Below are 142,262 nucleotides of genomic sequence, written 5' to 3' on the forward strand. Positions count from 1 at the left end.
GCGACTTTTCCCGGCCTGTGGCGTGCTACTTACCTTCTCTTAGGTCTGTGTGTCGTGCGGGTCTCATTTGCATGCCATCTTCTTTCTCTTGAGCCCCAGGAGAGCTGTGCAGTGACTAAGCTCTCTCCCTCCATCTCAGACAGCATCTTCCCTCCCCAAGACTCCCACCTCCCAGAGCTCACGAAGAAGCGCGGTCTGTGTCGGGACTGAGACCGTGGCGGTTGGTACTCTCCCGGTCCCCGCGCTGCCGCAGCATGGCTGTTTCTTGGACACTCCCCATAGATGTTCCTTCTGGCCCTCCAAATGAAAGTATGAAACTAACCAGGCCAGTGACTCCCAACCATTTGAATTAATGACACCTCCATGCTTTTCTGCCTGTGACAATAGATGTCAGTAGCGGAATGAAGCTTTCCTCCCTTTTCACAGTCCCATGTCGTGCTGTTTCCAGTTTAAACAAGCTTTGGTCAGCTCTCCTGCCTCTGGTTTGTCATGGCATCAGTTGTGAGTTCTACCCGACCTTCTGGGTCAAGGCCAATAAATTCAGTGTGGTGGCGGGAGGGTGAGCAAAGGGAGGCACTGGGGGGAGAGGAAGAAGTGTTTTACAATTTGCCAACAGATGAGTGTATTTTTTTGTTTGTTTGTTTGTTTGCTCCTTAAGTCTTGATTTGATTTTGAAATACCTTCTATCCTTCCATCCTATTTGTTATGACAGCTTTTTAAAGTTAAAATGAACTAAATTGAATGTATTTAATGTATTTTTAGAGGCATGTACAGCCCTCCTTCATTTTTTTTTTTTTTTTTTGGAGACAGAGTCCTGCTCTGTCACCCGGGCTAGAGTGCTCTGGCATCAGCCCAGCTCACAGCAACCTCCAACTCCTGGGTCAAGCTATTCTCTTGCCTCAGCCTCCCGAGTAGCTGGGACTACAGGTGCTTGCCAACACACCTGGCTAAGTTTTTCTGTTTTTAGTAGAGAAAGGGTCTTGCTCTTGCTCAGGCTGGTCTTGAACTCCTGAGCTCAAGCGATCCTCCTGCCTCGGCCTCCCAGACTGCTAGGATTACAGGCTTCTGCCACCACACCCGGTCCAGCCCTCCTTCAAAAAGCCAACCCTGGCAGTTTGATCAGCCCAGGCTGGACACTGGTGGGTTAGTTCTTTAGCTGCCTTCAAATGGGGCCTTTCTCCAACATCAGGAGTCAAATCTTCCTCGTAGCATCCCTTCTTGTCTTTCCCATCTCTTCCAGTTAAGAGGGCTCCTGGGGCCCCGCAAGACCCTCCCCATTCTTCTGCCACTCCAGGGCCCCCTCTGAGGAGCACCCCTCTGCAGGGAGCTCTCGGAGTAAACTGGCAGGGTCACGTCCATTTCAGGCTGCGCACTTCCATGGGGAAAACTGAAGCCCTGCAGTGTGTTTGGGATGCTGAGTGGGACTGGTTTATTCCAAAAGAGAAAACTCAAGGACGTCATGTTCTCTGTCTTCAAATATCTGAGGGGCTGTCATGCTGAAAAGGGAAGTGTTGTTGGAGTGTGAAGGAAGAGGTGGATTGAAATTCAGTGTGCAGAGAAGACTTCTGCCAACGAGTGCTGCCTGGCGCTGGCCAGGGCTATCTTTGGAGGGGGTGAGCCCCCTGTCACTGGAGGCGTGCGAGTAGCAGTAAGGGATATTTAAGAGGGGACTCCTGACTTAGAGAGTGGGACATCCTACTATATGGCGTCCAAGCCTCCCGTCCCCCGACTCTGAGGCTCCGTGGCTTTAGGACTGTTTCAACTGGAACGCCAGGAGTTGGGAAAGCAATTAAAGAAATCCACTGAAGTGAGGACCAAGCTATAAAAAAAATCTTTATTTCATGTACCAGGATTTTTTTTTTTTTTAGTTTTCTGCTTTTTAAAATTTTTTCTGTTAACAGTCTGAAAAAAAAAAGGACCCACCAAGAAAATAAAATGGAGGTTAGTTTCTCGAACTGGTCTGAGCTGGACATGAGCAATCGTCACCCTGGGAAGCGGCGCCCTTGCAGTCCTGGTCCTGGCTCCCTCCCTCCTGGCCCCCTAGCCCTTTCTTGGCCATGCTGGTGTCATCCCCTCCACCCGCCATGGCTTTCTCCAAGCAGACCTAGGACCCAGGCTTGCAGCCTGGAGAGGAGCGCTGATCACCTTCCCAGGTGCTCCGCCGGAACTCAGAGAGATGGGACCAGTTTTCCTCTTTGGACAGCGCCTGCATGGCTGTAGTTTTTGTGGGGCCTCTCCCTTCTCTCTAGTCCTTGATTGGTTCAGGTGTGGAATCTGGTGGGGTGGTGGGCAAGGTGGGGGCGGGATAGATGGTGCTTTATGAGACTGAGAACTACCGGGCTGCCACCATACTTTGGATTGGTTCCCTTTGCTCGGCCGCCCTGCGCACCTCTGGGCCGGGCTGGCAGATGTTCCGCCTTGTGCCTCAGGCTGAGTTGCAGAGCTCCAGCTGCTGCTGACCTGGGAAAAGAACTTTCCTTTCCCAGACGAAAGACAGGAAGGGCAGCTGCGAATGTGCAAACTCAAAAAGGCTTGCTAGCCTCTCCCTCGAACTCCCCAGAGGGCTCAACCTCAGGGCAGGCCGGCGTCAAGAAAGATGCAAACCAAGGGAGACTCGCGGACGCTGACGGAGGGCCTTTCCCCTTCAGCGCACAGACTCACAGCCTGGTCTGAAGTTTTTTCCCAGCTCGGGAAGGCTGTTGGATTTCTCTCAGTCTGAACTGGCCCTTGTCGCTCTGGGCAAGAAAGGGGAGAAACCCAGGATGTCCCCAGACTTTAGTCTGTAGGGCAAGTTTAACTTTGGGGGTTGGTCCTCACACTTGGACCAAACTTTGCTAAAATTCTCCTCCCATTCCCTCACCCTTAACCCCTCCCAGCAAACCTTGGTAGATCCCCTTTCTCCCGGATCCCCAAAGACAGTGGGGACCCTGGTGGCTGATCGCTTCTCCCAAGAAAGCCTCCTTCATTCTCCATGACCAGGTTACGGCATTAAAGCATGGGAACATGAAATGAAGAATGGCTTTGGGGACATCTGTCTTTCCCCTCTTTATCAGAATGGCAGGATACGTTTGCTCATGTGTGTGTATTTTTGCTTTGACACTGGATGTGGGGACAGGGGGTTGGGGAGCACAGTGAGGAGGCATATGGGATGTGTGTGTGTGTGTGTGTGTGTTTGTGTGTGTGTCTGAGAGGCTGACTGGCGATTTTGGAATGTTCTCAATGTCTGGGGGCTTGGTGGCAGCTCTTTTGGTCATCCCTGGCACATCCTCTGGGCAGGTGGCAGGTCTTAAAATCACAGATACGTAGAATAAGAATGGGCCTTTGGAGCTCATCTGAGTCATACACATGCTTATGCAGGGGGAAACCGAGGCCCAGGGAGGCCGCACAGCAAAAAATTCCAGAATCCAGCCCTGGATTCTAGTCTGGTACCCTTCCCACACATGCAAGCACTGTGTGTATGTGTGTGTGTGTGTGTGTGTGTGTGTGTATGTGGTGTGTTAGGAGGGCTCATGTAAGCATAAGGGCCAATGTGAAGTTGTCCATGGCTTTGGAGGGGCATTAGCCGGTTTTTGGAGCCAAGCCCCTGGCTGTGTGTGCGATGGAAAGGTTTAGACTGAGTGTGTCCCTGTGAGCGATTGCAGCGCTGGGCTTAGAGGACTGTGTGTGTGTGTGTGTGTGTGTGTCTGTGTGTTGTGTGTGTGCACGTGAGTGGGGCGTGTGGGCTCCTTCTCTATGGGATTCTGTCTGAGGAAGCCGCCTTCCCAACACAGAGACCCCCTGTGGCTCGCTGGGGCCCTCCTCCTCTTCCTCCACCTTCAAGCCCAGCTCTAATCTCTCACAACGGTTTTGTTTTCTTGTAAATGGATTTGTATATTTGTTTTCTGTTTTTTTCTTTACAAGTTCCCTGCTAAATTTTAAGATCCCCATCCCACCCCATTTTTTGTTTTCACAGTTTAAAGCTGGAAAAGAATTAAAAGAAAAATACTATCTGATTTTCTTGCAAGTAAATCCACTTATTATATATTTACATTTATTTATAGTCTGTGGTTTTTTTATTTTTAAAAAAAAATCACCACTTGTTTTTCCTTTTTCTTTTGTAAAAAGAAACCTTTTTGCAGTGTCATTGTTGGACCCGCTGGGCCCCGAGGGGGCGTCAGTGAGTCCAAGGACCCCCGAAGGGTCAGTGAACCCCCTTCCCAGGGGACTGGGGGCCTATGAGTCTTGGGGTCCACCATCGCCCAGGGTCATCAGGTGGCCCTGAGGTGAGGGGTGAGGAGGGAGAGCTGCTTTATATCCCCCGGGGGGTGGGCGTCTCCTGACCCCAAGGACAGGAGCTTGGGGATGGTGACCCCAAGAGGCTCACCCTGAGGATTCCGGGGTTTCCCGCATCTCGGTAAGCCACCGGCAGCCATCCCCTCTCCTTTCCTTTCCTCAAGGCCTAGGAAGTCATCACAGTGGGTTAAGGACCATTAAGGACTGGGAACCCGGGGCTGGGCGAGCCCCGGTGCACCCCCCTCCAGGCACCTAACGGACAGGAGGGACCAAGGACTCGGGTCACCTGGAGGCCTACAATTGCCCCATCAGTGCCAGGCGGAGCTGGCTTTTGAGCCGCTGAGCCCTTCCCAGCGTTGTGGGGACACTCACCCCGGGGCTCCAGGGACCTGGCAGTGACCACAGGCTCACCTGGCCCTGGGGCCGCTGAGTCTCCATCCCCAACTCTCCCAGGGAGGCAGGGCCCACTGGGGTCAAAGGGAACAGAAAAGTAACTCTCCCCGCATTAAAAAAAAAAAAAAGGAAAAGCAAAGAACAAAGTAACATAACCCCTGATAGATACAAAGGACTGTCCCTTTCCTTTCTGTCCCTTCTCATTTTTTGCTTTAATGTTATCTTGGTTCCCTTTTATTTTTTCATTTAAATTGGTTTTTATTAAATGTTAAAATAATGGTACATGGGAAATCATGCATTTTCTTTTAGATTTATTTTCTATTTTTAATTTTTTATCCCTCTCGCTTTTTTTTAAAGTTTGTTTTTCTTCCCTCGTTTATATTTTGTCACATTTCCTGTTGTTTTGCTTCTTTGTTCCTCTTATATTTTGTTCTCTCTTTTTTTTTAAATTTACTTGTTATGTTTTTCTCTTTTTTTGTTTTCTGTTTTTTTGTTTTTTTGTGTTTTTGCTTTTGGAAGGTCTCCCCGGGGATGGTGTGGGCGCCCTCCCCCGCCCCGCGCCGCCCCTGCCCCTCGGCGGCCGCGCCCTGCTCCCGGCTGTGCCCGGCGCTGGCGAGGCCCCCCGTCTTCATACGGGGGTGGTCCGGCGGTTGGCTGTGTTGGAGTGGAGAGAGTCCTTGTTCTCCTTCTGGATACAGTTGTGAACTTGGAGGAAGCTGTTATCCCTGTCGGAGTTGTAGGTGGCGGTGGGCGTGGTGGCGGCCTTCAGGGGGTCCCTGCTGAGGGTGTACATGGAGATCTCCGTGGACGGCAGGGTGTTGAAGCCCTTGATGCCCACGGGGGAGGCGTCCCTGGAGTGTGGGGGCTCCGTGGAGCGCGAGCTGGAGCGGCTGCGGCGCTGGTAGCGGTAGCGGTAGCTGGGGATGCGGGTGATGGCGGAGGCCTGGAGGTAGTCCGTGGCGCGGGCCGTGGCCCGCAGCTGTTTGTGCCGGTCGATAAACATGTGCACGGCCAGCACCCCGACCATCTCGGCGATGATGAAGGACAGGGCCCCGAAGTAGAAGGACCAGCCATATGAGTAACTATTCTTTTTGGAGTCGCTCTTGGAGGGGTCTCCGGCATTGGCAGATATGTACACGATGATGCCAATGATGTTACTCAGACCTGCGGGGCACAGCGGGGTGGGGAGTCGGAGAGAAGGATGTCAGTTTCTCAGGGGGATGTCAGCCACTGGACAGGATGAAAGGATGGGCCTTCCCGGGACCTGCGTTTTCATGGGGGACAGGTGGGCCCATGCAGAGGGACACTGGCAAGCTTCCCCTTAACGCGGTAACATTCCACTGGGAGAGGGCCACAGGGAAGAGCTGATGGCAACAGACGTGGCAAGAGCAGGGAGGAGAGAGGGGCATTCTACAACCTAGTGAGTAAAAGTAATAACAATAGGTGTTGTTTATGGAGCATCTGCCATCTGCCTGCACTGCTTAGTGCTTTACAAGCCTGTCGCAGGTGCGAAACAAGCAGAGAGAGGTTAAGTGAAGGAGGAGAGGGCGGCTTCCCAGGGAGCCGAGGCTGGTGTAGCAGGGGGTTGAGACTGGCTCCCCGAGCCAGACCGCCCGGGTTCGGAGCCTTGGCAAGTTAACTCAGTCTGAGTTCCGGATCTGTAAAGTTGGGAAAATGTCAGGCCCGCTCCTCTGGGGCCACGGAGAGGGTTACGTGGGTGAACACTTGTGAGTGCTCCTTAGATGTTGGTCATTCTTATTAAATGGCTCATGCTACACCCAGGTTCTTTTTCTGACATCTGAAGCAGGTGTGACTCATCTGTCATGAACCGGGATCAGAACTGTGGTTGTGGGTGCCTGCCTGCTCCCACCTGGGGGCACAGTGAGGGGAGCGTCTTCCCTCGGTTTCCATGGAGATGAGCATCAGGCAGGGGTTCAGGGAATGGGGAGGCAACTTGGTTGTCCTGCCTCCAGCCTCGTCACTATTTATACCAGGAGGGGAGAGGGTAAGTGGATAGAGGCCCAGTGCCCTGAGAGGGACCCAGGATTTTGGCCCTTTTCCAAGTGGTGGTAGGAAAATGGGCCATTGGGCTAAGGGTTGGGGTCTGGAGATGCTCCCGGAGGACTTGGTGGGGGGGTTGGGGGGTTGCTACAGGGCAGGAGCCCCTGCACAACCTTCCCTCCCTGCAACACGACATGTCGCAAGGCCTGGTGATTCCTGTCCTTCCTCCTCTCTCTGCCGGGTCCTCCTGGCCCCCCGGCACCCAAACCTCAGCCTTCTCCCCACTGAGGGCCTGGACTCCAGCCTGCTTGGCGGGGTGACCGTTACCTGCAGACACGAAGAAGATGCCGGCACTCAGGATGATGTTGTGTCGAGTCTTGTAGAACTCGCTGGCGGCGATGCACAGTCCACCCATGAACAGCAGAATCACACTCAGGATCGGGAAAATGCTCGAGGCCCTCACGGCCCCTGCGGAACACGGAGGGGTGGGGAGAAAGAGAGCGGCGTGACTGTGAGACCGAGGGGTGCAGGAGGGAGGCAAGAGAGCAGCCCCTAGAGCCGAGGGTTTATGGACATAGCCCCGGAGTTGAGGTTGCTCGGCACTACCAGGGAGGGAGAGTGAGTGAGCTCTCTACTGCCTCAGGATCAAACTGCAGCACGTCGTCAACACATGGAGCCCTGTGTGACTTGACCTTCGTCTACCTCCAGCCTCATGCCTCCTGGTCCTCATGTTCTCTCATGTCCAGCAGCAGCAGCAAACTTCCCAGGGCATGTCATTTTATGCTGCCGACTTTCGATATACTGAGCTTTCTTACCGAAATGTCTTTCCTGGTCTTCACTTAGCAAACTCCTGTTCATCCATCAAAACCCAGCTCAAAGTCCCCTCCTCTGTGAAGCCTTCCTTGACTTCCTTAGGCAAAGTTATGAGCTCCCTTTGGGACACTTGGGCACATTGAGAGGCAGAGTTGTATAGTGGTTAGGTGGAACCACATGGCCTCAATTTGAATCTGGCTCTAGCATTTATTAGCTATGTAAGTTTGGGAAAGTTATCTCACCTCTCTGTGCCTCAGTTTGCTCATCTGTAAAACAGGGATGGTAATAGTGCCTGCCTCCCAAGTTTGTTGTGAGGATTAAATGAGTTGAATCAGGTAATGCACGTAGGTAAGTTTCTGGGGCATGTGGTAAACATTCAATAAATGATAGCGATTGTTATAACTACTTATTTATACGTATGCCTCCCCGATGAACCACGGGGCGTGAGGCAAGGACTGCGGCCTGTTACAAATAGTTTCTCCTCGCTGTAGGAGGACACAGCGGGTTGCCAGTACAAGCTCACTGAGTGAATAAACGTGGTGAGGTGGTCCAGAAAAAGGAAGAAGCAGGTGCATTGCAGTGGAAAGAGAAAGTGAAAACGAAAACCCTTGCGGATGAGGTAAGAAGGAAGGACTGACAAACAGGACAGGAAAGGAAAAGAGCATGTTAACGAAAGGGGAGACATGGACAGAGGGAGAGGCTGCAGCTTCCACGTGTGGAGGGGGCAGGGGAAGAGGGGCGCAGGCAGCCGAGGGCGTGGGGGGCCGGGGCTGGGGGAGCAGCGGCTGGTGGGGCTGTGTGTTTGTGGGGCGAGTGGCCCCTGGATGAGGACCCAGTGGTGTGGCGTCCTCCACAAAGTGTCTCTGCAAAGTACAAAATTGTTTTCTATCCAAATTTAAATGGGCAGCGTGTGACCACAGGACTTGACTCGCTGTCCTGGGGGCGGTGGGTCGGGCAGGAGGCAGAGCCGTCTTGAGGCTGGCGGGAGGGAAAAAGATGTCTAAATGTTTTGGCTACTTAAGTGGCTTCTAAGGAAGTTGAACCCTGCAGCCACAGAGCCCTTTGGCCAAGCCCAGGGATTGGTCAGGGAGGTGCGTTTGGAAGGGAAGGTACCAGGAGTAGAGCCTCCCTCAGCCCCTGTCCCTGCCTCTTTGGGTGGCAGTGTGGCCTAGAAGGATCTATACAAAAATTCAGGAATTTTTTTAGAGGATTTTAGGCAGTTTGCTGGGACACGTGTGATGTAAAAACCCTTTCTCTGTCCCCCATGGGTCTGCAGTGCGGTCTACACTGCTTACAAATGTGAGTGGGTGAGTGGGTTATTTGGGGGACTTGAAAAGGGGCGGAGCTCGGTACCTAGGTGGGCATGTGTGGGCCAAAGCCGAGCTGCACGTGGGGACGCTGGGGCCAGAGGAGGAGGCCAGGCAGTCAGGTCCCCCTTCAGTGTCGGCACCCTCTTCCTCCCCGGGCAGGGACAGGATCCTCCAGCTACCAAATGGGATCCACATTTTAAGGAAAGCCCTATAGCAAGATCTGTACGCACGTGCAAGTTTGATTGAGCAGTGCTGTTTTTTGTTTTTTTTTTTTGAGACAGAGTCTCACTCTGCTGCCTGGGCTAGAATGCCATGGTGTCAGCCTAGCTCACAGCAACCTCAAACTCCTGGGCTCAGGTGATCCTCTTGCCTCAGCCTCCCGAGTAGCTGGGACCACAGGCATGCGCCACCATGCCCGGCTAATTTTTTTCTATATATTTTTAGTTGTCCAGACAATTTCTTTCTATTTTTTTAGTAGAGATGGGGGTCTCGCTCTTGCTCAGGCTGGTCTCCAACTCCTGAGCTCCAGTGATCCGCCCGCCTCGGCCTCCCAGAGTGCTAGGATTACAGGCGTGAGCCGCCTCGCGCGGCTGAGCAGTGCCGTTGTAAGGGTGAAATTGGGCAATATCTGTACTGTGTCTCACGCTAGAAGGTAGACAGTAAAAGGCAGCAATTTTTATTTCTGAGGTCTTTCCTTCTTGAGGCCAGATACAATTTCCCTATAAATTGTCCTGACTTCCCACAAAGCCTGGTACAGTCTTGGTGCCAAAATCTATCACAAGGAACAGAAAGTGTCTGATTTATTCAATGAATAAACATTTATTTGTCGCCTATGAGTAAGCAGATGGTACTTCACAATACCTGCTAACATTTGTGGAGATCTCCCAGCTGCCGGGCCTTGTTCTAAGTGCCGTATGTGGATTAACCCATGCAGGCCTCACACCAGCCCTGTGAAGCAACGGGCCTTGACTTCAGGGAGATTACAGATCCCTAAAGCAGGCATCGGGACACTTTTTTTGTAAAGGGACAGATAGTAAATATTTCTGGCTTCGCTGGCCATATGGTCTTTGTCACAGTATCTCAACTCTGCCGTTGTAGCAAGTAAACAGCCATACACGATGTGTAAACAAATGAGGGTGGTTGTGTTCCAATAAAACTTTATTTACAGAATCAGTCGGTGGGCTGGATCTGGCCTGCTGGTCGTAGTGGGCCACCTCTGGCTGGGAGCCTACGCAGGGAGTATGAAGCAGGGGGGTGCTTTGCTCCTGACTAGCTGGGAGTCTGGGAAATAAACATGGACTGAGTGCCCGCCACTGTGCCAGGTTCTGGGCTGGGCACGGGCGACATACAGGGTGCAAAACCAGCCCTGGCCCATGTCTTTATAGGGCTCACGTTCTCACCACGGAGATGTGCGTCTTCAGACAATAACACACCCGGGACAAAGTGCTAGAAGAGAAAGGTGCCTGTGCGGCACCAAGAGGGTGTGTGACAGCTGATGTCCATGGGAAGCTTAGTGTGTGCCGGGGACTGTTTTAAGCACGGTGCAGACGCTAACTCATCAGTTCTCATTACAACTCTATGAAATACGCATCATAGAAGTCAGCCATTTGTCCAGGTTTGTGAAGGCAGGCAGGCTGACTGTGGGGTCCGTGTGTCTAACCACTGCACTCCCCGCTTTCAGGGTCTATACTCGCTGCCTCTAACAGTGCCCTCTGAGCTCCTGGGGGATCAGGAAGTGCTCCCCGAGGGACTGATGGTGCCGCTGACTCTGATGGGTAAGCAGACGCTCACCCGGAAGAGTGGAGGCAGGGCTGTGGGAGAGGACACAGCACCAGCCAGGGCTGGAAGAGGCATGGCTGGTCCAGGGACCTGGAGGAAGGCTGGGGAGCCAGTGGAAAGGCTTGGGGAGCACTAAGGCAGAGGAGGCGGGCGGGGCCAGGCCACGCAGGGCCCCGTGGGTTGTGCTAAAGAGCTTACCTTTATCCTAAGCGCGATGGGAAATATTAAAGGGCTTAGGACAGGCAGGGCTGTCATGATCTGATTTGCATCTTAAGCAAATGGATTATGAAGGGGTCAGGGTGGCTGCGGGGAACCAGTTGAGAAGGCTACTGCAGTTGACCAGACAGGAGAGACGGTGTTTGGCCCAGGGTGGGTGCCAGGGGTGTGGACAGAGGTGAAGGCTTTGACAGATGGTTAGGAGGTGAATTGAGGCTGGCTGGATGGATAAAGGTAGAGAGGAGGGTGAAATTGAAGATAACTTCTAGGTTTCGGATTTGCAAGCTGGTTGGAAAAAAACATTTATGGAGGTTGGCAGAGGACAAAGTGAAGGGAGAGGTGGGGGAGGAGGCGGGAGAAATCAAGGTTTGTTTTGGGACATGCCGAGTTTGAGATGCTTTGGGGACAAGCATGCGAAGTGTGGAAGGGACGTGGGTGGGCAGGTGTGGGGCACGGCAGTGTGCACGGTGGGAGCCACAGACACGCAGGTGAGCACAGGGAAGCTTGCCCATGGACGAGGAGAGGCTCAGGCTGAGGCTTGGAGAGCCCCAGTGTTTAGTGACTGGCTCAAGAAGACCCTGGGCAAATCACGTAGCGTCCCTTGCCCTTCCTTTTCTGTAAAATGAAGACGAAAATCCTCACTCAGTATCCTCCTTACAGTATTACAGCGATTAAATAGGAAAAAGAATGGGGAAGCTTTTGAAAACACAGAATGTTGGTAAGCTATGAACAGTTTATTATTTTCTATGCTGACGACAGAAATGAAAAGCCTCCTAATTGCCCAGGAGGGAAGTGACATCTTGCCTTCTGGAGGGGATGGCCTGAGCTATAAATTCTTTGCTAATCCGCTTGCTGGCGCAACTCCCTAGACAAGTCATTTTGCGATCTGGTGCCTCAGTGGGCCCCAGCCCCTCTGGCTGTCATGCTGCGAAATGGCTCTTCATGGTGGGCACAGATGGAGGACACGGCAGAGGCTGCACGTGGGGTCCCTGCTGTTACCTGGCTCCGTCTGGGAGAGGAAGGGGGCTGGTGGCTGGTGTGGATGGGGATGTGGGGGCAGGGGAGGTCAGGAGACCTGGGTCTGCTGCTGGCTCCTTGCCTGGCTCCCCGTGGGGCCTTCCTCTGGCCTCAGATCTGCACTCTGGTGGGGCTGGAGGAAAAGATCCCTAAGGTCCTGTCCGTCTTCGACAGTTCTGTGCCCCCAGACCTCTGCTCAGGGTCCACCCAGCCAGGCCCTGCTGCCATCCCACCTGCGCCCTGTGCTTTAATCAAGATGGTCACCATAATCGGGTACATGGAGCACAGGCTCCTGGTTTTCTGGGCATGGGGTTAAGCTCTTTATGTATGTTACCCCATTTGGGGTTTGATCCATTCTAATGGGATAGAATCACACATGTGCAGGGTTGGGAGGAACTTTCTAGGCTCCTGGGCATCTCTCCCCTTCTTCTCCTTCCACGCTGTGCTGGATAGTGTAGCTACTGACCGTGAAAAGGGATGGGTTGCAAAAAATGCCTGTGTGGATGTGTGAATGTGTGTGAGTGTGTGTGTGTGTGAGTGTGTGAGTGTGTGTGTGTGTGAGAGAGAGAGAGACCTGCAAGAAGAAAGAAGAGGAGAAAAAAGATGGTGTGCAAGAGGAAGAGAGAGAAGTCAGAGCAGAGGTTAGGAGCGTGGGCTCCAGGTGCAGACTGCTTGGGGTCTCAGCCTGGCCCTCCCACTGGCTATGTGGCCACTGTGCCTCACCTTTCCCATCTGTATAATGGGGACAGTGACCATCTCTACCTCCTAGGGTGGTTGTGAAGATGAATTAAGATAGTGTCTCAAGTGTCAGGCCTGGCACCTAGTCAAGTGTTGAACAAACGTTTGCTATATATAATGATGTATGAAAAGCATCCCGGGAGCCCTGTGAGCTAACTTTGGGAGCACCATCTGTGCAGGATGCCGGATGTGTTCCCATTTCCTGCTGTCTGTAGAGACTGGTGACCAGTTGCACAAGCTCAGGAAGAGGCTGCCTGAGTTCACCCTTCTAGCTCTGTCACCGGGCCACCCGTGCCTCAGTTGTCCCATCTGCCACATGGACATCGTAAGCACACCTGGCTCGCAGGGTTGCTATGAGGAGTAACTGAGCAAACACATCTGAAGCCACGAGGACGTGTCCGGTACCCGGGGAGCACAGCACGCGTTAGCTACCGTGACAGCAGAGCGCACTGTTGCTGCCTCTCCCGGGGCTTCGGGTTGCCGGGGTGGGTGTTTATGAAAGTGCAGGTTGTGACTCATTACTAGGTCGTGAAACCAGTGGAGTGGCTGCGGGCAGCACGCAAGTCAGTGAACTAGGACAGGACAGAAACTGCCGGCCGCGTGCGTGCACGAAGGCTGGCCACCGGCTGGGGGACGTCTGCTCTGGTCCTGTGGATGTGAGTGAGTGCAGGGCGCAGCTCAGGGGGCCGCCCAACTATAGGACGTGGTCTGGGCAGTTTCAGCTGTGCTGACCGAGATGGCTTCTGGTGAGAATGCCTCTCAGAGTCCCCCTCACAACAATTCCTGCTCGAAGGGGCTGCTGGGCTGGGGCTGTGGACAGACAGCCGGGTGACGGGCCTGGACAACGCTCCCAGAATGCAGGCGGTGTCCCAGAGAGTGTGTCCCCCTTGGCCTTGGGTAGGTCATTTCTCCTCTCAGGCCTCGTGTGCCCCTCATCTGTAAAACGGGAGGATGGAGCTGGGTGGCCCTAAGGGCGTGTCTAACTCCAGCTTCTCAGGGGCTGGGATGAGGTGTCATTGCACTTCTAAAATTCTGGGGGGGGGATGTCCCTCATGCTGTGCCCCTGGGACAGCTGGGAGAGCCAGCAAAGCACCATTCAGGGAGACTCAGAGAAGGTGTGGAACTTGCCGAAGGCTGCAGAGCGCAGCACACCTTGAACTCAGGCCCTTTTATTCTACGTCCCAGATTGGACCTTGACCCCTGGGCTGCCCACACCTCCTGTGCTCGGGTCCCTGGGTCGCCTCGATACCTGGTGGGCCTGCAGAGGTGGGCATGGGGCTGGGGGCAGTGGGGAGGAGCGGCATTCTCCGAGCCCGGGAAAGGTGGCTTTGGCCCAGTTTGAGACCCAGTATCCACCTCTGTCCTCATTCTGGGAGGAAGGTGGACGTGCCAGGTGCCCTAGGGAGGTGGCACCTCATTATTCACTCAGCAAGCGCCTCCTGGGCCTGACCCCGGGCCGGGCCCTGTGCTGGGTGGGGAAGGGGGAGGGGTGGGTGGGAGGCAGGTGCTCTATTTGCAGCTACTCCACTTGGAGTCCTCAAGCTGTTCACAGTCCGGGGGGAGAAGAATCCTTACCAGACACCAAGACAAAACAGATCGGTAAACAGACCGGTCGTCTCCACACACACCAGCCCCGTCCCACATTCTTGGCTGCGGAGAAGGCGGCACCGTTCACCCCGTCTCTCCAGCCGGGACTCCTAGACTTCTGCAAGTCCTCTCTCTCTCTCTCATCTCCCCCATCCAGGCTGCCAGGAAATTCTTCCGGCTCTGCCCCCAAATACATCTAGAGTCCGACCCCTTCCCAGCCATGTCTCCACTCCTGGGCCAAGCACCTGCCTTTCTAGCGTGGATTGTGGCCCTGGTGTCCTACCTGGTCTTCTCCTGCCCGCCTAGAGTAACGAATACATGACTGTAGTTGGCTCTCCCGCAGAAGCCTGGACGTCAGACCGCATCTGTCCTGTGCTCAGAACTCTCCTGTGGTCCCATCTCAGAGGAGAGCCGAGGGCCACAAGTCCTGCCTCCCACCTGCCCCCTTACGCCACTCAGCCATGTGCCTCCTGGCTGTGCCCGAGCCTGCCAGCCCCAGACACTTCGCACTGGCTGTTCCCTCTGCCGGAATGCTCCCGGGAGATCTGCACCACCCCACCGCTCCCTCACCTCCTTCAGGTCTCTGCTCGGATGTCCCCTCTGCCCTCAGGACCTTCTGACCACCTTATTGCAAACTGGAGGCCCCCTCTTGGCCCCCTTCCTGCTTACTATCTGTCCCTTGCACTTATCGCTGTGTCACCTACGATGTGAGCACTGTGAATAGCAAATGCTACCGAGTGGGCACCTTGCTCCGGGCTGGAGCAAAGAGCTGTCTGCTTCTAACTCACTCAGTCCTCATCGCAACCCTGGGAAGAGACCAGCAAGCGTCGTCCTCATTGTGAGGAGACTGAGGCCCAGGGAGGCCAGCCGGGAGGCTGCAGAGCTGGGTTTGAGCCCCTGGGTGTGTGGCAAAGCCTGCCGTTACGTTCTCCTGCCTCCTACCAGTGGCCACATTCTGTAAATGCATCCCCCAAATGCCCCTTGTGCTGGTCCTGCCTGCCTTGGCTGCCTCCTGCCCCCTTGGCAGCTTCTGCTCTTGGCTGTGGCTTCCAGTGAACCCCTGGGAGGGTGTCGACTCCAAGTGCAGTCAGGTGCATCTCTGGTGTGTGTGTTTGTGGGGGGGTGAATGGGGCATAGGCTTTGCCCAGGGACCTGCCTCCCCTGTCCCCATGTCCACTTCTGGCTCTGGGGAGAGTGTGGCCTGGTGATCGGCATGTTGAGGCCTGATACGGCTGCTCTGCTGTATGAGTGTGTGTGTGTGTGTGTGTGTGTGTGTGTGTCAGGAAGGCCTCTGGGCAGCAGCCCTCTCCCCTCCCCCTGGAGGGGGTATGTCAGGACAGCAGGCGGCCCTGGGCCCCTCACCCAGACTCCAGCCCGAGGCTCTGAGTGTGGAGTGGGGAGACCCGACCCCACTCTGCAGTCTTCGACTAAAAGTGGCCATAATAGAGCGGACTTCGGGGTCCAGCACACAGTCAGTGCTTAATATATGCCTGTGGAATGGAGCCAACTTCCTGTGAATCTTCTTCCCCCACTCCAAATCACAATGGGACTGCAAGGAGACACCAAGCCCCCTCTCCTGGGCACAACACACACACACAACACACAGGGACCCACATACACACACATACACACAAACATACAGGTGCAAACACACAGATGCTTCCACATTCAGACACACACTCAGGTTCACAGACATGCAGGCAACAAAGAGACAGGACATAGCACAGACTCGTGCCATCGTGCGCAAAGACAGACGCGCTGACGCACGCCGACACTCATGCGAAGTCACACCCGGTCACCACCACCTCCGTTCTTCACCAAGATCCTCAAATCTGTGGATAATGAGGGAAGAGGATGCGGAGGCCACCACAGCAGACGCATCCGATGGGCCCACGGCACTGGTCGGGAAAAACAGTCTGGTCACCATTCGTTACTGCGTAAGCCAGGGAGAGGTGGGCATGCTGGCCACACCTTCATGGGGCCCAGATGTCAAGGGGCCTGGCGTGCTGACCAGGGGCTCCTACAGCCGTCTCCCCATCACTAGGGAGCCCCGACTCTGTGATTCAGGAGAGGCTGTGAGACTCCTCCGATACTCGTGGGCACTGAGGAGCACATGTGTCTGTTCCTTCTTTCATTTGTCCCATCAGATATTAATTGAGTACCTTCCTTCTGCCAGGCCCTCCAAGTGGTGGGTCAGTGCCTGAAGCTTGGCCTGCTGGCTTGAGGGCGAGGAAACCCCACCATCTCTGCTGCTCCCAGAGATGAGCTCTGGCCTCCATCCAGTCAGGCCCTTCTGGCATTCTCTTTCCTCCCTTCTACTCCACATCCTCAGTCCTGCGGCTGCTGAAACAAGGGTGGCGGCATTACCCAGCCCACCTCAGCCTCCTTCCTGGGGCCCCTCATCTCCTTGGCCTCTAAGCCTTGGTGTCCTGGGCCTCAGTGTCTGGGCTGCTCCTCTCCTCTCTCTGTGCCACTCCCTTGGTGAGCTCATCAAGTGCCATGGCTTTGAATGTCATCCACACACTGACACATGGCAAACTCCTACCTCTGCCCAGGGGCTCCCTTGTGAACCCCAGACTCCAGGCCCACACCGAGTGTCTGACATGGCCCCAGGAAGTCCCATGGGCATTTCTAGCTTAATGCGACCAACACTGAGCCTGTTCCCTGGCCATTCGCAAAGCCTTGAAGTCATCCTTGACTTCTTCCTTCCCTCGAAATCAAAGGCAGCCTTGTGTCCTGTACTCGGGGCTCTAGAAACATGATCAGCATCTGGTCCTGCTTCACCCTCTTCACTGCTGCCACCCTGGTTCGAGCTGCCATCACCTCTTGCCCCGATTGTCACAACAGGCTGCTAAGTCTTCTGCTGGCTTCTGCCCTGGTCCTCTTTCAGTCTTTTATGAGCAACCAGAGGGTCCTGTTCAGAAATGAGCTGGTGTCCCTCAATCAGAGAAAACCCCCAAGTCTTTGCTGCATATCCGGGGTGTCTCTGAGGCCTCCCGGCACTTGCTCTTTCATTACTCCTCCTTGCTCACTCCATTCTCACCCTGCTGGCCTCAGCCCTGCTCCTCAAACATGCCAGCACACTCCCACCCCAGGGCCTTTGCACTTGCTGTCCTCTCTGCCTGGAGCATTCTTCCCCCAGATACCCATGTGGCTCACTCTCTTACCTCCTTTGGGTCTTTGTGCAGTCTTCTCAGGGAGGACTTTCTTGGCCTCAACCCCACTCTGCAATTCCCTATTCCCCTTTCTTGCTTGATTTTTCTCTGTATCACTATGGCAGTCTAAGATACTATATCATTAACTTGTTAATTTTGTTTATCACAGATTGCAAGTGCCCCCAAGGCCACATCCTTAGCACTTGGAAGAGCGCCTGGCTTACAGGGGGCTGTTCCATGAAGATTTGTGGAACGTGTGAATTGCTCACACTTACAAGTGAAGGAAGAAGCTGCACTTGTTTCATGGATCCTCTAACTTCCTACGAAGTTTAAGGGGCCCCAGGCATGTGCATTCCCATACAGAGGTCTTGGGTTTAGGAATACTGCGGAGGCCAGTAACAGCAGGGACAAGGTATTGGGTTGTCTCCACCTGGCTCACACCTCTGCTTTTCTGGGAAAAATGAATTTAGGGGCCATTTGGGAATATGGGTAATGGGGCCCAACTCCCCTGGCAGATGCTGTGTGTGGACTGGGCCCTGCTTTTGGGGGAGGGAGAAGAGTTGCTTGACTGCTCCTTCCCTCTCCTCTCACCTCCGTCCCCACCCCGAAACCCAACCCTAACCCCGCGCTCCCCCCATCACTGGCCACCCCTGCTCCTGTCCGCTCTGCACAGCTACACTCCAGTCCAAGGGGCCATTGCCAGTCACCTGGACGACTGCAGTAGTCCCTCATGGCCTCCCTGCCTCTAAGTGACATGCCCTCTGTGCCTCTGCCCCTCCCCCACCACTGCCCACTCTCCGTCCTCCCAGACCTCTTTGGAACTCTCAGGGGCAGAAGGCAGGGAGGGGTGTTCGTGCACGTGCTCATTGCTGGTTCCCCCATGTAACCTTCACCAAGGCGCCGGCTCCCTTGGTTTGGTCCCCTCTTGGATCCCCAGGACCGACAGTGGTGCCCGGTGCACAGTAAGTGCTTAGTAAATATCTCGTGAGTGAATGAATTTATGAATCCTTTCAGAGTCCAGGCCTCAGCTCTGGGGCCACCTTCTCTAGGGAACCCTTCTGGAACGACCTCTTCTGGGCTGGGTTGGGGGGCAGTCTCCCTCAGCACAGCACGCTCCCTTCCACCCCTGCATGTGGCACAAGTATGAATATTAGGTCCATGGTCTGTCTCCAGACGGCTCACTCTCAGGACAGAGGCTGCTTCTGCCCCCTCACAGCCTCTCTGCAGGTGGGTTTGACAAAGCTGAACTCAGACCTGACTCAGGCCCCGCCCACCCAGGGTGCAGCCACGCCCCTTCCCGGGCCAAAGCCCCGCCCACCTCTGGGAGCCACTCTGCCCACCTCTCTGGCCCCCAGCTCTCTTCCTCTGGAAGCCTGTGGCCTGCATGCGTTGTTCTCTGTGGCATTTGGCCATGATTTACTTGAGTGCTCACTTACTCAACCAGTCACTTCCTTGCTCAGTCATCAAAATGCATTATTGGGCAACTGTGCCCTGCCAGGCCCTGTGCTGGGTGCTTGAGGTGCAGAAATGAATGGTCACAGTTCTGCCTTCAAGAAGTTCTTAGTCTCATGGGGGTGCACCAATGAAATTGCATCCAAGTGTGCTAATGGTGGAGATGGAGAAATTGCAGGATGCCGGGGAGACCCCAGAAGGGCTTCGGAATCAAAAAGTGGGGATGGGGAGTGGGAGAGGGAATCCTAGAAACATGATTCCTGTTTCCGGCTTCTCTCACCAGCCAGGTTAGAGCTTCACAGAGGATATAGAAACTCATGCCTTCCAGCTTAAAAAATTATATAGGTTGTCTAGCCCAAGACTAGCATTTTATAGATCGGGGGCCAGCAAACTATGCCAAATGCAGACTGCTGCTCGTTTTTGTAAATCAAGTTACGTTTTACTGGAACATAGCCACACTCATTTGCTTCCATATTGTCAGCGGCTGCTTTTGTGCTACAAGGGCCGAGTCGAGTAGTTGAGACAGAGACTCTGTGGCCCTCAAGGCCTAAATATTTCTTGTCTGATCCTTTATAGGGAAAGTTTACCAACTCCTGTTTTAGATGCTCCAAAAATATTGTTGGATTAAGTCAACTCAGATCGGACCTCCGGAATCCTGCACAGCTAATGGGGTCCAAGTCTTTTGTCCAGTGACATCAAAATGAACCAAACACTCGAAGCTCTTCTCTCTTTAAAAAGAGAGAATTGAGGTATTGAGCTGTTAGGAATTGCCACTGAAGAGTTCTGTATCTTTCCTTTATTTGACCAAAAGCATTTGTCGAGTGCTTATGATGCTGCAGGAGCTGTTATAGGGGAGCAATGAATGAGGCATGTTTCCTGCCCCGGGTGCTCACAGCCCGGCTGACAAAGCATGACCTCATCACTGCGCTGCCAGGAGACCTGTGGCTCCTGGTGTGGGGCCTGGCCTTGCTCACACTTCCTCCTCTGTAGCTGCCTCTCCGAGGGCCCTCCCCGCCAGGCCGTGCTCTTCTTGGGCCAGTGACTGTGTGTCCCTGATCCGTCCTGGCCTCCCCAGCACTGGGCACAGAAGGTGCTCAAGCCACGCTTACTGCACTGCCAGGCTCCTGTGGCCTTAGCCCAGACGCAGTAACAGGTAACAGGTAACCACAACCAAACGGCCTTTAAGGAATTCCATTTAAGAGGAACGTCTTGAGGGAATTCATAAAAGGAAATGATGAGCACATTATGATATTTTTTCCTCTTAAAAAAAAAAATCTATAAATTGCATCGTGTTCCCTTCCTTTCTCTTCCCAGCTGCCTGGCCGACTTTATGTTCCATGGGCTTTTCAGCGAAGCCAGATTCCAGGCTGACCTGAGAGCTGGGTTTGATGTGAGAAGGGATTATTGAAAGAGACAGGGGCAATCCACATAATAAAATGCCTCCTACGTGTTGCATACAAGTGATCTCAGGGTAATGCGAACCCCTCTGCTGTGGGGGAGGAGCGGAGGAGGGGCACCTGGGTGAGGGGGGTGAGGTGGGAGGGGGTGCTGCCCTGGGTGGAGAGCAAACCTCCCAAAGAGCCAAAGAGCCGGCCTGAAAGCCGCTGGCTTTGCTGTCCCCGGTGTCAAGGGCTCTCAACCCCTCTCTGGGAAATCCTTTCTCAGGGAACAGGTAGCCTTGTTAGTTTTTGCTGATGCTTGAGAAATTTCCTTGGGGCCTCAAAATGCTTTCTCTTGATATGTCTCAGGTGGATTTAAGATCGCAGCTGTTACAACAGGATTTAACTTTGACTTACTTGACTTGCGGGGGAAGAAAAAAAAAATCTCATATTTTTTTCATTAGAACTTCCAATCTGGCACTGCCTGGTGGGTTTCTTCATTTAATTATTCAAGAAATATTTACTGAGTGCCTATTAAATGCCAAGCGCTGGGCTGGGAATATCACGGTGAGCAGTAGGGAGTCTGCCTGAGCGGAACTGGGAAATGGTCGCTCAGACAGACAGGGGCCCACAGCATAACAAAGTGCTTTGCTCCGGGAACCCCTGCAGGAGGTAGGAGGGACTTCCTGGAGGAGGTGACATTTCAGCTGAGGCCTGGAGGACGAGGAGGAGTTTGCCAGACAAAGGCAGGAGGGAAGGGTGTTACAGGCAGAGGGATCAGCATGCGTTTGCACTCCAAAACGGAGGAGAGGAGGGAGGCTCTGTGTTTTCCTTCCCTCTGCGGTGACAGGGCCTCTAGATAGGCCTGGTGCTTGGCTCTGTGAAGGATGGAAGGGCAGGATCCAGCCCCAGGAAGGAGAATAAAAAATTGTGTGCACTCACGGAGGAAATATTCTGCTGTGTCAGCTTCGTAATCTGCATCCTCTGGGAAGTGATCGATTTGCTTGCACAGACCTTTGAAGTTCCCTGCAAAACAAGGGGAGAAGGAGCACATGACACATCTTAGCTTCTGGGGGTGGCGGGCCCAGGGCCCACCTGCTTCTTCCTCACTTCTCACTCTTCAGAAGCTGCCTGAGCCCTCTCCCTCACCCCTGAAGGAAGGTACGGCTTTGTCTGTTTGGACATCTGCCTGGTGAGTCAAAGCACACACGCCCGCAGTACTGCGGAGAGGATCTGAAGCCCAAGACTTCAAAACCCTGCCTCCCATCCCTGCGCTGAGGCTTCTGAGGATTAGCTGAAGCTTGGCGGCGGTAAAGGTTTGATTCCGGGCTGGGGACTGCCACTAAGGAGGCCGATGAATGTTCATCAGCTGGTCGCTGTGCCCCAGCTTGGCTGGGAGTCGCCCTGCATTTTGCGTGTGAGAAAGCAGCAGATCGCTTTCCAAAGAGGGCAGACCCCAGACTGAGACCGACAGACATTCCCACGGCCCTTTAGAGGAGCCTGTGAAATACTTTCCCATCTGCGATGGCATGGAGCTCGCCATCCCCAGCCCCCAACAGCTCTGCAATAAATGCAGTTTGAGCCCCCTGGGACTGGGCCCTCAAGCTAGGTTATTGAACTGCACACCATTTTGGCTCTTCCACAGGCCCGTGAGATGGGTATTGTCATCCCATTTTACAGATGAAGAAACTGAGGCTCAAGGAGGCCAAACCATCTGAATAAGTACTTGTGGCTAGGACACGATGGAATCAAGAATCAAATTAGGGCCTTTTAACTATATATCTTTCTTGCGTGACTGCTGAGAAGGTGAGAACTGGCCCAGGGAAAATCCTCACCCAGCGCCACAGCGGGTCCTCACCAGGGTTCACCAAGTGAGCACATGAACTCTTGAATGCAAACCGATGCATGAGAACGGATGAATAGAATAGAATTTACAGTCACCAGAGTGTCAGCTTCATGACAGCAGAGACTTTTGTCTGTTTCATTCACCATCGTATCCCCAGCACCAGCGTAGGTGCAACAAATGTCTGGTCACTTTCCCTGAATAGAAAAAGAATGGAACCTATGCCCACCGTGGGTGAGATGCAGGTTCTGTAGCTAGACTGCCCGGGGCCAGCTCGGCCTCACTGAGTTGACTTGGTTTCCTCATCTGAGAATGGAGATAAGAATTCTTCCCTTGCAGACTGTCCTGGAGGTTAAATGAGCTGATCAGAATGTATAGAGTACTCAGAACAGTGCCTGGCACCTCTAGGAAGTCTTTGGGGTCGTTGATGTGAGAGAAATGAACTTTGACTATATTCAGCCAGTGACATAGTAGCTAGTATTACCTAATTAATACAGTCCTCAATACATGTTAGCAATGTATTTTCTTACAGAGTCCTAAGATTCCATATCTCATAAGGTAGGATTAAATTCTATTATGTGCTATAGATATTATTCAGGAATTTTAAGGCATTATTACATAGACCTGTATACATTATATATACCTGTATATATAGTATATAGGTATACTATTATATATACTACATATAAGCATTTTAGATATTTCTGGCTACTATATGCTACATGTTACAGAGACAATATTTAAATCTCCTCCCCCCAACTCATACACAAGCTTTCCCTGGACCAAATTCACCAACTTCCCTGACTTCTGCAAGAAAAACAATTTCCCCAGAGCACACTGGGACTTCTGGTAACTTTACTGAAGCTTTGTGCGGCCACTCAAAATGGTCCCCTTGGGCAGGTCTCTTCTCTGAGCGTTTTGGGCCCTCTCACCCCACCTCTGGTCACCCCTCTGCCCTCATGTGTCTCCTCTCCCTAGTAACGTATCCGCTGATCCAACCACACCCCCTTCTCTGCCTTCCCTAGGAGCAAAGTCTTCATCCAGCTGCTAAGAGGATAAAAAAATTCTCCCTATTGTTAAAATTACAAATCAGTGTATTTGAAAAGCACTTTGCAAAGCACTTTCTTTCAATTCAATCTGACAAATATTTCAGCAGCTCGGCGCCTTTGTAAGGACTCTGTGCAGGAGGCAGGCTTGAGAGCAGTACTGACATGCCCCGAGGCTCCTAACAAATTGGGGACAAGCTCGACCCAGAGGGCCCCACGCTCCCTCCCGGTGGGCCACGCCCGCTCTGGTCCCTACTCAGGGCCCTTGGCTCCTAGCGCAGTGCCCGGCACAGAAGGCAGGCTCCGGAGATGCTCCTGGAGAGGCCGAGGGACACAACCAGCAGCCCAGACCTCCCCTCTGAGGCCAGACCCGGGCACCCAACTGCCCAGTCGACATCTGGTGGACGTTTTAAAGGCAGCGGACCTGAACCCATGACCTTTCCCTCAAGCCTGGTCCTCGAGAGGCACCGACCAGCTCGGGGAACGCCTCTCCACGGCTCCCTCGTGCCAGCCGCGCCCGCTATCGTTGCCGACATCTCTCCCTCCTCACTGCGGGCGCCATCCATCACGGCGTCCTGTCCTGTGCTAGCTCCTCGTGTCTCTCAAACTTGCCAATGTCTCCGTTGACAGCCCCACCCACCACCAGCTGCCACCCTGTGCCCCTGGATGACTGCGTAGCCCCCCCACTTGTCATTTTGCACCCACTCTTATCCCTCCCCACAGAGTAATCACAGTGATCCTTTGAAAATCCAGACCTGATCATGCCACCTCCAGCTGAAAACACCCCACAGCTTCCCGGTGCTCTCAGGGAAAAGCACAACATCTTTTAACAGGGCCTGATCCCGACTTCCTTCTCCAGCCTCACCTCCCACCCACCTCCTCCCTGTCTGGGTCTTCTTTCCTTCCATGCTCCTTCCTACCACAGGACCTTTGCACATGCTGGTCTTTCTGCCTGAGCCCCCACCACATCCTTTGTGGTCTCCTTCTCCTGACCTCCTTCTGCCCTCCCGCCCTGTGCTAGTGGGGCGTCTACACCTAGCTGACTCATGCTGGCTGCTCTGTGGTGGGGGAGACGGGTTAAGGCATGTGTGATGCTGGTGAGAATGTTCCAGTAGAAAGGGAAGACGTGATGACCTGCAGCGAGCGGGGAGCAGCGTGAGAGGGATGAGGTCCAGGACCCAGGTGCAAAGGCGGATCGTGGTGCACCAGGAGGGAAGGTGGCACCTGAGGGTGCAGTGCAGGGGTGGGGGGTGGTGGGCGGGCAGGCAGGGTGGGAGCTTATGGCACTTGTCTTCTGGTCGCTTCTATTTTCCTGACGAGATAGGGAGCAGGATCATCAAGTGAAAGTGAGGAGGGGAGGAAGGGAGGGTTGGAGATTTGAGGAAGGAGGAAGGGAAGTGAAATCTTTCCCATGAGAGTGGGACGGGGCAGGGGGGGCGGGGCTGGGGAGTGGGTGGACCAGGCTATAAAGCGTGTGTCCGTGGCTTGAAAATCCCTCTTGATGCTCTGTGGTTTTCTCTGGCCACATCCGGGGTGCGGGTGCAGCAGAGTTGGGAACTTTCCTGAAGCTGCCGTCAGCCAGGAGGGGCTTGGGGAGGTGAGTGCAAGACGGGGAGGGGGTGGGGGGCATTAGGAAGGATCGCAGCCTCCAGGCCAAGTAAGGCCAGGCACCGGCGGTGGGGTCGGTGTGCTGGAAGCCTGGGCTGGGGGTGAAGAACTGGAGTCAGGGGTCCATGGGAGCGAGCTGGACAGTGGCACGTAGCGGTCAGAGAATGGGTGTGAAAGACAGATTGAGGAGGGAAGCGAAGGGTGAGACCATGAACCTGGTGGCTCAGGTCGGGTGGAGGTAGGGACGATATGCAAAGCATCTCGTAGCTGGGAAGGTCATACAAATCCACGTATAAAACAAAAACTAAAACGTTCGCTCTTATTTTCAATATACATCAAGTATATATTAAGAAACTGCATTAAAAGTTGAAGTGCAAATGACTCATCAGATTATTCTAATAAGCCCCAAATCATTGGTTTTTAGAACTTAACGGTGTGATCTTATGATGATGACGAGCTAACTGATGGCCCTCCTGGACCACGCTTTGACACGGGCACAACACCAGATGCCGCCCGAACTTCCCTGTTAGAGCGAGAGTCGTCTGGCTCAGCCAGTACAGACTCTTCTCCTAACTTGTCCCTGTGTTTAGCTGGAGGACCTGGCCGGGGAAGCCGGCCCTCGGTGCGCGGCAGTAGGGAGGGCGTGAGGAGGGCAGACGCGCTCATGGGGGTGTCAGGGCCGGCAGGAAGATTCTGTTTCTCCCGCCTGCCCCGGTGCCCTTGCCCAGCCCCCGTAGGGCCAGATATGCCTGAGCTGGGCTCGGAGCTTGTAGAGCCTGGGGACAGAGCTGCGCCCCCGACCCATCCTTGGGGAGCAGCGGTCGGGGGGGCCTCAGTCCCAGCCCCACCTCCTCTCTGCCTGGCCCAGCCTAGGAGCCACCCTCTGCCCCAGCCCTCCCCCCTGCACTTGGTGGGGCTGATCTGTACAGCAGTATTTCAACACTTAACAACCAGAGTGGCAGCACCGGCCATGCAGGCTGGGGAGGGAGGGCGAGGCCAGGTACTGGAGGGACCGTGTGCCTGACTGCGGGGTCTCCGGGGCTGACCACAGGGGCAGCCTTGGAGATGCAGGCTGCGAGCTGGTGCTGAACTCCTCAGTATCTCACACCGACTGCTGTCCTGTTTCTTTGGATGCAATAAGCTCCTCATAAGCCTGGTCATTAGGGGCCGAACAGACGCTGTTTTATTTCCCACACATTCATGAGACGCCCACAAGCCAGGGGTTGTGACGGCTTCAGGTGCAGATGGATCCAGGTGCTCCAAAATCTGGCATCTCTCTCCGTCTCTGTTTGACTCTCCTCCCAGTCGGCTTCGTTTTTAGGCAGGCTCTCTCTCCATGGCAGAGACTGAGGGCTGACCAAGTGCCTGGCACTGGGATGGTGGTGGGAAATCTAGCCTGACCTCTGCCCTTCAGGGGCTCACATGCTAGGGGGAAGGACAGAAAGTACAGAATTTACTAGAGTGCGATGTCTCACTATATTAGAAGGAAGTCAAGGCCTTATGGGAGCACAGTCATTCAGCTAACATTTTTATAGCGCCAACTGTATGCCATGCCCTGTGCAGCCTGCAGAGGACACGGAGACAAGAATATAGGCTTTCTGTCCTCCAGGAACCTGCGGTCTATGGTGGCAGATGAGAAACAGATGCTGTGGTGCGGCAGGATGTGTGTGGGGACAGGGGAAAGCAGAGTGTGTCTGGGGCACACAGGGGGTGTGTCGAGGCGTGGGAGTGTGTGGGTGACACGGGCCGTTGCGGGCGCGCTGAGTGGGTATAGAAGGTGGAGCGGTGTTAGCCAGGGGCAGCAGGCAGGGGTCTGTGTGCCTGGGTGGAGGCGTGAACAGGAGGTCGTGGAGGGGTGAGGAGGGCTTTCCAGCAAGAGCAGTCAGGGAAGGGCCCGACACAGGAGGGAACAAAATGTCCCAGGGGTGAAGGTTAAGGCGGTGGTGTGCGGAGGGCAGGAGATGGCTAGAGAGGGGGGCGGGGGCCAGACCCTGCAGAGGCCAGGCTGAGCTGAGGAGGGACATCTCACGGCCTCCCCCTGCACCCCCCGCGGGCACTGGCTTGAGCTTTGGAGGACAGGGGTGCAGGGGAGACCCTCCCACCGGGAGCCAGGAAGGCCTTGCAAGGGGCTCAGCAGCCTTGACTCTCCACCAGACCCGCACCCCAGAAGGGCATCGGAGCCAAAGCAGAGGACTCCAGGCCAAGCCGAGGCGGAAAGGCCCAAGGCTGCGCCTTAGGCTGCCACAGCTCTGCCTCCGGGAGTTTACCGTTGCAGGCTGGGAATTGCAGCTCGCAGGTATTAAGTAGTTTAAAAAGGAGGTTTCATCAGCTTTGTAGAAAGCACATTAATATCTCACACCAACTGCCGTCTTGTTTCTTTAGATACAATAAGCTCCTCATAAACCTGGTCATTAGGGGCTGAACAGACACTGTTTTATTTTCCACATATTCATGAGCCGCTGAAAGAGCAGCCTGGGGGCCGGGAGGGGCACGGCGGAGCGTGGGGAGAAGGTTGTCTCAGTAATTTTTTAAGTGAAGCAAATGAAGGGTTTGGTGGGAGCTGCTTTCTCTGCGTTTTGAACCTTTTCTGCTCCTGGCTTTTTGCTTTCCTGGCAGGGCCCTCCCTGATGGCAGGGGTTCGGGAGACCTTGGGAGGCTGGGCCATGCCTGGCTCGTTTCCCGCTGGAGCCCCAGCCCCAGCACAGCCTGGCCACCAGCTGGGAACAGAGGGTTTGAAACCACAGCGCGTGTGGCAGGCCATGGGTTTGCTCATTCTCTCATTCGATGGTTCATTTGTTCATTCATTCATTCAGTGGACGGTTCTGAGCGCCTACTGTGTGCGGGGTACTGGGTGGGCACTGGCAGGCTTGGAATAGAATAAGAAGTCTGTCCTGGTGACCTGCCTTCCTCAAATTGGCTCTTTCTGTGAGCGCAGAGCTTGCACCTCTCCAAAGTCCTCAGCACTCGGGGGTGACACGGACTCTTGCTCACACAGTCTCCGGTTGTCTCCTGTCCTGATTCCCATCTCTGCAGCTGCTTCTTCAGTTGTGTACTTGGGGTGCTGGGGGAAGAGGCTGGGCTCAGACAGCAAGATCGGGCTTCTGGGCCTGGCGCATGAGCTGCGTGGATGGGAACAAGTCATGCAACTTGCGTGTGGCTCAGTAAGAAAGTGATGTTAATCCTTGCCTGGGGGTGGAGGGCGAGGGGATTGATTCTGAAGACTCAATGAGATAAAGAAGTGAAGGCCCCATTGTGGTTTCTAACCCAGAGCAGGCAACCAATAAATGTATTCTTCCTTTTCTTTCTTCTTCTTCAACAACACCTCTTTCGGGAGGCCTTTCTTGATTGCTCTCAGCTGGAAAAACTCTTTTCCTCCCCTGTGCTCCCATGCAGTGCTCCCCAGATTTTAATGGGCATAGGAATCCCCTGGGATCATGTGAAGCCAGATTCTGGGTCGGTGGGTCTCCATGCCCCGAGACTCTGCGTTTCTTATTAACTCCCAGGTGACGTCCATGCTGAAGGGTCCCTGCGGGATCGCACTTTGGGTTGGGTGGCGAGGCTGTTGAGCACCTTTTATCTGTGTTCGTCATATTCTATTCTGGTATTGCTGTTTGGGAACAAATAGGTGCATTGTCTATAAGCTCCTCGAGGGCAGAATTTCTTCTAGAGAGTTCCCTGAATATACCATATTTTCCTTGATTCTAAGATACTCACATGCACCTTTCAATGTTTCTGAAATTGAGATGTGTCTCATAATTGATGGGTTCATTTACTGCCGCATGTCTCTTTTCTCCTGAAAAATCATTATTACATTGATGGTGTGCCTTTTAATTAGTGATAATGGCTACATAAAAAAGTTTATTGAACAAATAAACAAATAAATGAATGAGTTAGTGTGTGTATGTGTGCACACACACGCGTGTGTGGCCAGAGGGTGTGCTACACATTTCCATTCTCCTAAACAGATGACTATCACACCAAACCTTAGAACCTGGGGTATCAGGACCTTTTGTGCTTCTCTTATTAAATGCCTATTTGACAACATCCAGATGTAGGTATACCCCACAACTCAGCAATTCATCTTAGAAATGTGTGCTGGAGAAACCCTTGCGTGTATGCACAAGGAGATGTACATGACCATGTTCATAACAGGCTGCCCGCGACAACAAAAAACCTGGCAAAAGCCCACATTTCTATTGTCAGAAGAATGATAGTGCCTTGTGGTGTATTGTTATAATGGGATATCACACAGCAGTGAAAGCGAATGGATTATAGCTACACAAGTCGACACAGACAAATTGCACAAAACAAAAAAAATCAAGCTGAAAAAATACATATATGGTATGATTCCATTTTCACAAAGTTAAAGCACGCACAACTAGGTCATAGACAGGAGAGAAATATATGTGTGTGCTGTAAAACTGCAAAATCAAGCAACAGAATGATAAACACCAAATGTAAGAGTTTTGCTTGAGGTGTGGGAGGGCGCACAATTGCTTCAACCTATAGAGGATGCTCCATTTTAAGCTGGTGGTGAGCACATAGGTGCTCATTTTACTGTTACTCTTTATACCTTACTGTGACAGAGCCTACTGTTTCCCAATGTCCTGTTCTCTCTGTCTTTCCAAGTTTTGCCTGGACACGTGGCTTCCCAGAATGTAGATTTAGTTCCCAGCCTCCCTTGCAGCTAGAGGTGGCCACATGACTGAGTTCTGACCAATGAGGGGTTAAGCAGACATGGTGGGAGCAACTTGGGAAGAATGTCCTTCAGGGCATAGGATCTGCCCTTCTTAGCCCTCTCCTCTTGGCACGTGGACTATGGAGCCATCATCTCGGTCCATGAGACAACCTTGAGAATGGAGTGCTGCATGATTATAGAATAAGATGGAAGGTACCTGAGCCACCCCACCGCGGAGTGTTATACCAACCCTGGCCAACTTACCTCCAGGGCTGTGCAATGAGAGAGAAATAAACTATCTTTTTAATTTCAGTTAAAAAGACCTTCATAGCCAAATCTAATCCTAATAAATACAGTCATATAAGTTAAAAAAGTTTTTTAAAAAATCTTGTTTAAAACATTTTTAAAAATAAATTTTATTCTGTACATTAATGGCACACAACATGATGTTGTAAGATATTTATATAGTGAAATGGTTGCTACAGTGGAACAAATGACTATAGCCATCATCTCACGTAGTTACCCATTTTACCCCCTGTGGCAACTGCAGCTGTAATGTACTCATTTAGCAAAAATCCTGAACACAATACACTATTATTAACTCTAGTCCTCAGGTTGTACGTTAGATCTTTGGACTTGTTCATCCCACATATTTGCTACTTTGTATCCTTTGACCTTCATCTGTATTTCCTCCCTGCCATCCCTGACCTCGGTAACCACTGTTGTATTCTAGCTCTGTATATTTGACTGATTCCATTTCCTTTGGGTACCTACCCAGAAGAGGGATTGCTGGGTCATACGGGAGTTCTATTTTTAGTCTTTTGAGGGACCTTCATACTATTTTTCCATAACAGCTGCACCAATCTGTACTCTACCAACAGCGTGCGAGTGTCCTTTTGGCCACACCTCACCAACACTTGTTATCCCTTGTCGCTTTGGTAATAGCCTAACAGGTGTGAGGTGGTATCTCATAGTGGTTTTGATTTGCATTTCCTTGATGATTAATGATGTTGAACACCTTTTTCTGTACCCGTTGGCCACTTTTAAATCATCTTTGGAGAAATACCTATTCAAATCCTTTGCCCATTTTTAAATCGAATTGTATATTTTCTTGCTATGGAGTTGTATGAGTTCCTTCTAAATCTTGGATATTAACCTGACATTTGATATATGCTTTGCAAATATTTTTTCACAATCTGTAGGTTGCCTTTTCATTTTGCTAATTGTTAGTCTTTTATATGCATTTAATATTAAACACATGTTTAAAATCACATTTTTACGAAGGCAATCTGTTGAACCCTCAGTGCTTGGGATATTTTAATAGTAGGTGCTCATTAAATACCTATTGAATAATTGATTGAATGAATGAATTAAAGGTGTCTCAGTGTTCCTCACACCTCTGTGCTGAGGATAAACTCTACTGCTGCTCAGTGCCAGCAGTTGCCATGCCTAGGCAGAAGGGGTAGGCGGGGCATTACGGAGAATGAGTGTGACAGGGAGTCAGTCCGGGACAAAGGGAGCCAGGAAGGGAGTGTCAGATGCTGGGTTTGACCTCAGACAAAAGAAGAACCTCATAGATCCCAGTGAAGATAAATGAATCAAGATCTGTGGGTGCTTAGAGATTGTGGAAGAGGCCCCTGGGGATGGCGGTTAGGACCACGCACTGGGGGCTGGGCTGGACTGAGGGCTCTGGGGCTGCATGAGGAGCAGGTGCCGGCCTGGCAGGAGTGAACTCGGCTTTTCTCTAACTGGTTGGTGGGTTGGGATGGGCCTGATGTCACCAAGGATGAGAACTTGGAAGGTTCTGGGTTCTGGACTTTGTCACAGCTTTGCAGCTCTGCCCCTAGGGGTACTGCTGACACTAGGGTCGGCTCCCAAGGGACAGAAATGAACACACACCTGGCAGCTTCCACAGTGCCCAGGCAAACCTCAGACCCAATTCACACTACAATGTGATTGAAAGCTTGTTCCTGATGGGGTTAAGGCCTCCACACAGGCATAGAGCCATCCTACAGTGTAATCCATGGTTTGGGAGTTGTCATGGGCTATGAAGGGACACTAGGTCAACCTTCTCAAATGCAGTTCACTTCAGTTCAACTCCTAATACGGGCACACCTTGTTTTATCGCACTTCTCCCTATTGGGCTTCTCAGACATTGCGTTATTTACAAATTGAAGGTTTGTGGCGACCCTGAGAAAGTCTATCGGCACCATTTTTCCAATGACATGTGCTCACTTTGTGCCACATTTTGGCAATTCTTACACTGTTTCAAACTTTTTCATTATTGTTATACCTGTTATGCTGATCTGTGATCAGTGATCTTTGACGTTACCATTGCAATTGTTCTGGGGCACCACGAACCATGCCTGTGTAAGACGGTGAACTTAATCGGTAAATGTCGTGTGTTCTGACTGCTCCACTTACTGGCCATTGCCCTGTCTCTCTGCCTCTCCTCGGGCCTCCCTATTCCTTGAGACACAACAATATTGGAATTAGGCCAATGAATAACACTATAACGGCGTCTAAGTGTTCAAGTGAAAGGGAGAGTTGCACGTCTTTCACCTTAAATCAAAAGCTAGAAATGATTATGCTTATTGCGCACTGTTTGGGGAGTGGTAACACTTGAAGGTGCTGACTCGGGAAAGGGGGGGTGGGGAAAAATATGAAACTATTGTTTTTAACTTGCACTGTTCACTTAATAATTTATCATGAATAAAAAAAAAAAAAAAAGAAATGATTATGCTTAGCGTTGAAAGCTGAGACAGGCTGAAAGCTAGGCCTCTTGTGCCAAAAAGTTAACCAAGTTGTGACTGCAAAGGAAAAGTTCTCGGAGGAAATTAGTTGTGCTCCTCCAGTGAACACAGAAATGACAAGAAGGCAAAACAGCCTTGTGGCTGATATGGAGAAAGTTTGAGTGGCCTGGATAGATCGAACCAGCCACAACATTTCCTAAAGCCAAAGCCTAATTCAGACAAAGGCCCTACCTGGCTTTAATTTCAAGGAGGCTGAGAGGGGTGAGGAAGCTGCAGAAGGAAATTTCGACAGTAGCAGAGGAGAGAAGCCGTCTCCAGAACATAAAAGTGTAAGGTGAAGCAGCAAGTGCTGATGGAGAAGCTGCAGCAAGTTACCCAGAAGACCTAGCTAAGACACTGATGAAGGTGGCTGCACTAAGCAACAGATCTCTGTTGGAAGAAGATGCCGTCTAGGACTCTCTTACCTAGAGAGGAGGAGTCAATGCCTCGCTTCAAAGCTTCAAAGAACAGGCTGACTCTCTTGTCAGGGCGAGTGCAGCTGGTGACTTTAAGTTGAAGCCAGTGCTCATTTGTCATTCTGAAACCCTAGAGCCTTTAAGAATTGTGCTATATCTACTCTGCCTGTGCTCTATAAGTGGAACCAAAAACCCTGATGACAGAACATCTGTTTACAGCATGGTTTACTGAGTATTTTAAGTCCACTGTTGAGATCTACTGCTCAGAAAAAAGATTCCTTTCAAAATATTAATACTGCTCATTGACAGTGCACCCGGCCACCCAGGAGCTCTGGTGGAGATGTACATGGAGTTGAATGTTGTATCTATGCCTGCCAATACAACATCCATTCTGCAGCCCGTGGATCAAGGAGGAATTCTGACTTTCAAATCTTGGTAGGAAATACATTTTCCAAGGTTATTGCTGCCATAGATAGTGATTCCTCTGATGGATCTGGGCAAAGCAAATTGAAAACCTGGAAACGATTCACCCTTCTAGAAGCCATTAAGAACATTCATGATTCATGAGGAGAGGTCAAAATATCATCATCCACAGGAGTTTAGAACGAGTTGGTTTAAAACGTCATGGAAGACTTTGAGGAGTTCAGGACTTCAGTGGAAGAAGTACCCGCAGATGTGGTAGAAATGGCAAGGGAAGTCGACTTACAAGTGGAGCCCGAAGACGGGACCGAAGTGCTGCACTCTCGTGCTAAAACCCTCCCAGGTGAGAAGTTGCTCCTCATGGGTGAGCAAAGAAAGTAAGTTTTTGGGATAGAATCTACCCTGGTGCAGATGCTGTGAACATTGTTGCAATGAAGACAAAGGATTTGCAATATGACAGAAACTTAGCTGATAAAGCAGTGGGAGGCCTTGAGGGGACTGACTCCAACTTTGAAAGAAGTTCTACGGTGCGTCGAATGCTACCAAACACCGTCACATGCTGTAGAGAGATCTTTCATGACAGGAAGTCAATTGATGTGGCAAACTTCATTGCTGGCTTATTTTAAGAAATTTCCACAGCCACCCCGATCTTCAGCAACAACCATCCTCATCAGTCAGCAGCCAGCAACACGAGGCAAGACCCTCCACCGCAAAAAGATCACAACTCGCTGAAGGCTCAGAGGATCATTAGCCCTTTTTAGTTATAAAATATTTTAAAATTAGGGTATGTACATTTTTTAGACATAATGCTATTTCATACTTACTAGGTTACAGTATAGTGTAAACATAACTTTTACATGCACTAGGAACCCAAAAAATCTGTGTCATTTGCTATATTGATATTATGATATTTACTTTATTGTGATGGCCTAGATGGTCTAGAACCGAACCCATGACATCTCTGAGGGGCGCCTGCACGGAAGAGGCAGTGAGCTCAGCGATTAGCCTTACAGGGTCTGGAGGCTGGCGCTGGGATTCATGTCCCCGTCATACCACTGAACCTCTCTGAGCCCAAGCTCCCCAACTGTAAAATGATGAGACAGAGAGACCTATCTCATAGGGTTGTGAGAATTGCATAAAATACCGCATTGAGAGGGCTTCTCACAATGCCTGTCACCTAGGAGATGCTCAGTAAGTGATAGGTGTCATTGCCCTTTGCTGGGCCTCATAGTGGGGGGACACAGATAGATGACACACAGTCCCTGCCTTCAAGAAACTCACAGACCAGTAGGGGAGAGACAGGTGATTACACTCGGATGTGTCAAGAGAGCATGTCCAGGGCGTTATGGGAACCATGTATGCTTAGATCCTATGAAACAGGACTGTTCAAGTGACTCTGTCAACCCCAGAGTCCCAGGAGTAGGCAGATAATGAAAAAACACCGTCATGGGTTAGCAGTCCTAAATCCATCTTATGAGGCCCTGTGGCGTAGTGGTTGTGCCTCTCGTGAGAGAGCTTGAGTCTGAGTCCTCTTTCTGCAGCATTTTAGCCACGGGATCCTGGACAAGTGGTTCATCTTTAATCCAGTATTGCAGATTAAAGCCTGTTGAGGCGGGTACTGTAATTTTTTCCACTTCCGAGCTCTGGAGGGGAGGTCCGGAATGGTGAAGGAATGCACCTAAGGCTTCATTGCTGGTGTGCGGGAGGGAGCTGGGATGTGACGCGGGCCAGGGGGTCCTAGGTGACCACTATGCTACACTGTTACAGCAGAGCCCAGGGTGGTGGGTGGGCGGTGGGGGGTTGTCAGGAAGGCTTCCTGGGAGAAGCGCCATCTCAGATGAGCTGTGAGAGATACGTAGAAATTGGCAGATGAGAGGGAGGGCAGAGAAGTGCTAGGCAGGAAACCAAAGGTCAATCAGAGAGAGAGAGGGCAGGATGCTGAGGCCAGGGCGTCGGTCTGCTTGAAAGATGGAAACCAGATGGCTGGACTCTGTGTGCGCGTGTGCATGTGCGCGTGTGCATGTGTGTGCGTGCGTGTGTGCAGGTGCGTCTACCAGTCAGGAGAGACAACAGCAGTGGCTGGATTGTTTAGGGCCTAAGAAGTCACTCGGTGTATGACTTTAGGAGCAGTGGAGAGCCACTGAGGGGTTTTAAGCAGGAGGTTGACGTGACCAGATTTGTGCTTCAGGACGACGGCCCTGGTGGCTGAGTGCGGAATGGATTGGCGAGGGAAGAGCAGAAGCCACGAGCCCAGATTCCTCCATGGAGTGAGAAAATGCCAGTGGCCTTCCTTGCTTTGCAAAATCCACCTCAATTTCCTGACCACAGATTCCCCAACCCCCTCACTGGTTCATTTTCATTGCTTAGGCACTTTCAGTTTTGTGGCCCAGAGCCAGGCCACAGCGGTCAAACGCCACCTACACCACCGGCCCACGAGGGCGGAAACAGCTCGTGCAACAAGGATCCGTGGGCCCGGGGACGCCCCTCTTACCACACTCTCATTTCCAAGCCAAAGACACTCTCCTGCTCCAAAATCTTTATGATTCCCGTCGCCTGCTGCATGGAATCAGACATTCCCAGCTACCATCAGGCCCCAAGCTTTTACCCTCTCATCTCTGACTCTTCTACCATGCTCTCCCTCCCAGTGAATTAATCTCTCTCCTCTTCTCCACCTAGAGCAATGTTCGTTTTACTCTGGAGGGCAGAGCTAGAAGCCACAGGTGGGAATGCACAGGTAGGGCCAGGACCAGGTGAGGTGCCTAGGGTGCGAAGTTTAAGGAGTGCAGTGAGCCCCTCCTATTCTGCACCTTGCTGGCCTCACCCTAGCACGGCCCCGTGTAGCAGAGGAGACATCAGATCAGTACCTGGGTTTTGTGGTTTTCAGAACTGCCTCCCAAGGTAGTGAGCTACCTGTCACTGGAGGAATTCAAGAGGAAGGTTGTTGGCTGCCTCTTAGGGATACTGAAGAGGGAATTTCTGTAGTGCCTGGGATTCTGAGGTTCCATCCGTTGCTTAGAACCTGGGATTCTAGGGCGCCTTCTCTGGTCTTCACAGCCCAGAGCTGTCCCTTTCTCCTTTCATCTCCGCATTTACCTCCAAGATCACTCATCTGACAACTAACCACAGGCTACCTCAAGACAGCTCTTGTATTACTGTCTTGTCTTATTTCAAATGTCACGAGCTTACATGTCATTTTCCTAATAGAAGTGCATCGAGGACAGGGATGGAACTGTATGCCTTCTGTTCTCTCTCTCAGTGGGTGTGGGAGACTCTCTAATATTTATTAAAAATCCTCTCTGTCCCAATTCTTCACATGTCACCTGATTTACTTATCATACCAATCCGTTGGTAGGTTCTATTAATGAGCCCATTGTACAGGTGAGGAACTGGAGGCTCACAGAAGTTAAGAGATGTTAGCTATAATTTTTAATAGAGCCTTGGGGTGCATGCTATGAGACTACCTGGGTGTGCAGCCTTGGGCAAGTTGATTAACTTCTTTGAGCCTCAGTTTCCTCATTGTAAAATGGGATAACATTATCTATTCCACAGTTTCCTGTGGAGGTGAACTAAGGTAATACAGCCCTGTGGACGGTGCATGCAGGGGGCTCTCAGAACGTGTTAGCTACGTTAATTACCATTGCTGCTACTGCAAGAATGGTGGGTCTTGTCACGTCTAGAAGAAAGAAGGAACAGAACCCGAGTCTTAGTGTTTCCAGATGTTTAAAAGACCCAGACGGGTCATCCAGGAGGAGGAAAAGCACTCGGCTGTGGCGCTGTCCCTCCCCCTGGGGACAGAAGGTTCTGCCCCAGAAGCCGCTGGCATAATGGAAACGTGGGTCTCTTAGGAGTCTAATCAGCAGGAATCAGCCACCCACAACTTGATCCTCTCAGGGGCAAGTGCAAAGAGAGGTCTCGAAACTACAAAGCTGAGGGCAAGACTTGGTCTTTAATTAGTGACTGATTAGTTGATTAGAAACTTCTTGGCAGCCTTCTCTCTGCCAGGCGCTGTGCCGGGGAGGTGGATGAGGATGAGAAGTTGGAATCTTTGCTCTGAAGCCTTCACAACTGAGGGGTGGGGGGAAGACAGAGGAGAGGACCCCCAAAGCCATCCTGTACACAGAGAGGAGAGACGGCTGGGCCACCTTCAGCCACAGTCCCTGGGAGGAAGGGGGCTCCTGAGGACGAGGAGAATTACTAAGAGAAGTTGCAGCTGACCCAGACAGCTCAGCGAGGACAAAGATGGGGGGGCGGTGCTGAGCTGGTTGCACCGGTCGCTGCGTTTGTGCGGAAAGGGTGGAGGCAAGCTCTTGTGGGGACCACCACGGCCTCTGCCCCCCTTGCTGAGCAAGAGGGGGCTCTGCGCCCCTGCTGTGTCTCTGGCCTGCAGTTGGCTCCTTTGGTTGCTGTTGGGAAGGCAAACACTATTTGCATTTCTGTCATTTAAAACAATGTGGTGTTGTGACACTCTGGAATCTGAAGATAAATGTTTAATAAAAGGATTCAATTTGATATGATGTTGGAACTTAATTAGATCCACAAGGCACAGAGGGCTTTGCAAGCCCTTCAATTAGGAGCTACTTAAGGGTCTTGCGTGTGGGGAGCTGCCGCGCTGTCGAGGGGCTGGGGGCTGGGATGGTGCCTCCTGGCCTTGCGGCCTGCCCTCTGCAGATGCTGGCTCAAGGGCACTGCCTTTTGGCAGTTCTGGTGGAAGTGATGGAGGGTCCTGGACCATTCTGTGCTTGGAAGTCTGCATTTGCTAGGATTGGGGCTGTCGCAGGTGACCACTGAATGATACAGATGAACCCGACCTACTTGAGGGTCAAGGCTACGACCTCAGGTCAGGTGAAGATGCCTCAGGGCCTAACTGTGGACAGGGGGACCGTCTTTAAGCCCACTTGGCCTAGAGCTCAGGGGTATTGAAGGTCAAGACTGCTAGAAACTGGTAAACAACTGCGTTTGTGATCCCAGCTAAGACTGATACTATGCAGGTAAGTACTGACGTGGCTACACCGATTGTCAAATATGAATTAATAAAATATGCCTGCTGTCCAAGCGCCCCCAAATGCCCGCTTTCCCCCACTGCTCTGGCCACTCCGGCCCCTCCTCTGGGATCTCTTCGATCTCCCCAGCCACTAAAGTGTGATTCCAGGCTGCTGTTCCAGCACCATGGCCAGCATCTGTTCTGTCTGGGCAGGGCCCAGGCCTCAACAGTTGGGAAAGATGTTGATTATCACCCCAATTCCAGTTTGTAAAAATGACAGCAGTCTGGGTGGCAAGAGAGCATAGACCGGGGAGCATGAGTTTCAGAGTGAGAGCCCCTTGAATTCAGGAGTCTCAGCGCTGCCTGCTATGAGTTATGTTAATACTCTGAGCCTCCTCTGTAAACAGAGTTAATAACACCCACATCAAAACGTTGTTGTGAAGATTAAATAACATAAATAATGTGGGTGGTTCCAGGGTGTAATGGTTAGTACTTTAGATTTAGACTCCAGCCATCCAAGTTCAACTATCAGTTAGACATTTTTAATGGGTATAGAATGCAATGTTTAAGAGTATACTACTATCTGGTGGAACCAGGCCGTGTGGGTTCAATCTGAGCTGTGCCACACGCTAGTCATGACCTCGGGCAAGAAATGTCACTTCTTAGTGCCTCGCTTTTATGACTGGAGAATGCAATGATAAGTTAAACCTGTTTAACCTCATTTAACCAGCATTTCCCAAACTTATTTGGCAATGGAACCCCTTTCTGTTGTACCTCCTACTAGCACCTCCCAGGGCTGCCATCAGCAGAACACACTTTAGAAATCACAGTGTCGGTGGGAAAGGGCATGTGTCTAATGGACAAAATGTCTGTAGCTGGTAAACCACTGGTAAAAACATCCTCTCCCAAGCTTAGGACCAAAGACATTTTTGGTCTGGGTTCCATCATTCATTCATTAATTTAAAATTTATCAGGTGCCTACTAAGTAGTAGCATAGCCTGCAAGGTGGTGAAGGTGATATGTTTGGGGGAATGAGGGTTGTTGGAAGGATAAATAAGCTAATATTTGTACATGACTTAGAAGAGTACCTTATGCATAATAGGAATTCAGTAAATGTTAACCATTACTATATTATTATTATTATTATGTAAAGTGCCTGGCACGTAGTAGTTGCTTAATAAATGGTAGCAACAGTAACCACATCGAGACTGGTCTTCCACTCTGCCTGAGGTAGGAGCCCCCAGTCTCCTGGGTCCCTGGGACCCTTACCCATATTCTTCCTTGCTTATCGCCCAATATTTCCCATAGTGCTCATAGTCCTCCCAAATCTCCTAACCTCTCGGGGGACAGAAGGCCGCCCCATGGTGATGTTTCTTCCCGCATCCCTCCCCACTGGCCAGCATCTGCCTGGTTGTTTGGCTGACCATGTTCTCCAGCACAAGCACACAGCACATGGCCAGAGAACGCCCTCCCCAGGGCTCCTCAATCCTCATTCCCCCAAACATATCACCTTCGCCACCTTGCAGGCTATGCTACTACTTAGTAGGCACCTGATAAATTTTAAATTAATGAATGAATGATGGAACCCAGACCAAAAATGTCTTTGGTCCTAAGCTTGGGAGAGGATGTTTTTACCAGTGGTTTACCAGCTACAGACATTTTGTCCATTAGACACATGCCCTTTCCCACCGACACTGTGATTTCTAAAGTGTGTTCTGCTGATGGCAGCCCTGGGAGGTGCTAGTAGGAGGTACAACAGAAAGGGGTTCCATTGCCAAATAAGTTTGGGAAATGCTGGTTAAATGAGGTTAAACAGGTTTCCTTACCGCGGGGCTTTTCTGAGCCTTTACTATGTTAATTGCACTGTCAAACTCTAATGTGGGAATATAGTGCACAATCTTTCCAAAAATTCATTTCACTACAGCCTGTGTGTGTGTGTGTGTGTGTGTGTGCCTTTCATCTCATGGGGCTAGACTTTGGCTTACCCTTTGGGAAACACTGCCCTAAATGAAGCTTGCATTTCACACCTGTCCTTGCATGTAGAGCAGAGCGTAATGAAAAAGTAGGGTACAAAGCTTTCCAGCACCTTTTCCCCCCAGAGTGCTAGCACGGCATTTCTACACATGCCCCTACAAGCAGCGTCACCTGCCTTTGCCGTACCCTGTTGGCATCATTTGAATCTTCTGGCCACTTGACTTCTTGATGTGCTCTCTTCCCTTGGCACCTGGGACCCCATGATCACCAAGTTTTCTTCCTGCTCACTTTTGGACTCCTTTGCAAGCTCCTTTTCCTTGGTAGGTTTCGTGTTCCTGGGGCTCTCCCCTCACCTCTCTTCTTTTCACCCTATCTGTGCTCTTTGGAGAGTCTCATCTCATGGCTCCGATTTTCATCCACATACTGCGATGTCCAGTGCAGACCTGTCTTCTTCCTCCTGACTTCGTGGTGCACTGGCTGTCCCCACATGAATATTGCACACGTATCTGAACCTTGGCAAACCCGAGAGGCTGGTGGAGGGAAGGGATTGCACCTTTGGCTCACGCGAGGGTTGGGGATTTTCTGTGGTTTGCAATGCTCCATTGCTCATTACCGGCTGTGGTCTGGAATTGGCAGCGCTGACAGACTGAACTTAGTGTCTCTTTCCTCGAACCCTCTTCCTGAAGGCTCTCTCTTAACGAATCACATCCTCATCCAGCCTGTTTCCCAGGCTGCAAACCTGGGGACATCATTTATTTCTACCTCTCCATTCCCATGCGCACCAAATCGCCAATTATTTAACATGTCCGGAATCATCCATGCCTTAGTCCAGACCACTTTCCTGCGTTGTCGTAACACCCTGCAACCCCCAACCAGCTTCCCTGCTTCCCCCTTGCCCACTGCAGTCATCGTGATTTACAAAAGGTGAAATCTGAGCTGCCCCTCCCCAGACCCATCCCCATTCCTGCAGGATCGGGTGCAAACTCTTTGACAAGACCAACTGGACCAGCACGTTTTGACAGCTGCTTCACTCTTTGGAAGCTGCAGGCTGCCCTACGTCCCAGGGCCACCTTGCTTCTTCTATCTCTGGACGTGTCCACGTGCTTCCTGCCTGTCCTTTCCTTCCCACTTCCCTACCGCCCTGTCCTCTATGTCCAACCCCCTGGACACCTCTTATTGATGCTTTTGTGCTCACTTAAACATCATTTCCTCTAGGAAGCCCTCCTTGAAGGCAGCTTCTCCCACACTCAGCCGTTTGGTGACACTTGCCGCACTACACTGAAATGCCTGTTGCCCTGTCAAGGCCCCCGCATGCCTCCTTGCCCGTCTCCTCCGCTGCAGCGAAAGCCCCTTGAAGAGCTGTTGTGTTTATCTTTGCTTCCTTTGGCAGAAGGCAGCCTGCCCGCCTGCTCTTGTTTCCAGTGCGCCCAGCACCATCTCAGCCCTCGGCCAGCACGTCCGCAGAGGGCAGGTGGGGTGGCGCGAGCAACAAGTACGGGGGACAGAGATCAATTGTGCAGGGCTTAGCACCGCTAGCGAAAGGCTGGTGGAGGGGAGGGATTGCACCTAGGGACTCAAGTGCAGGTTGGGCATTTTCTGGGGTTTGCAGTGATGCATTGCCCATTACCAGCTGTGATCTGGAACTGAGAGCGCTGGCGCACGGCTTGGACCTACTGCACAGGGAGGAGGAAGCTCCGGAGGCGGGAGGCAGAACCAGTCTCTCCTTTTCCAGCTACGCTTGTCCTTGCCTCACCTCTTGAATGGTGTCAGACGGACACAAGGGCCTCCAGGACCGGGCTCCGTGACTCGGTTCACTTCCTATCTCCCTCTCTAATGGATGCTCCCTTGGAGCAGGGGCTCTGTGTGTTTGGTTCACAATATACCCTCCCCTCCCCCACCGCCCAGCCAGGGCACCTGGGGTCAGTAAAGGCCTGGGAAATGAATGAATTGATGACTGTGTTCGCAGCCGTACGCCCACCACAGCATATGAGGCTGCCTGTGCCTGGGGAGGAGGGGGAGTGTGGGCACAAGGTCGGTGGAGACTGGCTGGAGTCTCACGCAGGGGAGACCAGCGGGCTAATGGTGTGAACTGCGGCCAGTGCACGCGCTTGGGGTCTCACGGGGACTGCCCCGCAGGGCCCCACCTGGTTTAGTCTGCAATGACCACTACACTCAACTCTCCTCCCCCCAAGCCTCTGCTCGCCACACTGGCTTCCTCGTTCTTCCTTCCCCCCCACCAAAACAGGCTCCTGGCAGGCAGGGCCCTTGCCTGGTGGCCCCCTGCCTGGTACGCTCTTGCCCTGCGGCCACGGCTGTCTTCCTCACTGCATCCAGGTCTCGGCTCTGCCCTGACACCCTCTGCCTGCCATCCTCTGTCCCCTCTGCTGGGTTTATCTTCTTATCACTTCTCACTGGTGGATGTCCAATCACACTTTCATTTGCTTCTGTGCTTGCAGTTTGTCACTCCCCTCCTCCCCCCGTCAGAACGAACCACCCACAAGGACAGGGGCTTCGCTTTGCTCGCTGCAGCCTGGTATTTAAAACAGTGACTGGCACATAGCAGGTGCTCAGGAAATATTTGTGGAAGGTATGAATAAATCTTTGAACACTCTGTCTGATTTTGCCCTCTGCTTTCCAAAGAAATAATGTCACAATAGTGTTAGTTAGAAAAAAAAGGAACTCACTGATGTGCCGCATTTCAAGGTCAGAACATATGTTTATGTTCGTTCCTTATTTATCCCTCACAAGTACATACGTGGTACCTGGGACCTCCATCTCCCCCTGGTTTTCAAACCCAAGGCTCAGGAAAATAAAATCATTTGCCCCAAAGACCCCCAACTCAGAAACTTAGGTCATCTGACTCTAAATCTTGTGTCCCTTGGTGACAATGTCCTTGAATTATTTAACCTCTTGTTGCCTTGGTTCCTACATCTGTGGCATGGAGATAAGAAGAGTATACTCCTCACAGCGTTGTGGTGAAGGTCAAGTGAGTTAATTTGGTGAAATGCTCAGAGAAGTGCCTGGTGCACACTGAGAACTCCGTAAATGTTAGTTATTATTGTTGACTCATTTCAACATTGACTTATCATTGAAATCCCCCCTTAGTAGAATCCCATCTTTGAATTTCTGGTGCATTTTTCATGCCACTGCATTTTAGGTGAGACTCATACTGAATGTCTGTCTTCACTGTTGAGATTTTTCCTGGTGAGGCTGCACCTCAGTCCAGGGCCTGATGAGTCACTGGCTTTTGCTGTGTCCAGTCACTCATGTGGCTCTGTCTCTCCAGCAAGTGTGTAAGTCCCTGGAGACTAGAGACAGTATTGCTAACAGAGGTCTGGCCAAAGCTTTATTGTTTCCCTCTCTCGTTGGGATCTGCAATCCAGCAGGAATTGATGTTTTTCTGTATGGCGTGAGGCAGGGGTTGAGACACATTTTGTTCCCCGTGTGGATATCCGGTTGGCGTAACACCACTTGGTCCTGCTCTCTGCCTCAACTGCCACCACCCTCCTCCTGACCTGGCTGAGTCTCCCATGTTCCTCAAGGCACAACTAAAACCCTTCCTCCTTTATGAAGTCTTTCCCGATTCATTCCTTATTCACTTATTCAGTCACGATCTTATTTTCAGGCATTGTGCTAGGCATTGGGATGCTGGGCCCTGAGGAGACAGTGGTGAATGAATCAGAGACCATCCTTGCCACAGGGACCACACAGGCCAGGAGGGGCACGCAGACATCGGCCAAGGTATGGTGCTGGGTCCTGGGAAGGGGAAGTGTGGCTCCTGGAGACATGTAACTAGGATGTAACCTACTCGGGGTGTCCAGTGATGTCCTCTCTGAGGAATCCATGTTGGAGCTGAGACCTCAAGGACGACTGGCCATTCTCCATCTTCCAGTCTCTTAGAGCGCTGATACATTTAGTATTCTTTCTTTGTGTTTTTGTCACTTACCTACCTATCTGGATGGATGGTCTTTGGGGGGCGAGGAGCAGAAACTATTTATAAAAAATCCACCACAGAGCCTAGTACGAGGCTGAAAGCAAAGTAGGTGCTCTGTGCGTGAGCATTGACGGCAGGTGGAAAGATGCCATTGACGCAGACCTGCCGGAGAAGCTGCAATGCGGCCACCACAGAGGACAGAGCTGGGGGAGGGGATGTGCACCAGCTTTGGAAGTAGACAGACCCGGCGTGAACTTTGGCACTGTCACTTACCAGCTAGTTCAGGTTGAGCCAATTGCCCAATCCATTTTACTCTCCGTTTCCTCATCTGAAAAGACGCATGATCATATTGTCTAGCTCCTAGGCTTGTTATGAAGAGAAAACGAAGAAATCTGGTGAAATCCCTATCCCTGGCACCTAGTAGGCATTCAGCAGAACATCAGTCTCTTTTTCCCATCCTAATTTCAAAGGACAATGTGGTGCGGTGGGATGGGCATGGGCTTTAGAACCAGACAGCCCAAGGACTGAACTCGGACTCCATCACCTCTCTGCTTAACTCCTCTGAGACTGTTTGTTCACCTGTAGCATGGGGTAATAACGCCTGCTTTGGGGGATTTCTGGAAATATTAGTTGAGACAATTTATGTTGAGCACCTGCCACATTCTAGGGGCTGGTAACTGTGCCCATCAATCCCAAACTTAGAAGCCCTACATGTTCTAGCTGCGTGCCAATAGTGCAAGCATGAGGGCCATGCAGTGTCTACCTGGCTGTAGTAGCTGATCTATAAACATGTGTTGAATGACTATTTGATTTTATGTGGCTCAGTGCCATCCTAGGTGGAGGGGGAGGGCAGGCGGCAGGGACAGGTAGTGAATTCTGAGTTGTGTGTTGGTGACACTAGGTGCCTTTTGGAGAGGTTCCAGGATTCTGGGTCCAGGATGCCTCCAGCCTCTCCTCTAAGACTCTGCTCCCTTTGGGCCTTGGTAGGACCAACCTCCCTTCCTTCCCAAGGAGGAGATTGCTGCCATATGGCCGTGTCTTCAGCTGGACTGGAACCTGGGTGAAGCCCAGAGGAAAGCAGCCAAGTGTGCCTGCAGGGCCCCTCAGAGGCAGCTGCTCCTCTGCCACAACCCGGGCCGCAGAGGCTGCCCCGATCCGCTGCCAGGGCTGCTTGCTGCCCTCACACGCGACCGGCTCTCCCTTCCCGGGGAGACGGGTGGCAGCTGCATGTACGAAGTGCCTCCTCTACCTGTCTGCCTTCCTGCCGCCTGTCCGGGCTCGCCTCCCGCTGCTCCTGACAACCAGAAAGATCGAAATGGTCACAGGCAAGAGTCGTTGATCCTGGATGTGGCCCCATCCCTGGCCCATCCGCCACTTTTGAAAGGAGGGGGTGGGGAGACAACAGAACAGCCTGCAGATGGGAGGAAGCGCAGAGAAAAGGGCAGGAAACGAACGTTCAGGCAGCGCCTGCTACTGCCCCGCTCTTTCCATAAAAGATCTTCATTCCCACGGCCAACCTGTGCGGCCAGTGCTGCTGTTTCCTTTCAGATGAGGAAACTGACACCCAGGAAGCTAAGGGGCTGCCCAAGATCACACGGTGTCTATGTGGCAGAGGCAGGATTTCAACTCCGTTCTGCCACGTCCCCAGTGCTGTGCTCATTCCACTGCATTAGGGTTTCTCAAACTCGAGTAGTATTAGGACGTATTAAATGAATAGAATCCTCATGGCACTGCAGGATGACAGATTTTTAAAAACTCTGATGCTTAAAATGTAAAAACATATCACTAGGTGCAAATTTCTTACGCTCACGCTTACAGCTCTTTACAATTGTCAAATATAAACAAGATGATCAAGGAAATGCAGGTTGTGATACTAATAGAATTCAAATGAACAACATTGATTTAACGGAACGGATGTTGTTTCGCAGGAGTGTCTTTTGAGTGCGCTATGCTTTGGTCAATACGTATCAGGTGTGGCTCTGTCTGCCAACGTTTTCACTTTGAATGACCTTAAGACCCTCATAAATAAAGACCACCACGATGTCATTTGACCTCAGCTGATGGTAGCCTGCCACCCACATTTGCCTCTGATCTTTTCTCATCAGTCTGTGATAATTAAGGCAGTAAATTTCCTGCCCAATGATGCTAATGCTGCTTTTTTTTTTTTTTTTTTTTGAGATGAGGTCTCATTCTGTTGCCCCAGGCTGGAGTGCAGTGGCCTCATCGTAGCTCACTGCAACCTCAAACTCCTAGGCTCAAGTGATCCTCCTGCCTCAGCCTCCTGAGCAGCAGGGACAACAGGCATGCACCACCATGCCTGACTAATTTTTTAAAATTATTTTTTGTAGACACAGGAGTCTATGTTGCCCAGGCTGGTCTCGAACTCCTGTCCTCAAGCAGTCCTCCCCGCTTGGCCTCTCAAAGTGCTAGGATGACAGGCATGAACCACCACACTCGGCTCTGATGCTGCTTTTGTGATGTAAAATCAAAGTCTCAATTCATCAAATAATTCCAAAAGTGAAAGTGTTATTCTGTGAGTCTGACTTTCCATTGAGGCAGACTGCAAGAGAGAAGTGTAGCCTTTGTAAGGTAAGAGATTTCAATCTGAGGGCCGATTGTTGTCGCTTGAAATTTGGACATACATGCCACTCTAGTGGCAGCTGGACATGTTTATCAATCTGTTAAAAGTTAAATGCTGTCACTTGGGGTCATCGCTCTGTGTAAACACAAAGACAAACTCCGGCAGCGAAATGGCGCAGCTGCGCTGGGTTGGAAGGTGCCTCTGCAGATCCTTATAAGCCAGTTATGCTTAAGTGGATTTTAAAAGATTATCATCAACTAGAAAACACATACAACTGTGTGCATACACATACGCAGTGCCTGGACCTCTGAGTCCAGGAAGGACTAATAGACTCTGGGAAATCCCACTTCATCTTCTGTGACTTTGCTCAGATTACAACAGAGCAGGCCAGCAAAGACAAGTAATTGGACACCTCACCTTTCAGTACAAATCTTCCAAATCTGTTTGCAGAGGGAAAGTGGCTCAGAGAAGCATTCCTTTCCTGGCATGAGAACTTAAGGCAGGCGGTCCTCTGGGATGCAATTGAATGACTCTCAACTAAGTGATAGCAAAACCATGCCCCAGCGTGATGCTTGCCGGGTGGAGAGAAATGTGTTCGCTTGGATGCATTTGCAGAAAAAGGATGCTCATATTTTATCTCCCTTTTCCTTCAAATAAATAATCCACATGGAAAATCTCTTCTGGCCCCTTCTGTCCGTTCACTTGTTCTATGATATGGGGGAGTATTTAAGAGCACAGAGTTAAGACTCCCTAGATTTGAATCCCAGCAACATCATTTCCTGGCTGTGTGACCTTGGCCAAAGTTACTTCACCTCTCTGTGCCTTTTTTTTTTTTTTTTTTTTTACTTATCTGTAAAATGATAGTGGTGGCAATGTATGGCTGCCTCCTGGGCTCTTATGGAGCTCACGTGAGACATGCATGTTAAACACTCAGCGTGGGGCTCGCATCAGAGTCCATAGCCCGTGCGCAATCACACTGACATCATTCACCAGCTTCTTGCTCGCACCTGGCCTGGGGCCAGCACAGGCTCGGGAAGGAATGAACACTCGCTATTCCAGTCCCCATCCTTTAAGGCCGACGTGGCTTGCACCTCTTCTGGGAAGCCTGCCTCACGCCTGGAATTCCAGAGTGAGAGCTGCCTTCACCCAGCCCGCCTGCTCCCGCTGTTGGATTTGCCACCCAGTCCAAACCTGTCTGTTCTGGTGACAGATGTTGTCTTTGGGGATCTTACGTCTTATGAGACGGGAGCAATTTGAGGGCAAAATGGTTTGTTTTGGATTAAGCTGGTGCCTGGATGAGTGAGTAATAGATATCTAATAGGTATGGAGCTCATTCTTAAAACTGATAAAGGAGAGGTCAGGAGAACAGAGTGAATCCCATCCCTATGTCCATACATGCTTTTTATTAAAAAAATCAAAGATTAAGGAGAGTATGTGTGTGCATGTGCGTGGACACACGGTAACACACACAAACACTGCTGGAGCCTTCCCTGTCTGCTCCGTGCGCACACAGGTACCGTGATGCACACGCTCTGCCCCAGCTGTGCAGTGTGGTAGCATTTGTCTCCTGGGACAGTGTCTTAGCCACTCTGGCATCACAGAATCAAAAAGGTGCTGGCCAACAGTAGATGCTCAGTAAAAATTTCTTGAGTGGAGCTGCATTAAAAAGACCATGGGGTCTTTAGCCACTTTATTTTTTTATTTTATTTTTTTTTTGAGACAGAGTCTCACTTTGTTGCCCAGGCTAGAGTGAGTGCCGTGGCGTCAGCCTAGCTCACAGCAACCTCAAACTCCTGAGCTCAAGCGATCCTCCTGTCTCAGCCTCCCGAGTAGCTGGGACTACAGGCATGTGCCACTATGCCCGGCTAATTTTTCTATATATATATTTTTAGTTGTCCATATAATTTTTTTCTATTTTTAGTAGAGACGGGGTCTCGCTCTTGCTCAGGCTGGTCTCGAACTCCTGACCTTGAGCGATCCACCCGCCTCGGCCTCCCAGAGTGCTAGGATTACAGGCGTGAGCCACCGCGCCCGGCCTTTAGCCACTTTAGACAAACTTGCAGGTATGCAAGGCAAGCTACACCATTTTCCAGCATGTTGAGTGTGCACATTGGTTCATGTATTTGCCAACGACAATGACAATTAAAGAGCAGGTGACATTTACCGAGTGCTTGCTATCTGCTGCTCACTCTGCTCAATTCTTTCTATCTATGATCTCATTTAACCCTCCAAACACCATTGCAAAGTAGGCATGACTATTATTCCCTATTTACAGATGAAGAAACTGAAACACAGAGAAGTTAAGCAACTTGCCCAGGGTTGCTTAGCAAGTCAGTGGCGGGTGCAGAATTCAGACCTGGACAGTTGGCTCAACCAACATTTCCTGGGTCCCCGCTATATGCTAGGCACATGCCAGGTGTGGCACAGTATACTACATCAGCAGCTCTCAACTGTTCGTGTGCATCAGAATCTCCCAGAGGGCTTGTCAAAACAGATTATTGGACTTTACCCCCAGAGTTTCTGATTCACTGGGTTTGGGGTGAAGCCAGACAAGCTGCCTTCCTACCAGCTTCCCAAGTGCTAATGGGCTGGGGACTGCAGTTGGAGATCCACTGGTTTAAATTTCACTTCCTCACCTTTAGAATAGGAAAAGAGAGTTGAGCAATGTGTATAGACACAAGCCATCATCTATGGCCACGCCACCCTGAATGCACCTGATCCCATCTGATCTTGGAAGCTAAGCAGGGTCGGGCCTGGTTAGTACTTGGATGGGAGACACAAGCCATCGATGGGTGGGAACAGAGCCAAAAAATGCCCAGTTAAAACATAGATTCAGCTCTGAAACTCCAGGGGGAGGGAGCGAACAATTTTTAGGCCCCTGCTCTATGCCAGCCCTGCTCGGACACTAAATTACTTAAAAGGTAAGACAAGTCATCTTTCTCCTGCAGTCTTCAGATTTGGATTATTACTGGAGGCACAACTTTGGAGAAGATTTTGAAGAGTTACAAGACAGTATAGCATTTGGCACACAAACACGGGGACCAGACTGCCTGGATAAAAATCACAGCTCGGCCCTTTCCTGGTGGTGTCATCGTGGGCATGTGAATTAATTGTCCTGCACTCAGTTTCCCTCTTTGGGAAACAGGACTACAGGAATATCTACCCTATGGCGTTCATTGTGAGGACTGAGCTAGGACAGCAGAGCCTGGCCAGGGTTTGCCCCCAGTGACTTTGTTAGCTGGTAGTTAACACAGAAGGACGAGGCTGGAAGAGTGAGTTTCAAGCCACTGAGAAGGACCAGACTGAGAGTCTCGGAAATTGCTTAAAAACTGATGACAGTGATGACGACGATGATGATGGTGATAATAACCACTATTAGTATCATTCCCGGAGACGTTGGGGGCCAGTCACTGTGCAAAATGCTCTGCTGCAGAATTTCGCTGACTCCTCTCGGTAACCCCAATGATTGTCTCTGCTGTCAAGATGAGACAGAGGCTCCCCCCGGCAGCCCCCATAATGCTCTGTGTGACCTTGGGCCAGTTGCCTGACCTCTCTGGCAGCTCCAAGCTGGGGTTGGTCTCAATGTCCTCTAAAGGCCTGTCTGTTTGCAGATTCCGGACTGTGCTGCTCCCATGGGGAGACCCCTCACTCCCCACGATTCAGACGCAGACGTTCTTAAAGCCTTGGGGAACCCCAGAGCGGGGAACCTCTTGCCCTTGGGGTTCAGATGTCAAGGGACCAGGCTCCCTGGAATCTGTGATTTGGAATTCTGGACACATCCAGAATCATTTCCAAACCACGCACCACCTGCAGACGAGGGGAGTCTGCGGGGGAGGCGGCGGGGATGGCCCGAGGGAAGCCATGAACTGGGCGGAGGTTTCTTGGACCTTCTCAGCCCACTCCTGGCGGCGAGAACAGTGGCTCTCCTCGACACGGCACTGACTGCATGCCGGGCACCCCACGTCTTCCTGAGCACCGTAGCAAACCTATGAGGTAGGGGGACGTACAGTTTCCTTTTTATGGATGAGAAAACAGGCCCAGGGAGGCCGGGCTGCTCCCCGACAGCACCGGGCCTGAGCGTCAGCGCCGGGAGTTGAACCTATGTCGGCGAAGACCACCTCAACTGTCTTGCTGCAGCACTTTCCTCCTCTGTCTGAATTCCCAGCTTCCCCTGCTGGCCCCTCTCTGAATCTGCTCCCAGCGCCTTGGGAAGGGTCTGATAAACGCCTTCAAGGGGGCTAAGAAGCAGTTACGACCCAACCCCCCAGCGACTGATTCTGTGGCTCTGGGGTGATGTACCTTCTTGATTCAGAAACACAGAGCCAGGTGATCCTTGGGGTCCCTTCCAGATGGAACGTTTTTGAGGCTAGATTGTCACAGCTCTCCTAGGCTTTGCACAATCCCAGGCAAGGGACTATGGCACACTTCAAAAATTAAACTAAAGTTAACTCTTTATACAGAGGAAAGAGCACTGAATATGGAGTCTGAAAACTCAGTGCACATGAACTCGCTGTGTGACCTTGGGCAAGTTCCATCCCCTCTCTGTGCCTCATTTTAAATGATGGTTGGATGAGAAAATCTTTCTTGGCCCTATAATTTGGAGATAATGCCCAGCCTTGAGGTTGCTTGTATGCCTTCCTGTCCCCTTGCTGGGGGGTAGGGTCCTTTAGGGCAGGGCACTGGTACCCCTCATTTGCCTTGGTGGTGTCCCCAGGGTCTAGACAGCACCTCCTACCAACTCTGTGTTCAGTAAGTACTGTCGAATGAATGGACAATGCCTCCGAGAATGCAATAGGCTACCGCATTCTGCAAACTGTAATGTATTACATCAGATAATCACCAATGATAGTGGCTAATCTGGGTTTTTAAAAAGAAATTGTATTATGTTTTGTCTGACTTGATAAAATGGCTCAGCTTCGGAGAAATCTTGTTTATCTTTAACTGCGGTTAAAAAAATAATTTTTAGTAAAACCTTCTGAAAGTAATTTGGCTCTTTGGGTTTTTCTACCTCTAGTCATTTTCTTGGAAAAAAGAAAAAAAAAAGAGAATAAGTGCTACTCAGTAACTGGTAATGCTGCTTTGGAATTTAAAGGCACAGGCACGAAAAATGTGGCACATTGAGCCAGCTACCTTAAAACCTGGTTATAAATTTGCCTTGACACCTTTAAAATTAGTAGCAGCAGTTGCACGCTAACTATGACCTCCAAATTCTAATCCTATTTCCGATGCTGACTTGTTTTAGCTTCTGAAAGAGTCACTTAAATGCTTGACCCAAGCTTGCTTCTCTGGCAAAAGATGACAGCATCGACCTACTTCATTCTTGACTTTTCTCTCTCTCTCTCTCTCTCTCTCTCTTCTTTTGCCTTTTTAAAAAATTATCTGATCCATACCACTCTTTCTCATCTTTATCGTCTCCTCCTTCCTTCCTCTTCCTCCTTCTTTCCCTCTCCTCCTCTTTCATCTTTTTTTTTTAATTGGAGGAAATGTAGGATCAGAAAATAGAAACTGCCAGGGTTCGTTGGTCTGTTCCCTTCTGGATCAATGACGACAATGTTTATGGAAGATCTTTGTGAATTTCATTGCAAAGGCAAGCTGAGAATTTTCAACAACTAGGGGAGAGCTTTCTTAAGAGTTAAGTAATATTTTGGCTCTTGCCTGTTCAATGGTTTGCTTTTGAAACCAGATTCCCAGCCCTTTGCAAGGGATTCTGGCTCCAATGTTAAAAGGTATCTGTTTATCCAGCAGAAAAGTCCCAGCTGGTTAAGAGTCTGTAGCTATAGCCAAGGAGGTCTTGGCCTTAGTCTTGGCCAGAGGAAGACTGATGGTTGTAGAGTTAAGCTAAGGCCCCAAAGATGGTCAGTACAGTAGGTGGTGACAGGCACTTATGTGGTGCAAGCTGACGTCATTTAATCATGGTATAATCCTGCAAGCTGGGTATCCATATCTTTATTTTATAGATAAGGAAACTGAGGTTCAGAGAGGTTAAGTGACTTGGCCAGGGCCATACAGATAGGAAGTAACACAGTTTTTCTGACCCCGAAGCCTGTTTCTGTCAAAGTTTGTCTCCTTTCTGCTGAGCAATGCTGCCTCCTGACATCCGGTTTGAGACAGGTGGGCTACAGCCAGACAGGGAGAGACTGGGGACCAGGTGAAAGCCCCCACTCCTACCTCACCTGCCCAGGGCCCGGGGAAGGAGGGAGGTATGGGTAGAGGTGGGGGCCGTGTGCCTGGCGCGGTGGGAGGTGGGAATGGGAGATGGGCTCGGGGTGGGGACGTTTCTCAGAGAATGAGAAAATCAGGGGAAATATATAATTAGGTGTTGTTTGCTTCCAAAATGAAAATAGCAGTATGATTTATTTCTGATTTTAAAAGCAGGCATGCTCATGGCAACACAGTTAGTCTGTATAGAAGGGAATAATAAAGGAAGTGAAAACTGCCTGTGTTCCTATAATCTAGAGATAACAGTGACCCACAGCTGGGCTTTGGGCTCTGCATTCTCAGGCTTAGTCACCTTAAATTCACCTCAGTCTTGCCTGTTGGGAAGTTACCATGGAGACCACTAGGTTAATATGAGTGACACTGATTTCCGAATTTTGGACTCACTTGACACTTTGGGGTAGCTGGTTTGTTGTCACCGGACAACTTTGATTTTATTTTATCTAAAATGGATTTTAAGGCTAACAAAATACGATTATGTTTTCAAAGCCATGTTACAAAGATTGAGGACGTGGGAAAATTTTGATACGATGTCAAAGAAAAAGAGACCATACAATTGTGTATCTAATATGATCTGAGTCTTAAGATATATATCTATATCCACAGTAAAAAGACAAAGAACTTTCAGTATTTCTCTTAAAATGTTACCAATGCTTATTTGGGTGAGAATGAATTATTTTAACTGTCTTCTTTATACTTTTCTGCATTTACTAAAGTTTTTATAATGAACATATTTCCTTACACAATCAGAGAATAATATATGCTATTTATAAAACAAGGTAGATATTTGGGGACAAGATGTTTTTGAAAGGTGCACAGTGACTAGTGTGTGCAGAGACAAAATAAAGCAGGGCATTAAGCAATTTCCCACTGACCTTAATCAACGCTCAAGCCAGGATGGATATTACAGAGGGGGTGGGGCTAACTGGAGGAGGGAATGTTCGTTTGAGTTTCTGAAATATTCATTTCCCGAAAATGCCTCAGCTCTGCACCGTCTCTTATGAATGGAAACACCAGTTAAAATGAGCAAGGGAAAGTTTCTCTCGGTAGGAGCCCCAGAAGTCCTCTCTTATTTATATTTAGGGTTCTGCTTTCCCAGTGGAAATTGGTGGTTTTATCCCTGGACATCTGCCAGAAAACAAATGAAAGGGACAGGTAGGAGAAAATGGCCTGTAATTTCGGCCCTGTGGATGTGTGCCATATAATAATGTCCTCAGCTTGGTGTGTGTTTCTCGTATCAAACTGTCAGGAACTCCCTGGAAAGCTCCGATTGTTTGGGTCCACTGGCAGGAAAGTGTGAATCCTACGGGTCTTCCAGTGGAGCAAATAAGCCGCTCCTGTCCCCCACCGCTCTGTCCTTTTGAAATGAGGGGTAAAGACAACAATAAAAACCAAGAATCCTTAAATCTCAGGAGAGAGTGGAGAGGTGAAAGAAGATCTGTTTTATAGCATACCTTCAATAAAAAAGATTTACAGGCAAGTCATTTTCTCTTCCTTCTAGGTGTTAGATTGAGAGGATCCAGTAAACTAAACCCCAGGGAGAGCTTGGTATAAATAAAAAATATCTGACAACTGTCAAAACAAATAGCAACCAATCAGAAATACAATGTCGAGGGAGGCTCCAGTTCCGAAATGATTCAGAGGAGTGTCAGCCTGTTACAGCAAGAGCAAAGACTTAAAGGGACACTGGGACAGAATCAGGATGCCCCCCAAAATCTCAAACTTGGAAACTGATTAAAGTGGGTAATACAGGTCTAATTTAATCTCCTAAGGAGTAACCAAAGCCTTAAATATCAGTGAAGAATATATTCATTCATTCATTCATTGGGCAGCCAGCCAGTGCCCTCCCTGGGCAGGCTGTGAGCTGGGGATGGGGATGCAGAGTGGAAGGACACAGCCCATCCACGGGGGGCTCAGGGCACGGGGGGCTCAGAGCACGGGGGGCTCAGAGCACGGGGCAGGGGCCGTCGCTACAATGCAGAGCGTTACCTACAGTGGTAGAAGCAAATGCTGGATGTTACTGTGGGAGATGGGGGAGAGGGAACCAACCGCATGTGTGTGCCTGCGTGGCAGAGCTGAGTTTGAAGGACACGAAGGAGTTATGCCGGTCAAGTAGGGGCAGGTTATGAGAGGCGTTCAAGCCAAACAGGTAGAATAGTCATTTGCTCATTCATTCATTCAACACATGTATTGAGCTCCTGCTGGATTCCAGGCACAAGTTCCAAAGTTCCCAAGGATCTGTGAACAGGATAGAGCACGTCCTGCCTTCAGAGAGCTTGTGTTCTAGGGAACTGACAAGGAGCAACCAAGTCAGCGAACAAGAGGCCCTCAGAGGGTGAGGTGCCATGAAGACGGTAAGAACGTATAATGTGATCTGAGGGCACGGTGGGCATAAAGGTGGCCAGAGAGGCCATCTGAGAGAGATGACCTTCCATGCCGCATGCTGTGTTGGTGATGCTACCACCCGGGAAAGTACATTTCAGGGGGAGGGAACAGCAAGGGTAAGGGATTTTGGGGGGAACAAGCTTGGTGCCTGCGAGCATCAGAAGGAGGCAGTGAGTGAGGGGGTGGTCGGAGGGGGCGATGTGGTCAGAGAGGTGAGCAGGGGCCAGATGATGTAGCTCTGTGGGCTCTGGTGAGGACTCTAAGAATTGCTTGCAAGGGGCAGTGTGAGTGGGTAGACCAGTTGATCAGCTGTCGTGGCAGACCCTGGGGGAATCCGTGGTGGCCTGGGTGGAGGTGGGGGTGGCGGGTGTGGACAGAGAACAGCAGTTAGGGGTCACCTTATGGAGGCAGATTCAGTATCACTCATGGAAGGATTAGCTGTGATGGGAGAAGAAAAGAGGCATCAAGGATAACTCTTAGGATTTTCGCCTGAGCAGCAGGTAGATGATGGTCATTTATTGACATGAGGAAAAGGAGGTTTCTTTTTCTTTTTTTAGGCAGTCTCGCTCTATTGCCTGGGCTAGAGTGCTGTGGCATCAGCCTAGCTCACAGCAACCTCAAACTCCTGGGCTCAAGTGATCCCCCTGCCTCAGCTTCCTGAGTAGCTGGGACTACAGGCATGTGCCACCACGACCGGCTAATTTTTTTCTATCTATATTTTTAGTTGTCCAGATCATTTCTTTCTATTTTTAGTAGAGACAGGGTCTCGCTCTTGCTCAGGCTGGTCTTGAACTCCTGAGCTCAAGCGATCCTCCTGCCCTGGCCTCCCAGGGTGCTAGGATTATAGGCGTGAGCCACTGCACCCAGTGGGAGGTGGAGTTTTGTTTGGAGTCGGGGATAGCAAGCTTTTGGGAATCTAGGGTGGATCAGTATGGCTTAAACCCAGGTTCATGGAAGGGGCAGGAGATGGCTGGGGGGACAGGCAGAGGTCATGAGGAATCCTATTGGTCTGTGAGAGAGCCAGACCCAAACCTTGAAGCCTCATGGAACCAGTGAAGGCCTTTACAAAGTGGAACAACACTGTCAGGTGTTTTTTTGTTTTGTTTTGTTTTGAGACATGAGCGTCCAGGGTAGATGCTTGTTTGGAAGGATGTGGTGGGAAGCAGATGTCGTTCTGGCCCAGGCAGAGTTGGTTATAGCCTGAAGTCAGGCGGGAGTGACGGAAGTGGACAGATTCTTGAGCTGTGTAATGGAGGAAGAGGCAGGACACAGGGACTCAGTACGCGGGTGAGACGAGGGAGGTGGTGAGGAGGGAACTCAGGTTTTCTGGGTTCTGTAAGTTCGGGCGGGGTTTGCATTCGTGGCACTGCAGCGGGAGCAGGGGGAAGGTGAGGGAGGTGAGTGCAGCTCTGGACCCAGATTAGTAGATACGGTGTGTCGCTTCCCCTGTGTGCATTTGGCCCTTCCTCCCTCCTCACAGCACGCTGCCCCTTCCTCTGTGTGGTCCACATCCTTCAGGGGAAGCTGAACCCACCCTGGCTCTGGATGGTCTCCCGGCGTAGGCAGGTAACCTACCCCTGGCCAATGAGTAGTATGACAGTGGTCATGTGACCAACTCGGGCCAGTGAGATAGGAGGAGGGGTTTTCTGGGAGCTTCTGGGAAAGCAGCTTCCGTGCTTTCATCTGAGAATATCTAGAAGTGACCAGCCGGCGGGTGTTTCCAGCGGACACACGGGCCTTCTGGCGAGGGCTGGAGCTCACGCTGGGGTCTGAGACGGAAAAGGAACTCTAACGGTCACACTCTTCTGAGAGTTGGTATCAACAGGGTCAAAGCCCAGAACCCTTTTCACGGGCCATGAGACCCTACGCAATCTGCCCCCTTCCCAGTTGGCCACCTCTCCTACCCTCGCCCCCAGATCACCTGGTCTACTTGCTGTTTCTGGAAAACGTCAAGCATATCCTCCCTCCAAGTCTCTTTGCTAGCTGTTCCCTGAACCTGGAGCCTCACTACCTCACTTCCTCAGGTCTTTGCTCAAATGGCCGAGGGACCTCCCTAGCCACGCCACATAACCTCACAACTTCCTACCTCCCCACTCTGCATCCTTTCACTGTACTTTATCCGTCTTCAAAGCACTCATCACCACCTGATGCATTATCTGTTTATTTATGCATTCACTCTTTCCCCCATTGGAACGCCAGCTCCATGAATTCAGGGACCTTGTTTTGTGCACAGTTATATCTTCAGATTCTATCACAGCGTTTGGCACAAAGTGGGCTCTCCATAAATATTTGTTGAATGAATACATTCATTGTGGGTACCTGCTACTGTTATTACTAAGGTCATTATTATTATTATTATTATTTTTACCAAGTTTAAGATTCTATGGTTCATGCTTGCAAAGCAAGAGGTGGAGCCAATGATCTCCCAAGATCCCTTTTGGTTTTCCAAGCCCCAGATCTGTAACACAGTGGATGTAAATTGCTTACATCGGAGTGGATCCAAACAGAATTACTGATTCTCACCGGCTCCACAATCACCACACTCCTGGACATCCTGGACTTCCTAAGAAGCCATTCTGAGCGATACGGTTAGACAGCCATTTAGACATGTCTGCTTTGGAGGCAGTTTGACCTATGGTGAGAATGTCAAATGAAACAAAAACATTCTGACATTTTAAGAGCTTTAATTTACTCACGATAAAAGCCATAGCATCTGAATATGTCAAGTTTATAAGGCATAGACTTTAGAACAGGAATATGTGCCTACCTAATGCAAGGGCATGTCAGTGAGTTGATTGACTTGTTAAAGGAGTAGGCCAGTAACATATTTGGAAGAAACAGAGGATGCATCTGCAAAATACATCTGCAATTTGGTTTAGGGTGAATCTGTCACTTTCACTGCAGTTTGAAGTTGGATTATACGTGAAATTAAACAATTGCCAAGGTAATTCAAATAGATGTATATCAGAGGCCCCAGAAGGACAGGACTGCAATGATTATTGCCAATCAGTAGGCTGCAGTGGAAGAAGCACAGACTTTGGAGTTATACAGACTTGGGAGTGAATCCAGGCTCTTCTGTGTATAGGCTGAGCAACGTCAGGTCAGTTACTATACATCTCTGGGCTTTGGTTTCTACCTTCATGTGGCAGAGACTACTATGAATCACCCAGACCTGTTTCCCATGGAGTCTGGCACTCAGCCTGACTGCATTTCCCAACCTTTCTTGCAGTTAGGCATGACCACGTGCCTGAGTTCTGGCCAGTGGCTGTGATGAATGGGACGTCTGTCACTTCCAAGCCTAGCCGGTAAGAGCCTCTCCCAGGTGATCACTGTGCCCTTTCCCCTTCTGGGTTGAGGCAGAGGATCGTGGTGACTCCAGAAGCTACGTGCAGAGATGGTGGAGCCACACATTGAAAGGCACACATCCCTGAATCGATGCTCGGAGGAGAGCTGCCTGTTTCGGAGAAAGTGAGAAACAAGTTTCTATGTATGGAGCCACTGGGATTTAGGGCTTTAGTTGTTATATCAGATACCATTATCCTGATACCTTTGCGAAATAGAGCTAAATTTTTTTTCCCAAAGCGTTGAAATATACTTTGTGTTTGAAGCTCCCGCAACAGGTTTTGGTATGTAGCAGGGGTTTAACAGATATTAGTTCTTAGTATCCTTTTGCCTTATTAATCTACAATAATCATTACACTTAGATTTTGTGCAAGGTGTTGTTAGTCTATGAGGAGGATTCAAGAAGTATAAAACATAGTCCCAGCTCTCAAGTTCCACGTCCTTACAGGGGGGAAGGCAATTATCTTTCCTGTGTGCATGCATCCTAAATATCAGGCTTCCAAAGGACACAAATGGAGTGAATGTCTCTGAGATTAGCTATTAGAATTCAGAGGAAGGTCTCTTCGGTCAGGCTCATTAGGGAAGACTTAATAAATCACCCAGATGTTGCAAGAGAGTGGTACATAGGCCACTATGAATAATGGCCAATCAAAAAAGAATTTCTATTTCATTTTGGGGAGAATAAACACGATATATTCATTCTCTTAGCAGATATTCATTGCTAACCATGTTAGCAATGGAAGCTACTTAGAAAACTAACCTAGAATATGGAAAAAGCTATAAGTTGGGACAAGGATACTTGTTAATGGGCCATTTATAATGTCAAAAGACAGAAACAACCCAAAGTCCAGTAGTGGGAGACTGCTTAATTAAATCATGGTACATCCCTTTGATGTAGTCCGTCCCTATGAAATCCCACTAACCAAAGTTAGTCCACAACTTCGGTTACCACCCTCATGTCAATGACTCTCACATTTATGACTCTGGCCCTGACATCTCTGAAATCCACACTCATGTCTCTAATTCCCTACAAGATGTCTCCACTTGGATGTCTCCAAGGCATATCACACGCGGGCTCACCCTGAGCTCTTGGTTCACCCTGCTTCCCAAGTCGGTCACCTCCCATCCCTGCAACACGGTCCTCTCCCCGCATCTCCTGCCTTGCCTTCGGTTGTGAGAGTCAGGATTCTGGGAGCCATCCTTCATCGTCCCCTTTCCCTCATCCTCCTATCCAATCCAGTAGGTCCTAAATACCTTTTAAATCCATCCTCTTCACTTCATCTCTGCTGCTACCTCCTTGGTCTAAGCCACCATCTTCTTTCACCTAGACTCTGGCATAGCTTCCCACCTGGGCTTTCCGCATGCATCCTGGCCTCTCTCCAGTCTGTTCAAGGTCACATCCAATTTGTTACCCCTGCTGTTCCTTGCCTCCAAAACTCTTCAATGGCTTCCCACTGCTTTTAGAATAAAGACCAGAATTCTTAACATGGCCCACTGAGTACCTCGTTGTCTGAGCCGTGCTTCTCTCTGCACCCTCATCTCTTTCTACTTGTCTCCCCCTCTTTCTCAACAGTACAGCCACAGGGTGCTGCCTGAGCTGTGCCCTCTGCTCAGAACGCACCTTCTAGACCCCCTCCTCCCCACCCCCAAATGCACCAGTGCGAGCTTCGCGCCTACCCACCCTCCGTTTCTCACAGACTCAGCCACCTCAGGAAAGCCCTCCATGATTTTGCACCTAGGTCAGGTTTTCTGGAACCTGCTTCTGGCGCATACACACAGCCCGGACAGAGGGAAGGGTGATTCAGGGGTGTTCTAGATGGTGAGGAGACAGGTGTTGAAAAAATTTGTCACTGATAATGCAGAAGGGTTGATATTTTACCTTTTTAGACAACTGAGTGGTCAACTATAGATCACAGATCTGATATTTTTTATTTTATTTTATTTTATTTTTTTTGAGACAGAGTCTCACTCTGTTGCCAGAGCTAGAGTGCTGTGGCCTCAGCCTAGCTCACAGCAACCTCAAGCTCTTGGGCTCAAGCAATCCTCCTGCCTCAGCCTCCCTAGTAGCTGGGACTACAGGCATGCGCCACCATGCCCTGCTAATTTTTTCTATATATTTTTAGTTGTCTGGTTAATTTCTTTCTATTTTTTAGTAGAGACGGGGTCTCACTCTTGCTCAGGCTGGTCTCGAACTCCTAACCTCAAGTGATCCTCCCACCTCGGCCTCCCAGAGTGCTAGGATTACAGCCCATAGATCTGATATTGACTTTGAATCAGTGACTAGTCACTTGTGTCAAAAATATTTACTCTGTGCCAGACCCTGTGCGGTTTCCCTTACTCTTATGGAGCTTACCATTCATTTAACAAGTTTCAAAGGCCTGGGTATCAGGAAAGCAAATTTGTATTTCAAGGAGCTCCCGAGAATGTGTTTTATTTCCTTGAGTAAGACATTTAATTTTCTGCGTCTCAGTTGCAATAACAATCCTTACTGACTGCCCCGTGGTGACATGAGCAGGCGTGCACACTGCTAAAATACTCGGAGATCTCAGGCCTTGAATGTGATGCAGAGAAGTTGCACTTTGAATCTGACCAGTTAAAAGGGTGGCATTGCCAAGACCCTTCTTTGATCCCCCCGCAAGACTTATGTTATTAAACCAGAGAACAGAGCAGGCTCTGGCTGGCAAGGACCCAGGGATTAACGTCCCAGGCGTTAACATCATAATTGGGCCTCAGGAGAGCAGCAACATCTGCTGTGTGAGGCTCTGGTGCCAGAGCCCACGTTGCACCTCCCGGGTGGCCAGGACCTCCGTCTTGGGAGGCAGCCTGGGTGGCCTTAAGACTGCACTTAGCACGTGCTCAGCAGCTACTGTCAGGTGGTGAAAAGCTCTCATTAGGGCCAAGAAATTGACTTGTGTCCTGGGCTTCTCAGGAAAACAGTGGGGACCCACGGGCGAGGCTTTGTGCCTGAAGGTGCCCAGGGACTGGTAATTGAGTTACAGCCGAAGTGATGAGAGGCTGTGGTCACTGACAGGTGTTAGCGGAACGAGGTTGGCAGGCTGTGGCAAGGCTCCTAGCAAGGCCGTTCTGCGTTTTCTCTTTGGCACGGAGAATATGGGAATTCATTTTCTTAAACAATCTTCACTGAGGCAGGAGAGTCCAGCGGTCAGGAGGGCAGCTCAGAAGTCAGGCTACTGGTATCTGGGGATGGCAAAGAGATACTGGCTTGTTGGGAGAGGGCCACCATACTCCACCCTGTCACATGCATTGTCTCATTTCATGACAGTGTTCCCGGGGAGGCCGGTTCTCTTATACTTATTTTCCGGATGAGGAAACCAAGGCTCCAGGAAGTTGGATGACCTGTCTAAACCACACGGCCTTGAAAGATCGGTGGTGGATTAGAATCTTGTCTGTTTCGCAAGTCCACACTGCCTCTGCTCCACTGTGAGTCCATCTGAGGGTGTGAACGGGTTCCGTCCATATCACCTTCTGTGCTCAGTGTCCTATTTCCAAAAGAGATCTCAACTCCATCCATTTTTGTCACCTCCCATGGTCCAAGTGGCTCCCACCTGGATGACTACACTGGCCGATCCCTCTGCCTCTGTCTTGCTTCCTTCTCTGCTCCCCGTTGGTTCAGGGCCAGACTGAACCGTGTGCCCTCCCTGCTTCACGCCCTGCAGTCACGGCCTTCAGAGGTTTCCCGTGGCCACTTGGCTGGAATCCGGAACATCTAATGAGGCCCACCAGGCTTTGCGTCTTCTGACCCCTGCCCGTGTCTCTAGCTCTGTCTCCTTCCATCTCCCCTGCACTGTTCTCTATCCACGCTGGTCTTCTGGTACTTTCTGGAAGGCTCTAAGCTCTTAGTCTTGCCTTGGGGGCTTTGCATACGCCATTCCCTCTGCCCAGAACACCTTCCCCCAGTTATTGCCTGTATGACTTCTGTTCAACCTCATGAAACTGTTCTGAACCTCTCTGTTGAACCACACTCCTCTCTTTAGTATCCTGTACTCTCTCTTCAACATTTTTAAATCATTTACAAATATCTTTTCATTTGTGACATACTGACGGTTCTCTTCCTCCCTCTATTTTATGAGCTCCTCTAGGTTAGGGACCAGGATGGCTCTATTCCCCAAGACACCCCTGTGTCACACGCACAGCCAGCACACAGTGGATTTCCAATAAGCACTTTTTATATTTGTCATATGAATAAACAGTTCTCAAGAACTGTTAGGAGGGTCTCTTACAATGTAAGTACATGTGGGTATATTTATAGACTCCTGTTCATTATAACTCAGTTTTTGTCCATGTATTCATCCATGAGTCATTTCCATCAATATTTACTAAGCACCCTTCCATCTGCTACGCTTTCCCTGATACCAAAATGGCTCGCGTGCTCATTTCCTTCGGGGGGCTCTCTTCAACTATCACTTCCTCCCAGAGGCCCTCCATAGCCACCCTATCTTATATAACATCCCTTTCTGTCACTTTCTGTCCCCTCACCTTGCTCTATTTTTCTGCAGAGCACTTGTCCCCACCTGACAAACATTTATGTATGTTTGTTTATTGCATCTTTCTTCCCACTGGTCTGCAGAGCTCAGTAGGGGTGGGTGTTTGCCTTTTTGATCTCTGTTGTGTCTCTAGTACCTAGAACAGGGCCTGGCTCGGTGTAGATCGTCAGCAAATATTTTCTGAATGAGTGAACCACTACACGGTATGCAGTGAGGATTAACGGTGCTTGTGAAAATGTGCCTGGCCCATTGTAGGTGTTTGATAAATGGGCGTGTTTAATCCCCTCATCATCTAACCAGGGAGTGCATTTACAGAGCACACGCCCCCGGGAGGGGCAGCACGTTGGCTTTAATTCACAACGGAGTCCCGTAAAAGGGGGGACAGGCTGGGAGGTCACAGGCAGGCAAGCCAGGGCCCTGTGGACAAACTTCACTTGCTAAGCAGTTTTGCCTGTGGCCAGCCCTGTTTGTGTCTGTGCGTACGTCGGTTCTCCAGGCAATTGAATTGCATTACCCTTTTCATTCTAATCATACGAATGGGATTCAGACGTGGTATTTGATGATGTCTTGTCTATTGAACGGCTTTGGGACTGCCTGGCAGTACTGTAGCAGATCCCTTCACCCCGAGGGCCGCTGTGCCTCTCGCCAAAGTGCCAATATTTCCGTGGAAAATCCCGGTCGTTTACGGTTCGTGTCTCAAAAATGAATTTTTATTTCATTGGCTTAATCTTTAGAGTTATCAGAAACGTGTGTTTATTCCCAGGGAGACTTCCAGGGCAAGATTCTCGCAGCGAGCCCAGAGCTGGAAGATTTCCTGAAGGGAGAGACAGACAAGCATTCCCCGCCTGGGTGGAACTGCTGTTTGTGTGACACCCGCTGAGAGAGAGAAGAGGGGAGACTGGACTCCTTCCAGAAATCAGACGGGAGGCTGATTCCAACTCGGGAGGGTGTGAAAGTCTTAAGACCAAGGCTGACAGGGACCGAGGGGAGGGGGCGAGGAGAGAGGGGCAGGTAGGAATATCTTTTTCAGTTCTGTTTTCTTTAAAACAAAATGCCTGGAAATCTGATGTGTCCAGCAATTCTCTGGCCCTGGCACACAGTAAGCACTCAATAAATGGTAGTTGAACTGGTTAGTTGATTCAGCTGGTGAGGGTTTGGAGGCTGTGTTGGCTGCTGTGCTCTGGATGGGGACTCGACCAAGTCTCTCCCCCTCCAGTCCCCATGCATTCATATTGCCTAACAATCTGTCACAAATACCCAGCAGTGTCGAAACCTTAGCTGTGTGGAAGAGAAGGACCCAGCCTTTCCCAGGGGAATCTCCCCGTTAGACACATGGCACACAGCTCCACCCGCACACTGGGTCTCTGAGTCAGAAGGGCATGTTTTCGCTGCGACTAATTTTACTACTGTTGTTTCTATTGCATCAGTACAATCCTGTTAGCTTTTAGGGAAGGGGCCTGCACCAGCTGAGATCTCGAGACTGGTTATCTTGACAATGAGCCTCCTACTCTGCTTCCTCCTCTTCCGTCCTTAGACAACAGGGGGAAGACAGACTGCACTGTGGGAGCAGCATCGCCGAAACTTCTGTTGCTCGTCTGCCTGGCACGGCTTGTGTCATCAGGGATAATCACTGAAGTGGTAGCAGCCAGCTAACCCAGCACCAATGCAAAGCTACCAAGTTAGTGACTGGAGTAAATCCAAGTAAAAGGATTATTCTGAGCATCAGTTATAGGCAGACGTGACAAGTGAGAATGGGTGTCCAGTGATCTTTGCAAAGCAAAACGTGAGACAGTTGTGAGGTCAGAAGATAGAAAGGAATCCGCAAAAGAGATCTATCCATCCATCCTTCCTTCCTTCCCTCCCTCCCTCTTTCCTTCCATGCTCTTTTTCTTTCTTTTCTGCCTGTCTGTTTTTTGGTCTATCTACCTATCTATCTTTTAAACTATATAATAACTATTTCCCAAGCCCTTACAATATGCCTTGTACTGTTTTAGTCCTTTAGGGTATAGCAATGAACAAAGTAGACAAAGCTCTTTGCTCACTGGGACTTATATTCTAATGATCTACATCCATCTGTCTCATGCAGTGATGTGAAATGACACAGACAATAAAGCCACAAAAGAGGCAGGATCAAAGAATATGTCAATCAGAAGGGAAGATCAGGACCAGAGAAGAAGTAAAACAACACCAATGGGCAGGCCATAGTGTCCCAGAGTTGCTAATGCCGAGTGGGAACTTGGCCCAGAGCTCCCTGACAGCGAAAGCAGAGAGGGAATGCATGTCAGTCACATGGCGCTTGTTGTTCAGAAAGGGACATCACTACTTTCCCTATTGCTTTCTTCTCATGATAAAATCTGTTTTCTAATCATATTACCTTACTTAAACCTTAGAACCACCTCATGACTCAGTTGCCATTATTATCCCCACTTTACAGATGAAAAATCTGGGGCTTAAAAGCATGTACATCACTGCCTCCCTCACCGGCAAACTAAAAAAGTACATCAGTGGTCCCGGGGTGAAAGCCTAATTGCTCTGGAAGATAGTCTCCTAGCAGGGATGTGGGGAAAAAAACAATAAGAGAGAGGCACATCCATATTCAGTGGGAAAACTAAATATTAAGTAGAAAATTCATTCTCTTTGAGGCCCAAGACATTCCAATAGCCCAAGAATGGGAAAACCAGAGCTGTCAAGTCCCAGGCTTGAGCTGAACTGGATTAACCTGGCTTGAAAACCCTACACCCACTTCTGCTGTCAGAAGGCTTGGTCTTAGTAAGAGGAAGGAGGCACCATCCTGGTTAGCTTGGCTCCGGCCTGTTCCCAGCCTCACCCCTTCACCGTGGAACCTCGTTAGGTCTCCAAGGGCTGCTGCCTCGCCCATACCAGCAGTCGGAAGATGCTCTCCAAGGTGCTGAATCGAGTGGTGCTTACTTTTCTTTTTTTCACATTGGCTTCTCTGACTTACTACTCCTGGTAACCACACTAGTGTTCTAGCAGGTTGAATTGTAGAAAACCTGCATTACCAAGTTGAGAACATGTGCCAGTCTGTAAGTGTTCAAGTTTATGAACAGGTAATGCTGACACTGAGGTAGCATCACTGAATGATCTTGAGCAAATTTCTTAAACTTTCTATGCCTCAGTTTTCTTACCTATAAAACAGAATAATAATAATAACAGCCCTAAAAAGAGTTGCTGTGAGAATCAAAGGGCTTAAAATGGTGCCTGGTGAATAATAAGTCATATATATATATATATATATATATATATATATATCTCCTTGTTTTAAACAAATTGGCTACATTCCTTAAGGCAAAATTGCCTGGTAATGGGGTCATCTCTAGGATTATGAACCTGGCAGAGTCACTTCATGCCATGGGATAAATTGAGCCCAGGGGGATGCAGTGATGGCAGGTGACATGGAAAACAGTATCTTGCTTTCATCCCTCTATCACATTTACACGACAAAACCAAAGTATGCACCACATCTAATTCTCTGTTGCATCTCAGAATTCTAAGTCCTCCATTAATGTTCAAAATGTTGAATTCTGTGTGCTACAGTTTTTAAACAACAGCTGTTCACCAACCCTGGAGGTGACAGCAAGTCAGTGTTGGGCGTTGTTCAATGCATATCTACATCTCTTGGCTTCCTAGTGGGGATGTTAGGGGGTCTAATTAATTACTGTTTGCACAGCAACTGAGAAATCCTCTAGTGCAAGTTGCTATAGAAATGCAAGTTGTTGTATTATTATTACATGTGTTTGTAACTGTTTTCAAAGTTTACTTATTGGGCAGGGAAAGAGGGAGAATATATTTTCTTCCTTGATGGCAATGGATAATGCTTTGTAAATTGGCATTTATGGATGCTAAATCACTTTATGGAGACATTGTATCTCTAGAGCTACAGGAATCTCATAATGGGAAGTGAACATAAAGGGTTTCTTCCTTCACTCTTGCACCCTCCCCTTCATTCAACTCCTATTTCCAGAAACAAATGTGGAAAGAAACATGGTAAGAAACAACCATGTGTATCCAAACTTAAAAAGCCGCAATACATATTTGAATATAAAATTTCCTGCATAGGGTCAGATTTTTTTGGAAAGACTACACCTCTCATTAATGTATGCTAAATATTTAGCCAACATTAGGTTGAAATCAAAGCTTGAAAAGCAGAAACGAAGGCAGTTAGAGACAGATATAAACTCCAACAATTAAAATGATCTGTTAGGCTCCTCCACCTGAAACACTATCAAAAATATTGGCTTGGCTTGATTTTGTAAAAATTTGTGCAAAATGTCTAATAGCTTGCCTACATCTGGGAAATACCTTTCCATGGTTATATGTACATTTCTTTTTTTCCTCAGTATTTTCTCCTATTTCATAGAGAAATACCTGTTTTATGGGCATGGTTACCCACTATCAGATGAAACTTACTCCCTTTCCTCTAATGTATCTGCTGTTTCCTAACTCAAGTTTGAGATAATGTCTTCATTTCTGGCATGCTGAAAAGGAAGTTCAATGGCATTAAAATTTAGCACCACACAGAGGAAGAACACCAGGCCTTGTTTGTGAGCTGCTCAAGTGGCGATGAAATCCGAATTAGATAAGAATGCTATCATTGCTTCTATCAGCAGCTCCTCCGCCAAGTTTTATCTATAGCTTCACAAAATTGATTTGCAATCAGTTCTATTTGTTTTTTAAAATCCCACCAAATCCAAGAAGCCTATTTTAGTCTGTAAAATTGAGCAGATAATTGCCTCCTTTATATGAATAAAACGTAAAAGCCATACCTGAAATGATGGCGATTTTCTTATTCCCCAACAGGGTCTTTGAGCTCTTTAACACCATGCACCTCCTAGATTTTCTAGTTTCATGCCCTTTTATTCAGCTTGGGATTCTCATCAGCTCCTTCTCCACCCTTTTCTTCCCCCTGCAACCCCCTTGCCAGCTGCAGACACTGATGTTCCCCCTCCAGGCTCCCTGGCATCTTGTACGTTATGAGATTTCTCACATTATAATAAATGGAGGAAAGAAGGAATGAACGATCTGGGTCTTGCCTATTTCGTGAGGGTGGGGACCCTTATTTTATATTTCCTTATAGCTCGGGGTGGTGGTCCGATCTCGGGGCAGGCAGTGACACTCTTTATTCAAATCGCCCAGTCACTGCCAGCTCCCAACAGCTCTGGAGGGCTTTTGTTCCCAGTGGATTAGCCACATTGCAAATGATCAATAAGCCAAATGATCCTAGCATAGCTTGATTTTAAATTCTCATGGATGCTGTCACTTACATAGCTGCGTTCAGTCCTGTTGGTCTTCCTCTCAGTGCCTTCTACCCCTCTGTCTCTCTGTTCCCCGTCCTGGTCCAGGCCACTGTCAACTTTCACTTGGACAGCTGCAGTGACCTCCTCACAGGTCTGCCCTGTCACTCTTGCCCCTTCTCATCTTTTTATCTGCACTGTAGCCAGAGGGGTCACTGAAACGTGCAAATCCGATCGCATCACATCAGTATCAATTCGCAGTTTCTTCTCTAGCCACTCTGCCTTCCTTCCTGATCCTTCATTATCTCAATTTGCTCTCCTGCCTCAGGACCTTTGCACACGCTATTACCTCTGCCTAGAACACTCTTTCCTGACTCACCTTTTACCTAGTTACCATGTCATTCCTCTTCCTCCAGGCTAGTTAAGCCTCCAGTGACCCACTCTCCTAACTCCCTTGTGATTTTCCTTCACAACACCTGGCACAGTTTGTAGTGTGTGTGTGTGTGTGTGTGTGTGTGTTTGTGTGTGTGTCTGAGCTCCATGAGAGCAGGAACTGGGTCTGTTGTTTGCTCTCCTCTCTATCCCCGGAGCTTAGGCTTTCCAGGCACAAATAAGGGATTTAAAAGAATATTGTTGGGTGGATGAATGACTCTGGGATAAAAGATCTTGGTCTACTGAAGCAAGATCCAGAGTAGAAATATCTGTGCTCAAAGGTCCATGTTCTGACCCGTGGGAAGGTGTGCACCAGCAAGTCAGCAGCACTGTTCACTACCTGCAAGCCTTGGTATCAACCCGAGAAACGATGTGATTTTTTTACCCGGTGTAAGTTTAGTCCTTTATAAACTGATTCCATCAAGTCATGGCAAGTGTCCAAGAGGCCCATAATGAAATGCAAATAAAACATTTAAAAAGAGCATATGATTTGCAGTCAAGCAACAGGAAAAGCAATACTGCACACTGCCAGTTCCTTATCAGTGAAATAACCCAGAATTCGTCAGCGCGGTAGGTCCTGGACACCTACTGCTCTTGGTACCGTGAAACAAACGATCCTCCCTCGCTGAGTTCCTGCAGGCGTTTCTAGCCTGTTCTGCCATCCGGCCATCGGATCCTCTATTCCAGCACAACCGCACTGAGAGTGCCCCGGACCAACCTGCGTGGGAACATGTGGTTCTCTCCGCCTTGAACTGCCTGACCCCTCCCGCCCTCCCTCTTCCCCTTTCTCTCTCCGGGGCCCCTGGTGAGCACGCCATTCATCATTCCCCTGCTCGGGGAGCTGTAGCCGGCAATGCTTCTTTATCTGACTGAAGGTTTGATTTTCCCTTTGCCATCTCAGTAAATGACCCCGCCGTACCCTCCGTTTGCCCAAGACAGAAACCTGGGAATCATCTTTGCTTTCTTCTCTCTCCAGTACTTGTCATGTCCCATCCATCGGCACGTCTTGTTCCAGCTCTGGCCCTTTCCCCAGCTCCACCTTCTTAATCTTGACCCCCGCCCCTGCAAAGTCTTCCCCGCGGGTCTTCCCGCCTTCAGCCCTCCCGTCCATTCTTCCCTCAGTGTAACCTTCTCAAAGTAAATTAGATCATACCTAAACTCTTCTATGATTCCCCACGTCACCAAGAAAAATATTCAAATTCCCTTCCATGACCCACAAAGCCCTCCATGGGTCAGCTCTTGCCTTTCTCGTTTTAATGCTGCCCTCACCTCAGGTCTTCCCAGCTCAGACCTCTTCACACCAGGTGCCTCAAATGTGACATGTCCTCGCCTGAACTCCAGCATCCCCCTACCCCAACCCTCCACCTGTCAGGAAGTGGCAGCTCCATCCTTCTGGTGGCTCAGGAGTCACCCTCAACTCTTCTCTCTGATTCACAGCCCGTTTCCCATCAGCCAGCAAATCCTGACACCTCCACTCTCAGAATGCGCCCCAAGCCTGGCTGACTCTCATGACTTCTGCAACCACCCTGGTCTGAGCCACCACCAGCTTCTGCTGGGACAACGGCACTAACTTCCTACCTTGTCTTTCGTTTTTCCCCTTGTCCTCTCCCACTTTGCCACCACCCTCCATTCAGTTCTCAACCCAGCATCTGGAATAGCGATGCTAAAACATAGGCCAGGCTAAGTTACTCATCTGCTCCCACCTTCATCAGACCTACTGTCCTCACAGTGGCTTGTAAGGCTCTATGTGACATGTGTCCCTTCACCCTGGGCTCGTTGCCCACTCTTTTCTGCTTGCTTTGCTTCACTCCAGCCACGTGGGCCTCCTTGCCACTCTGAAACACAGCAGCCATGCTTCTGCCCCAGGACGTTTGCACTAGCTCTTTCCTCTACCTGGGGCTCCTTTCCCAGGTGTTTATCATTTATTTATTATTCCTTAGATATTATTCACTCTTTCATCTTCTTCAGGTATTTATTCAAATGTTACCTTCTCACTAAGGTCCTCCCTGTCCACCCTATAACAAACTGTAAACTTCTCCTCCCCAGACACACTCCAGCCCGCTTTCCTGGTTTGTTGTTCTCTTTGGCACTTGTCTCTACATCGCATGCCCAGCCGCTACCCCCAGGCCTAGAGTCGAGCCTGGCAGGTGCTGGGTGCTCAGTGTTTGTGGAGCATATTAGTTCTCCCAGTTAAACTAGCCAGAATCTGGGAGTCATCTCTGGCACTTACCAATCTCCCCTGAACCCCAATATTCAAGTTCTACCCATTTTGTTTCTTAAATAGATGCTGAATCTGTCCACTTCCCTCCACTTTCTTGCACCACCCTCGGCCAAGCTACCTGATGCCCCCGCGTAACTTGCTTCCCTGCCGGTCTCCAGGCATCCCCATGTGTCCCCCAGCCGTTCCCCATAGTTGCTGCCTTTTACCCGTGAGTCCAGGGTAAGAGAAGGTCAAGGCCCTTAGGATGGCCTTGTCACCTCTGCTGCCACATCTGGCCCTGCCTGTCTGCAGTGCAGTCTCTCTGGCCTTCTTCGGACCCTGCAAGCATGTTTTCTGCTTTTTGCATGCAAACCTGTCTGTCCCCTATTTCCAGACACCCTCACCGCCTCTAGGTCTTGCTGACCCTCAGGCCTCAGCCTATTTCTGGACCCCTGAATGAAATCTCCCCATCATTCACTGTCACAGCAGTCCCCACATGCCTCTTTGCTGTGACACCTACGATAGTAGCGACTATATGGTTATCGACGCACTGTTTTGACTGAGGTTTCTTTTGCCCATGGCACCCTAAGGTCAGAAAGGCAGGGACCACACTTCTGAGATCCTTGCGTCTCTGCTGCCCAGCAAGCTGCCACCAAGCACATCACAGGTGCTCAGGAAGGCTGCTTGGTCGAGTGAATGTGTGGCAGGGGACCCTGCTGGGCAGTTCATTTAGGTCGGGTCTTGGCTGCTGGAGTTATTTTCACACCGCCCCCATGGCGGCAGACAAGCCCCGGGAGCATGTTGATGGCCTTAGGGCTGCAGGGCCAAGATGCAAAGCTGCCTGGGAAGACTGTCCCCATGCTGGAGGGCCTGGGCCGTACGCACCCACAGGGATGTTTTGTTTGGCAAGCACAGAGTTCGCCCATAGGTTTAAAAAAATTTTTTTTTGGTTGAGTTGCTAACATTGAAAAATTAGGAGGTTTCACATAAAACTTTGAACATTTGGCTTCTTTTGAAAAATTGAAAGATCTAGCAACCTTGGCCCTGCAGCGTGTCAGCTGGCTGGAGCTGACCCGGGGCTGCCTGGGCTGCCCGCGGTCGCACGCGCAACGCTTCCTCCTTGTCATGGAGACGACAGAGCTGGGTGATCTGAAATGACAAGGGCTCTGAGGCTGGGAAGAGGTCAAGGAGAGCCAGGCTGGAGAGGCCAGACGTGTCTGCAGAGTCTAAAGGCTCTGGGCTCTGTGGGGACCCTGGCACTGGGCTCCCAGCCTGGGCCACCCTCCTGTGCCCGAGCTTGTGGAAGCAAGGGACTTGCAACCTTCAAGAGCAGGGGGCGTGGACAGGAGAGGCAGGCCCTTGCTTGGAGGATCTTGATGGTGTAAGACCTCCAGGATTCTTATAGCGTAATAGGGAGAGAAAGAGGCCTCCCTCAAACACGACAGATGTTAGATTTTTTTTTGCCATTCCAATAAGAATGGTGTGTGTTGGGGGGTGGGGGGGTTACTTTCAGAGTTAGATTTAATTGATTTTAGAATAAACTAATGCATCTCTCTTACATGCAAGCACTATGGACATAGTTCATCCCTGCCTCAAATAAATAATGTTTCCTATATTCTCAAAAGAGTCAATATTTCTCTTTGAAGAACATTTTTCATTCCTTCTTCAATCTGTGTACTGAGTTTGGGGATGCTTTATTCCACGTTTCCTTTTCTTCTTGTAGTTTTAAAACCCATACTCATAAGAAGTCCACTACGACACTGCTCATTGTTGTATGTATTTGGAGAGACTGCGGAAAAAGCCATGTGTCTCGAAAATCAATATTCACAAGCCAGACGAACAGCCCATTAAGAAGTGCTGTCCTAGCTTCAGCTTTACAGAAACGTGCCAGTTTGATTCCAACTTGTTACGGTGTCAGAGTGATGTTCATCCACAAGAATCTCATAAGGCTCTTTTAGAGCTTCAGATTATTGAGTTTCTTTTCCACGTTGGTCCAGGTTCAGGGTCTCAGGTCTTTTAAGCGAATGTTACGGGACACACTCCTGCTGTTTCTGTCCTGACTTAGGTTTTGCTACTCTGGTGCCTGAATCCTTGTGCAGAATCGGGAAAAGTGAGCAGAAAGGAAGAAAGAAAGGGGAAAGGAGGAGACCAAGCCCTTCTTGACCAAGGGGACTGTGACTGGGGAGAGGGAGAGCAGAATGCTGGGACCTGGCTGGAGAATTTTGGCATTTGGTGGAGGAGGCTCTAGAGCGAGAAGTGTTTCCGTGGGCTATGAATGGGGTCCTTTTAAATTTTCTCTAGGGATCATACGTACAGCTGGGATTGGGATTCCTTTTTAATTACCCTTTGACTGGCCTCTTCATATGTGCTGCTTTGCAGAACTGAGCCACTTGGAACTCTACTATTTGTTAGGGTTACACAACTTTAGCCTACTGGGCTTATGGCAAAATAATTCCTGGAGGGAGAATATCAACTCTTCTTCCTGAGATCGTCGGTAAGTAATTGAAGCTTAGGTCAAGCGTCACCTCCTTGTACGAAACCGTCCTCTACTCCTCTAGCCATCAGCTGGCTTTCTGATGTCCCACTCCAGTTTGTCCATAGTTCTATTTAGTACTTACCCCTCTGCATGGCAGTTTGTCAGTTCACATGTTTGTCCCCTTCCTTGGCCACAAGGCTCTGCAGAATAGGGACCGACTACATTTCATTGATCTTTGCAGATTTAGCCCGTAGCTAAGACCATAGCGGCTGCACATATCAGGAACTCAGTTAACGTTTCTTGAGAGAATGAATGAGGCCACCGTTTTATTTAAGACTTTCAAATTTCTTTAGCTAGATTCTTACCAGGGTTTACTGAAGACATTCAGGCATCCTGGGATGGAAAAGCCCAGTAGCTAGACTCTATTTTATTACTTGTGGGAACTGATTTAAGTTAGGAAGTGAATGTGCCCAGGAAATGGTGTTGGGCCCTGTAATTCTCATCCTTACAAATGATGCAGGGAAGGGAATGACGATGCACTGGCAGGTTTGCAGACGATACCAAGCTGGCCCATAAACCTAGACTCATCTCTGACTCCTGCTTCTTGCTAATGACCCACGTCCAATCCACGAGCAAATCCCGTTGGCTTTACCTTCAACACGTAGCCCAGATCTGGCCACTTCTCACCACCTGCTCCTCCCTCATCCAAGCCACAGCCTCTCGCACCTGGACTGTTGCCTCCTGACTGGTCTCCCTGCTCCCATCGCAGCCCCTGTGCTGTGCTTTTCACTGGCCAGCCAGAGAATGGCCCTCCTCGGCTCAGAGTCCTCCAGTGGCTCCCACCACGCTCAGAGCAAAAGCCAAAGTCCCCTCGGTCTGGCCCTTGCTGCCTCCTTGAGCTCACCTGGCTCCAGGAGCATGGCCCCCCTGCTGCCTCCTCCAATGCACCCAGCACACTCCTCTTCCTCTGGCCTCGAGGCTCTGCCTCTTTCCTTCACTTCCTTTGGGTTCTTCCCGGTAAGGCTTTCCCTGGCCTCCCCACTTACAACGGCAACTTTCCTGGCCAGCGCGCCCTGGCCCCCTTCCTGCCCAATCCTTCTCCATAGCGCTTATCTCCAGCTGACCTATATTTTGCTTTATTGATTGATTGAGTGTCTGCCTATCTCCAGTGGAATGGGGGCCCTTCATGGGGGCCAGGACTTTTGTTTGCTCTGTCAATTATTATACCAAGTGCCCGGAACAGCAGCTGGCACATGGAAAGTGCTCAACAGCGATTTGGGGAATAAATGCCGAGAGCTCGCCCAGGCAGTGGGTGGGTTGCTTCCATGTGGCACCTGACTCTGTTTCTGATGTTTGCTGTGACCATGCTGAGATGATTGTGCATATGCGCTAAATGTCTGTGGACTAATTGTGGAGGATTAGCGTCGGCTTCTTCAGGAGAGATCAAGTGGCTCTGGGCATAAAAGGACAGCTGAACACAAGAGAAGCGGGGTGTCAAGGCTGCTCTGGAAGCTAGGCTGGGGGCGCAGGGGCTGGAATCGCCTTTGCCTGGCTGGGTGTGCCCTGGATTGAGGAGTGCATCTTCGGAAGGTTTCATTTACTAAATAGGATGGGGCTGGGTGCTGGACTTACACTCTGTGCCTATAATTTTTTTAGCCTGTACACAGTTTTCATTTTTATAAATCTTAAAACTTTTTTTTTTTACTGGACACAATAAATTGGCCTGTACATGGACAGTGGTATGGTGAGCAAGAATGTCCTGAGGTTTGTGTGTTTCCTCTGCCGTGACCCTGGGAGCAGAAGCTTCTGGTGCCAGGATATGGAGAGAACACGGGGCCTCAGGGAGTCAGGCAGGTGGTGAATCCCGGTGGTTCTGGCGCTGGGCCCAAAGCAAATCCCAAACCCGTGTCTGTGTCTAAGCCCCCCTGGGTGTCTGAGGCCCAGAGAGGCTCACTGAGACCATGGGGTGCGCATTCACTTTGTGTTTGGGGACCGAGCCCATGCACTTGTCATTTCTAGGGGACTGTCCAGTCCGTCTCCCTAGGGTTGTCATAATAAATGTATTATTATGTTAAATAACATATCACAGCATGTGCTGGTCTGCATTAGGGCTGCAGGGCTGTGGGAACCCTTAAGAAACCAAACCAGGAAACAAGTATGAAGAAAGACCTCAGAACACCACAGGAGCGAACAAAAAGTGGCCCATGAACTTGAGTGTGGGCAGTATAGAGGGGACTACTCTAACCTTTATTTGGAGGAAGATGGCCCTGAACTGTGATTTCAAACCAGGACAAGAGCCCAAGATCAGGGCAGATTCTACTTTAATATTAAGGGGATGCTTCCCTCGCCAAAAAGGGCAGGGCAGTGATAGGCACCAACGGACAGACTTGGACGGTCGTGGGATCTGGGAGAGGGAAGAGGAGCAGAGAGGAGCAAGTGTTATCGGCCAGGCATTCCGCTCACAAGAGCGCCTTGGAAACAACCCCCAAGTAGATATTAGCATTCCCATTTTCTAGGTGAAGAAAATAAAGCCTAGAAGCTAGATGGTAATTTACTGACTGCCTCAGGGCTTCTAAGTGCTGGGCTGAGATTCAGACCTAAGCTTGCCTTCCTCACCCGTCTCTTCTCTAACTCCTTCCTTCCTTCCCACACCCCATACCCCCGTAGCCAGGCCCTGCTCAGGCGCCGGGTACCAGGAATGTTCCTGCCCTCATGGAGCTTCCAATCCATGGGGCATGTCATGATCGCAGGTTGCACAGGTGCTCTGGAGGCATAAGCAGGGCGCAGGGATGGGCACAGGAGAGGGACAGGGAGTCCACAGGTGAGCCCCGCACAGGGGGCAGCCAAGCCGGGGAGGGCAGGGGTGTGCGGGTTACAGGAGCCGGGGCAGCGCCAGACGGTTCTCCAAAGCACATGCCCTTTCGCTCCAGCACGTGGCTTGGCAAGAGAAGCGCTGGCGTCAGAAGAGGAAATACCACTTCGCACAGTGGGCAGGAAGGCGACGGCCCTTAGAAGTCTAAGATGCTGTGGGCTGAAAATACCAAGCACTTCCCACGAGGTGTAGGCTGGTCCTGCTGGGAGATTTCTGTTGCTTTGTTAAGGCAAAGCCGAAGGGTGGGGGCTCTGTCCTTTTGTGGGTGAGGCCGGGGCAGCGACCTGCCTTCCCAGGGCACAAGCTCGGACCCTGCCCGGGCGAAAGAGCAGCTGGGATGGAGCCACGTGGGAAGCGGGTGGGGTGTGGGGAGGGGCTGGCCCCCAGGTCATTCCTGAAGGAGAAAAGGAGAGAAAGGAGGGAGGTGACCCCCATCAAAGGCCATCTCTGTGGCAAGCACTGTGTTGTTCTCATGCCTCCTTACAAATGGGGAAACAGAGGCTCAGAGAGGCAAAGTCACTGCCAAGATCACTCAGCTAGTAAGCGTGTGCCGTGTCTTCCCGACTCCAGCACCCGAGATCCTTCCTGTGACCCTGGCTGAGTGGCAGTGGACCACCGGGACTCGGGAGGGAATGGGGCCACAGAGGCAGGACCTGGGGTGATTCTGGGTGAAGGAGGGGAAGGCAGGGGTGGGATGGTGGGGGACATAGGCGTCCAGGTGACGTGCGGCTGTCCTAAGACGGGCTTTGCTTTGGGGATCAGAAAGACCTGGGTTCAAAGGCCAGCACGTGCCCACTGCTGGCATCCAGCAGCCAGATGGAACACCTTGAATATCCCAACTCCCCACGCCACCCTCCCCCCGCCTGCCACCCGAGAGGAGGCCCCACAGCCCTCTTGCCTCTGGCTGCCTGAGTAAGCAGTCCCCCAGAAGGGCCTGACTCATTTGCCTTGGCTCCCTGCCACCGGAGCTGCAGGGAGGACAGTGGCCCAGTGGCCCGGTACCTCCCAGCTCGGTCTGACTGCCCAGCCTCCTCTGGGGAACAGACGGGGACAATCCCATCACCACTCTGCTCCTGGTGCCTCCGCCCCCCAGGTCACCGCTCATTCCTCAGCACCGTCCTGTCCCGCTTTCCTGGGTGCGGTTGTGTGTTTATGTGTCATTGTCCCTCACTAGGCTGTGAGCTCCTGCAGGGCAGGGACACCTGAGTCATCTCCCATCCCCGGTGCTCACGACAGGACTTGGCACCACGTAGGGGCAGCTCAGCAAATATTTGTTGAATTCCCTTCCAAATCAAACAGGAAATCCCCCCACCCTTGCCTGGGGACGGTCCCCAGTGGAGCGGGGCCCTGGCCGGCTCCTGCCCGCTGCGCTCACCCTGCCGCTGCGGCCGCAGACGCGAGCACGCACAGGCAGCTGTCACTTTTCAGCATTGTTTTCCTTCCGATGCTTTCGATTGCTGGTTTTATTCCAGCCCATTCTCACTTTCTGTCTTGGAAAATCACAAGGAAACTCCACGCTGCTCCTGGAATTCTTGCCAACGTGATTCAAGCGGAATTGAGCACATGGCACTGAGTCCCCACACAAACAAAGATGCTGCTACTTTCAGTGCGGGGCCTCTTTCCTCCCCTGTCCAGGTGAGGGGGCTGCGGCGCGGGTGCCTGGCCGCCCTGCATGGGAGCAGGACCGCTGCTCCCCGGTTCTCACCCCAGGCTGCCCCGTGCTGCGCGCACCTGGGGTCGGGTGGTGCTGGCTGTTAAATAAACAGGGAAGCGAGCTTGCCCAGTGGGACTACCCTGCCCATCCCCGTCCCAATCCCAGCTCACTCGCTGCTCATCTGCAGTTTTCTAAATCATGGCTTCTTTCCAGTTTCTCACTAGCTACGTAACTCGGGATAAATGACTTTCTCTGTGCCTCAGTTTCCTCATCTGGAAAATGGAAATGATAATAGCAGCAGGTCATCACCAGGATTAAATGAGATATAATTAAAGCGTGGTGTGCGGCGAGCAAGCGGTAACTGCCGACGGTGGCGCTGGTGACCTGTGTCGTGTTAGCGCATGCTCTCTGAGCGCAGGCCTTCTCCGGGCAGTGTGTTCCGGTCACAGGCCCCTTGACTGTGAAATCAATCACCTCTTGGACCCTTGCGGGTGCGCTGTCTGGGAGCAGGCTCGGATTCAGTCTCCTACCCACCTCCACCAGGGTCAGGGAGTGGAACGGGGGCACAGAGGCTGCTGTGCCCACCAGACACATTCCTGGCCCTGTGTGGGGCTCTGCAGTCCCCCCACGCAGGTTGGTGAGCAAAATTCAAATCCTGGGTTCCTGAGAACACAGTTCAGACCGAAACCTGTCGCCTCCTTAGTTGGAGATCATATGGAGAAGAGGAAATGTGTGGAGTTGGCCTCTCATCTCTGCCACTTCTGAGCTGAGTGACACGGGACAAATCACTCGACTTCCCTATGCCTATGTCCTGGTCTGTGACTGGGGTGTCAGGAGGGCTCAGTGTGGGCGTGTGTCGGGGCCTGCGTGCAGCTGGGGCTGCAGCTGAAAACACGTTCTGCTCCTGAGAGCCGCTGTCTGACCTGTGCTCCTGTCATCCTGGAATCTCTGCGTTTTGGTCAAAGGTCCCCTTTGTGAAGGGCCGCGGCATCCGAGGTGGAAGGCAGAGTTGTTTTCATAACTAGCGCCACTGTGTGTCACCAAATGAAAGGGACACCAAGACCAACAGTCCCCCGGACCTGGTCCAGAACTTGTCACAGAACAAAATCTCTAGGATTGAAGGCAGGGCGGCCTCATGGGCCTGGGACCGACCGGGTTTGAACAGTGTTTCCAGCCTCACTCCTGTGGGACCTCAGGTAAACTCTTTTAAGCCTCAGTTTCCTCACCTGGAAAATGGGAACAACAGTATTCTCTTGCAGGTGTCTTTGTGAAGCTAGAGAATTAGTAACAGGTTCTGCCTCCCGTGGGCCAGGGGCTGTTCTAAGTGGTGACAACAGTCATATCCTCACTTTGACAGACGGGGAAACTGAGGTGCAGAGAGGTCAGTGACTTGCCCGTTCATTCTGTCACTCAGCCCACTTCATTCTCTTCTCTCACCTCCTACCCACCTGCATACTGGCAGCAGGACATGAACTGAACACGTTTCCCCAAACCTGCGGCCGAATTTGAGCCTCTGCCTTTGGGTTTTCTCTGCCTGGAACGTCTGTGTCCTCATCTCTGCCTGACTCGGTCCTGCGTGTCCTTTCAGACCCAGCTCAGGTGTCCCCTGCTCCAGGAACCGTCCCTCCAGCCACCAGCGGTGGGCTCTCCCTTAGCCTGGACGGTGGCCATGGTATAAACCGACTCTTCACCTTCTGTCTCCTGGGCCACCGTGCTGCGTCCTTTACACGCTCTCGTTCAGGTCACCCCACAACTATTCCACACAGAGGTTATTTTATTTTTCTCTATGTCGTGGTTGAGGAGCCAGGATTTGAACTCAGATAAATCCGACCACAGAACTTTCTAGCTCTCTGTGAGGCATCTGGTTGTGTATCTCTTTTTACTTGTCTCTTTTACTGGACCTTGGCATATTTATCTCTGTGTCCCTGGGGCCCTGTGCCATGTAGGGGTCCAAACATAGTTGCTGTATGAATGCCGAGCACTCACCATGTGTTTCTAGGATAATAATAGTTAAAAAAAAAAAAAAAAAAAGGAATGTAACGAAGTATCCCAGGTTCCCAGCCTCCCCCATGGTTTAATCCAAACCCTTGGAGAGAAGACCCTTGGCCGGGTCGGTCAATGGGCTCCCAGGCCAGCGCCGGGCACGGGGGATGCGCTCGGCAAAGGTGGAGTCGACAGGTAGGTGCCTTTCCTCGTGGAGGGTGATCACTTCGTTCTGCTCTCTGTGAACCAAGACTCCTCTGGGGCCCCCGAGTGACAGGCCTTTGGTTTACGCCGAGGGGTACTTAGAGGGAAGGGCCGCCCTGCCCTCCACACTCGGGGAAACCGGATTTCTGATGACTGCTGCACTTACAAGCAAGCACCGAAATGACAAAGCAGAATTAAAGTTAAAGCACTCAGAATACCCATCTTCTCCAGGATCCTGAGTTTTTTCTTTTTAGAGCAAAACCCTGTAATAATAATAAATGACAGAGAGAAGGACAGAAAAACGACTCTTTCCCTTTGACATGGTGAAGATCACAGGGACTAGAGGGCCCTTTCATCTTTATTAATGCGTCGCGAGGGGGCCTCTCCCACCGGCTGCGGGAAGCAGACATCCAAAGAGGTTGCATCGCTCGCAGTGCTCAGCGTCCCCGGGCGCCTCAGATGACTGCCTGATACTGTTCAGAGTCTGGCAGGACCACGTCATGGGGACCCGCTGTGTCCTGGGCAAGAACAAGGCAGCCCTAACCCAGCTCCCATCTGTGGGGGGCTGGAAGACAGGGAAATTCAGGACACAGGCCTCGGTCACATGGCCCGTTTCTAACCAAGGGCACCGATGCCCTGAAGAGGCTCAGAAGGAAGCAGGCTGTGGGTTGCGGGGACGAGCGCACATCATGCCTGGGAGGGGTCACACCTGAGTTCATTAAGCAGCATCCAATAACTAGAACCCTCGCGTCTATGCGTCGCAGCTCCTCTCTGTGGCCTGGCTAAACGCTTCTCCCCGCCCCTCCTCCCCTAAGGCTGGGCACGGTTTAAGAATGGCCAGAAAGATCTGTAACTCCATATTATGCAAGACTAATTCCACCGCCTCGGTGAGTCAGGGATCGCAAGGACTGTTCAGGAGAGGGAGACAGAATTGAGAAGTTTTATAGTAAGGATTTAAGAGCCAAGAAAGTTGCAGGGTCAGATACACACACAGACTCAGAGACTGGGAAATGGGGAGGCATATTTTGACATTCATTCATTCATTTAAAAATGCTTATAGGTCACCTACTCCATGCTGAGCACTGAGTTCTAGGCACTGGGGATCCAGCTACGAAGAGGACAGCCGAGGTTCTTGTTCCCCGAGAGCTTATACTCATTTCAGTGGAGAGCTGCTCTGGTGCCAGGCCCAGCACAGGGTTAATCTCGCTAACGCCGCGCTGCAATGCAAAGGGGGTGGACACCGCCCACACCCCCACTTTCTGAGCGTGGGATCTAAGGTTTGGGGAGGCCAGCCTGTCCAAGACCTCACACTGGGCTGTGGACCTGGAATCGGAACCTAGATTTGAGGCTGATTCTCTAGCCACTGCTCAAAGCTGACTAGCAAACCTGAGCCGAGAGGGATGGTGCAACCGGGGCGGAAGAACCCAGCTGAAGTGCGCTCAAATAAGGCGGCGTCTAATTCGATTATGTCTGCTAGACTGCAATGTAATAAAACAGAGTTTTCTTATAAGCATCATCTCCTAATGTTTACAGAACAAGAAAGCAAAATTAAGATAGGAATTTCCAGGGAGAAATGCATGTGCTTTAGGCTGAAATGTAAAGAGAACAGATCCAGAAGAAATCGATTCCTGATTTTACAACTCAGCCTGGTGCCCTGGAAGGGTGGGACCCAGCGAAGGTGCCTGGAGGGAGTTGGTGGGAGGGGGAGGTCCCGCTAGAAGGACACCAGGATAGCGGGCAGAGAGGCTGCCGGGAAGAGACGTGCCGAAAAGAAGGAGAGGTGCAGGCAGGCCATAGTGAAGGCTTGGGGGCCCGTGGGTTGATTTCCAACATCTTGCTCCTCTCAGAGCCTCTGGCTTCTCCCTGTAGTGTCCACCGTTCACATGCAGCCAGAATGATTTTTCTAGCAAAGTAGAACCTGGTGATTAGTGTGTGGGCCCTGGAGCCACGCTGTCTGGTTCAAAGCCTGGTCTGCCCTTTTCTATGCTGCGTGACCCTGGGCAGGTTACTCAACCATTCTGGACGTCTATCTCCTCATCTCTAAGGGAGGACTGAAGTAGTGACAGACTCACACGGCTGTCATGAGCATTGACGAGCCAATGTGCACGAAGCACTTACACAGTGCCTGGCACGTAGTAAATGCTCAAGAAATGTGATCTGCTGTCATGGTTTCATATCTGCTCATACCACTCCTCCTTTTAAAATCCATGAGTAAGAAAACAACTCGATTCAAAAATGGGCAAAGGACTTGAACAGACATTCCTCTAAGGAAGATACACAGATGGCCAAGAAGCAAATGAAGATTTTCAATATCACTAATCATTAGGGAAATGCAAATCAAAACCGCAGTGAAACACCACCTCACGCCCATGAGGATGGCTGCTATCAAAGAAACAGGAACTAGCGAGTGCTGGTGAGGATGTGGAGAAACTTGCGCGCTGTTGGTGGGAATGCAACGTGGTGCAGCTGCTGTGGAAACCAGCATGGTGGCTCCTCAGGAAGTTAAAAATAGAATCGCCATATGATCTGGCAACCCCACTTCTGGGTGTGCACCCAAAGGAACTGAAAGCAGGGTCGCAAAGAGATATTTGTACACCCGTGTTTATAGCAACACTATAGGCACATTAGATGAAACCCAGTAGCAACCAAATGTCTGTGGATGGCTGAATGGGTAAGCGAAATGTGGTACATACACACAGCGGAGTGTGGTTTAGCCTTAAAAAGGAAGGAAATCCTGTTACGTGCTGCATCATGGATGAACCTTGAGGACATTATGCTAAGTGAATAAGCCAGACCCAGAAAGAGAAATAAATGCTGCATGATGCCACTTACAGGAAGTAGCTGGAGAAGTCAAAATCATACAGACAGAAAGTAGAACAGTGGTTGCCAGAGGCTGGGGGCAGCAGGGAATGGGGAGTCATTGTTTAATGGGGACAGAGTTTCCGTTTTACAGGACCGAAAGAATTACGGAGCTGCTGGTGCTGATGGTCGCACACAAATGCCTGTTTACCCCGACCGTACGCTTAACAGTGGTCGCAATGGTAAATGTTATGTTATGTGTATTTTACCACAATGAAAAAAATAGAAAATAAGCCCCCTCACCAAGAATCCCATGAGTGGGGGCTCTTCACTGCCCTCAGAGGAAACCACCTTTCCTAGCCTGGCATTCAAAGCCTCTGCGGGCTCTTCTAGGTGCCACGTTGCGGCTCCCTCTCTCCATCCCTGCCTTCCCCTGGGCCAAATGACCAGCAGCCCCTGCCAGCACCTTGCTCGTTCACACTTCTGGGCCTTGCTGGTCCTTGTTCCTCTGCAAGGACCGTTCCCCTCCGCCCAGCTCAACCTCTGTCAACAGGAGTCAGCTTTTGGACTCAGCCCCCAGCTGTGCGTGGTGGCTCACGCCTGTAATCCCATCACTTTGGGAGGCCAAGGCAGGAGGAGCCCTTGAGGCCAGGAGTTTGAGACCAGACTGGGCAACATATCAAGACTCGGTCTCATCTCTACAAAAAATGAAAAAAGATTAGCTGAGCACAGTGGCATGTGCCTATAGTCCCAGCTACTCGGGAGGCTGAGACGGGAAGATCACTTGAGCCCAGGAGTTTGAGGTTGCAGTGAGCTATGGTCACTCGTCTGCCCTCCAGCCGACAGAGCAAGACCCTGTCTCCAAAACAAAAAAAAGACTCAGCTCCCACCTTGAAGAGAACCTTCCACACCCGTTGTCCACCCTGGAATTCCCCACTCCCTGTTTTGTGCCGCCACTGAGCCCCTCTCTGGATGTCGGTCCTACTCCCCTGCTTTTATGCTCCGAGCTGTCTACGTGATTGTTCCACCCGCTAAACACCAGGCCCCCTGGGCCAGCCCAGTGCTCGCACCGTGTCTCAGTCAGTGGCTGCTGAATGGATTCGGCCCTCAGGAAGGGAGGCAGAGCTGGCCTGAAGGGACACTCGTGACCTGTTATTATTCCAAAGCGAGCGGACGCCGAGGCGATGGGGAAATATCGAGTCCACGCGGAACCTTGAAAGGCTGTTCGGTTTATTTCCCTGGTGGAAACCCTTTGAGACGAAGAGCCGGGGAGGGAGCGCTGCGTTCGCCTTAACGTTGCCTCCGAACAAGGAGGTATAAAGCAAGGGTTCGCGTTTCTCCTTCGAGAAATTAGGTCACTGGGTGTCGTTAAGTGTGCCTTACAGAGCTATGCTAATCAGTTCTCTTCTGGCCTAAATATCTGGTAATTATCTTGGTTTTTTGCTTTGCCAGACTTGGCTTCCTAAAACAGTTCATCCACGCGGCTACTCCTCGGCTCCTGATCTGCAAGGATGACATTAACCAGCGCCACCGCACGGCAAGCACGCTCTGCTCTTGCCCCGTGCCGGCGCTGCTCTGCGTGTTTTACCCGCACGGGCTCCAGATCTTTGCACGGTCTCTGAGGCAGAAGATACTATCAGCCCCAAGGTAGAGGGGAGGGGACTGAGGCCCCCCTCCCCCCTCACCCTTGTTTCTCACTCCCTGCTCTTAGACCCCGTCCAGGTCTGCACGGCGTCTGAGGACAAGCCAGGGCTCCTGGGTGGTCCTGGGTCTGTCCTCCTGTGCCCCTGCCCTCCTGCATTAGTCCAGGTTCCACAGAGAAACAGAACTAACAGGATATATGGAGCGATAAGAGGAGATTTATTATGGAATTGGCTCGTCACTCAACTATGGAGGCTGAGAAGCCCCACGATGTGCCGTCGGCAAGCTGGAGAGCCAGGAAGGCCGAGGGTGCAATTCAGCCTGAGTTCCAGGGCCGAGAACCGGGGAGCCAGTGGTGTGAGTCTTGGTCTGAGTCCAAAGGCCCAAGAACCAGGAGCACCCATGTCCAAGGGCAGGAGAAGATGTCTGTCTCAGCTCAAACAGAGAGAGCGAGTCTGCCCTTCCTCCACCTTCAGTTCTATCTGGGCCCTCAATGGATTGGGTGGTGCCTGCCCACGCTGGTGCGGGCAGGTCCTCTCTACTCAGTCTGCTGATACCAAGGCTGAGCTCCTCCAGAAATGCCCTCACAGACATACCCAGCCATCTGGGGTTCCCTTAGCCCAGTCAAGTTGATGCACAGAATTAACTATCATACTCCAGAATGCCTGCCCACCTCACACATCCTTGAAGGTGTGGTTTGTGTCTAGACCCTCCCAGAAATTTCTCCATGAATTCCTGTTGCACTTGGAGTCCAAACCACCTGCTTTAAAGTTTGGTTTCCCAGTGGTTGTATGTGTGCATGTGCATGCGTGAGTCTCTCTGTGTGTGTGTGTGTGTGTGTGCATGCATGAGTCTCTGTGCATGTGCATGCATGAGTCTGTATGTGCATGTGCATGCATGAATCTGTGTGTGTGTACGTGTGCAAGTGCTCATGAGATTGCTTTTTTCCCATATTTAGATGATAAACTATTAATACTTGAATGCAGGAATTGACTCTTTTTCTTTCTTTGTCTGTCTCTGAGCTTCTGATCTAACTATAAGATTCTCCTCACAAACATTTATTAAACACCTACTGTGTGTCAGATACTGTGACCAGCACTGGGTACTGGCTTAGGTGCTGAGGGACTGTTCTTTGAAGGGCAAATGTGAGAAGAGAATTAAGGAAAAACTGATAGAGTAGGGCCAGTTCATCTTTTGAAACCCAAACCTCCACCATCCCAACTTTTGGGACGTATGCTGTTAATTACAAATAAAAAATATAAATATAGATTATAGCCTAGCATCATCTGGCTAATAGGTTTGCTTGGAGGGATCTATTTTTAAGTTTTTATCTTTATAACCTGACAGTCTCACTGGGCTGTTAAGAAAGTCATGATTATCATGATGGTCAAATAATTGAGCTTTTGTCATAGGCTTTACTTACAATGTGTTTAATGTCCAGAACACCCCCTCAGGGCAGGCTGCCTTGTACCTCGCTCTGTGATGGGCAAACCAAGGCTAAGAGAGTTTATGTCATTTGTCCAAAGGGCACGGTGGCCAGGATTGCAGGCCAGGCCCGAAGTCTATATTCTTTACTCAACTAATTTCTGTCTCTCCATTTCTGAAGTTCTAAAATTATATATGTAGAGAGAAATGCTTTGACCTTGTGGTAATACATTTTCTGTAAGGTCAGAAATAAATAAGTAAAAATTAATCTGACAATTTCCAAGCAGGCTGAAAAATACCACTCTGCGCTCCCCTAGGATTTGACTTCCATAATTGTTCCACTCATTGACAGCTGATCGGTTTAAATAATTCATACCCTTTCGTGAGGACTATTGCTTCAAATTGGCATTTGCTTGATGAGGGCTGTGACTGACGGGTGATTACGGGCTGAAATGTTCCACCGCACACTCAGAGAGAGGCTCGAAACTATGACCTCCCCCAGCGTCTTGAGCCCAATCTGTGTGTTAGGATCTCGTTCTTCCGTAAAGCACTGAATCACGAACAAACAACTTTTGGGATGCTCTGAACATCTGTGCACTCCCAACCTTCCTGCTGACCAGAGAGGGAGAGTTGACCGTGTTTCCTGAGACACCCAGAGGCACCTGCATTCCAGGTCTCAGCCTGGTCTGAAGCTGTACGCTCAAGAGTCTGCATGGAGCCCCTGCCTCCTCCCTCCCTGTGACGGAGCTTCTGTCACCTTCTCAGGCCTCCTGGGGACCCAGATCTTCTGCTGTCAAAGGGGGACTCCAGTTTGTCCCAGCCCCTTGCCCAGGAAAGAAACTTCTGCCGGTGGGCAAAGTGGCCAGCCTTTTGGAAGAGAAGCTGGAAGAGGCCTATTCCTGGGGATAGAAGTTAGGGCTGGGGACAGGGGACAGAAGGGGATAAGATAGTGGTGACTTCAGCAAGAGGCATAAAGAGGGAGATAAGAGGAGCAAAGGGAAGAAACAGATCACATTCTCAGACAGGGAGAAAACATTCCCTCGGACCCATGGCAAGAGCGAGAAGATGCACACAGCCCTTGGTGTGTCTGGGTTGCTGCAACTACACAGTTGGGGAAGCCAGGGGAGGCTCTGGGGAGGCTGCTTTTTGAACAGAGGTGGGAGGGAAGGTCCGGACCAGGAGGAGACTGAGAGACCACAGGTGCTGAGGTTTCTCACCCAGGCTGGCTTCAGTGGGCTTCTGCAGAGAGCAGCTCCTCTGATTAGCTGGGTCTTAGGATGTCAGATTCCCTGGCTTGTTGGGGTGAACTTGAGCCTGGGAGCACTTTCAGTTCTCTTCTGGTTCTCGGTTTGCAGGGTAAGCCATCCTCCTCCAGGCTCCCTGCAAACCGGTTCTTCCCAGGCAACACACCATTGTATGTCATGGGAGTCCCTTTTACGTGCAGGTCACAGCAATGCCACACCCGGACCTATTGAATCCCAACCTGAGCTTTAACTAGGCGCCAGCTGATCTGTGCACACCAAAGTCTGAGACGCAAACTGGAGGACTGGAAGCTTCCTGGGCTAAGGACGGCAACCACCTTGCTAACTGCTTTTGTCCCTAGGCACAGGGCTGGACCCATAGTGGGACCTTCACAGACGAGTGTTGAAGGAGGGAACGGAGGAATCTCCGAGCATGCAGAGGCAGCAGGGCAGGGAAGGGGGCCGGGGAAAGGAGAGAAGGCGATTGATCAGTCCGAGCAGCAGCAAGGATTAGGAGAAGATGGAAAAGACCGCAAATCAAGTTCTCCGAACTCTAATAATGTCAGAACCATCCGTAAAACTTTTATGTGGATGGTAGCTGCCTATGAAAAAAACATCTTGCAGAACACACACTGATCTCTTTTATGAATTCTTAAATGCTGTGGAAACAGTGTCTTGGGGGGCGGGGGAGCATTCCAGTGGCTGGCACCGTAGCAGGAGAGGCAGGCGGGGAGGGAGGCCAGGAGATGGCTGCGTGTGCCGGAGAGAGAGAGTCAGGCCGGCGCCCTTCCCACACCCCCTGTTGCTGAGAGAGCCAGAGGAAGGTGGCCACGGGCCAAGGAGAGGGGTTCGGCTCCTTTATTCAGAGGTTCCAACCTCCATGCAAGGCTCTGTGTGAGGGCAGAGTACTTTACAGCTTACAGAGCACTTTACAGTTTATGAAGCACAAGCTTTCACATATGTCGTCTCTACTTGTCACTGTCAGGAAGTGAAAACGCCCAGGCTGGAGGGAGAGGCTGTAGTGTGGCCGGGAGTAGGGAAGTGCCTGCTGGGGGACAGGGCGTCTCGGTACGGGGTCCTGTACGGATCTCTCGTGATTGCACGTGATCGCTGGCGGGCCATGGCAGCCATCCTCCTTTGAGGTCAAGGAAGACACAAGCCTGGCGGTGCCCATGCTTGGCCAAGTCAGCCCTGGCCACTGAAGGTGTTGCCTGGTTGGCAACCCCCCCTGCCCCCATGGTGATAGCTGCAGGCTGACATCTGTCCTGGCTGGTGGCACCACCAGGTGGGCTCAGACCCAGTGGCCACCTGGGCTCTACCACCTCTAAGCAGGGAGTGGGGGTGACCACGGGCAAGCTACGTGACCGCTCCCAGCTCCCACCTCCTCAGCACGGACTGGGAATACACTCATTTCCTTCTCATTGAATTTTTAAACCATGCCCACAGTAGGGACTCTTTTTATCTCCATTTTACAGATGAGGAAACTGAGGCCTAATGCAGACCACCGAAGGGTGGATTCAACACAGGGAGTTTGAGTCCCAGGACCACGTTCTTCCCCACTGTGCTGTGCTGCGGGGGAGAGGAAGGTAAGGGGACAAGTTGGACACTTGAGCCAGACTTAAATCCCAGCTTTCTGCTGATTGGCTGTGTGTCCTTGAGCAAGTAACTTAATCTCCCTCAGCCTCAGCTTCCTCGTCTGTAAAACAAGTTTGATTATAATGCCTTCCTCAAAGGGTTGTCGTAAGGATGAAAATGAGGTAATACACATAAGTCATTTAGAACAGTGCCCGGCATATAGTAAGTGCTCAGTAAATTCTGCCCCTTGTGATGCATGGGGTTGGCGAGAGGATTAAATAAGGTAATTTATGAGGTGGGTGATCCATCCAAAAAATGAGTCCTATCCCCTCCTCGCCTTCCTCGACACAACAGGTAAGCTCTGATCAGTGTCTAAAGCCAAGTGGGTGTCAGTTCCACCTACGACACACATAGTCCTCCTCTTATGGTGACTTTTCTCGAAGGACTGGGGGTACTTCTGAGACGGCAAGTCTCACCGTATGGATGACGGCCCTGGGAACTGTGTCCTATCACACAACCGCTGGGCTGGGCCACGTCAGATTTCCAATTTAAGCCTGTCTGGTGAAGGCAGAAGGGTCAGGCCACCCACCGTGCCTCTCTCCTGCCTCCAGCCCGTTCCCTTGTCATTGTAGCATCCTGCTCTCGTCCCTTCTCACTTTCTGCAGGGAGATATTTGAGAAAGAGAAAGGAGGAAGAAAAGAGAGCCTGCTTTTCCTATGCTACTGCTACTCGACGGTGACTGTTAGCGATAGCAAGTGCCGGCAGCAGCCACTGTTTACCCGGGCTCTGCCCTGAGTGCGCTCTCCGCACCGTGGCACTGAACCCTCACCAAGACCTATCTACCCTCCCGAGTTCGCAGGAGGCACAGAGTGGGGAAGCAGGTTTGTGTCCACGGGGCCGGTGAGTGGTGACGCTTGCTATCACACCTGGCCCGTGTGACACCAGAGCCCTCTGTGGGGTCCCACCCCAACAGCAGGGCGTTTGCAGCCCCAACATGAGTTCTCACAGACTCTTTTGATCTTGTCCCCCCTGTAGCTGTGACCACACACCAGCAGTTTGCACTTTGACCTTTCTTTAATTACTCCCGTCTTAGAAGTCCGTCCCAACCCGAATCCTGTGGGCAGCCGCGGATCCTTCTCTGGTTGGGACCGTGGCCCTCTCTTTAGGACAGTAGTTTCTGCCGCTGTGACTCGCGCACATGACTCTGATTATGGCAAACCCAGGACGCAGCAAGTGCATGTCCCGCTTCGGGAGCTCATTTAAATGGCAGCATTACTCATTTTGCAAATGACAAATGTGGGGCTCAGAGGGGCCGAACAACTGGCTTAAGGTCACCAGCTGACGCCTGTTTCAACCCCGTTCTGACGGCCACCCTGGGAAGCACAGGCCTCGGAGCATCAAGCCGCCACTCCCGCCCCCGTGGGGCTGCTGTGAGGCTGGACTTGCTATTGAACTGGGAGGTCCTGTCTGCTCCCTCTATTCTGCAGAGGAGGAAAAGGAGGCTCAGAGAGGTTAAGAGCCTTGCCAAGGTCACAATGCTCAGATGCGGAAGACACAGCCCGCAGCCCAGATTCTCTGCCTTCACATCCGGTGCCGTTCCCTCTACCCCACTGCCTGGGAACATCTGCTGGAGCAACCTCAGCGAATGGCCTGGAAAAATGGCAGGGACCTAATTTCCCCGAGCTGCCTGATGGAGCTTGTCTCTCTTTCTATTCCTTCTAATATGAAGTGTGTGTGTGTGTGTGTGTGTGTGTTTTAAAAATCTTTTGTCAGCAGCAAATTCATCTGAAATTGCAGCAAGAATAATACTTCAGTGTCCTCTTTCCTCTGTCTGGTTCTAACAATCTTACAATATCAAACAGCCTCTGCTTCAGAGGAAAAATAATAATGAATGACTTAAAATAACTCCGCTGAAGAAAATGAAGGTTTGATTTGAATTGCAGAGGGAACGACTCCCTTTTAGGTCTCTCCACTCTTCGTTTCCTGGAGAAGGCTTTCAGGATCTGCGAGATCCTTCTGCATTCAAACATTCTAAGAGTCGAGAAAAACCAGAGCCAAACTATTTGATCTAAAAGTACATTTATCAGGTATCTATCCCCGTAATTCCAAAATACCGCCAGCTATCACCTGAAGGACAGGAAGCATTGATGTTTAGGTCTCTCTTCTTCTCTAAGGAGCCTTCAGCATCCTCTGGTCTATGGAAAATGACACAGTTTCCCCACCACTGTACTGTCTACGTGTGCGTTTCCCTCTGGGGTGGGTCAGACAGGTCCACCTGCTGCAGGAGCCACTACAAGCTCATCTCATTGACCACTGTGATTCACGTCAACAGAAAGGCATTCTTAGAAGACGCCGAGATGCAGATTTAGCCAACATGGCCTTATATGATCAGATTCATTATAACTCCATACGGAGGTCTCAAGAGGAGACAGCAGGTCATGAGTGTGTGCTTCAACAGAAACCCCTACTTAACCCACATGCGCATAAATGAGGCCTGAAATTACCAGAAAATATATACTGGCATGTTCTGACCCCGTGGTGCTGTTCAGTCTTAATAAAGTTCTGTGGATTTAATACATTTCTCTGTAGAGTGTCACAGCAGACAGGGTTGTGAATTGCACATTCCATTTTTGCTTTGAGACTAGTTCTATTCAACCAAGTAGCCAATAGGAGTTCAGCTGATTAATAAAAGTACATTCCTTTGAAGTATAATTTTGAGTATTGTTGTGGTTTGACTGCCTCATGATTGCAAGGATTTGAACAAAGCCAGTTTGGAAGCTGCTAAAATGAACTTATTACTCAGCTTTTATTTGCAAAATGTATTTTGAGGCCCCGAGTCATGCAATGATGCCGATGGTTGGAAAGAAGGGAGAGTCGGTATTGAATTTGTTGATGTGCTGAAACCCAAGGTGTGGGCAGCTGCTCACTGCCTTGCATCCCAGGTAAAATGAGGCCACGTGAAGCGATAGGATTGTTGCCTCCCCACATGCCAATTTGGGTTAGCTTGCAAAGTGCTGAAGAATGAATTACACCTGTCCTGGCTGAGATTTATGTCACACAACCCGGGGTAGGAGGAGGAAAGCGCATTAAGTCTGATGCTACGAGGGGAGACAGCAAGTCAATGGGATTTGGAGGAAATGACCAGAACCTAGTTGCTCAATTTTTAACCCCCGTGTGGATGAAGGCTGTTTCCTCATCCCCCTGCCCTGTGATCTGAGAGCATCAGCCCACTCTCCACATCACCTTCTACTACCCTCTTTCCACACACATGCACATTTGACCCAATTCCCCCTTCTATTCAAAGACTCGACCCAATTCTCAAGCCTTCTCCCCCACAGCTCTGACCCAATTCTCTCATCATTTCCACAAAGACGTGACCCAATTTGCCTCCATCCTTCCCCCTGCACATGCGATGACATTCCCCCCACAGCTCCACACTACAGATACGACCTCATTCCCACCTCCATGCTGGTCATTCACACCTGTTCCCCCTCCGTTTCCCTAGAGCGGACTGGAGCCAGACCGCTTACCTCCTCCTCCCGCCACCGCGACGCCACCCACTTCTCTGAAAACACTGACGACGCAGCCTCACTTCTGCGCAGCAAGCTCTTCTCTCCCCAGGTGCGCTCCCAGGGTCCGACCTGCTTCCCCCACGTCCCCGCCCTACTCGGACCATCGATCTCATCGCACCCCCTCCTCCCAAGGACACGCGGCTTGAGTCATTGTTGGAATGTCAAGCCTTCTGACACAGCCAACACTCCCAATTACAGTTTGCAGCACAACACAGAGCAGGCAATTACTGCGGCACCTGGCATGGCCAGAGCAACCTGCACAGCTGGCCATGCCTTGATCTGATGTTCAGTTATTAGGCTATTTTTAAAGAAATCATGTTGTTGGCAGCCTATCTGTCAGCATTTTCAGCATTTTGGATTTTCTTTTTTTTTTTTTTTTTTTTGAGACAGAGTCTCACTCTGTTGCCCAGGCTAGAGTGAGTGCCGTGGCGTCAGCCTAGCTCACAGCAACCTCAAACTCCTGAGCTCAAGCGATCCTCCTGTCTCAGCCTCCCGAGTAGCTGGGACTACAGGCATGCGCCACCATGCCCGGCTAATTTTTTCTATATATATTTTTAGCTGTCCATATAATTTCTTTCTATTTTTAGTAGAGATGGGGTCTCGCTCTTGCTCAGGCTGGTCTCGAACTCCTGAGCTCAAACGATCCGCCCACCTCGGCCTCCCAGAGTGCTAGGATTACAGGCGTGAGCCACCGCGCCCGGCCTGGATTTTCTTTTTTAAAAGAAGGATGTGTGATGTGTTCGGGCGAAGTGTGGTAGACTGACAGTCAGGGGCTAAAGTCCTTCATAGGAAAATGCGGAAAAGAGCAAATGCACCTGCCATTAACACTCCCCTCCGCTACGTCAGGGCTCCTTAAGGGGTTATAGGAGGAGGCTCTCCGTGGACTTTTCATTCTCGGCTGCTACCTAATTAAAACATAACTATGTTTCAATTATCACAAATGATTTGTATTTATCCACTAGGAAGCAGACTACAATCCTTTACGCACCTTATGAAAGCTACTAAATAATTATCAGGTGGCAGGGGCATTAAGTACTATCAATTTTGGGGGACTGATTTGGGTGAATAACCTCGGGGTGGGGGCGATTGGTTGAGGGAAGTCTGGGGAGGGCTTTTGTCACCTTAGTTTCCATAGCTGTCCTTTTCTCCCTAGATCACTGTCCACTTACGTGGCATGGAGACAGAGCCCACTCCAGCCGTTCCTTTTTCTATGAACTTGGCTGAGTTGGGATGACACTCAGGAGGGAACTCAGAAATAGTTGTTGTTGTTTTGAAAAATCCAGACTTTTTCTCCTCAAATGAAGTAATGCAAGTTAAAGGTCTTCCATAGTAGGAAGAATTGTTAGGTGGTAGTTGTTACTAGGATAACAATGCCTGTGATCATCACAATTACCATCTTCATCACCATCACCTTCATCACCGTCATTAACTATCCCCACCGTCAGCACCACCTCCAGCACCATCACGTGGGCCACAGTCACAACTACCACCAGCTTTATCACCACCACCACACCTGAACCACTCTGGTCCTGACCTTCACCTCTCAAGTTCTTTTCTTCTCCTTTCAACATTTTTTTTTTTTTTTTTTTTGAGACAGGGTCTCACTCTGTTGCCCAGGCTAGAGTGCAGTGGCATCATCATAGCTCACTGCAACCTCGGACTCCTGGGCTCAAGTGATCCTCCTGCCTCAGCCCCTGAGTAGCTGGGACTACAGGTGCATGCCACCACTCCCAGCTAACTTTTTCTATTTTTAGTAGAGAGAGGGTTTCGATCTTGCTCAGGCTGGTCTTGAACCTCTGAGCTCAAGCGATCCTTCCACCTCGGCCTCCCAGAGTGCTAGGATTACAGGCGTTGAGCCACCGTGCCCGGCCCTGTCAACATCTTTGTTTATAAATTTATCCTTTCTAAAGAATACGAATGGAAAATAGAAAAATTATTCCCTATTTTTTATTATTTTATTTTAAGAATTTGTATCTGTTTTCTTCATGAATAAGTTAGAAGCTAAAGATCTATCTATCGTTTTCTTTCAATTTTTGGTTACATTTCAATGGCTCCTCCCTTTTAGTTTTTCTTCACCCCCCTCCTTCTCTCTCAGGTGGTTTAGGTCTCAGGCCCTAAAGGCAACTGATGCGGCACCTTAGAATCCAGAGAACACCCCCAGGTGCCCTAGCAGAGAGACCAGACCTTTCCTACTTGGAAACAGCATAGGAAAGAGCAACTGCTTCATTTAATCCCTCCCAAAAGGAGTACATCTCTTTACTCAGAGTCAAAAGTTTTTAAAAAGGAAGAAGGCAGTAAATCGGAATCTTTGGTCAGCACCTGGTGCTTTGGCACAATGATCTGCACATGGTTGACATCAGGAAATGTTTGCGGAATTAAATGTTAAGTGTCAGCTTTTGGGCAGGAAAGGAATTAAATCCATAGTCCCCTGGGCAGCCACCTTTATTCTAAATCTCTTTTTTGGGTCACATCCCTAATCTCTCCCACTCCTTTCTTTTGTCTTTTTTTCAAAATTTATACCACTGATGCTGAAGTTGTTTGGAATCTATTAGCTAGACTTAAATCCAACAGGGTTTAAATACCAACACCATCAATGACTAACCTGAAAAAAACCATTTAACTTCTTTTGGCCTTGGTTCTCTCATTTGTGCAGTGGGAATCGTTGCCACGGGGGTTGCTGTGGGAATTGGATGAACTAAGGTCTCTACAGGAGACCCCAGGGTAGCTGCGCATGTGCGGCAGGTGTGTACACGGCACACGTGCGTTCCCTGTGGGTAATTACTTCCCCTCTCTCGATGGGGTCCATTTCTGGGGTAGCCAAAGGATGGCGAGGCTGCATGCTCTTGGGGACCAACCCTCCTTCTACCATCAGCCCGTCTTTACAATGCTCAGCCATTAGGAGAATCTGATAATTGAATTAGGGAAGTGTAACACAGACAGACCAGGAGGCAGAATTCCCGTGTGAGTTTCTGCCCTTGTACGCACTGCAGGAACGCTATGAGACGGTGCGTCTCCACAGATGGGGATGGTTCCCACAGTGTGGCCGAGACCTGGGAAGGTGCAGGGCTTGAAGCCCTGTGCAGGAGTGAGAGAGTGGAGAGAGGGCGTCCTCAGGCCGACTGCCACCTCTGCCCCTGTTAGCTGTGCGACTCCGGGCAAACTGCTCGATCTCTCAGCTCCCCGGCTTCCTCCGTTGCAGAACGGGGACCCTGAAACAGCTTGCGCGGTTGTTGTGAGGACAAAATATAACCTTTAGCCTACAGGAGGGTGCTCAGTAGACATTGTTTTTCTCCCCTTCCCTTTCCAGCCTCCCTTCTTTCTGGAGACTTCCTTTCCTTCGTATTTCCCCCTCCGCCCCAGCTTTCTGGATTCAGATTTTCAGAAATGCCGGCTGCTCAAGGATGGGCTGTGCACAACCTCAGCTTTTAGGAGGATGGACACTAAAGAGTCCAGTAAGTGATAAATGTTTGCATAAATGAGATCAACAACAATGCAATTATTTGGGATCATTATTAAATTGTGAAATCGAACGAAGCCAAAATAATAATAATAATTGCATCGAAAGTCAGTGGACAGTTACACCCTCTCATATGTTTGAAGATCCTGCCCTAGTTTATTACTGATGCTCTATCACGCAGTTATTAAAAAGCAGACGTCCGAGCTGACAATACTAATAATGGTGATGAATCTCTCCAGCATGGACGGCTCTCACTTTGTTTTAATTGAAGGGAAGCTATGGAAGTGTTTTCCCTCACTTTCAAAAAATCTTCCTTTTTTTCTCAGGCCATCTGTCTGGCTATTAAAATCCCATCAGCTTCATTGCGAGAACGCTTACTTCCCCCACGCCTGCCATCCCAAAGGGGGTCCTTACAGCCAACTAACTCACGATCGCTCGGGTCCCTCCAAAGGGAAAAGCACAGTTGCTTTCAACGCTTCCTTCCGGGCGGCCTGTCTGTCTTTCTGGGCCTGTTCCTGCTGTGCAGACAAGAGACTCTGTCGTTCAGTCCCGACCCCCACATTGATACCCAGAAATTAGTTTATATCCTTAATCATGTGTTGATTCATTCAACTGTAAGAAACGACTGTGTCTCTTCCCAGCGGTCCAGGGTCTAACAAGACAGTGTTGGATCTTCCAAGTAAACACTCGCGGGGTGAAGTTCACACTCCAGGTTCAGCGCCTACTTATGGAGATGATGGCAGACGAAGGCCACGGAGCTAAGGGGGAGACAGGACTGAGAGTAGGGAGGGAAATGCCTGTGTTCTTCCTGACTTGTCACCTGGGTTCCTGTCTCTTAGGTTGTGTGTCACATTATTCCAGACCCTCCCTGTAGTCCCCCAGTCCTTTCGGTCATTATTGTCACGCAAGACAGCCGTTAGTGTGATGACAAAGCGGCCTTTCCTCTCCCACCCCGGGGAACACCATTCCCGAGAGATCTCGTAGCTTCTCCATCAAGCACCTCTCCGTGTGAGAGGTAAACCCTGTGTCTGAAAGATTCGAGGGGGCGAATACTCCCTCTCGCTCTGATGGAGTCTTGGGTGGGGACATCTCCCAAAGACCCTGCCAGGAAAACCCTGTAGCACAGACCAGCGTGTGAACCAGGGAGGCAGGATCTCTCTCTCCCGGGGCTGTTGTCCACCTACCGCCCTTCCTAGGTGGAAGAATGGGTCAAATTTAACTAAGAGCCAAGAGCTCCAGCGCCTCAGAACGGCTCTTGGAGTCCAGGCGATTTCTGTGGATTGGCCTCTGACCTTCTTTTCACTTTCTCTGCCGGTGCCTCTTTTATCACCTAAAGAAAAAAGCTGATGAGTAACGGGGACAAAGGGCCACCAGTCCCGCCACGTCTTCCAGACCCGGCAGATGCGTTATTAGCCAGCACGGCGCTTTCTCGAAGGGGCTGGTGGGCCCACGGTGGCATCTGAGATGGATTCAGGTGGTACAGGGACGAACACTGCAACAGATTCAAGCTGAATATTTTTAATGTGTGTTAAAAATATAACTAGTGCGTTGAATCAGTGATTTCTTGGATACTATTGCTCAGGATGAGGCTCAAACGGGATTAATTTAAAGGTAAGTGTTTGGTTGATAACAGCATGGGGGGTGTCTGGATATAGCAAAACTGCGTGCGTGGTACCCAGATGATGGAAGGGCGGGGAGTCCTGGTTTAAAACATCACCATCTTTTGAGCTTCTACTCTGTGTGCAAGGCCTTTATATAGATGATTTTAATCTGTACAGCATGCTGCTTGAGAAGCCGTGTTCCTGTTTTCTGTGGCAGACAGGAAACGGGGGTTCAGAGAGATTGAGCACCTGCCTGCGGTCGCCGGGCTGGTCGGGATTCAAACCCAGGCCTGTCTGAGGCCCAGACCGGGCTCCTTCTGGCGCTCGTGCTACCAGTCAATCCCGGAAGAAACTAGGGCAGGAAGTGGTTGGGTTCTAGGGAAAATCTACTGGTCCCGGGCTGCTGTGGTGTGTGGTCCTGCTGTCGGAGGGCCTGGCCTGTAACTCGAGCCTGGGCCTTGGCCACAGGCTCTGTGGCTTCCTCGAGTCACTCAGTCCAGGATACCCACCCCCAGCCTGGTGCTTCTCTGTGCTGTTCTCAGTGGGCTCCCCGGGCAGTGTTTCTGGGGACAGCAGGGGGTGTCTCTCCCTGCCTGGGGGGAGGCAGGCTCCTCCCTGCGGTCTGCTGCTGTTTCCCTTGCTCCGGCCAACTGTCACGGACCCTCTGGGCTCGAGCGTTCCATCTGCTCTGAGAGGGCCCCGCATCCTTCATGCCACCTCTGGCTCCTGTTCTCCCGTGGCCTGGAAAGCCACCGCCTTGGACACGGGGTGGGGCCGCCCCACCTGTTCTGCCTCTGGCCACGCTCTTGTAACCCTGGCGGCCAGAGGCCCACTGGGACGCCCCAAAGGCACATGTTCTCACGCCGGAGGGGAGGCTCTTTGAAACAGGCCTTTCGGGCCAGGCTCTCATGTTCTCCTGTGAACTCGGTCCCAGGCAGGGCGTCTGCTGTTTGCTGTTCGGGGACTGAGGCTGGGAGAGCCCCCCCCTCCCTGAGCTGCTGCTCCCCGGGCAAGCCAAGGCGCAGACCAATTTGTTCCTTCCTTCCCTCCTCCATCTTTCCATCCTTTCTCCCTTTCCTGCTACTTCTTTCATTAACAGTTTTGCTGAGAGCCTACTATGTGCCAGACACCTCCTTAACTATTAAACGCCGTCACTGTCTCAAGGGCTGTACTGTCCGGCTGGGGAGAGCAAGCCTGGACAACAGAGAGTGTAAGAAAGTACAGATCTTCGCGCACGTCTGACCTGGCCCAGGCGGCGAACGCCGGAGGGTGGCGCTCCTGGGCTTTCCAGCCCGCGGGAGACAGGTGAGCGCTGCCACCCCCTCTGCTGGCTCCCCTCAGCCCCCTCACCCTGTCAGAACGGGATGCCAGGACAACAGCGACAGTGCCCGCCTGCCCAGAAATAAAGCCTCCTCTGTAAGGAGGTGTCCCTGTCGCAGAGCAACCCGGAAGAGGGAAACCCATTTCTCAGTGTGACTTCAGGCTTCTCCTTGCTAAATCCTGCCGCTCGCTCTTTCATGTGGAAGCACCTCGGATTCGGACTCAAAGACTTTGCGGGACAGAGAGAGGAGCCCGGAGCTCCCCCAGGGGTACAGAGATGACAAGCGGGAGGAAGGGGCCAAGGAGACTCAGGAGTGCAGTGGGCCGGGCCTCCCCACGCTGGGGGCTTCGTCTACCTTGGGAGAGGCAGCAGCTGAGCGGGTGGCCCAGAGGGACCGTCGGGTGTGCTGCAGTGGCCAGGTCCCTTTGTCCCACAGCACTCCTGAGCAGCTACCGTGTGCCAGTCACCATGCGAGGGGCTGGAGGCCCGTGCTGCTTGCTGCCTGGGACTGGGACACGTGGGTTCTGGCCCTCACACAGCCACTTGCTGGCTCCGCGACAGGGACAAGACCCTTCCCTCTCTGGGCCTCACGTTCTCCCATGACAAGGTGAGGGTTTGGACTAGGAGAGCCCTGTGGCATCACTGCTAGTCACCTTCTCTCTTTCCTTTTCCCGTAGCGACAGAACCTCTACTTTTTCACCAGGCATGTGGCCACCTGGAATAAAGGTTATCTTTTCCAGACGTCGTTATAGCTAATTTATGGTCATATAACATATTTCTGGCCAATGAGACTAAAGCAAAATTATTGTGTGCTATCTTTCAGGAAATCTCCTTAGGAGCCAGGTGAAGGTTCCCTTTGCCCTGTCTTTTTGTGCCATCCTTCACCATGCTATGTGGAATGTGAAGGCAGTGGCTGGAGCTCTGGCAGCCCTGCTGGACTGTGAGGTTGAAGGATACCCTGGAGGGACGGTGGAGCAGGGAGCTGGTAGGAGCCTGCGTTGCTAACCAGTTTGTGAAGCCTCCAGACCAGCCTTGTATTTCATGCCTCCAGATTCATTTACTTGAAAAAGAATAAACTTTTTGCCTTATTTAAGCCACTGTTAATTTTATTTTTCAGTTACTTGTAGTCAAATCTAATCCTTTCTGATATAAACTCTAAAATCCCTTCCAGGTGTTCCATTCTGAGGCTACGACATGAGGAGAGTTCTTTAAGTACTCACTCCCCGAGGTAGGCAGAATAACGTCCTCCCATAAGGTGTCCAGGTCCCAGTCCCTGTAACCTGTGAATGTGTTACGTTGCCTGGCAAAGGGGATTAAGGTTGCAGGTGGAGTTAAGCCTGCTAATCAGCTGATCCTGAGATAGGGAGATTATCCCGGATTACGTGGGTGGGCCCACTGTAACTACAGGTGCTTAGGTGTGGCGGAGGGAGGCAGGAGAGTTATGACAAGGACTCTGTCCAACATTGCTGGTTTTGAAGATGGAGGGAGTGACCACAGGCCAAGGAAGGTGGCAGCCTCTAGCAGCTAGAAAAGGCAAGTGGGTTCTCCCAGGAGCCTCCAGAAGGAACCAGCCCTGCTGACACCTTGGCCCAGCGAGACCCGCTTCAGACTTCTGACCTCCAGAACTGTCAGGTAATAAGTGTGTACTGTTTTAAGCCACTGCATTTGTGGCAATTTGTTACAGCAGCAATAGGAAACCATACACTCCCTCTGTTTCCTCCTGGGTAAAATGAGAATCGTAACACCCATGTTATAGTGCTGTGTGGCTTAGCGAAGGTGGCATCCATGAGGTCCTTAGGACAGGGCCCAGCACACAGAAGATGCTCAAACCTTAGCTCTCAGGGAAAATCAGCTCTCTTCTCATACCTCTGGTCACCCGCTTTAACCATAAATTATAATATTGGCTGAAACGGACTTATAGAAAGTGCTGGGACTGAACTAATGGCTTTCCCAGACTCATGCACTCTGAATTCGTTCGGTGCCTGGGAGGGAGGTCATCACCCTCAGGGTAGAGGTAGAGAAGCAGGCCCAGCCCACCAGCAGCAGAGGTGGGATTTAGACCCACGTCCACCAAAACGCCCGGCCGTGCTCCAAAGCGCTGCTTCTCCAAGTGTGGTCTGCAGGCCTGTGGCATCAGCCTCACCTGGGAGCTCCAAAGGCACAGTCTCGGCCCCCACCTGCACCCCAGGATCAGCGTTCACATTTCAACAAGATCCGGGTAATGTGTCTACAAGTTGAAGTCTGAGAGGGGCTGCTCTAGACCAAGTGCTCTGCTCTCTCCTTGACTGCGCTGTTTTGGGCCTCAGGCGATTTCACTTCCTTCAGGTGCTTTGGGCTTTCCCTCTCTGTTCCACCGGGCAAATTCCTGTTCATCCCTCAGAGCCCACTGCAGAGGGCACTGTCTTTAGGTCCCCTTTCTGACCTCCTCATAGAGTTGCTCTCTTTTCTCAACTTTGCACGTGCTTGTATCAGCGCCCTGAGCTCGATGGTAATGGTCTTGGTCTAGGACTTGATCTCCTGCAGAGCAGGGGCCGCCTCATGGCGCCCAACACACATTTACCAGGCACCTGCCGTGTGCCGGGTGCTGATCTCAGCCCCGGGGCTACGGCAGTAAATAACACAGGCCAAGGACCCTGGTCTCCCAGAGCTTATGCTCTGGGTGGAGAGAAATAACATGCACTGTAGACAAACAAACAAAGAGAGCATACCATACGCCGAAGAAAATAAAATAGGCGAGAAAGACGGAGGACAGAGCACCCCCCACTCCCTGCTGACCTGTTTCTGTGGCCTGTGAACTCGCACAGAGCCTGACTTATATTAAACATTCAAAAGTTATCGAATTGGATCAGATCTGACCATTCTCCCAGATCAAACTACCTATCTTTAAGTTCATATCCTTTCTGGGCATTTGCTGGGCAATCTTTCCTACCCAGAAAGATCCTACGATTTTCTTCTTCTCCATGAAGTCTCCCAAGATGAAGATGAGGCGTGTAGACTCCCTGGGCCCTGCAGCCAGCCTGCTCCCCTCTGCCTGCAGCCGGCACCGCCAGCGTGGCCTGGCTCCCTGGCACCTGGCATTTAGTTATTGAATAAAGCACACCACGTGGTTGGTCAGCACAACAGGGTGTGCTTCCCCAACTGGGGTCAAGGTCGGAAAATGTCAGCCTCTGAAAGGAAAGCTGGGAGGGTGGCCTAAAATGGGTGAGAGTCTCTCTCTTTAAAAGCAGCAACTCACCCTAGGGATGCTCTTTAAAAGGGAGTAGCTGAGGCTAGCCTTCTACCTGAATCTTATCAGCAAGCACCGCTCAGGGCTGTGGGATATTTATGTGTTTATTTACAGATGCCTGGCTTCGGTCCCTCTGCTTCTGTGAGCTGCTCTACCCTGTCTGCGCTGGCGTCCTTTGAGTTATGTTTTCAGCTGTCAAAAGACAAAGGCTCCGCCTGTAATCCGCCATGGGCCTAGAGGAGGACTTGCAAACTTAGATGCCTACAGAGGCCAGGCAAAGGCCACTAAAGGAGCGAAGCAGCCACGTGAGCCACGTAAGCCGCTTGGGAGCAGTGGGGACTTGGGGGAAGTGCGGAGCACCTGCCACACTGAAGAGACATCTGCTGCCCAGCTCCTGCGGATGGTTGCCAAGCAGGGATGGGACCCAGGGTTACAAAAATCTTCTGGTTTTTTTCAAGGGAAGCCAAAAATGTGCACTTCTATAAGAAAGTTCTCAATTTGTAGAACATTTGAGGGCCAAACACAAGCACTTGCAGGTCACCCTTCGCAACTGCTAGTATAATAGATAGTAAACACACGACTCACAAGCACCTGGCATTGGCCAAGTGCTTACTGTGCGCTGGCACCTTGGTGAGCACCTTATGCGGAGCATCTTCCCCAAATTTCGCAACCAGCTCGTAAGGAGATGCAATTATTTCCCCCATTTTACACATGAGAAATTAAGAAAGGTTAAATTCTGCATCCAAGCTCACATGGCTGGCAAGGGATAGGGTCGGGATTCGAATCCGGGCTGGCAGGTGCCAGAGTTGACATGAACTTCAGGCCCGGCAGGAACAAACACATACTCTGATTATGATGGTGCCTGGAAAACTCTGAGATTGAACGTGCTTTGTAACGTCAGATTCAAAGCTTTGCGCTATGTCCTGTATTCATTCCCTCTTTCCTGCATCCAACAAACACTGAACAATCGCAGTCTAACCATCCCCCAGGGGGTCTCTGTCCAATCTCATCCCTCGTTACTAACACCTCCCCTCCCGCACACCCGGCCCTCCAGCAATGGCCTTGACCTCACAGGGTCCCCTAAACCCCCCGCACTCTCTCACACCTCTGCCTAGGATGGTACCTGGCACGTGGTCGTAACTTAGTAAATCTTGGTGAAGAAACGGCTGGGGGAACTCACGGTCTAGAGGTGGAGACAGCAATGGAAGCAAGCGACACGGCAGAGGGCAGGTGCTGTGGCAGAGGTGCGCACGGACGCCGTGGGAGGACAGAGACAGGGAGCCTAACCCTGGTGGGAGCAGGGCGGGAGGCAGCGGAGACACTGGGGGAAGTGACAACCTCTCTACCTCCTGAAGACAAAGTAGGATGTGGCTGGGAAAGGGTCCTCTAGGAAAAAGGCAGGGGAGAGGCGGTCTTTGCAGTCGCCCCTTCCGTCTCCACACGCTGCAAGGGAGGGACGTCCTCGCACTTTGAGGCACGCTTCTGTTTCCAAAGCAACGAGCGACTCTGTCTGCCCCTCTACCTTCCCCCCACTCTGCCCTGGGTAAGGAGCTTATCCCAATTTAAACTTCAAAATGTTGAAGACTTCACTGCAAGGGGGTACAAACAGCAAGTTCCACTCAGCATTACCTGCAACTTCTCAAATAAATTTATCTACACATGTGGAGGCCAAGGGAAATTTGTCAATATAATTAGCGTAACAGAAGGCTGCACACAGGTTTTTGGGTATCCCAGCTCTGCCACTTTCTGTGCAACCTCGGGCAAGTTACTTAACTTCTCTGAGCCTCTTTAGATGGAGATAATGGGTATCGTGGCACATATCTTCAGAATTGTGAAAATTAAAAAGAGATCACCTCTGGAAAGCATCTAACACAGTGCTTAGCACAGAGGATGCACTTCGTGAATGACTAGCTATTATTAATATTACTATTGCTCTTAGTGTTGTGATGGCAGAATCGTTGTTTTGCAAACAACTGTTTTGTTCTCTGCAAGAAATATGCTGGAGGAAAATTGGGGAGGAGAATTGTCAACCTCAGGGAAAATTCAGGAAGGATAAAGGATAAGGCTTGTCCTTCATGGGAGATAAAGATGGAGCTGCAGGTTGGGGGAATGCAACAGAAGAGCGTGACCACCTGGACGCAGAGTGAGAGGAGAGCAAGGCTGGGGGAAGGAAGGTCCAGGGGTCAGCACCAGCCGTCTGGGTTTTGCCCAGGGCCTGGCCGGAGAGGCTGCACTGGGGCGTTTAAGTCGCACGGTGGACGGTGTGGCAAAGCAAGGGGTGGGCTCTCCGTGCAACGAGGCTACAGCAGCCACACACCTGGGATTGTGTACCTAATCCTTGGCATTCTTGTGAGCGGCTGGAAGACTACCCAAGGTCAACGGAGTCCGGGGAAGACTGAATAAATACAGTGTCAATCAGCAAACAGGGTGGCGGCTCCTCAGGCGCAAACTGCCAAGTCGGTACCTCTGGGCCGGGCAATAACTAACAGGGATTTCCACGGAGAGCAAAGGCGACCACCGCCCCGCAGGCAAAGGCTTATCAGCTTCCTGAAGCTTTAAGGCAAAGCCGCAGCCCAGGAGGGCCCCAGAGACTGCAGGGTGCAAGGGAAACACCTGCCTGCTCTCAAGGGTTTGGGAGAGTGTGGTTCCAGCTAAGCCTAGGAGAAGAGACTGCTTGGCGTTTTTGCTTAAAAGCCAGTCTCGTTCCCTGGATGGGCAGCTCCTCAAGGCCAGGCACCAAATCTCTGCTCATTCATTCAACACGCAGCGCCTGAGACCCTGTGTGCCAGGTAGTGGATGAGGCTCTGGGGAGATGGCGGTGGACAGGCAGACATGGAGCTCACAGTCTTATGGGGGACCCAGGTCAGAAACAAGTAAATGCTAAAAAAATAAAAATAAAAAGTTAAGGCACTAAAAGAGGGTAACACGACCGGGGGCCACGTTGGACAGGGTGGCCAGGAAGACAGCTTGAGAAGCGACATTGGAGTGGACACTCGCTGTAATCGCCCGTTTGTAACGCGGGGCCTGGCACGCAGTGTGTGCTCAGCAGCGCCCGTTATCCCCGGAAGTGGGGCGAGGAGCCCTGGAGGTACTGCCGCTGCACAGCCCCCACGGTCTCCCTTCGCGCCTCGCTCCCCATTGACCACGACCGACTCAGCGCAAGTCACCCGGTTACTGCAACCACCTCACTGTGCCTCTCACCGCTCCGTAACTCTCACCACCACCCGTCCCATCCATCCGTCAGGCCCTCAACGGCCGGTGATCTGGAGTGTGGGAGACCCTCCCTGGCTTACCACCTTTTGCCCACCCTGCCTTTTTATCATGCTGAAACACAGACCGCTCCAAGAGCCATTTCTGTCCCATTGGGATCACATCTCCACGGCCTCCCGGCCTCACCCTTCCCTGCCCTCCACCTTGCAGCCACACGGGACCATTGGCACTCCCGCGTGGGCATCTGGCGTTTCTGCACATGCCATTCCTCCTGCCTGAAATGCTCTTCCCTGCTTTAGCTTGCTCACCCGTCCTGCATCCTTCAGAACGCAGGCTTCCCTGGCACGCCCTCCTCCCCGGTCTCCATGCTCCCACGATCCCTTGTGCTTGTGTTCACGCTGTGCCGACATCATCCTCTGTTCACTGGTGTGTCTTCTCTACCAGACTGAGCTCCTCGAGGGTGGAGAAGGAGCCTTTCAACTCCACCCTGAGTCTCGCACATCCCTGGCAGGTGCTCGGGGAACAGTTGTTGAACAAAGAGCAACGATCACCCTTTTCCTGGTCAAGAAAGTTGCTGGTAGCACCACATTCTTCTGCTCTATGCTGATTCCTGAGTCACAGGGCAGGCACGAGCTGCAAGCTGGAAAAATCCCTTCGGCTCTCTCAGCACCCTGCCTTCATTCTCCCTGCCTGCAAGATAGCGCACCTCTTCCTTTGCTTCTAAGGCACATATTTTAAGTTTCAAGGTTTCTGAAATTACAGTGCATTTTAATTAATGTGGAATGTCGAATTTGTTTCCCCCTCCCCTGAAGGCAATTTTTTGGTAGCTAGTTCATTTTGCAACTGGTGGTGTCTTAGAACTGAGAGGAGATGGAACTGGGAGAAGAAAGACTTTTATGCACCCAGAAGAAAGAACCAGGGTGCTGCCCAGGCCATGGTGGTTCACGAACAGCCCCATGGCAGGTGACATGCATGTCTGGCATTGGGGAGCACAGTTAACATCTCTCTACTCTCATTCGTATTTTCTAAAAAGTCTAGTGGTTATAACTGAGCCTCATTCAAATTCTAGCTCAAATCCTCGATGATCCTAACTGATTGTAAAAGATGCCAGGAATCTCTCTGAATTTGTGGGAGGGTAATAAGGAGAGGCGATGCCAGCGGCTGTCTCAAACGTCTAGGATGAAATGAAGCTGTTTTGTGAGATGCCTGTTCCTTAGGATCCCCTGCTCAGACGCCCCGGAGGGTCTTGGGAGCAGGCCTGGGGGCTCGTGCACCACGCCTATGTTTCACACAGCGCGGCCCCCACCGTCAACACCTCCACTAGTATTTTTTGAACTGAGTCGATTTGAATTTAGCTGAGTCTATTTCCTCCCTTCTCTGCACTGTCATGGGACATTGTGAGGCCCAAGAGACCCCCGCACTCAGGCTGGGGTGCAAGCGACAGGAGCAAGGCAAAGGTACAAAGGGAATGGGCTGCTCTAAGCCTCACAACAGCCTTAGGGACAGGCATTATCATCTCCGCTCAGCAGATGGTAACAGTGAGGCACAGAGACAGAATTGTCTAGCCCTAGGTCACACAGCTTATAAGCAAGAAGTCTGAAGACCAAAAAGAGCAAAACTCTTGAACAAACTAACAAGGCCCTTGGGGTCCTGACCACTCTGCTTCCCCCTCCTACACCATCCAGCATCACCTCTCTCGCTACACGTCCGCTCCCTCTCGGTTTTCTAGCCTCCCTGGCCTTCACCCCGTACTTGTCTCACTTTTATTCTCCTCCATCTCTGCATTTGCTGACCTCTGACTTACGGGACTGTTCTTTCTTCCTCTCTTCGCCCAGTTAACTCCTATTCATCCTTCAGAGCCCCATTCCCATCTTACCTCCTCAGGGAAGGCTTCCCTGGTTACATACAATCCCAGTATTATAAGCTCACAGTCTCATGCATCTCCCTGGATAGCATTTATCAGAGTTGTAATGTATATGTAATATATATGTAATGTATGTGTGAGAGTCTTTGAATTTGGGTCTGCCTCTTCCGTGAGGCTCTCGGCACCCTGAGGGCAGTGACTCTGAAGGATGCTGCTTCCCGTTATGTCCCCAAGCCCGGGCCTAGCTAGCGGTTGGCACCTTGTAGGGGCTCATCAAAGATTTAACCAAGAAAATAAATGAGTGGAGGAATTGCCTGATCCGTGGCTGTAAACTAACCTGGAAACTTGAAATTCATATTTCATTTGAATATGAGTTTTTGGCCAAAATACTTATATTTGAGGCTAAAAGGAGCCATTGAGTTTTGATAAATTAAAAAGTCTCTTGCATTATCAGTCTGGAGGTATATCTTCTTCTCCCCCTCACCTGAAAGCAAACACTCACGGGAAGCTGCCTGTGGTCAGATTGTGTGACAGACACTTTGGATGGCGTGGAGGGCGGAAGATGTGGCCGGGATCTATTTACGGGACCTGCACCCCCATAGCTTCCTTCTCAGGCGTTTATTCTCTCTAAGCACTACTTCCCTTTCTCTTTATTCACTATCGTCCCTGGTGTGTTGAAACTCCCTTTCTCTCTTTCTCCCCATCTCTCTCCCTCCCTCCCTCTTTGCTGCTGCTCTCTCCTCTGTGTTGAGTTCATTATTTATTTTTCAGAATGTCATAAAAAATGATGCTTTGGCCACCACTGCTCACCATGTATAAAGAATAATCCTTTGGCGATATGAAGGGATCACCATTGCTGAACGCCCCCCCCACCCCGTGGCAGGCAGTGGTCATTTGTTTATCAACAAGGGCAGGGTGACATCGTGCACAGTCACGGTTGCTGTGGGTACAGAAGGGAGCAGAACAGACGAAAATCCCTGCCCTCATGGAGCTGGCAGTCTAGTGGGAGGCAGACAAGGAACACAGTGAGAAGCAGTGCAGTGTGCTAGAAGGGGGTAGGCACCTGTAAACACAAAAATAAATAAAATGACTAAGGGGGCCGGCCGGGCGAGGTGGCTCAGGCCTGTAATCCTGGCACTCTGGGAGGCCAAGGCGGGAGGATTGCTCCAGGTCCAGAGTTCAAGACCACCCTGAGCAAAAGTGAGACCCATCTCCACTAAAAAATAGAAAAAAATTAGCTGGACAACTAAAAATATATAGAGAGAAAATTGGCTGGGCAGGGTGGCGCATGCCTGTAGTCCCAGCTACTCGGGAGGCTGAGGCAGGAGGATCACTTGAGCCCAGGAGTTTGAGGTTGCTGTGAGCTAGGCTGACGCCACGGCACTCTAGCCCGGGCAACAGAGTGAGACTCTGTCTCAAAAAAAGCCAACCAAACAAACAAAAAAACCCCCCAAAAAGCAAACAAACAAAAATGACTAAGGAGGTATACGAGGGGTGTGGGGTGGAGGATGTTGGTTGCAATTTCAAATGAGGTGGTCAGGGAAAAGCAGGTGAGAGACATCCATTCATTTAATCCCTAAACCACCCTTTGAGGAGGATATTATATTTCCTTTTTTACAGAAAAGAGGCTTGGAGAGGTTAAATAACTCGCCCCAAATAACACACAAGGCTGCAGTGCAGGAAGTGAACCCGGGTCTGCGTGGCTGCAAAATTCTTTCCATTACACCACAAAGCTACATCTGAAAACTTAACAAGTTACAGGCGATATAAATTTGCAATTTTCTGAAAATGCTTGAAATCATAAAGCAATGGATCATTTACATCGAGGACACTTCCAAAATGAAAGGACAAAAATAAAGAGGTGCGTGGTGAGTTTGGCCTGAAGTTCGGGGTTGGAAATTGAGTGTTGCACTTCCTCAGCCTTAGCTACTCGGTTCACAGGAGTGAGGGGGTCAGGGGAAAGTCATTGCCACTTTGAAAGGTGCAGGGCAGCTCAAGACAGCAGCTAGGAGGGGGTGGTATGTTGGGGCAGTCGGGTGGCTCAGAACTCAGGCTTCCTGGGTGCTCCGTGGGGGACACAGTGGGACAGAGACAGAATAGAATCCAGTGCACCCAGCGAATGTGAAAGGCGGCCACAGTAGCTCGGGTCCACTGCACAGAGCTCTCGGGAGGCTTTCAGGGTGCACGTGGCAGGGGGAAAATGTAGCTCGATGAGTCGTAAGAGGCCTGGATTCAAGTTCTGGCTCTGCCACTTTCTGCCCACATGACCTTGGTGTGTCGTCTGGCTCCTAGGAGCCTCATTCTGCTCACCTGGACCAGGGAAGCAAGGGCAGGGAGGGCAGTGGGAAGGGCTGGGACTCACGGGTGGAGGAGTCAGGTTTGGCTAACAAGTGGGACTGGCTAGTGAAGCTGGGCCGGCTCTACGGAGACTGCTGATTAGAACCCAAGCCTTGGGGAAAGTTGTCAGGGTCCCACGAATTGGATGGGAGGTTTGCCAAAGAGTGGAAGGTTCTGGGGGAAGTAAATAGATATGGTCCATTGTGATGCCAGCTCTCTGCTCAGAGGTGTCCATGCTGGTGAATATCGAGATGGAACTGGGAGGGGTGGATACCGGGAGGGTGCTTGGGGGGTACAGTGTGTGTTGCTTCAGTGGCGGCTGCACTTCATCAGCGGTTAAGGCCTTGACTTCACCACAGTGCAGTATATCAATGTAGCAAAATTGCACTGATGCCCCATGAATATATACACATAAAAAATAAGTGGGGGAAAAAAGAAAGGAAAAAAATAGATCAAACTGAACTTTGGTATACTCTAAAAGAAAAGGGAAGAAAGTCAACTGGTTGCTTTTTCCTTCCCTATAGAGGCTGTGTGTACCAATCATTTTTCTTTACCTTTCTTTGAATAATTTGCCTTCACTTTAGCCAATTAGGAGCCATGCAACCCCAATGACTGACTCCTTTTGAATTCACTTATTTTATATCCATAATAATGGATTCATGACTCATTATTATTCTCTTAAAAAAGAAGTTCCAGGAAGAACAAACAAGTCATTTTGATTTCCTCACCCCGTTTCTCTCCCTCCGTTCCTCTTTCTCTCTCTCTGTTTCTCTCCGTCTCTCTCCCCCTTTCTTCCTCGCTCTCTTGATTACTTGATTGTCACGTGTCCTTACGATGTTCGCATTCATTTCAGTGATTCTAAGAATTTCTGCATCAATCCATTGGTGAATATTTCTTATGCACCAACTATGTGCAAAGTGCCTAAAGAAAGTCAAATTAACTTGGGAATTACAGAGAAGTCCATTAGTACCTTCCATACTCAGCTTGTCCACGCTGAAAGGCAAGAGTGTCTGAAAGGCTGTTGATTTTCCTAAAATAAAAGATGTACCCTTTCCTTCTGCAGAACTAGAGAGCCATGGCTGAACCAAGCATGGGGCACTCCACTACCTCACAGGCCAAGCCAGGGCTGTGCAGTTATGAACTTGGAAAAGACAATTTGGGACAATTGAGACACTTCTTGCTCAAAGATGTAGAATTGCTGGCAGAGCCAACAGCCTGGGGAGGGGACGACAGGAGAAGCCACTGATGGAAGAGGAGCTCATTCAGCAAAGGGCATGTGACAGCCTGATCAGAGAGAGAGAGAGAGAGAATTCTGCTCTGCCTCCCAGAAAGGCAACAGGGGCGAGAGAGGGAGAGAAAGAGGGACCGTGGAGGGTTTGTTTCTGCCACGGGCCACACTGTACCAGCTGCTGGCTCCTCCTCTGCAGGGCTGGAAATCCTTTGAGAGAGCCGGGAGCTGGGACAGAGGGGAGGAAGGAGCAGGAGAAAATAAACACAAAGACTGAATTTCTTGCTGTCCCTGGAGACAATGTTTCCTTTAGGTGACAACAGAGGTTAATATCGTGAGCAGCAAGCCACTGAGCCCAGACACCTCACTTGGAACAAGGTGTTGGAGATTTATTGAACTCTTTCCTGAAAGGGCCAATTCATCTCTCCATTCAGAGACCCTTGATGCAGCATTCCTGAAATGTTCAGTAACTTCTATCATTCTCCGCCTACCTGCATCCGTGTGCACACTGTCCCCCAAGCCCAGCCCCTGCTCCTCAAATCCCACTAAGAACACCAGCCTGCTGGGGTTTCAAGTTCACACACACAGTTTGCAGGGAATTACCCTGCACAGGGGAAAAACAAGGGCGGTAGTTTCTTCTCGATCCCTCTCCCCCTCCCGCTGTGTCTGTCCCTAACAGGTGGTCATGTCTCTTCTCATTCTTCAGCAGACTAGTTAATTTCAAAAGCAGCAAGAGAGGCAAGGGCATTTTTTTTTTTTTTTGATTCTTATTTTCATCAAGAGGGGAATGAAAAGAATCATCTCAGGAGACAAAAAGCCTAATGAAAACCAGAGAGCAAAAGAGATCAGAGGAAGACAGGGCTGTTTTTCATCTGGAGTCATTAGCAGCATCTTAGAGAAATTTGAAATCTGTTCACAACTTCGTGGATATGGGCAGAAAACACAAACAAGGTGATGATGGGGGAGAGCTTTTTTGAAAGTCCAATTTCTCACAAAAAACACAGGTTGGGGGAAGCCGAAGCCCTGACAACTTGATCTCCGTAAAGGCTGACCCTTTTCTGAATGCTCATAAAAGCCAACACATCAACACCCCCCCCACCCCCGCCGAACTGTCTATGCCAACTTTCAGAAATAAGTGAAACACACACACACACCCATTTAATTAAACCTATCAGAGCCCTTAGAAATCAGTGCAGCTTAAACAAGCAGCTTAAAATCTCCAAACCACTTCCTAAGTAGCTAAGGCTGAACTTCCTAAGGTGGCCCCAGGCCTGCAACGCCCTATATTGACAGAGGCTTTGGAAATTAAAGGCCAGGTCGAAATAGGGCCCTGAGCACCAGCCCTTCCTGCCGGGGCCATGGCTACAAGTGGACGGGGAATAGCAACCCCGAAGAGAGCCTGGCTCAGCCTTCCCTCGCCGCCGCCGGGAGGCTAGTGCCCGGGGCTGGACCACCAAGGCAGCTCCTAAACCCATCACACAATCCTTGGGAAGTGTTGCAATTCCAACCCTTCACAGATGATTCAGAAGAGGGAGGGCGTGCGGCTTGGAGAGAAAGTTAAAGGGTGGGCAGCACATTTGGAGGTGTGGGCATCAAACAGATGGAATTTTAATGAAAATACTTAAGCCTTTTAATGCACAAGTGATCCAAAGCTACCCCCGGTCTTCTTACCTTCTGGGAATTATATGTTTAAAAGATCACGGTATTAAGAATGTGCAAATAAAACACTGATAAAAAAAAGTATATTTACACCAACCCACCGATTGCCGGGTGTATTTACCCTAAAATAACGTGCTGTCTTTCCTCTAATCTCCTGGCTACATATCTCCCTCCATCCATCTAACTAAAATCTGAGGAAGGCAAACTGCCTCTGTGATCATTTCCCTAAAGCAGTCCTCATTCACTTTGCTTTTCTTCTCTTTTGGAATAGAAGTCTGTCATAAATGTTTAATTAAATGGAAGTCTTTCCACCGTTAATGACTAGCTATATGAAAGGCTTTTCATTTTTTTAAGGAGGGGTGTGTGTGTGTTTAAAACAGTCCCTATTAATTTCCTGATATTGATTCCCTGGCTGGGGAAGAGCATATAGTATTCAGCATAGAGCTCCTCTGCAGAATATGTTAAAGGCAGCGGTTTGGATTGAGAAAGGGCACCAAATGCAGTATGCGTCAAATAGACCATCGCTCAATGAAGTCACTTAGCTATTCAAAACATGTTCAGCCATCACTCAACCGTTTGCACCAAGAATGTTCGGAGGGGGCATGGAATCTGTGCTTTCCCAGACGTAACCGTTTCCCCAAGAGCGGCTTTTGCTCAGTTTGGGTTAGACCCCCGGGGCCACATCCGTTTCTCCCTCACCCATCCATTTCCCTCTCTTCTCCCCTATCTCCTGGTCTCAACTCCCTGCATCACCATCCCATGTTGAGCTTAACAAACAGTCCTGCAGTCCCCGCTTCCCGACGCTGCCTCAAACGGCCTCCAGTGTTGGTTCATATCAGAAGCAAAGCACATAAGCCTTTCTTTCCACATGGAAACATATGTATCACTCTGTGCATGTCCTTCTATGGGTGGCTGTAGCTTGCACACACAGACATGTGTAGCCATTCAAATGCAGTCTCTCACATTAAAGTCTGTTGCTAAATGCAGGTTGTATGACCTGCAGGAGTTGTTTTCTGTGCTTATTAATCTGTCCCCAAAGCACATGCCTTCATCTGTACCCTGATCTCATAGCTTTTACACCGTGGGGGCCCCTGTTCCCACAGCACAGGCACACACCCTCAGCAACCCTGCAAGATCAAGGCAAACAGCTGACACCCCCGCCCCACTGCTTCCCCAATTTCCCCCTCAACCTCTCCATGCCCTCGCCTCCCTCCCTCCCTGGCTGCCTGCACAATGTCTGATTCCCAAACCGGCTGCAGTGCTGACTCTACTCGCTCTGGCTAACAGACATGTCACTCTGTGTGGAAGCGAATCGGTTCTCAGCCTAACCTGCAACTGAATTGCTGTTTATTAGAACTTGGGCTTGTTTCCTGTGAGAGACGTATGTATTTTTAGACTTTGAAAACGTTAAAACACACACATACACGCAGCCAGCCGCCTTGAATGATACGTGTGGCTCATAGACATTACGAAATGCTCTTGAACTCAGCCTGAGATCCCGGAATAATTAGGATTTACCAAATAAGGATTCTTCGAAAAAACAGATTTTTTTTTTTTAAAAAGGAGATTTGCAGATGATGATGTGTCTGGGACTTTTGGGGAGTAAGAGGAAGAGGAGGGAAAAAGGAAGAACATTTTTGAATTCTTCATTGCGAAAAGAGGGGCAGCATTAGAGAAACAATTACTTTCCCTTCCCACTGACAGCAACGCGAAATCCAACGGCAAATCCTAATGGTTCCAAAGCAGGCAGAGAGCACCTTTGACTTTTAAAGACAATCTCTTGTTGTTTTCACCATATCATAGATTATTCCAACGAAGAGGTTTGGGGGAAGGGGGGTGGAGGAGGCGAGGGAGTGGAGTATGGGGTTTTGCTTATTGATTTTCTTTCCTCTGAAACTAACCCAACCAACCTTGATCTGTGGTGGAAGAAGTGAAGTAAGAAAATGGTGGAATGTGAAGGGGACTTATTTGGAGGAGGGTGGGGAGGGGGAGCGGGGAGGGGAGGGGTGGGGTGGAGAGAGGGGAGGAGATGGAAAATCAAATACCTTCTAGGCAGCAGGTTCTCCATAATCCAGAATGGGTCATAACTTCCTCGTTCTTTTTGCTGGTTTCATTCTCACTGACACTTTTGGTCTTGCAAACCCCTCTGGAGTAGAGCCAATAGTCGGTTCCCACAGCTATGGTCATCAGGCTGAAGGCAGCGAAAGCACCAACGGTGGTTAAAAGCATTTGAACACCTCGATCAAACAGCCCCATAATTCTTCATTATATAAACACCCAACCGACTTCTGGTTCTCGGGAGAGTGTGTGTGAGGGTGCGAGTACTAAAGCAAAAAAAATAAAAATAAAAATAAAAATAATTCCACTACTAATATAATGGATATATGTGTGAATAGAGAATATGGAGTTATAAAAAAAAGGGAGGTAAGAAAGCTCACGGAAAAGAGTGTAAATTATAAAGATCACACGGGAAGAGAGGCTTGCCTTTTGAGATCACAAACTGTTCCAGTTGCAGTGATTTTTTTTTTTAAAAAAAAAGGAAAAAAAAAAATAAAAAGACACCCCCCACCCCCCCAAGTGAGATGCCTTAATCTCTTTTTCTAAAATTCTGGTCTCCAGTTTCCATATGTGATAGCTAATTTGGAGATGGCTTCCACAGTGAACCAGGGAACGGCCGAATTCTCAACACCATCTCTCATGGTCGGGACCTAGACAGTTAGAGACTGCAAGAGCCGAGATGCAACCTCCGGTCTTCGTTCTCGGCTCTGCGGCCTGCGCCATGAAAATCCTTTGCTCCGCCAGTTCTCTTCCTTGGGGGGTCTCGGCGCCTTCTCTTCAGACCAGACTTCCCAGTATTCTGCGAGCCCTTGAGCTCAGCTGCACAGGTGCGGGGGTCTCGCCTCCCATGGTCCTGCCCCGGCGGCGGCGGCGGCGGCGGCGGCGGCGGCAGCAGGGCGGGCGCGGCGGCGGCGGCAGGACGAGCAGCGGCGGCGGTTATTGTTGTTGGTGGCGGGGGTAGTGTCGGCGAAGCGGGGGAGGGAGGGGGTTTCTCCCGGAGACTCGAGGCGGGTTTCCCTCCCCCTATCCGCAAAGCTCCTGGAAACCAGGCGGCCGGCGTCTTGCTGCAGGATGGGCCGCCCGCCTGCCCCCCCACGCGCCGGCGGCCCGCGCTCCCACCTACTGCATTACCGCTGGTGCTGAACTGGACAGCTCCCCGCGCCGCCCGCGCCGCGCTCGGGCCGCCGGCCGCCCGCCAGGAGGGGGGCGCGGGCCACCGTCCGCCCGCTCGGGGGCGCGAGGCCGGCGCAGGGCGGGGGCGCCTTCCCGCTCTTCACCCCTCGCCCGGATCCTAAAATGAGCGCTCGCCCGGGCTCCCGGAGCTCAGAGGAAGGCGTAGCTGGCGACAGCTCTCTCCCTCTCCCTCTCCCCCCACTCTCCCTGCCCTCCCCCCCTGGTGTTTCTTCCAGCTCAGCCTCCTTCTCATTCCATCTCTACGTGCCCAGAGCTTCAAATACAACCCTCCCATCACAATCAGACGGGCACAAAACTTCAACCAGCCGTTTCTCTGCCTGGAAGCAGTGAAAGTATAACCTGGATGGGTAATTACAAACACCGTCTCTCTCTGTTTTTTAGATAATCGTGTCACTTTGCTTTTCGGGGGATTTGTTTTGTTTTACTGGCTCGTGAGATACATCTCCTTTGGGTTGTTCCTCTCTGGTCTCTTTGTCTCTCTCTGGCTACGAAGGGGTGTGCGTTGCACTGTCTGTGTCTCTCTGTAGTTTTCCGTGAAATTCCAAATCTTGCTTCCACAAGCAGACATTTTGGAAAGATTATTCATGAAAAAGGGTGCGAAAGGGTGACGAGTCGCCGGGGCTCGGGCAATGATTTTCATCTCAAGGATGAAGATGTTTTCAGGGGATGTGGGTGCAATGTGAATCCTTCTGAGTTTCCTATGTCATTCATAACTGGTTTGGAAGAGATAAAAAATCTCCCAGCTATGAACACCGAAATGCATAACCGTCCCCTCTTCCTCAGCAGAGTCGTTATCCTGGGTTAATTACAGTGTCACCTCTTGTTTCTCTATGTGCAACTTTTCCTTAATGTGACCTCTGGAGGAAAGCAGCACATCAGTTCCTGCTGCTGCTGATTACAATTTTTCTCTGATCAGTTTTCTAGTTAAGTGAGTGGGAGCACATGAGGCATGACGTGGGTGCATGTTTTTGATTTTGGGGGGGGGAGGGGGGAGCCTGAAGAGGGCTATGAGTCTGATAGGTCAATTGGAGGGATTAGAGATGCTTCAGGCTCATAACTCAATTATTCCATACTTTCCTCTCTCTCCCCTCTCTTTTTTTCTTGCGATCGTTGGCTTGACAATTTCTCAGTGATGTGGTGGTTATCGGAGAGTCCATAAGAGATGACTGGATTAAAAAGTCTTTGTCTGGTGTAAGCCCATTGCCTAACGCCCTTCCCTCAGCTCAGAGCTGGTCTGCAGGTACGGCCAGTACATTCTTTTCGCGTAGGAAAACTACCTGTTTCTCCACCCTGCACTGAGCTTCCCTTGTCCCACTCTCCTTTCCCTTCTCAGAAGGGCCAGAGTCCTGCCAGGGGCAATTTCTGTGCTTCTCCTATCTGGGAGAGAGTCCTGGTGTCTGGAGAATAGAACCAAGATCCCCACGACCCTTGTTAACGTACCTTTAGGGTACAGCAAGAGCTATATGTTTGCAAGCTGAGGATTTCTCCACGTTGGCTTCTTGTCCTGTGAGGATGGGGGTGGGGATGGGGGGGCTGATCTGCTGATCCCACTCAGCAGGGGCGCTCGCAGGTTCAGCCAGTGGCTCAGGTGAGTGATTTTCTTGGCTTTCGTCCTTGAGGAAAAAGTGAGGGGCAGGCACCAAGGCCTCTTAGGCAGGCTGGGCCTTTTTGGGGAGTGGAGAGAAGCTGGGGTGTAGTCACATGAACCTGAGGGGCTTGCCCTCACTTATGCTTGTCAGCTTGGTTACCTTTGACCTGTCTGAAAAGTCCATTCAGACTGCAGAAAGAGCCCTTCTTCTCCTCCTCCTACCCCTTTCAGACCAAGCCCTGAACATTTTACTCAAAAGAAATCACTCACAGAGGCTCAGAAGCTTCTGTATGTCCACAGGACCTGCTAACGTCTCAGCCACCGGCAGCAGCTGCAGCTTTAGCAGCATTTGATTAATCTTCTGGCCAGATGATCATTGAGAAAAAGAAAGGGGGTGGGGGAGGAAAGCAACAGCTTCTAGGCTGCCAGCCCGGAGAGAGCAGAGACTTCTGGAGACAGAGCGGGCCTGGGGCACAGCTTGGCTCTGCTGCTTGGGAACTGCCTGGCTCCAAACAAGTTGGCTTCCTAGAACCTCAGTTTCACCGTGTGTGAAATGGACACCTCAGTACCTGCCTATCCCTTTCCAAAGCTGTTCCCATCTACTCATTGCTTTTCACTGCCCACCGCCCCGTTCAGACCTCTGTCATCACATTTACAGCACTTTATTTATTATGCATGCGTTGTCTCCCTCACTGACTTGCAAGTCCTTTCAGGTCAACGGCCATGGCTTGTTCACTATTATATCCTTGGGATCTAGTGCAGGGCTTGATACATAATAGATGCTTGATAAACAGTGGCTGGGTGATTACAATGAGGAGTAAATCATGTAAGATGAGTGAAGTGCCTGGCACACAGTAGGCACTCAATAAGTGTGGGTTTCCTCTTATTTCTCCTCCCCCCTTGTATATCCAGGGTGGTCTCGAGCTTCTTCTTCTTTGTGACTCAATACCACTCTCCTCCCCCTTTCCAACCTAGCTCTATTCCTTAGGTCCCTCCTGCAGACCAGGCAAGGCTGCCTGGGAAGAGCTGGCTTGGTGCAAGCCCCATTCGCCGGTCGGGACCCACCAGGCACTCATACTAAGTAGCTGCTAAACGGATGCTCTGTTGCCTGTGGTTGGTTACTTGGGAAGGGCTTAGAGGAAATTAGCTGAAATGCCACAGGCCTATTTTGAGCTGCTTCTTTGATGTAGTGGAAATAATATGGGATTTGGGTGCAGCAGACCTGGCCTTGAAGCACAAGGTTGCCATTTCCTCGTTGTTTGACCTTGGACACTCATTTAATTTCTCTGGAAATTTGTCTCTTCATCTGTCAAGAAGGACCATGGATATGAGCCTCATGGGGTGGTTGTCAGTGTTACGTGATAATAGCAATGACAATAGCTAATGTTTACTGGGCATTGCTGCATGCCAGGCACAGACCTAAGCTGAATCCCACGGTGATCCTATGAAGGAGATGCCACCATGATTTCCATTTTATGGATAAGGAAATTGAGTCACATAATGGTTTAAGTGTATGGCCTAAGGTTGCCCAGATAGTGAGTGGCAGAGCTGGGCCTCTAATCCAGCAACCTGGTTTGAGAGCCCATGTCTTAGCCATCTGTGTCTTGACCCAAGGTAGGAACTTTCTGAACGAAGGTATTACACCAAGGCTATGTACTTCATCCACAGATCTGGTAAGAATTTAGGGAGCAACTTCCAGGTGTCAGGCATTTTCACACAGATTCTCACACTTAACTCTCCAACAATCCCACAAATGCATATTAATAACTTTTCCTATAAGTGAGTAAACAGAGGCTCAGAGAGGTCATATCAAGTCCCAAGGTCATGTAGCAAGTAAATGGAACTGCAGAGATTTGAACACTTTGTACTGCTTCAAGTTCTGCTAGCTACAAGTCCAAAGTTTATTCAGTTATTTATTCATGCAAAGAATTGAGCACCTACTATGTGTCAAGTACCATGCTAATTCCTGGGGATGGAAAGCCGGACAGACATGGTCCCTGCCTCCAAGGACCTCAGGCGAGCAGGAGAGCAGACAGCTAAGGAACAGCCACACTGAGGTGAGGAGAATGAGTGAGGGATGCTGGGGGGCCACGGGGCAGGGAGACCAAACCCCGCGTGGGGGCTGAGGGGCATCTGCCCTGAGCACACGACATTTAAACTGAGGTGTAGGGAGGAGAAAATGTACCTGGGCCAAGATGGGGGTGGGTAGGTGGGTGGGAGGTGTGCTAAGAAGAGGAAGAACATTTCAGGCTGGGAGAATAACTCGTGCAAAGGTTCAGAAGTGTGAGAAGAGATGATTGGTCAGTTTTAGAGAAAAAATACTATCTATGGCTGAGCCTAAGAAGACGATAGGAAACGTTTTAGGCTCAGCGCCTGGAGACCACGGGAGGAGATTGGCCCATAAGAAATCACCTGGAGGAGGCTGGTGGGATGTGGAATGTGAGATCCCGATCTAGAGGCAGAGAGACAGGAAGATGGCTGTTGCCTGGCACCAGGCTAGAGACGGTGGTGGCCTGGGCCAGCGCAGTGGCAGTGGGGCTGGGGGAAGTGGAGGTAATCTGGGGCGCTTGGGAAGAAATTGATGATTATTGGTGTACATTAGTGTGATGGGCACCGTGAGGGGGGAACAGGTGGGAGTGTGTGGGGTGCGGGGAGGCTGGGGAAGCTGAGGATCCTGATTTGGTCACGTGTCCAGCTGGGCTACATCCGACTGCCTCTCCACTCCGGGGTCCCATTCTAGGTCTCCTCAGCATGCGAATTAATTTATCAGGAATGTAAAGAATTTGTGCAATTACATTCCAGTCCGACTTGCATTCCCACTGGAATGTAAGCCCCATGAAGGCAGAGATTTTGATCTTTTGTTCACATGTATTTCCAACATTCAGAACACAGCCTAGCACAGAGCAATGCTCGATAAAAATGAATTACTTTATTGATATAAAAATCCAAATGCATGTCTGCCGTGTGCCAGGCATTGTGCTGAAGTACCAGGGGTGCAGATGAGATTAAAATACCAAAGCAGGGAGACTGACAAGTAGACAGCTAATCCAGGGCGCTGTGACCCGTCTGCGAGAGAGCTGTGAGTGGCTGGCACTCCCCGCTGCGTGTGCCCACAGGCCCTGTGCTTCTCCTCTCACGGCCCTTCTTCCTGTGTTGCAGAATTGCTATTTAGTGTCTGAGGACATAGTAGGTCCTCAATGCATAGTGAATGAATGAATGAACAAAATGAAGATGTGCTATGGAAGTCCAGGGCAGGAAGCGTTCATTTATTTCTGTCTTGAAGTGTCTCAGAAGGCCTTGTTTGGTGACAAGCTGACCCGCAAAGGCCAGAGGAAAAGGTCACACATGGTCCAGGAGGAGAGGAGGGCATTCCACGCAGAGCCAGAGCACGTGCAAAAGCGAAGAGGCATGAAGCAGTGTGAGGAGCCTCAAGGGGGTCAGTGTGGCTGACGGGGGTGCACAGAGAGACTGCTGTGCGGGGGGCTGGGGAGCATGCACTGGCATTACCGTCCCGTGGCCCTTGCCCGGGCAGGGGTAGTGAAGCGGGAAGACAACAGGCCAAGGTGTCAGATGGACCTGGGTTTGAATCTCAGCTCTGCCGCCTACTCTCCATGTGACCTTAGGCAGTGACTTAACCCTTCTGAGCCACAGCTTCCTCGTCTGTACGTGGGGGTAGCGGGTGCCTCGTGTTTTCCTTTGCACTTGCTGCTCCCGCTGTTGGAATGATTTCCTCCTAGCTCATCATCCAGGTCTTGGTGTCGCATCACCTCCAGAACGGCACTGCCGGCCACGCAACTTAAAACGGCCACTCTGGATGACATCGGCCTGTTTTGTTTTCATCGTAGTGCTTGTGGCAGCCTGACATTCTCTCGTTTATTATCTGAAATCTCTCCCCACCCACTCACCTCCCCCAGGGTGATGTCAGACCTATCTGTCTTGTTCAGTACAGTATCCCCAATGCCTGGAAAGTGCCTGGAATAGCGTAGGTGCTCAGGGCATGATTTTGGACGTGTGAATAAGGTCATCGTTGTTGGGATTAATCAAGGGGAACCAACTTAGCATTAGGAAACAGGAGGAGCAGGTCTCTAGAAACCCCTGACCCTCAGTGGGTGGGTGGGTGGGGTTGGGAAATGTGAGGATACCCCAGGATGCTGGTGGGAGGACGTGGTGTGTGCAGGGGTGAGGCAGAGCAGGGGTCAGACTTGGGGAGGCAGCACTGGCCTGGCGCTGCCCTCGCTGCTCCCCCAGCCCTGCTCTGCTCTCTTGGGCCCACCGGGATGACCACAGGCTTCTAGCCTCGGAGCCGCTCAGCCCATGCTGGGGCGTCCGCTGCAGAGAGGCCTGGGTGGGGCTGTGGTCTCGGGCTGGGAGGGAAGAGGTGCCGGGATAGGGCAGGTTTTACTCCTGCCAACGGGGGCTGGGCAGCGGGGCAGGGCTGGCCCAGCTCAGAAATGGGGGTGTGTCGGGGAGTGGTTAGTTCTGAGTCTGACAAGAACAGGAAGCAGCAACCCCACGTGTAGCAGCGCCCATAACACGAATTCCCACCCAGGACTGCCACCCGCAGCCAGGCACGTGACCCTCCCACCCCTCCGCCTCCCGGTTGGTGTGGGATTTTCTCAGGAACTGAGCTACAGCAAAGAAAATTCTGACGTAAAACGAATAATAAAGTTGCAGAGTCGAAAGAATAAAATAAAAAAGGTCACGTAAAGGTACAGAGGACTAGCAAGAAGGAGACTGAGAAAAGGCAGACAGAGCAAGAAGAAAAGGTCATTTCTAGTGACTTTTAGGGGAGAAGGAATCCAACAGCGGATGGAGAACGTGAGATGCAGGCAACATACTGGGGCGGGCAAGGTTGGGAGAGGAGAGAGTCCAGTCCTGAATGGCCTGGTGACCAGGCTCAGCTCCCTCGCAGCCCCTCCTCACCACACTCTCCTGCCCCTTCCCCTCCGGCCAAACCAGCCGCCTTCTGTCCCTGGTTCCGGTGCCACGCCCACCTCAGGGCCTTTGCATCACCGCTCCTCTGCCTGGGCTACCGTCAGCAGGCTCATCCCCTCGTTCCTGCAGGTGTCTGCTCAGAGAGGCCCACGTGGCCCCCCAACAAAAGCTGCCCCACTCCCCATCACTGCACATTCTTTACCTGCTGGACTTTTCTCCTTAGCCCTTAGCAACAGCCCTCACCTCCCACAGGTATTTACTTTCTTACTTATCACGTGAGGGCACGGGCTTGGCTGTGTTACTACTATAATCCCTGCCTCCCACACAGTGTCTGGCACATAGTAGGTGCTCAAAAATATGTGCAGACTGACTGGTAAAACCCCTGGGTCAGTAGGGAGAGAAGGGAAAGCTCAAACAGGGAAGAGGAGGAAGGAGATTCCTCTGGTTGGAATATCCCGGAAAGGTTGGCCTGGAGCTCTGCATAGGGACGGCACCCGTATCTTCAGAAGACGCTGGAGGGCTTCAGAGGGCCCTGGGCGGAATGGAACCTGGAGCGGGACAGTGGGAAAGAAAAGGAGGGGGCTCCTTTCCATGCGGATGTCAGCGGGTCAGGTGATTGCTGGGTGCCATGCAGGCTGGGGCGCAGGCCCCGGGATCAGTCCCAGGCCGATGCCTCCCAGCAGTGCAGCTCCAGGCAAGTGACAACAGCCTGAAGTCTCAGCTGCCCTGCCTGGAAAATGGGGGCAGCATCACCTGCCTCAAGGTGCTGTTCTGATAATTAAATAAAATGATGTAGAAAAAGTACTTCCAGTGCCTACTCCATAATAAGCTCTAAATAAATATTAGCTACATGTTGAGCTCCTATTGGGTGTTATGTGCTTTGAATAAAATGCAAAAATGAAGAAGATGCTGCCCTGCTCAGAAGCAATTCTAGTCGGGTGGAGAGAGACCTGCAAGCAGAGCTCGAGATAATGTGGGAAATAAGGGGGTGGCAGCCAAGGGAGGCACATGACGTGCACCCTGCAGAGGGCAGGTAATGCCACCCAGGTGTTCAGGAGGGCTTTGAGGAGCTGATGACAGCTGGTCTGGGTCTCGAAGGATGGGTGGAAGATATATGGCAGGGAAGGGTTTTCTAGGCAGAGGAAACAGGAGATCCAAAGATATGGGGTGTGAAACAGTCATTCAGTGAAAGTTTGTTGAGCACCTGCTATGTGCTCAGGGCACGTCAGTGAACGAGACTGGTGTGCTCCCTGCCCCCGGGAGTGTACCTTCTCAGGAGACAGACACTGCACAGTTGACTACACGATTGTTTAATTGCAATCATGATGAACGTACGGTGCGTTTGCAGGAGCTACAGGTGATTCTGTTTCACTAAGGTGCTAGGAGGGCCTGGAGGAGATGAGCTTGAAAGGGAGGTGGGGCCAGGTCAGGGGGTTTGAATTCAGCCCAGTGCCTTCTGTGTGCCAAGCTCCGTGTGCTGGATACAAAGAGGAGCAAAACTAAGTCTGCCATAACAGCGTATTCTCTTTAAAGTCAGGAGACCCCGTTGACCACCCAGTTACCATGACGTCTGAAGAGCATGGGCTGTGTGCCAGGTATGCTTTGCATCATATAAACTCATTTAATCTTTACAGCAAGCCCTCGAGGGAAATTCCGTCATGTCTCTCATTTTACAGCTGGGCGACCCAAGGCACAGAGAGGTTAAGCAATTTTCCCAAGGTCACACAGCTAATATGTGATAGAATCAAGATTCCAACCTGAGGCTATTGCACTATAGAGCCTCATATTAGTGGATCACCTACTACATTCTGGGTACTCTCCCCTTTAGTGCTGTAAGAACCTTGGGGAAACTCAGGCCTAAGGGGGTGACCATGCCAAGCCAAGCAGCCAGCAAATGGCAGAGCCACAATTTGCACACAGCTCTGCCTGTTTGCAAAGTCCTGCCCAGTACACAGGGGGGGCCCCAGGTGGGGAGAAGCTCTGCGGGTCAGCTGCCTCCTCCCTTCCACTTGGCTCAGAGCGGCAAGTAGGTGTCCACCCAGCCCTCACCTTCTTCCCACTCTTTGCTGGGCTGCAGGGCTTTATGCCCAGGCCTGCCCTTGATGCTAAGGGGGTTATGTTATATGTACCCCTGGAGGCCAGACTGAGTTGAGTACTGGGTCTAGGTTCAGAAGACTGGGTTACAGTCCCAGTGGTTAGAGTCCCAGTGACCTTGGGCAAGGTGTTTCCCCCTCTCTGATCCTCAATTTCTTCATCTGGCAAGTGGAAAAAATAATAATGACGCCTCAGTATAGAATGGACTAATTTATATCAAGGACCTAGGACTCTGTGGTAGATAGAGAGTGCTCAGGAAAGGTGTGAGATCGTAGCATTTCCCTGCTCAGAACCGCGACGATGTCTACACACAGCTCATGAGGTCTGGCCCGTCTCCTTCCATCCCCCCCTTGTCCCTCCCCCTCTATGCAGCTCCCCCCCTCACCCCCTATGCTGAGTTCCAGCTACAGTCCCCTCGTTCTCTGAACAAGCCGGGCCCCTTCGTGCTGTTCCCTCTCCCACACCTCACCGTGTCTTTACACATAGACACACGTGCAGACAATCTGCAAAAGAGCATAAACAGGATAAAGTCACACTTGTTAGTCCTTTTTCAGTCTTTTTTCCTCTTTTTCTTGTCTCCCTCCTCTCTACATACACATCACTCTTCCATCTCCTTCATACCCATGTTAACCTGTGTATTTCTATGTGTTCATACTGTCATAAACGAAACAGACATGCAAATCATGGTCACACGCAAACATGCTTGCACATACCCATATGCGCGGTCACATGCAGGGACTTGGGGTGTTCTTTTACAAAACGGGATTATAGGAGGCGAGCTTTCTGCATTTGGCTTCACTCATTCAAACACCACCACCCATGGGAATCCCTCCAAGTCAGCCACAGTAGCTCTAATTCATTGCTTTAATGGCGGCATCATATTTCGTAGTGAGCAAGTACTGTATTTTTTTCATCTGGTCTTCTATTGATGGGCATTCACTTTATTTCTGGTTTTTGTTTTTGTTTGGTTTTGTTTTACCCCCTGCTATAAACAGTGCTGCAATAAACATCCTTGTACATACATCCTTCCAACTGGAGCTTTTATTTTGATGGAATAGATTCCCAAGAGTGGCGTTGCTCAATTGAAGGGCATATGTATTTTTTATTTTATTTGATGTTGCCAGATTGCTCGTCAAAAATGCTGTAATACTTTGCGTATTCTCCAACAGCTCACAAGCCTACCATTTCCCTCCATCCACTCTAGCAATAAGTATTAGCATTATTTTAAATTTTTGCCTGTCTGATGGGGGCAAAATCAAATCTCATAGTTACTTTAAGTTAAATTGCCTGTACAACTAGTGAGTTTGTGCATCTCGTTGTATGTTTGTTGGGTGATTTGGATTTGTGCTATGTTTTGCCTATTCTTATCTTTGCGCATCCAATCCTCTTTGTTCATTTCTTACCAGTTTGCAACAGCTCTTTGCATATATAGATATTAACATTTTGCTAGACATCTGTGTTGCAAAGAGTTTTGTGCTCAAATCCTTTGTTTTATATTGACTTTGTGAATATCTGTTGCCATAAGAGTAATTTTTATGTAGCAAAATGTCTTTTTGTATGACTTCCTAATTTTTTTAATGCTCCAATGGACTAATTTATGGACTAATTTATATCAAGGACCTTGTCATCTCTGACATTTTCTTCTAAGATATTTATTATTTTAAATTTTTTGGGCTGTTAACTCTTTCATCCATCTAGGGTTTATTTCAACTTTCTTACAAAAGATAGCAGGTTGTGCTAGCATCATTAATAAAACAGTTGCTCCTTTTCCACCTGAATCGAAATACCATCTCTGCCACATATTAAATTCTCATGAACACTTTGATCTGTTCTGAGCTCTCTGTTCTGCTCACTGATCTCCGTATCGCTTCCTCACCAGCACTATTCGGATTTGATTATAGGGACCTTAATGTGTTCTGATCGCTAATAAGCCACGTTCTTCCCCCATATTCTTCTCTTTTTAGGAATCTGGTTGTTCCTGGGTCTTTGTTCTTCTACGTGAACTTTGAGCTCATTGTATTCAGTGGTGTCACATGTAGCCCTGCCGGGGTTCTCAGCAGGGGAGCAGGGGATGTTTGTCAATGGCATTGTAGGTCTTATCCTTCCCCAAGGCCTTCTAACCCCCTACTCCCAGGACCGTAAGATATTAAATAGGATTTACACCAAAAGCAGTAAACATGAAAATGTATACCAAGGATGGATCTGGGTGGAGAAAGCTTTAGAGGTGCTGAGTCCCTTGCAGAGTGGTCACATTTGAGGCCCTTGAAGCAAAGAGACAAATCATTCATTTATGCCACACCTATTTATTGAACATCTGCCACATGCTAGACCTTATTCTAGGGTCTGGGGATATAGTGGTGGCCAAGGGAGACAAAGGCTCAATTTCAAATTGTGACAATGGTATCATGTTAATTATTTTTTGATGTGATGATGATATTGTCGTTTTGTTTAAAATAAAGAATCCCTATCTTTTAGAGATACTTACTGAAATATTTACAGATAAAATTACATAAAGTCTGTGATTTGTTTCTAAATAACCTGGATGAAAGTCTGGATGAAACAAGATTGGCCATTAATTGACAATTACAGAAGCTCAGTGATGGGTTAATAGGGATTTGTTATACAGGTTGCGTGTCCCTTATCCAAAATGCTGGGGATCAGAAGTGTTTCAAATTTCAGATTTTTTTTTTATATTTTGGAATATTTGCATATACCTGATGAGATATCTTGCGGATGAAACCCACGTCTAAACATGAAATTCATTTATGTTTCATTTACACTCTATGCACATAGCCCGAAGGTAATTTTATACAATATTTTAAATAATTTTGTATATGAAATAAAGTTTGTGTACATGAGGTCAGGTATGGAATTTTCCACCTGTGGCATGTTGTTGCTCAAAAAGTTTCGGATTTGGGAGCATTTCAGATTTCAGAATTTTGGATTAGGGATGCTCAAACTATTTTCCCTACTTTTGTTTATATTTGAAATATTCCATGATAAAAACGTTTGGAAAATGCATACAGAGCTTATTATGTTCCAGGCATTATTCTAATTGCCTTACATCCCTTTGTCCATCAAATCCTCAAAATAGCTCTCTGAGGTGGGTATTATTCCAGTTTTACAGAGGAGAAAAGTGAGTCCCCGGTCACTTGCCCAGGGCCGGCCACAATAATTGGCAGAGCTCTCTGGCTCCATGACCTTACTCTCAAACACCGCCTCCTACTGTCTTGTACATCTCTGGTTATTCCAGCAGGCCTATACATGCAGAGCTGTGTGCGGTAGGATTATTTCCTATGGCAGGGAGGGCTATGAAAGATACAAAACAGGATTATGGGAGAGAGAAAGCCTGGTGGTGGGAGAAGGTGGGACTGTGGGTGAACGGGTGGGGTGATCAGAGAAGGCCGCTGCGAGGAGCTGAGATGTCCAGGAAGATGTGGAGGCCGCGTGGGAACCTGGGTGTTCGCGCAGAGGGCTGGGCCGGCGCAAAGTCTCTGAGACAGAGACAGAAAGAAGCTGGGTGGGGTCTGAGCACAGTGGACAAGGACCAGAGCTCTAGGAGCAAAGTGTCCGGCACCAGATCTCCCTACAGACCGTTGTTAAGGTGTGTTTAGGTTCAAAAAAAGAGAACTAAGACATCTTGGTAAGCTCATAATGATTTATTGGATTTATAAGCTCAATGATCATTGAGATACATTCACCTACATTTTGCAGTGCGAAATTCATCTGTAACAGAAGAGTAATTTAATTCTGAAGCCAAATTAACTGCTCTTTGCCTTCTCGCAAAGTCACCCGCTTTTGATTTTTTTTTTTTTTTGCATAACTTAATTCAATTTTTTTGCCCTTGCTACATTTTCTCCAGCTCCTACATATTTTTGGGGGTGGTTATAACATTATTATCTTATTATTAGTCACTAAGTAGAGATAATTCACTTTTCCAATTGATCTATGCTGCTTATAAAATGCCACATCCACTGGACGCAGTCATCAGGTTAGTGAATTCTGAGAGCCGGTGTAGACAGGCAGCTGCGTGTGTGACAGGGGGACCACACAATGATGACCCCTGATGAGTGGAATTTACCTGTGGTCAAACAGTTGCGATGTGAGAAGAGCATCTACAGGGCAGACTCTCAGGGGCACAGGTTGTGGTAACTGCTTGCCTCCAACTCCTGTTGCGTGTGCTTAATATTTTACACAGTTTCTGCTAGTTTGTATTTGTTCTAAGTAAATTTCTGACAGTGTCAAGTTCAAAGGATTCTGTAGATAAAATGTCTCTAAGTGCCATGTCTTCCTTGAAAAAACGGCTGGTTGTACAAACACATTGGTAGCGTAGCCTTCCACAAACCTCACTCAGGTGGGTACAGCAGAAATGTGTACGTAGGGCCAATAGACCCTTCTGCCATTTCGCGTAAGCCCGGAGAGTGTTAACTGTGGATGAGAGAGGTTTGGGGCATAAACAGCCTCTTGGTTCATTCTGTGGTAGCATCGCCCACCCCTGAAGCTGCCTGTTGGGAGAAGAGAATGAGGACAATTCAACGGACTAAAAGGAGAGGCTATAAAATAAAACTTACTCTTTGGGTAAGAACAAGTCAGTAGAGAAGACAAATTTGTTCATAAATGAGTATTCCTGGTCTTTCCTGCTGTCAACTAATCAGGTTTTGCTGATTCTTGACTGGTTTTTTGGGGGAGCTTTGGGATATATAATCAGGAAGAAAGGGAGAGAAAGAAATGGACAAGGAGCCCTCTATTTAGGGCTCAGGAAGAATTTATCAGGGTGTTGGAGGAAAGCATTTAGGAAGAACCACAGGGATGGGGGAGGCAGATGGGAATAGAAAGATGAATTTTTAGCAATATTGCTGCAGACTGTGTGTCTCTGTGTGGTGTTTGAGGAACATAATTACGGAGCCTGAGTTCTCAGGAATCTTTTGGTTGCAGATTGCGATTCTTGGCCACACCTCTCTGTGGACTGGACCACATGGATCACGGCTTCCACAGGGTTACGGGGGCCAAGGAGCTGGGTGCCAGAGGAAGCTGCTCTGATGAGCTGGTAGATTGGCCAAAGATTTGGTCAAAGTTCATGCCAACATATACAATTTTGACGTGAGAATTTATCATTTGGTTTTAGGTGTAGGTCAAAAAGCCGAAAGAAATAAACAGCTCCAGATAGATTGTCCAGAGACCTGCGACTTGTCCTTGGTTCTCTAGATGGTCCCTTCCTTCACCCAATAGACTAAGTGAGCAGTGCTATGTGTAGGCTTGAGCGAGGTGCTGGACATATAAATCGTTCACTTTTCCAGGGCAATGTTGAGCTGTGCATTGAAGGGTGAGTAGGAGCTTATAGCCAGACAATGGAAAGAAGGGAATTTTAGACAGAGGGAACAGTAGGTGCAAAGATGTAGAGGCTGAAAATGGCAAAGAGTCTTCCAAAAGCAGAGAGCAATTCAATGGACTTCAAATCTAGGGTATGTGTGGGGAAAAATGTGATTAATTTCTCTCTAATTGGCATTAAGGTGCTGGCCCTGTTGTGCCCTGACCTCCCTGTACAGCAGCCACCCCCCAGGCCCGTCTGTGCCCTTCTCTGGGAAGAGCCCTGGCGGCTCTGACCAGGGCAAAGCCTCCCTTCGGCGCACTTCAGTCTTGGGTCTTCCTAGCACGTCCAGACGCTGCCTTGGAGGATCGACTGTTGGCTCTGAACACAAACCAAACCGTTATTTGCCTCTTTGGGTTTGTTTTGTTAACAAGCTTTTGGGATTTGTTCTTCAAGATTCCCAGCCCCACCCTATGAACACAGGTGCTGCAATTAGACTATTGGGTTCAGTTTTGCTCGGTCCCCCACCAGCCATGTGAAGGTGTGTGAGTCACCAAACCTCCCTGTGCCTCGGTCTTCTATGTAAAATTGGGATTTATAGTATAGTTATACCTTTTTGCCTCAGTTATTGCTGTAAAACAAACCACCCCCAAACTTAGCGACACCGGCATCAAGCCTTGTGTTCTCATGCACCCGTCTGGAGGGGGGTTGGCGAGGAGGGGCTCGGGTTTGTCTTATCCGGGCGTGGCACCCAGTGGTGGATTAAGCACAGGTCCTTCAGACCATCTAGGCTGGGCTTCAGGACATCTGAGGTTTGAAGAGCCCGTGGGGACAGATATCAAAAGCATGGGAATGTGACTATCAAATAATTGTTTAAATGTCCCAGTTGTCCTGAGACCCTCAGTCTCACCCTTGTTCCCAGTTCGGCCCGCGTATGGCATGAAGAATCCCTGCCTCTGGACGCAGGTGTCGGGCAGGCGTCCCCCAGCCCAGAATGCAGTGTGGACGGCTCCTTGAGCCTTGGGCCTGGCCCTCTTGGCCACGTGTGGCGGTGGAGGGAAGCGCGGAGAAGCCACAATCCCTGGGCCCTTCCTCTGGGCTGGACCTGGCGCTCCGTGCTTCCCCCCACACCAGCTCCCTTGGGGTCTGAGTCCTGGGGCCACCATGCCCCAGCTGTGTGTGTGACCTCGGGAAAGTCCTCTCACTCCCAGGTCTCAGTTTGCTCATCTGTCAAATGGGAGGGACGATGGTATCTCCGTCAGAGCGGTGTTGCAGGGACAGAACGAGATAAAGCATGTGGGGCACTTAGCAAAGCAAATGGAAACCGCAGTCATTTAGTATCTCATTTAATAGTAACCCCTAAAATTGGGGATCCAGGGGACCGCAGAGACACCTCCTGATGTCTTTGACCTCAAACTGGGAATGGTCTGCTACTCCTTTCTCTCACCCTTACCGGCCCATCCGCTCATTCCCAGAAGGCTTTCCCCTGGCATTGACTGGCATTTGCAAAAATACCAGGCATGGGTGTGGCATTTCACAGTTTACAAAGCCCCTCATTCTATACAGTATGTAACTACCCCACACACGCCTCTAGCACTTTCCAGTTTGTACATTACAAAGCATCTGCTGGGGTTTAGTTTTCTGGCCCTTGGCTTAGAGATGAGAACACAGAGGCCGAGGGAGCCCCGGTTGCCCCCGGCCCTGCCTCTGGGCAGCCCGTGGGGAGTGGCAGTTCCCACCCTGCGCCAGTCCTCTTGGGCTCTGCCTGCCCTCTGTGTCCTGCGGAAGATGGAGCCCTCCTGCGCGGGGCTTGGGAACGCTGCCACTGCTGGATGAGCTAATGGCGAAATTGGAAACTCAAGGCCTGGAGGCAGAGGAAAAAAAAAGACAAGCTTTGATTCATGGGCAGGAGGGTGAGTGAATGGGGACGACGCATCCTGCTGTCATCGGAGGAAACGCCTGGGTGGCACGTCCGTCCTTCCAGCAAAGTCTCTCCTGGAGAGGTGAAGGTCGTGGGAGTGGAGAGCTCAGCCTGCCCTTAGCTTGGGGCAGCCTTGCGGCAAGACCTTTGATCTCGAGGCTTCCCCGGGCAGATGGTGTAAAGCAGCTGGGAGGAGCCAGCCACAAAATAGGTGCTCACAAAACAAAAACACCTGGAAGCTTCTCTATTAGGTAGAGTGGAGACAATTTCTTCTGTCTTTAGAAGAGCAGATAAAATCTCTCCGCTGTCTCCACTGGTCCTGCATGAGCAAAGGAGTCATGTCGACAGCGAGGTTTGCTTTCTGGGGTAGGGGCTAAGTAGCCAGAGCTGTGACAATGTGACAATGTGCTGTGTGCTTTCCCATGGGGTCTCTCTCGTACCTTCATACAGACTCACTGAGCTGGGTGTGATCGCCGTGCAGGTGAGGGCGCAGGGATCCGAGAGGGACAGTGACTGGTCCCAGGTCACACGGTCAGCACACAGCAGAACTGGGCCCCGACAGGGATCTCCTGCCCCTACCCCCCAGCTCCTTCTCATACTCTATCTTAATTTGGGAGGAAATGGAACCGCCTGGGATGAGGGCAGGAAGGAAATTAGAATGTACGAAGGAGCGTGTTATTCGGACGGTGAACTCACCTGCAGACGTATTTTGTGACATGAAGGCATAGGCTGCGGCGAGAAAGCCTCCGATGCACCTATTTTTTTGTTTACGCTTCAGATTCCCAAATTAATAGAGGCTTCCTCTGTGCCCTGGGAGGGCGCCAGGCAAGCTCCCAGCCTGGAACTGGGAGATAATGGTAATTAATGGAGCCGGTCCGCGTGCCGGGCCTCCGCTGCGGAGGCAAACAGAAAAGATTCTCTTCTAGTTTGGTTTTTTTCCCTAATAACTGCTCCAACTATGCTCTGCTGAGTTTGGTTTTCTTGCTGTGGAGCTGGTTTCCTCCAGGAAACCTCGAGCTGATTCCATAACTTTCCAGTCACTTTTAGTTATTAAAAAGAACAGTCTTATTTTGGTTATTAAGACTCAGTCCCATTCGTTTTAAAATGGCAATCTATGAAACTCGGTGTGTGTGTGCATGATTGTGCACATGTGTGTGCATGTGTGGCTAGCATGTGGACATACACATGTGTGCATGTGTGGCTAGCATGTGCACGTACATATGTTCACACGTGGCTAGCATGTGCATGTACATGTGTGTGCGTGTGTGCACACAAGTGTATGCATACCTGTGTGTGTGGTTCTTGGGGGCTTGGAAGATGCGGCGCTGGCTCAAATCCTCCCTCCTCCCAGTTCTCTCGGACAAGCGGGGACCAACCCCACGGGGCCGGCTCCCAGAGCCCCTGAGAGTGGGGTGGATGTTGGCTTCAGTCCTTGCCACCTACCGTGATGTGTGCTCAAGCCACAGGAAACCTACACGTCCTCGCCACACCAGGCTGTGGGCATCCTCCTCTCTGCCCTGCCATTTCCACGTTTCTTTCTCCACACAACCTGAGATCGTCCAAACTGGACGGCACCGGCAGCGCTGCTGTGTCAATGGCCGAGAGCGGCTAGAACCGCTCGCGGAGCTGGCCTGGGTGGGGAGGTGGGTGAGCGGGGTTAGGGCGCTCCTGGTGTCTCAGAGACACAGCTGGGCACAGACTCTGCATTCATCCCCCAAACCTGTCTCTTGCATCTCTGCATGGTAAATGCCGTCCTGTCGGTTTGAGGTCTCTTGTCCCTGGGGCTATGGGAAGTCCTAGGACTCCAAGAATCAGACCTGTGAGATGGCTCTGGGGAACTAAGTTTGTTCCCCCCAGTGAAACTGGGGGGGGCCCTTTGGAGGGAGGTTGGGATGGGAAAATCCCCCAGGGCGCCCTGTCCTGTCACACGCAGTGCTGCTTACAGAGCCCCTGGGCTGTCCCCGGCGCTGGCAGGCACTCCATACACATCATCTCGTTGAAGCGTCTCAAGACCCTCACAGCAGGTTTTATCATCCTCATTTTGCAGGTGAGGAAACCAAGGCTCAGAGACATTAAAGGACTTGTCCAAGGTCGCGTGGGCGGCCAGTGGCAGAACTAAGATTTGGGTCCAGATCTGCCAGTCTTCAAAGCCCAGGAGTGATGGATGTTTGTTGTCTGGGGCCACCCGGAATCTGTTCCTCATTCTTCCGCTTCCAGAGCCCGGTGTCTCTCGGAGCCATGGCCTCTTTCCCACTGGGTCCAGTCTCGGGCCACTGTCAGTTAAGGCTTAGACATTTGACCCAGACTCAGCTGATCAGACCTTCTGTCCCTGACCCTGAGTCTCGAACGGAGAGACACGGTGCCAGACCCCCCTCCCCGCACACACGCACAGGAAGAGAGACACAGCAGCCAGGAGCAGGCTGCGCCGGCCTGACGAGCTGTCGGGGGCTCAGCGTCCCCGACCCCAACACCGCTGCGGCTGCTGCCCTTTCCCGGGTCCTGGTTCTCCTGCTCTCCCGTCGACCCAGTGGCGCCAGTATCCTCCCAGCAAATCCCCCACCCCCTACGTTATTGCTTCAGTCAGCCACAGTGTTGCCATTCTTTGCAATCAAATAATCCTGCCTGGGACCCTAAGCATGGTGGCGGGAGGGGGGTGGGGGTGGTGCAGGGAACCCGTCTCTTCTCTGTGCACGGAGGAGTTGTGACACTTAACACTCAGAACAGGGCCTGGCACAGGCGGGCACTCAACAGATGACCCTTGTCATCATTATTACCGTTCTCCTCTCGGGCTCTGGCTCACGTCGGGGTCCAGACCTGGGTGTGTGGCCGCGCCGGCCCTCCCAGGCCTCGGGGCTGTCGGGATCTCCACGAAGCCCAAGCTGGCAGGTCTTGGTTCGGTTCCTGCCAGGCAGAGGCTCGTGTCACGTCAGATGGACGCTCACCACAGCTGGCACTAACTGACCATGGGCGGCGTGGCGGCGGCTCGGCCGGTGGGCGGGTGGGTCCTGCTGCTGCCTGTGTCGTGTCCCCGTCCCCAGCGTGGGGCTGACCATCGTGTCCAGAGTGCTGCAGACTGTCACCTGCAGGTGGGTGGGGCCCCGCCAGCAAGGTCGGGACGGACCATCCTCCTCAACAATGTCTCCTCAGCATTGCTATTAAGTGGCAATCATTACTGTTCTGAGAACCTACTATGTGCTCAGCCCTTTAATGATACCGAGGACTATCCTAACGATAAAAGCAGTAGCAACATATGTTGTTACAGTTTGTTCTTCCCAGCACCCTCATGGGGAGGCTTGTGCCCATTTTATGGATGAGTAAGTTAAGGCCGAGGACATTGCTGGGGAAACGTAGAAGGTGCCTGGGTTCCACTTGGTGTCTCTCCTCCAGCAGTGGCTCTGGCTGGTTTCTCCTGATTTACCTCAAGGCAAACCCAGAAGGATTTGATTCTTTCAGAGACAGCACTGTTTGATCTACATGAGAAACACACACACTCCTATTAATACGGCTTTGATCGGCTCCTTACAAAACAATCCTGGCTTTGTTATACTTCAGGGGCCTTCTCCTCCCCGGGCCATGTCTGGATCCTTGGGGACAAGTGGGGACATCCTTGTGAATGCTAACCATATATACATGACTCCCAAATTTCTACCTCCAGTCCAACCCGCTCCTGCACTCTAGACTGGCATCTCCAACAGCCTTCCTGACAGCTCCACGTGGGTGTGTGACAGACGCCTCCAACTCCGTACATCCATAGCCCTGGTCTCTGCCATTCCCTGACCTGCTTCTCCTGCAACTTCCTCCACCTCGATGCTGGCAGCCCCGTCCTCGTGCTCGGTCCAAAGCATGCAGGCGTCCTTGGCTCCCCCATCTCTTACCCGCATGCCTAATCCACCAGGAAATCACGAACGGATCAGGAATCCGTCACTTCTCTCCCTTCTACCACTCGAAGCCTGGTTTGAGCCACCATCCTCTCTTGCCTGGATTACCTCGGTGTCTTCCTAATTGGTCGCCCTGCTGCTACCCTGGCCCCACCTTCGTCCATTCCCAACACAGTGGCTGGAGGATCCTTTGAAGAGTTAAGGCAGATCGTGTCACCTCTCTGCTCGAGCCTGGGGCCTGACTCCCCCTTGTACTCCAAGTAAAAGCCAAAGGCTTAAGGGGGGCCCCGGCCCAGCTCTGGCCTCAGCTCCCACAGTCTCCTCTGCCTGCTCTGCTCAGCCACACGGGTCCCTCGCTGTCCCCACCACACCAGGCTTGCTCCTGCCCCAGGGCCTTTGCACGAGCTGCTCCCCCTTCCCCCCAATACGTGCAGGACTCACTTCCTCGCCTCCTGGGCATCTGCTTGATGGGCTCCTCCTTCCCTGACCACACTGAGATCGCATCACCCGCACCCCCTGCCCCAAACCCCTCATCGCCCTCACCCTGTTCTCCTTTTTCTTTATTTCATACCAAGTATCACCTTCTGACATCCTTACTTAAGTATTTACTTTAGGAGAATTTGCCTGCCGAGATTCACACTTGTTGTCTGTTGTCTAACTCATGTCAGCTCCTGCAGGGCGAAGTCCTTTGCCTGTTTTGTTCACTCCCACGTCACAAGCTTCTGGAGCACTGCCTAGCACAGAATGACACTCTAGGAATGGGACCTCAGTAGCTCTCCTCTGGCCCTCTCATTTCTTCCTGACAATGGGGACAGGAGAACGTTAATTCATGCCACTGTACAGGGCATTGTTAACATCTCCAGGGAACAAAGTGATCCTGGGGGCAGGTTGCTGGCTTGGCTGCTGCCCCCTCCTTCCAGGCGCATCTCATTTTACTCTTGATCTCACCGTTAGGCTCACCAATGCCAAAGCCCTTCTAGGCCTCTGCTCTGTTATACCTCAGGGCCTTTGCACGTGCTATGCATCTTTCTGCCCAGTGGACTCTTGGGTGTCATTCAAAGCCCTGGTTAGATGTCGCCCCTTCCCTGCGGCCCTCCCTCATACTCCCACCCTCCTCAGTCCTGGGAAACGCTTAATCCCCCCTTCCCCTTAGCGACTTCTTACGGTGTTTCTCTGTGTGGGGCTCAGTCCCAGATCCGTGGCATCGTCAGCCTGCGAGCTCCCCGAGGGCGGAGGCCGGAATCCCGCTCTGTGTCCTGAGCTGGCAGTTGCCCAGTCGGTGCTGGGCACGACAGAGCAAATCTGACACGAGCCAGCAGAGAGCAGAGACTGTCCTGCAGACCCTTTCAAGGTCGCTGGCTAGTGGGGAACGAACACTGTCTTATTATTTGATCATTTATTTATACTCTATTTTCAAGTAGAATTTGAGTCGGCCAGCGATGAAAGGCACAGGTATGGCAAAAACAAGGCCCTGAGTCTCAAACGCTTCCTCCTCCTCCTGGCTGTGAACATGCCCGAGTCTCTGTCCTCCAACACAAGTGCCCTGACCCCTCCTGCAGCCCTTCGAGCCAGGCCCGCAGCCCCTGTCTATGCTCGGACGCCCTCAAGCTGGGGGCACCTTATTCCTGCCCCGTCCCTCCACCAAACGGGCCTCAGTGGGGCACAGGCTACTTCTAAGTTATTCATACAACAGGCACGTTCAGACCCAAGTCACTGGAGCTCTGAGCAGCCCGGTACGTTCCCACCCCCGCCTTCCCCCAACCCCTTGCTTCCCTCGGCTTGCGCGACACCACACGCTTAGGGGTCCTGCTACCTCTCTGGTTCCTCCTCCTCAGCCTCCGTCCTCTGCCCATCCCATAAACATCTGTGTGCCTCAGGCCCCTCCTTCCCCCTCCCTACTCACCCTACGCACTTTTCCGGAGCAATTCTCTATTCATCCCTGTGGCTACAGTTGCCACTGGGATTAGTTAGGGTGATTCTAGAAATACTTAAACCCCCAACGCTTGGTGGTCTAACATAGGAAAAGGTTCTCGCCTACATGAAGTCCACGCAGCAGCAAGAGGAGAGAAGGGGACTCAGCTCCCCCTGGTCACCCAGGGCTGCAGGCCCGATTCACTTGGCTGTCACTGGCCCTGAGTCTGTGCTCACATAGGTGCCTTTGGACAAGAGCAGAGGGGTGGCAGCCTGTCCACTTACCATCCCTTCACCGGGGACGGTCGCCTGCGTGAGGTTCCTTTTCTTCATCTGTCCGGAGGGGAGCACGCCACCCACCTGGAGATGCAGTGTGGGGCGAGTGGTGACACTGACAAGCACGTTCTAGGTGGGCAGGGATGGGCTTCTTCCCCTCACTTTTCTTGAGCCCGGGAAAGACCCCCCCCAGTTGACTGAACCAGGAGTTGGGGCCATGTCTGGAAGAAGATAGAATCAGCACTATCACTGGCCACGTTCTCAGGGTGGCCTTGCTGCTGGGGACCATGCAGGGACATCCCAGCCAGAGGGCAGCTGTGTGACTGGATCCTCCTCTCTCAATTCATGGCCAGGGCGTGGGAATCACTCAGAGAACTGGCTCAGCCTCTGGCTGGCTCTCCGAGCCGGGGCCCGGGCTGCAGCGTGGCTGGTTGTCAAATCCGTTGTCCATGGTCAACTGAGTGACAGTGGGCATATGTCACCAGCTCCTGGACCCTCGGTCCTCTTCAAAGGAAGGGAGGGCTGACATTGATTGAGCACCTACTGTGTGCCAGGCATTCTCCTAAGCGCTTTACATTCGCCATTGTTTAGGTGTCACAATAGCCGCATCCCATAGATTAATAGACCAAGACTTAGGAAACTCAAGATTTAAAAATCTTGATAAAAGCACAATGAAGGAGGATGCTCGAAGATTGCAGGTCTCAGACACCCATGGCTTACTTTTGAGCCGTCACGTGACCCACATCTTATGCTAAGACCATATGACAGAAAGGACAGAGGTAGAGGCCGGGAACTGGAACACCTGGGCTCAGAGGCCAGAGTCCAGCCCTTACTAGGTGAGTCCTGTCATACAAGCCATTGTAACCTCTTGAAGACTTGGTTTTCTCATCTGTCATGTGGGCGCAATCATGCTGACCTCCCGGGGCAAACGAGAGGGCTTTGCAAAGTGCAAAGAGCCAAGCACCCTGCTCCAATTCTCCTTCGGGGTCAGCTGCTCACTTGGCTCTTCTGCAGCTTCCTCTCTGCACAGCAGCCAGAGGGATTTTTTGAAACAGAAATCAGATCACATCACTTCCTTGTGTCAAATCTTTAAATGGGTTCACGTACATTCCCGGCACCCTGTGTGACCAGGCTATGCCCCTTCCCATAGCTCTACTCTTCAGCCCCGGCCACCTTCCAGTCCCTTTATCACATTGTGCTCCTTCCTGCCCCAGGGCCTTTGCACATGTTCTCTTCTCTTCCTGGAATGTGCATTTCTCATGCTTTTCACCCGGGCAACACCTGCTCCTCCTTCAAATTGCAACAACAATTTCATTTTCTCAGAGATGATCTTTCTGCTCCTCTATCTAAATTAGGTTCCCTGGGTTTTCTGCCTTGTAGTACTTTGTTTCCTTCACCCTGCACGATTTGTCATTGCATTGTTTTTTAATGTCTGTCTTCTTCTTAGAATGAGAGCTCCATGAGGGCAGGCCTCACGTCTGCTCTGCTCACCATCCTGTCCCCGTCCCCAGCATGATGCCTGGCACAAGAGGGGCACTCGACAGTTTCGGCAATCCTGTGCTGGGAAGGGTGGTCCCAGGATCCTCCAGGAAGGAGCAGTGCCCTGGAGAAGGCCCCCTTTGCCCCCAGGCCCCCAAGAGGTGCAGGAGAAGGGAGGGCCTCTCACACCGGCCCTCTGGTTCCGGTAGGGCAGCAGCCCATCTCTCTCACCCACCACTGTCCCCTAGACGGCATCACAGCCACCTCCGCAGAGCTGGGCCCCAGATGATGAGGTTCTCCTCTCACGGGGACCACTGGGACACTGCGCGGCAACTGACCTATATTAATTGCAAGTGCGATTCGCTGTCTTGGTCCCCTCCCACCCAGCGCAAAACCCCACCCTGCACAAGCACCTTGATCCATCCAAGGACGTTGTAAAAATAAAACGATCACAACTCGGCCCTCCGGGAGCCTCGGCCTTACAGCGTGTCCTGCTCTGCGGCGGCCAGGCGGCACCCACAACCCAGTTTGAGGAGCAGCAGCGGGGAGAGAGAAGAGAACGAAGGGGGTGTTTGCAGAGGGGAGGAGAGCGAGGCGGACACTCAAGAATTTGCAGGGGTGAGGGTGAGTGACATGAGAAAGACCAGGGACAAGGGCACAAAGAGGAGGACAGGGACCAACTCAGAGAGGAGGAAAATTAGCAAAACAGCCCCTGGGGAGAGGTCAGGGACAGAGAGGCTAAAATTTTAACAGGAACAAAGGAAGCCTTATAAAAAACAATACGCAGATGGGAACAGAGAAGAAAAGAGAGTCCTGGAGGAAAATTGGTCAAAAGGAGAAGAATGGGACGAAGGGACAAAACAAATGCAAAGCAAATGAAACAGACTAGCTGCCCCTGAATGAGATCGGGCTGTTTGTTGAAAATAGAAACAGAGAAAGAGAAATAACACAGGAACATGCCAACGCTGAAGGTGGGAGGGTTGGGAAGGAAGGATTGGTTGGCAAGACAGAAAGAAAGTTGAGGCAGGCCCAGGTGGCAGGTGGGGGCCCTTAGACAACGGCTGGACGGGGCTCTGGGAGCTGGTGGTGTCCAGCCGTGGGCCAGGAGTGTCCAACCTGCAGAGCCTGGTCCCAGTGCACGGCCTGCCCTGCCCTGCCCTGCCCTGCCCTGCCCTGCTGGGAGCCGTCAGTCCCGGGAGCCATGGACCACTCAAGAGCAAACTGCCCCCAACAGCCTGGTCAAATCCACTGACTTAGTTGTCTTTCTTCTTCTTCAACCCTGCACACAGAGAATCTCGGGTAGCTAAGGGTTCTGTCTGGAAATTCATCGTCTCTCCCAGGTGCATCCTGGATTCTGCCTCTGAATGTGCAATGAAAAGCTCAGTATGCTCAGAATTGCCAACTATCCATCTCCTCTTCCTTCAGTTATTCACTATTCACCAAGTGTCACTCAAGCACCTGCTATGCCAGGACTATTCAGCGAACAGGACGGACACAGTCCCTGCCCTGGGGCACGTAACAGTTTCCTCCTTCCTCCCATCTTTGCCTCCTCCCTTCTCTTTTGCTTTTATTCACCCCCCTGGGGTATCAGTTATTTTTGCTGTATTGCAAATCACCCAAAACTTAATGGGTGTAAAACAGGACTCTGTGGTTACACCCTTGGATTCATCTTTAAACTATTTTCCTGATAGTAACCCTGGCTTTGATCTTTGCCTGGAAGTCACTTCTTATTTTGGGAGTTGTCATGTAGAGAGACTGCTAATGAAGAAAGTTTTCAAACAGAGCAAGTGTTGGCTTCTTTATATTTAATAGTTCATTCTTTAGTGTCTCTTACCGACAAAGCCAGGATTTGAACCAAGGACTCTCTGGCCTCAAAGTCTGTACTCTTGCTAATAGGCCCTCTTGCCTCTCTGTACAGTAGAGCCAGCAGGGATTTCATTAAGTCCCGAAGGAAGTGTGGGACTTTAGCAGTTGGAGGAAGAGCAGGTATGCCAGGCAGGGGGTGCCACATGGATGAAGGTGCAGACATAAATGGAGGGAAATGCAAGGCGTGTGAGGGGAGAGCAAGACAGCCAAGTGCACGCTACATCTCTATCCCTCTCTGCCTTGCTTCGTTCTTCAGACATTTAGTTTCTACTTTCCATTCCCCTGTGACCACATTTTATGTCCCTTTTGCAGCATATGCTCTCCCATATCTTCCATACTACATTCCACTCTTCAGTTGGTTGGCTCACGTGGGTTCCATCTTCCCTAAGAATGCCTTCCTCATCTTGCCCACCTGGAGCATGAATGTCAAGGCCCAAGATGAATGTCATTCCCTCTGTGTCATTCTATATTAGCTAGGACATTCTAATTATTACAAAAACAACCGCCAAACCTCAGTGTCTTAACACAGCAAGAGTTTACTTCTCACTTGGTTGAATGAAAGTTGGCTGGGTGAAGCAGGTGGGCTCTGCTCCACACAGTTATATGGGGACTCAGGTTCCTTTTGCTCAGTGGCTCCAGGATGGAGGTTTGGAAACTACAACTTGTTTTTGTAAATAAAGTTTTATTGAGACACAGCCATGCCCATTCAGTTACACTGGCAGCTTCAGCACTGTAAGCGCAGAATTGAGTAGCTACAGCGGAGATTGCGTGGTCCAGAAAACTTAGAATATTTGTCCTCTGGCAATTACAGAAGTTTGCTGACGCTTGCGCTGGGGCTCTGTAGGCCTAGGAAGAGAATATGGAGGATGGTGGGGGAGGATTCTGTGGGCTGGACCAGGAAGTGCTTCACATCATTTCCTCTTACATTGCATTGGCCACAGCTGGTCACATGACCCCCCATGCTGCAAGGAGGCTGGGAAATGTTGTCTTCCTGAGTGCTCAGGGGGAAAACGAAGTCCACACCTCTCCCCCTTCACTGTACTTCTCTTCTCCCAGGTCCTCTTCTCCGTGCTCCCTGCGCCAGTGCCCCTGTGGGACGGAAAGCTCCATGCAGGCAGAGACTGTCTGTCTCGTTTGTCACTGCCTGCCTGTGCTCTCAGAACAGGTGTCCCAAAAACAGTTACTGAAGAAAGGACTGAATCAGGCTTTCCTGGATGCCTTAGAGCTATTTACTTCCTAGATCGCTTTAATCTGGAATTCTCCTCATTGTGTCATATTCAGTTTGTGCCTGTCCCCCCACTGACCCTTAGATTCCTTTCTCCCCACGCATGCGGACACTGGACTCCGCCCTGGGCATGGCTTCCTGGACAAAACAGACCCAGCCTGTGCCCTCACAGAGCTCACGTCCTGCAGGAGAGGAGGCAGTAAGCAAAGAATCGCCATCATGCAAATGCATTTAAAGTGACAACAGCGATTAAATGCTCTGATAGAAAGGGGCAGAGCAAGTGCTCTGAGCACATCTAAGGGAGAGAGCCCTGATCTACTCCAGTGGGGCCAGGATGGCTTCCCTGAGGAGGTGACATCTGCGTTGTGATCTGAAGAATGAACAGACATTAACCAGGTGGAGCAGGGATGGGCAGAGGAGCGCCAGGCAGGGGAACAGCCTGGGCAAAGGCCCTGAGGTGGGAGGGA

General features: G+C 50.7%; 1 protein-coding gene across 1 annotated transcript; it reads right to left on the minus strand.

The window, feature by feature from the left end:
* Positions 1–5,293: 5,293 nt before the first annotated feature.
* On the minus strand, positions 5,294–114,318 carry CACNG2 (calcium voltage-gated channel auxiliary subunit gamma 2). Its single transcript, XM_069491116.1, has 4 exons — positions 114,108–114,318; positions 21,055–21,138; positions 6,994–7,134; positions 5,294–5,829 (listed from the first exon to the last, which is right to left on the minus strand). Exons 1-4 carry the CDS (start codon positions 114,316–114,318, stop codon positions 5,294–5,296), a joined length of 972 nt encoding a protein of 323 aa, XP_069347217.1.
* Positions 114,319–142,262: the final 27,944 nt, after the last annotated feature.

Source organism: Eulemur rufifrons, chromosome 16 (genome assembly GCF_041146395.1).
Source record: "Eulemur rufifrons isolate Redbay chromosome 16, OSU_ERuf_1, whole genome shotgun sequence".
In the NCBI taxonomy this organism is placed as follows: domain Eukaryota; kingdom Metazoa; phylum Chordata; class Mammalia; order Primates; family Lemuridae; genus Eulemur; species Eulemur rufifrons.

Bases quoted from the DNA above. Each gene is read 5' to 3' on its own strand.
- CACNG2 (XM_069491116.1), bottom strand. From the start codon at position 114,318: ATGGGGCTGTTTGATCGAGGTGTTCAAATGCTTTTAACCACCGTTGGT. The intron at 21,139-114,107 runs GTATTTGATTTT...CTTGTTTTGCAG, and splicing joins GAGAACCTGCTGCCTAGAAG to GGAACTTCAAAGGTCTGTGC. The intron at 7,135-21,054 runs GTGAGTGCACAC...CGTGTTCCGCAG, and splicing joins CACAGCAGAATATTTCCTCC to GGGCCGTGAGGGCCTCGAGC.